Source organism: Argiope bruennichi, chromosome X2 (genome assembly GCF_947563725.1).
Source record: "Argiope bruennichi chromosome X2, qqArgBrue1.1, whole genome shotgun sequence".
NCBI lineage: Eukaryota > Metazoa > Arthropoda > Arachnida > Araneae > Araneidae > Argiope > Argiope bruennichi.
In genome coordinates, this window is record NC_079163.1 from 90,716,177 (window position 1) to 90,860,355 (window position 144,179).

Genomic DNA, 144,179 nt, shown 5'->3' on the forward strand with positions numbered 1-144,179 from the left:
TTTTAAACTACATCAAAAGAAACTCTCTGAAACCAAGTTTCATTAGTCTAGATTTATTCGTTTCGAAATTACGAGTGAACAAAATCGTAACTTTCTAACACTAAAATTAAATTTTGAACGTTTATTCATATTTAAAAAAGTAATATTATTGACCTAAATTCTTTCTATTATGAAAATAAAAGGTATTCTACACATTTTGTTTACATATTTATCAATGAAGCGTAATTTTTAATATGGGAAAAAATTTCAAAATTATTCTTTAAAATTTTTTAAATAGCAATCCACTTAAATTTGGGCATAAATCGGAGGTCATTTTATGGAAGAATACAAAATTTCAGTTCATTCCTATTGATAATTTTTCCATTTCATTAAATTTTCTATATTGCGAAGTTTAATGCCAGTCGTGTATTGTAATGTATACGATAGACAAAAACGATCTACCTCGCTCTGCCCTTGGGCATACGGAAATACTGAATGATCAGAACGCCTCGACAGCGTAGGTGGGAACTTATGGTTGAGTCTTAAGGATCATCACCGACGACGGTACAATCCCTCCCGTAGGAGGCACGTCCCGTCTACGGAAAGAGGTGGAAAACCCCACATTGTTTCTATACCAATCAGGGTGACGAGACACAACCATCATACCGAAAGCTTTTTTTCCTTCATATATGAGATGCCGCCAGTAAGACACATACATCGTAGATTCTTCAATTTAGTTGAAGATCTTAATTAAGGCTTATTTTCTAATTAGGGGTGATTTTCAAAAAAATAAAGCTGATGTAACTTTGTCAAACATCTTGAAAATTTTCTTCGAAGATATTTTCTCATCCTTCAAGGAGCGAGATCGAAACCGATTTATTATTCAGTGGTTAAACCACCGACCCCAAAATCCTCTCTCGAGGTCTGGGGCACTTTCCCGGATGTTTTTTTCTGTCTGTAAATTGTTAAGAAAGACAGATATTCCAATCAGAAGTTAATGGTTTTTATAGTTCAATTCATCATACGAGAACGCGGGGAACGAAAACAGTTATAACAGCTGACACAAGCAGAAAGGGCACATGACTAGTTCATATAATATTATGGAGATTGTCTGACATAGCCAAAACTTATTTATGCAACTCTGGACCGCTTGGGTAGGAAGCAACTGAAATTGACACTGATGGATTCCAAACGTATCACACACCGACACCTAGAGGGGTTTTTTTTCCCATCTGGGGGGAATTTTTTAGGGTGGAATGTGTAAGCATAACAAATCCATCGTTCAGATTCTAATAACAATAGATCATATGGACATGCGACATGAGTTTGTTTATTCCTGGTAATAAAGTCAATTAACTGTTATCGTTGATTTTTTTAAAAGTAACTAGAATGTATTTTAAGAGGAATGCAGGTTCCCATGACATCAAAAATAATACGTTTGAATGTTTTTTTTTTTTTTAATAAAGCATTCTCAAATGGCATTTAAATTGTCCCAAAATGGAGAAAGACCGATATATGTTTATTAGCATAGTCTAAATACAAAATGTCCAAGTGATTTTTCTCATTATCAAATGATGCTTTCAATTAGCCACCCTTAGTAAATAAGAATTTAACTCTACAAGTATTCAGTGACGTGCTTCCTATTTAATATTATACTTTCGCATGATAGCATCCAATTTAAGGATGGTGTCATTGCGAATAAAGTCAATTTTCTAGTGGCAGAAAACGCATCTTCTTTTGAATGGCTCATTTCAAAAAAATTTCAAATAATTTCTTGTATAGCATATCAATAACAAAAAAGATTAAACCTGGTAATATATGCATGAAAAACTAAATCAATTTAACTTTTATTGCAGGCAAAGAACACTTCTGTATCGATCCCAACAAATATTCCTCGGGTTTATAGATTTGTTTTAAGTCGAGGTTTCTTAAATCATAGATCCTGGAATCTTAATGAGAACTTGTACATGGGCCTTTGATCATAGAAAATTCCAGGATTCGCTTCTGGCAATTTTTCTTATTTGGGTAATCAAAAATAAATGAAATAATCTTGATCAGAAATATTTCCTTAAAGCTTTGTATACTAATATTAATAATTGTTTTTCTTTTTGTAGTAATAATAATTAATTTAATAGATGTAATTTCATAGACTAAACATTAATCTACAATATTTTCATACATATAAACGCAATTGGGAGTCATGATGAAACTGATGATTTTCAAATATAAAATAATGAAATATTTTTATGGCCGAAACAAATTTAATTCACTGATGAAATCTGAAGAAAGCATATTCTTAAGTTGCAAGTATTTAAATTTAATTAAAAAAGTTACATTTAAAAAGAAATTTTATAAAAAATTAATAGAGATAAGTCATAATTTTATCATAAATTAACAGAATACTTTCAAAAAACGTGTGCTGAATAAAAAAAATTGTTAGAATTATTTTTCCTTTTTGTTTTTCATTTTTGTTTCAAAAACTGAATGACATCCGTCATACATAGAAATCATTCTTATACAATTTTCTTCTTCCGCATGAATCTTGACTATCCTTGAAGAGTTTATTAAGAGGAAATTCAATTCATTTCAGATGCGATTTTAACATAGATAGTGTTTTTAAATAGTTCTTGATAAGTATTCATCTCACTATCATTTGCATATCCTTATCTTTTCCTTCATCAAAATATCATTTTTGAACTCTAATAAGTGTAAAATATTGTCAGTTAATATTGAGAATTCTTAATCAATATCATCAGAATATTCAATAAGCTTATTTCACCAATATGCATTTTCTTGTTTCTGATTATACACATGACAATATAAATTTTAATCCTTTGCATTCAAAGGTTTCCTTTCGGGCACCATTTTAGACGATGCATCATTTTGAAGTTTAATGTATTTATTTTTTAAGTTTTAATTATTAAAAATACCTTCAAAGTGGTTAGATGTAATTAAGTCGGTGAAGATATCGATTGAAAAAAAAATTGTAAAGGAAAAGTGTAAAAACGTTTTTAATTAAAAAGTGCTTTTGCTATTATAAAGGAAAAATATTAGTTTTAATTAAAAGATGGTTGGTATAAAAATAATTTTAAAAAAACTGGAAAAATAATTATTTAAATATTTGGGATCTTTAAATTCTGGCCAAATGAAGCATTTTCTAGGTTCATTTCAAACCTTGCTGGCTTGGGTAATCTTGCTTCAATGTTTAAATAACTGCACCAACATCGCTCTGAAATGCAATAATTTATTTACATCTTACAGCCATAGATTAAAGGTTCTAATAATAGAGGAGGAAATGTTATTGATGATGAGGTTATCTAATAAGCATTTGATTTGCTTTGATTTTTAGCTGAATCTGTTTCATTGAATATTTTATTAATACTTTGGAATTGATTTAAAATAGCATTTTTGCAAATTTTGAAGGACATATTAGAATTCCAAAAGATATATTTATTAATGGTGAATTTGAAAGAGTTATCTTTGTCATAAATATCAATTTTTATATTGTTTTGTATTTCTATAATTAGGTCTAATTATTTTATAGGGTGTTAGTGACTATTAGTTTCTAAAAGTTTAGCTCGTCTAAACAAATATTTTGGGTAACAGAATTAAGATCTCGGAGGTTGAATAAAATCTATATACATATATCTATCTCTCTCTCTCTATATATATAAATAACCCTTCCTCAAAACCAAAAGGTTCGGGGGTAAAACAGTGCTCTCATGACCTACTAGTTTGTGTACATACAAAATGAGACTGCCTGTTCGTTATAATAAAGTACAATATATATTCGAAACCCTTTGGGATAAGATCAATATGTCGGTGACAAATATCACTCAACTGCAGGTGCTCAAGTATACCAGTATATACTTCTTTGCATTTATTGATTAGATATTTGTATTTCTGACAGCAACCCCTGTCAGAATTCAGAAGGTCCCTCTATAAATTATATAGAAATTAATTCAGAACGGAATGTATTGTTTTCCATATGTCAAATTTTTTCCATCGAGGGCAGCATCTTATTTGTGTGCATGTGTGAGAAAATAAGCTTTTTAATTTATTCAAAATACTAAACGACTTGAGAGTTGAAATGTAGTTTAGTGTGCTTCGGATATTGTCTCAAATATGGTAACCCAACGAAACGATCTTAAGGCAACCCTAATGCTGTTTTGTTTATTACTTTTTACAGTGGTTGAGTTGTACATGAACTACAACTATTTTATGAAAAATGTTAAATTAAAAATAATAAAAAAATATTAATTAAAGATTTTAATTTAGTTTTGTATTATAATCAAAAGTTTTTTTATTGCTAATAAGACACTGTAATGTTATTTTTAATGTGAATAAAAACAGAAAATATTTATTCTTTAGCAATACTTAACTGTAGGTATGCATTTTAGAAATCGTCTGAATTTTTAATTTTATCGTCTGCAATGAAATTCCTTGCGCTTTTCGGAATTCTTTTTCTAATCTGACGGTTTCCTTGATAATTCGTTATGTCGCTAATTGTTTAAGAACGGATGTGTGGTGAATGGGATGGCAGGAAATATTTTGAACCTGCAGAATGGATGAAAGGTGAGTGGAATATATATACATATTTATTGTACGAGATAATGAAGTTCGGAAAAGGATGCCTGTTTAAAATTTTGTATGGAGAATGGTTTGATTGCTTCTTCTTCGTTCTTTCTTTTCTTTTTCTGTTATTTACACGGTTCTTATGCTTGTTCCTGTTATCCATATGGTCCTTATGTTCTATGGGGTAGCTAAGCTACTAGGATCCCGCTCCCGCTACTAGCGAAGTCGTAGGATGTTTTTTAAGTAAAAAATTCTGCCGCTGTGCCTTCTTTAGATGCTTCACAAGCTCTAAATTTTACTCTCTACACAACAGACCGGTGCAGCCGGTTTGAAAAACTTCTTTGTTTCAAAATTGTTAAGATAAGCAGCGATAGTGTTCCCAAAGGCTAAAAAAAATAATAAAAATCTCGGATAAAACAATACTTATCAATTAAGATCATAATTTTAATGCAGAAAGTGGTAACCGTAACTGTTTTGCAGAAGTGTTTGTTTATTTTGTCCGCCATCTTTACTGGCGACATGGCATCCGTGGCGTATCAAGGGGCACACCAAACTAAACTTTTACCCGACTTGAGAATCTATCAATATTATAAAGGTAACAAAAATTTTGTTTGCATATCTTTCATTTTCTTATAAGTATATTTCATTTATTAAATGTCACTTTATTTTTTATTAATAATGCATCTAACTTACATGATACTACAAGAAATGAGCATAAACCTGGCAAGTAACAAAACGTTATCTTGATTCCATTAACTCATTTATTTCAATGAGTTTTTAATACCCAGTGATTTTTTTTTCCATTTTGATAAAATATATAAAACTGCATTCTTTTTTACTTGCTTACCATTGAATTTCTTTTAAATTACAAGTCGCAATTCGAAAGATATTTTTCTCTGTTCTTAGGTGTTTTTAAAATATTAATCTTAAAAATTGCCCCGATACAAAAGAATAACAACAAAAATTTCTGTTAGAGAGTTTAAATAAAGTACAATTTTGTATCTGTTTGTTTCAAAGACTTAGAAGCTGAACAAGTTAAAAATTGCTGTCAAAAATAATAATATACATTTCGAGGGTTTAAAAGCGAGAAAACATGGGCTGTCTGAAGTCCGATCTTACTTGGAATAAAACTCAGGGTAGTTGGATAGAAAAAAAAAGGTTTATCAGCAAAGTTGCCCTTGTTATTTCTAAGGTGCCTTTTCCTTGTCCCCTCTTCATTTTTTTAAAGGAATATTTCACGCTTCTTTGTTTGTGTACAGAAGAATAGTCTCTTAATGATGTACAAATACTAATATTTTTCTGCTTTAAATATTTGTCTATGTGCTTTTAAGCTTGGTTGAGCAGTTTCCAGTCTGGTAAACACTACAACTGTGCTGGAAGAATGCACCTTGTATCCCTTCGTTGCGAACATGTTTAAATACATAAAATAAAATCCCCAGCATAGTTTTTTTTGACATTCAAATATTGCACCAGATTCAGTAGCTTTGCGAAGGTTGGGTATGGAACTTTCTATGTGCTAGAGCTCCGTTTTGCAATCGGCAAAAAGAAAATATTTTACCCTCTGCACTCAGATGGTGTATCTCACTCATCATTAACGACAGTGCATCATTTTAACGTTTTGATTTTTTTAAAAATGCCTAAAGAATGGTAAGAAGATGTAGATTAATTTTTTGGTAAAATTCAGCTTGAAACTATAATAAATATTTTTTAATAGCAATAAGCAAGTCCTTGTTTTAGGAGAATAATTTTGCATCGAATTGCTATTCCGAGTGCAAAAGATTAACTAGCTTTAAATGAACAAATACAACTAAGGAGAAGAAAGAAAAACTATGAACAGGTTTCCATTTATTGACGTGAATCTACTGGTAACATTTTATGCATCAAAAATTTAACAAAAAATATTACGATCAAGTATGATTTAGAAAATCACAGCTTATAAAGCTGTAATGTAATAATACATCATCATTATCAGCTCTTTTTTTCAAAGTGATCTTAATAAAGAAATATCGCTCGAAATAATTCTTAGAAAGCTATATGCTTTTCTCAAACGTAAAGAAAGCATTATTTCTTCCATACACCAACATTTAAGTGAAGTGGAAAAATTCGAACGAATCATTCTTTAGTAAATTTTTTCCGTCATCGTTAACTTTTCGTTTTAATTTGCGATCGACTGACAGATGGCAGCACGACAATCAAATCTGATAAAATCTAAAGATAAAAGTGTTTGCTGCCATCTATATATGTTGATGGCAAACAGCTTGTCACCTTTTATTAAATAAACGAGAAATCCTATGATCTTATTATACTTTAAAACGATTACTGATACTGTTTGAAATTGGCCCAGACAAAATGCAATTTCATAATTTGGTGGGAATTACTGAAGTTATATTCAAACACTAAGATTGTGTGCCTGTATTAATTGGAACAGACATAAAAATTAACTGACAAATGGAAAATCAAACCATAATCATAAAAGCAATTTCTTCGTACTTGCAAACATTTAAATATTTCAAATAATGCTGTTCCAGAGTTAAATATTATAAATAAAATTATTATTACGCCGAAATTACTGTTGAATGACGAAATGCGTGTTTACATGCAACGTCAAAGAAAAAGCCATAAATTAAAACCATTTTTGTGTTAAATATGAAATTTCATTTCATGTAATATAAATTATTAACATTTAAAAATAGTTTAATAGCTTGTAAAACTTTTATATTATAATCGGAACTCCAACGGAATGTTAGCAAGGACTTTTCCACCGTACTCATGGCTTAAGTTATCCATCCGACTGATTTAAAATCGCCATTTCCGATGAAATTATCGATTTTTTTTATGATTTAATTTTGAAGCTTGTGGTATAAACTTTCTAATCCTGTCTTACGTTTTATTCTGCGTGAATTTTAGATAGAGTTACAGCTGATTTATTACCGAGTCACAAGCAAAAATCTAGACTGGAGGTAACGTTTCGAAACCGGAAGTTCATTGGATTTTTCTCAACTCCAGCTCTGCCTACTTCAATCATTAACTCAAAAAAAAAAAAGTTACATGGATTTTTTCTGGTCAAAAACAGTTAAAAAAAAGTGTCTGTACGGCAAAATACAAAATTGCAATGGAGGTTTCAATAATGTTGAGTGGAGCGTTGCCTCAAGAAAGACATTTGTTGAACTGCTAACAACCAGGAATTAATATTGCCATCATTCCGCTTATTTCTGGTTTTGCTGGTTTTTTGCTTTTTTTTTTCAAAAATTAAGCTTGCCGATCTGATTTAAAGATGTTTTATTGGAACCTTGATAATGCGAGGATTGTTGACTCAATGAGTCATTCTGAACCATCAGTGACACATACCAGAAAAATAAAGGAGAGCCAGCAAAAAAAAGCAATAGTTTGAAATTTGAGGTGAGGGGAGGGGAGGTGCCACCTACATACAGGGAGAGTTTCAATGTCTTCCAAAAAACTGTAAGCATTATTTTGTGTTGTAATAAAATTTTAAATGCCTTTTCTTATAAACAATATTAAAAAAAAACTGCCAGCCGTAACAATGGTTTCTGAAAAAAAATTTAAGTGTAAACAAAAAGCATTTTTTTAAATGAAAATGAACCAGTATAGTAACTTCCTTTTTTCAGCTGTATCTCAAAATTATTTTACATTACAAAATATATTTTAGAGCATAACACTGATAACTGCCATAAAAATTTTCTCCTGTAAAGATTTATATATATTTAGAATATAAATTGTCTATGGCTGTTAGCGTAAGGCTAATTTGGTAGCTATTTTTTCTTCAAATATCTCAATGTTATCAATAATATTTTGAAAGATTATTTTTTAAATATTTTTATAATTTTAACACATATGTAATTAAAAGGCTAAATTTTTAGTAATTTTTCTTCCACTTACTCATTTTTTTAAATAATTTGGAAGTTTAATTTTACAATATTTTTATAGTTTTGAAACGTATGTAGTTAAAAAAATAAAAAGAAAATATATGTTATTTTTAAAAAAAATGTTTCCGTGCACAGTCGGATACTTTAAAACATAAAATCATTCATTATGTCTATTTTTCCCAAGTATGCTCTCTGGGGAGTCTCGACTTCCTGACAGGGGCCCTCGAGATTGATGATTTTCATTATTTTGTTTCAATTTTTGATCTCCAATGAAATTTATTTCTCTTGAGGCAAGAATACTATTTTTTGAAAAACACTTATCACAGCATTATCTCCTGGTTGGAGAAATCCATCCGAATTGATACTATCGATTAATTTGAATTGATTTAGATCCATTTAATGTCTCTGTTCCATCTAGATTCTTTGCTGCAGAAGAAGAAAATCCAATTAAGTTATCTTGTGACATTTCACTAAAAACAAAATCTAGCGATGTGTAATTGATTAAGTTCTGCTTGACAATACAAGATGAATATCCATTCATAAGTGCTGAAATTCGGAGAATTTTAATTCTGTTTGCTGCTATTTGTATGTGCGTAGCTGGGTTTTCAGCAACTGCTGTTATAAAAACAAAGTATCGCGAAAAATTCAATGTGGAAGATTATGCACAATTTAAATCCAAAATTTCAAAACGTCACCAACAAACTCCTACATACTACTAATTGTTAGATTTGTAAAAATTTATTCAATAATTATTTATGGGATCTAAAATGTGTTTTTTATTTTTTCTAAACCTAAAACAATCTGTTTTTTTTAATAAAACAATCTGATAATTTTTATAAAACAATTATCTGCTTTATAAAAACAGCTTGTTGGAGTTTTATATAAGGGAAAAAACCTGAATTCACTAAGGGTTCGAGAATCAAAAAAATTGGGAACCACTGACTGCAGGCTAGTTAGATCAAACTAAACTCCCCGTTTCTAAACTAGTATAGAAAATCTTTTTTCTTCCAAAATATCCATAAATACAAAAAACTTTTTCTGGAAATTATTTAGACCTTTGCATTTTAGTTTAATTTTTAGCTTCCGAAATGTGATCCAGATTTAAGACAGACCGAAAAAAAATTAATCGGCCAAGAAAAAAAATGAGATAAGTTCTGGTTTTAAAGAATATACCTACATAATGATAACGATGCAGAATGAGCGTTACTTTTTCTATGGACAATTTATTTTACGAATTTTGAAAATGTTGCCACCATAGGACATTATTTACTTTTTTTAAGATATCGAAATGAAGGTCAGACAGATGTTAGAGATCATATACTTTCTCAGAATATTTTAGGTATAAATTTACATAATGAATCAATGGCATTTCGGCTATCAAAGGTTGCAAACAACATCTGCAATATGATTTACTGGCAATATAGATTAAAAACCCCAAATTCTTTGTTAGATATCAGTTCTATTAAATTAATGTCCCATGTAAAAGTAACACGAAGGCTATTTTAGAGATAATATAATAATTCCGAACAGTGGTTAAATGGCTAAATAGAAAATTTGATTAAATTTTCATACTAAATTTCTGCACCATACTAGCATCTCTTCCTAAATTTCTGCACCGTACTAGCAAGATAACGTTTGACCTGCGAAAAATTTAATGTATTTAAAAACCAAATATGTATTAGTTCTTTTGTGAATTTGGTTTTCGAGCAAGCTATACAACCACCACACCACCGCTATAACAAATTCAAATTATGAGAATGATTTGCGTTGGTTATAACACTATAAATCTACACTATTAAGTTAAGAGTATATTGGAGTATAATTTATTTATGTTAGAACTGAATAAAAGTTATAATCACTTCAAATAATGGAATAAACTGGCACAATGTTTTTAATGAAGGTTCGGATACTATTTTAGATTTATAAATCTAAGTAACTTTTAAATTAACAAATTAAAAAAAATTCTAGATGACCATAGAAAATGGTTTTACATATATCTTAATTACAACATGAATGCTTTTAAAGGCATTTAAATAATTTTTAATTGTATTTTATAGGGAAAAATATATTTATAAACATCTTTTTTTTCTCGCATGGTATGTAAAATGAGTATTATATATGAAACCTAATCGATGAATTCTTCACATTGGTCCATATATGCATCTGTTTCATTGGTACCTTTCCTAGTGCTTTGTCTATTATATCAGCCTTCTGTTTATTGTAAGGATTAAATCCACATGATCTAAGATAACAAATCTAGTAGTCATAGATCTAAAGCTTACAATTTAAGATCTGTGATTATTTTTGTTGTTATTACTTGTAAAGTTCAACCTAAAACATTTTAACTGTTTTTAATCATTATTATCTAATTAAATGATGCCTTCCATTTGAAAATGTGCCGTTAAACAAATTCATTTAAGAATTCATATATTTCAGCCATTTGTGGATTATGTATAATTTTTGCATCGAATCAAAATATATTCGAATGATTTAATTTCAGCTTATAAGTTTGAAAAGCGATAATCTGATACCCGTATGGCCCACGGGCGCAACTATTAAAGCTTAATATCCGTTAACAAAATGTATTCAAGTTAAAAAAAGTAAATTAAAAAATGATGGTGTTAACGATGTATTTGAAATAAAATACACAACTAACAAGTTTTCTTGAAAAATGCCAAATATATGATGATTGAAATAGCTAAGAAAAATAATGCATTTATCTTCGCTTTCATATTTAAATCGTTAAAACACTCAGTAGAAAACTCCCCTTCATACATTTCTTCTGTTTTCATTTAATTTTTTGAAGTTTTTTCTTTAAATAATACTTCTTGATAAAAAAAAAAAAATTAAATAAAGCGGAGCTAAATTTATGAAACCTAAAAGCCCCTATCGATCCCACATATAAACAGTCTGAGAACGTATCCGTTTTGGTGTAAATTTTTAAGAATGGAGTTCATTCACATCAAATAATAGACACGTAATAAACGTAACAGCCCATCTCCTCTAATATCTAATCATTAAACATTTTCATCCTAAAAGATGGGCAAGAATTGCAAAACTAAAATGATCTATTGCTCTTGTTTTGCAAAGGATCAAGTTTCCTTTAGTTAATTTATTTTCTTCGCATACTATCCGTTTAAATAAATTAGAAATTTCAACTGGATATCTTAATCTCATATGTGCAATAATAACTGGGGAGTCCAATAATGAGATGAGTACAAGAAATGAAGGAATTGAAATTCTTTGTTTCAAGGATTTTTTTTAACTTTTGCGTCTTAACATTACTGTGAAAGTGAGCGACGATGTATAAATTTTTCAACTGGAATTTAATTTTTAGGTTTTCACATGCCTTTTAATTAAGCCAAAGTTATTTGACAATAAATCTTAGAACTTGAAATCATAAACTGAAGAAAAAGATGGAGGCAAAACCAACATCTTATTTTCTTAACAACAAAAACTGGAAGACGTTTGACCTTCCGAAGTTTTAACATATACCATTTTTGATCAAATAATGGATCTTAAGCCTATTATTCTCGGCACATTAACACATTGCGAATTTACTGATACATGTCGGGAAAAAATGCGCACAATGAAACGAGTTTTTTCGTGAGCCGTCCGCGGTGCGCAAAACAATGGTAAATTTGTAATCCTTCTGTAATTTGTAATTTATTCGAAATTTTTCAGATATTCGCATGCATCAAAGATTAAACGATGTAGATATATATTTCTTTGCTTCTTTTTAGCATGCATCCAACTTCTAGTCAGTCAGAAACGGGTTAAAATTATGCTACCAAACAGCATCTACCATTTATAAATTAAATGAAATGATAGAATCTGAAAGTTATTATCAACGTACAAATTAACAATTTTAATGTGCACGCTTTTTAGTCCTAGCTTCAAGAAATAGTAAACAATTTTTTTTCTACAAAATCAAGTCACTTTTTAATTAAGAGCTTAGAAAAATATTCTATAGAATTTCATGTTACTTATTTTTATTTGATTTAGAATCGAGCAGTAATCTTAACTGCTTTCTAATCTTCCCAAGTCTGAAAGTCTACTCCAGCGTTTGTTTTTGGAAATAGCTCAGTCCCAATAATAATCAATTAGATATTTGAGATGCTTAAATATTCCAAATAATATTTCTATTCTAAATATATTATCATGAATACCTTAATAACATTGTATAAAGTTCTTTTTGGCGCGTATTTGAAACCTGTCTTCAAATGCGGATTTCCGACTATGCAAACAAAGCAGTTGCCTAAGACAAATGTACTGCAAACAAGTCAATTAAAACATATTAGCTTAGTTGTCAAACAAACAATTATTTTAATACAAATGGAAATGAATGATACGAAATCCATGGATTATAAATATTAGGATAACACTTTTTCAGCTATAATTGGTTAGTTTCTTATTTCTTTATGTTCACTAACTTACAAATACTAAGTTCTGTGATAATTATCTGTTTAAATATAATTGTGAATACACTTAAATACTCTGCAGTCACAAGTCTCACTGAATAAAAAGAACATATGCCTTTTTAGAAGATGTATTGAAATGTGAATTTTATTAAAAAAGACAAGTTTATTAAAGGAGAAGTTTCATAATGTGCACTACCAAGAATAGCGAAGTTCTCCATTCTGCGTCTTGGTTTCGCACTCTTAAGGGTTGTATAATTGTAATAACATCTTTAAAATAAATTTTTTCCTTGCTCTAACATAACTGGGAAGCCTACAATTAAAGAGTACGATTTCTTCTACGAGATAAAGTTCATCACCAAGTCAAATAATATTTAATTTTTAAAGCTTATTTTATCTTTCCGGTTCAATGCAATTCAGCGTATAATAAACTCGTACTGCATCTTTTAAGTCAATAACATACTTTATTTTAACATACTATTTTTAATATAATTGACGTAGAACTCTTAGCGTTAGATTAGAATCTAAATTTTTAAAAAAGGTAAATTTCATTACCTTTTTTACTCATAAAAACACTCTACTATTAAAAGTAAAACACGGTTGAGTAAAATTTGATGCTGGTTATATATAGTTAGCTATTTCCTAAAAACAACAATTAGATTCATGTCTGTTATAAAAGACACGGAATCCGAAAGAATTGAATGCCCAACTCACTAAAACTACCAGAAAAAAAAGGACAGAAGGCCACCTAAGAATTTTTCTATTGAATTTTATTTCATAAAAATATTTGAATAAGATAATAATATTGATCTTGTAGAAAAACAGAAATAAAGGATATTAACTATTATATAGATTAACTTTTTCTTTTTGTAAGATTAGTAAAGAAATTAGATTTATAAAATTAAAGTTTTTGAACCAAATCTTTCAAGTTTAATCTGCGAAGCATTAGAATTTTATAATTTGAAAGAAGCAGCATTAAAAAAAGATTATTTTTTTTTCAAAATTTCCTTTTTTTTATTCAAGAAAATGTTTTGATGATTTTTTAAATAAAATGTTCTATCATAGTAAATCGATGAGCATATTATTCAGGATGAATTGAGGATTTAATACAAAGTTCGTAGCTCTCTGTTTGAAAACCATATAAAGAGAATAAAAGAGAGCTTTTAAAAAGACTAAGTTCCTTAAAGTATATGTGATAAAATCGAATGATAAATGTTTTTACCTTTGCTCAAATGATTACATCTATTTGAGCAAAGGCAATTAAAATCAACCTCCTTTAGTCTCAAAAGAGATAAACAGGCTAGAATCTGAGGAAGGTGTGGAGATGAGCACGTCACTTAAACCTGACATGAAGATTGCATCAAAAAAAAAAAGTTATCCAGACGAATTTGTGACCTAAACCTTCATGAGTAAACAGGTCATGAGTAAGCCTCAAGGCCAGTTCCCAAAAAACACATCTGCGATTCTCAGAACTCCTGGAATTCAAGTGTAGGTCAATCTGTTAATCTTAAGAATCTAAGCTAGATTAAAAACTCTTATTATAATAACCTTTTGATTAAATATTATCAAGAATAAGCACTAAATATTTGCAGTTCTCCTGATAAATTTTCCTGAATTTTTGTATTCGTTGCCTCCAAAAAACAGTCATTGAAAAAAATGTCATGCATTCCGAAACGTTGCTCTAGATTCCATTACTCCACTTACCTGAGTAATGAAAAAACAATTTCGCATCCGCTAATGGGATTATAAAGAAGATCCTACACCCAAAAGTGTTTACTTACATTCGATTGTTTTCGTTCACGAAATTCTCATAGCTTCTTTACCTCATTATGTTCTAAGCATCGAAATAAAACTCCAGAAAACATAAATTATTAAAAAAAATCCAGTTTCTTTATTGTTTCCTTTTTATTTGTATATATACACATTGAAAACGTATTAGTAAAACTAAGTAGATATAAAATGTTAGATTAACAGTAGGCCAGCTACGGTCATTTAGATCGATTTGGCAAGTCTTGGAAAAGACAGAAAATATGATTTTGATATATATTGGCTCCACTTTCTACAGATCTCTTAGTAATTTGGAGTATTCAAGTTAGCCAAGCAAGTGGCGTTGGAGCCGCAGAGAAGTCTTTGGAAAGGTCTTTGGCGAAATAGACGGGTCATCAGTTTGATGAAGAGGGCTGTAATTCTGTCACGCCTCTTCGTTCCTTCTGCGGCTGCTTGTTGTTGTTTGTCACCTGAACAAAATAAACAGGTAATTATCTATTTATATATTACATAATTTTTGATAAGTTGTTTTCAAAACCTGGATTATTTTTGAAAACTATGCTGCTTTACATATCATTGTGTATATAATTGACTTAGTTTCAAATAGTTTTGGGCTGTTATTTGCTGTATTCAATTATTTAAGATGTATTGTCAAATGTTAGTTTATACCTTAAGATTTGAGAAGGGAGTTACCTAGATTTTTTAAGTCAATTTCATTCCAAGCTGATTATTCATTAAAATAGAACAATTATTAAACTGCAGTTTAAAAGTGCATAAAAGAGATAAGTACCCATTTTAATAATAAATGAGGTTCAATGATTTTTCATTGTATTAATTTGAAAAATTCTACAACTTACATATTATGATTTAGTACTCATCTAAACATATTTCGACTCGTAATTATATTCTTTAAATAATAGAAAGTTTATAATAAATAACATACTAGTTTTTTTACACTACTGCTAAGTTTCAAATAAAAATAGATCAATCGAAATTTCGATTTTTTTTTTTTTTTTTTTTTTAAATTTGATGACCTATTTTGACAATTGAGATCCATTCTCTGAAGTTCATTTCTAAAAGAACAATTTAATAAGTAATCGCTCTAAATTTTTTAGATAGTTGAAATCATCAGAAAAATAAAATTTGAAACTTGATTTAGAGTGGAAATATATACATTATTAACGATAGTAAAAGGCATTTTCTTTTAAATATTTTATTCAATTTGCGCTTTGATTCCAAATAATTGACTTCGATCTATCTAAAATAGTTTTAATTGTGTCGTCTTAGTAATAGGTTCTAAATTTTTATTTCCTAAATTAAGTGCGGGCAATTTAAAGTGACATCTGAATTTAATGACCCACAAAGTTAGAATAGGTTTTTTTTTAGATAAATTGACAAATAATTGTATTGTCGAGGATAATTGAATGAAAAATATGGGTAATTGGGTTTAAGTTTTCAATTTTAGATATCTCGAAAACAAACCATTTCTCTTGGTGCTTTATAATCCAACTTTAAAAAAAAAATATTTATTTCTAACTTAAACCATCTGGAACTCTTGCATTTTTGAAGACATTTAGATTCAAGTTACGTTAGGAGAATTTCTTTCAACTACGATTCTACATCCAATCTCAATCCTGTTTGATATGCTAACCCCATTGAATTTGACTCGCACTAGTTGTTCCTTGGGTCGAGATGACATCCGGGTTTTTTTCCTGGCGTCTCGTAGAAATTTTTCGCTACATAAATTTTGGAAATAAAAATATTCTTGCTTACAATAAAATTAGATGCTACGAAGCTGCTCTGAAACAAGTATCGAACCTGTTTTTGTGAATATGAATTATTCAATTAGTTACTTTGTAATTTTCCCGTTACCTCTATATTTAAACATATCACGTTCACGGATGCAATTCTATTACATTCAAATGGTTTTAATGTTCTAAATTAGTATTCAAAATCATTAATTTAATCAATCATGCGAAATCATTTTATCAGGTTTCGCAAAGTCCATTAGAAATCCAGGAGGAATATTTTATGGATTTTTAATGTATTCATGCATCATAGCTGCTTTTATGGATATTGGAGTTTTTGTTCAATTCATAAAAATTTTGGACAATATTGAAATTAGTTATATCTTCTAAAATTTGAATGCAAATTAGTTGAAACAAGGCTTTTAAATTCTGAGGTTGATTGTCCATTGCTTACCAGTTAATGTATTGAAAAACTGTGTCTTAAGATCTCTGGCCAGTCTTACGTAATTGACGTCTTGATTTGATGGCCAGCCTGTAGGAAAGAAAGGGATTTTTATTAGACATAATTATTATAAAAATTAGTTACAGAAAACATTTTAAGATATTTTAAAGATGAATAAGGCCGATTAAGTAATTTTGACATTTGAGTTAAACTGCTACGTATTACGTTTCGGATTATTTAATTTTTAAGAAAAATCACTCGAAAATCGCTAAAAAGAATACAATTTGAAGGAATTCATTTAATTTTCTACACAAACTTTTTGAAATTCAGCTGAATTATGTTGCCTTTCATAGAATTTAATTTATTATTGGTATTTTAAAGTTTTGACCTGAATGTTCTTACTTATATAAAATATTTTATAAAAAAAGTAAACAAGCGATGATGCAATTTCTTTTCAGAAATTCTGCTAAAAATTAGGGGTTTTGTTTTAATGTTCTTTAGCGCTGATTAAAATTCATGGGATCGCATTCCATATCTCATTTCTATTGTAACCTTCGCTTGCAATCGATGAGAAAGATGAATGTTATCCCATCAAGACCCTCTGATTGCTGAGACGTTTCCATTAAACCTCATTATTTTCAAAACGTGATATCAGGAATTCTTTTGGTTCCGGTCTACTGCTGCTGGTAAAAAGGTCAACAGCCCTCGCGATCCACCAGGAAAGTTCAATTCAGTTCAAGGGCACCCTCTGACGTCAGCAATTTCTCGTCCCTTTAGTAGTACACCGGTGATAGTAGCTCTTTCTTTCGAAAATCAAATATTATTCATCGATTCATTGAACTCGAAGGAAGCACATTTCTTCTTTTTTTATAGGTTAGATTTCCAAAATGCAATCCATGCCGCAAGAAATAAAAAGGAATAATATAGAAATTGGGTATTGCTCCTTCTATTTCCCAGGCTTGAATACACGGATATGGATCCTGAAGAATTAAATGAGTTCATTCTCAGTATTTGGTTTTCCCACTGAGATTAATTAGAGACTGCTATCAATTTTCAGAGAATCGTATAATTAACTTAAAACAATTGGCTTCAAGATTCCTTTGCGTTTTCCAAATTTCATTGTGGAGTAATTTGTTGATTATATATCATAATCACAGCAATAGTTTAACCTCGCACCAAGAAACCATATTCGAGCATCAAAGTACCAATATAAAAATCCTTTGATATTTTAACTTCTGAAAGCCCAATGCTTTTAAAACCTGAAAATAACTTCAGAAACCATAATTTAAAAATACTAAAAGGAGGGAGAAATAAGTATAGTTCTTTGTTCAAATTCGCCTGAGTATTCAATATTTTCATATGCATTAACATTGAGGTCGTTTACGAACTTCTTAATTTCTAATACATTCTTTTGTGAAAGACTGTTTTCCTTTATTTTCGATCTGAAATAGATATATTTTTCCCTCGTGTTCTTGCTCAGTAATGTCCATGTTTTCTTTCAGTAATAAACGCAATTAAATGATCATCCTGCTATGAGAAAATTACGCTATTTTATAATCTAATTCTATGCAACCATGCATATTTTTCAGAAGCAAATTTTCATGGGAATTTACATAACCCATGTTTCGAGAAAGTAATATGTATGTAATGTTCATCTGATGGTAGTTATTAAAACAGTTCTCAATAAATAAAAAGGGGAAGGATTAACTTATGCGAAGAGTATATATTTATAAAATGAATTTGTATTTGGAATAAGGGGAAACTGCCATTTATTTCTAATTGCCATTTAGTTCTCATGTTTAATAATTAAAGCCTTAATAGAACACTATTGTGGATATATATTTGGAAATATTCGATAAAAAATTTGACTTGATTTTATTAAGATAAATCTTAGTTTCAAGCAATTTTAAGATGCAATCTTATTAAAGCTAATTTTGTAAGTAGAGAAATTAAGAATGACTTTTATATGCATTGAGTTATTATTTTATTCTTACAGATTTTATAGGGTCTTTAAAAATTATAATCTGAGGTATCGATTATGTATTATATTCAAATAATTATTTTAGAAATTTGTTAAAATGATTAATCTGCAATATTTTTGATGAATACGTTTCATAATTTCTGAAACAATTTCATATTTATCCTTTTTATTTCATATATATTTAAAAATATATGTAAATTTTACTCAATTACATAAGATTCTTTTGACATTTTGCAATGTATAATCGAACTGCATAAGGAGTCAGTTTTCTAGTAGAATTTTTAATGGGCTTATAAGTATAGGGTGGCGATGATATTTGCTTTTTAAAAATACTATACCTTTTTCTATTTTGTCCAAAAATATTTTTCTCCTCTAAAAGTAAAAATCTAAAATAATAATAAATGCCATATTGCGCAAAAAAAAACAAGACTTGCTTACGCTTTGGAATCCAGTTTTCATTAGGAATGATGAGACTTGATAGAAAGAAAAAATTATATACAAACCGTTTTCTTGAATTGTTTCGGCATTCATGTCAATATCTGCCTATCTCATGGTGCTACACCAACTTATTTTGTCAATTGCTATCTATAATACAACAAGTATTGTTGATTTTTCTTTTTATTAAATTAAGTAATCTTGTGTTCCTAAATTTACAGGAAGCAGGAATCGATTCAACAAACTAGACATTTTCACTAAAAATGTACGGTTGTCGAGTTTTCGGGGAATTAAAGTACGGCTAAAAGGAAATAGAAAGTAAAATTTAGTTATACAGGCCTAAAATATTTGAGAGCTTCCTCATTAAGTTGAAAAAAAAATGGGAACTGATAACCTCGTTTTCATACCTGAAAGCCAATAGTTAATTCACTTTCTTACCTTAAATCACTTGTTTCTTTAATTATGAAGATAAAACATTTTTATGAATATCAATTTTTTTCAACTTTCACCACTTCCAAATTGTATTTTTATTGAAATGTTTATATTCTGGCAGATATTAAAAAAATCTGTAAGTAAAAACTAGGATTCCCAGTTTAAAAAAAAATAAAACGGCTATTTTCTAATGAGCCGTAAATTCTTAGAACTTTAAAATGCAGGGGATATTAACAAAACCGTTCATCTGCGTCATATCTTACTTCTATAGCTATATTTAAAATCAGTCATAAATCAGTTTATTTTTGAAAAAAAAAGTAAAATTCCCGCAGTATTTTTTAATAAATTCTGTTATCCCATCTTTTTTTAATGCACTCTCACTGGCATTAAAAAGAAAATTGAATTTATTTATAGAAGTCTGATCCACAACTAAAGACTTGACTCTTAAATAAGAAAAATATTTGGTCATTTCAGCAACTGTTTTCCTTCTTGACGTAGTTTTCGCTCATGAAAGCTGCACGTTATAATGCGGTATCTCATACTGACCTCTAAATAATGAAGCTGCTTCAATTCAATGCTAAAGTTCTTGAGACAGCCCTGATTTCCAGTAAAGCTTCTATTATCTAATAGATCAGTTGTATAAAATGAAGTCGATTTTGAAACTGAAAAGGAATCAATCTTCTTATTACAATATGGTTACTCTCTCATTTTTTTTCTTGGTATTTTCTTCAGGAATACAAATGGAAAGTATTGGTATACACACTTGGATGGATAGAAAACATTTGAGAGTGATCAACTTGCATTATTATTAATCTGTAATCAAAAATTAGTTCCTCGTGCATTTCCTTATCAAACTCATGAATGTATGTTTTCGCTTATTTTTTTTTTTTACACCGAAAAATTTCTTGTCATTGTTTTATTAGCTGCAACCTCTTTTCATTCCAACGAATTTTTGGTTTCAACTTTCTTTATTAAATCTAATTTCTGAAAATGCAAATTAAATATTATTCAAAATTAATATCATTATTCTTTATTAAATGTTATTTCAAAATGTTTTACAGCAAAATGAGAGCAAACGTAAATTAATGCAGAAATAAATTTTACAATATATATGAATAAAAATTAATGTTTTCATATTTTTAAAAGATGATTGTAAGTTCGCTCGATCAAACTTATCCACTTTCTCATTTTTAGAATGTGATCACATTACTTAATTTATTTCTTGATACTTATAGAATTCTCCACAATAATGTCAGAGAAAGGCTTCAAATTAAAAACACGAATGAATATAGATTTTCACTTACGGATTTAAACGAGACATTAAATCACTTACTTAAATTTATTCTTACTTTGAGCTTTATTTATTTAGTATTATTAGGAGGTATTTCACTCTAAAACTTTTAAAATCTCGCACAAATGTTGTCTCTATTTCAATACCAAAACATGCAACTAAATCATATAAAAACCAAGAAACAATTTTCAGTGAATTAAATAATTTTCTTTTGCGAATTTAAAATATACTTTTGTTATAATAGATTATAAAAAAAGTTTCGTATCTTCAACAATAACAAATAAGGAAGAAATAAGAAAATAATTTCCAAGATATTTAAGGCAAAATTTCAATGCAGAATTTTCTCTGCTATGGGAGGGCTTAGTTACACTTAATGTTAATACATCAAGTAATTTGAAATAACATTAATTTCATAGATAGATAATGTAGATGTAAGAAGTGATTTTCCTTTTGGAGGAAACAATCGAGCATCTACATATGAGATCTGTGATGGTTAAAAATGAAATTCAACAAAATACTTAAATTCTTAATAATCTTTTGCAAGTGTTGCCAGATATAAAATCGTACTTCTTTAGTACTGATAATAAAATTATATTTTTCAGCCAATTTTTAATAATTGTCAAGAACCTTAAACAAATGCTTTAGAGGTAAGCCATTTAGCAAATTGAATTTAGTCTTCTAGCTTATAATTCTTCGAGAAGTAAAGAAGTCATTAGTTATTCGATGACTAGAATTTCTTTATTGCATTACGCTACAAATTTCAAATAATTCAACATCATCGTATACCAACTTAACAGAAATATTAAAGATAAAAAAACTAAATCTTTTTACCTGAATCATACTGCAGACCACCGTGTTCCCCTTGAACTAAGTCCAAAAACTGCATTTGGGACCACGAATGCTGCAGACACAGCAGAAAGAGCACAAAGAAAAGCATCCAACACGCCTTTGTCATGTTTGGTAAAATGATCCCGAAGTCGATCGCCGAGAGAGTATTACTTTTCACTTGTATTGTCCTTCACTCACATTTACCACGAGAGTGAGATCTCTCTTAAAGTAAGACCGCACCCGGTTTGAAAGAAACCGCCCGTTTGCTGCTGTTCGAACTCGGGAGAAGCAGCTTTTGCTGAGGATGGATAGGACTGAAGAGCAGGAAGTAGAGCTGAGTGTCCTGGTTCTTCTTGTTATATGCGGCATCGCTATTCCTCCGGGCGATCAAACCCAATAACACACTAACCTTGCCGAACAAGAGAACCGGCCTTGGCATCCGCCGCATCCGATGTCGTGCTTTTCTCGCCGTTTCTCCTTGGCTGATTCGGCAAATTGCGAATTCTAATTTCTAGGCCAATTTGGCTCTCTTCGGAAAAGTGGAAATCCGAACCGACTCTGAATGAAAAAAAACTCTTCCAAAATTCCATTTAGGATGGGATATCAAAAAGGAGAGAGCTTTTGCACGCACCTAATAATAATCATATCACGAACTATTTTATTATTTGCCAGGAGTGAAATTTTTGGGATGTTGCTTAGAAAAAAAGGTCAAAGTTCAGAGCACTTTGGAGGATTCTTAAACTAGGCTCGAAACATTTATGAAATGACTAGAGGGGAAGTTAACTTCCTTGATTGGAGTACTGCTCTGCTATGAAACGATACATTGTTCGAGTGGATCTTTAACTAAGATTAATGATAAATGTGGAAGAAGTGTGTATAGGTTTTTAAAATCTATAATTCCTGTTCTGAATAAAAATGATGGCTCTTTGGTAAATTTGTTTGTATTGAAATTATCAGTTTTATACTAGCAACACTTCGTTTATTTTCGCTATTTATTTCAAAGCATAAATGTAATTAATCAAAGCAGGTTGCTTGTTATTTGCTTTTAAGAAATAACAGCTTTTAACTTTCCTGTATGAATGGATTGATTTCTGAACACAAGCATTTGGAATTTTGTGTTGGGATCAAAGTACAATTGCTCTTTTTCATATAGGATGTCTGTAGTAGTATTTCCCGTTAGCCCAAACAGGGCTTTCATACATAATCAATAAAACAACATCTAATGGATATATTAATGTTTCGTCGAATGATGTGCATGAATTGAATGATGTATAAGTCGATAGATAGAACATGATGTTGTACCTTTTGGTAGTGCATTGAAAAATTTAGATTCCAAGATCTTGAACTCGAAAGAGTCTGACAAACGAATTTTTAATGAACTTCATAATCTGTGAAATTCCATTCTTGCTTATTTCATTCTTGAAAACTAAGAAATATACATTAGCTTCTTAGGGGTTTTGTATTATACTTCTCACCATGATTTTTTTTTATCTTGCTGAATTTGCTTTGTGAAAAAATGTCAATCATACTGACGAATTTAAAAATGAGTGATTTTTAAAGGTGACAGTTTCCATTAGTTGAATTGTGTCAAGCTACATATTTCGGTTTGCACGTTAACGGTTTACAACGAAATAAGAATTGTATAGCTTAAGTTTAAAAAATCACCATTTGTAGAATCCAGAACAAATGTCCCCATCAGTAGATTATTTGAATACAAAAGGTTGTTATTTCACTTTATTTTTAAAAATCTTAGTGTTCAAGTGCGAACGACATTTTGAAAATCACTTAGGTCTCAAATGCGATAATGGATACTAAATTTGAGGTATTTAAAATACAAAAATGCACGCTGCTCTCGGATGTATAGAATGTTTGAAAGTATGTTGAAAAAATTTTGTTTTGCAAAAATCCATTTCTAATTTTTAGTTCAATTTTTCTGAATTCTAATAAGATTATTTATAAAAATTTACAAATATTTTAATTTTACAAAGGTTCTTAAGACTTATTTTCAAATATTTTCTAAGTAAAAATATCTTTTTCGAAGTTACAGGTGGAATGCGACTTTTTAGTTTTAAGCATTAGCCGGTTGATATCATCAGTCTTGAGCCATTCAACTTCATACATTCTTAAAAGGTTTACGAAGCACTTATGACATATATATAATAATTTTTTACGGAACCTGGATTCGAACTATTAGCTTTCCTATTGCGATGCTGCCTATTCCCATTTCTTTTTTATGAAATAGTTAATTTATCTAATGTTATGGTATATTTTCTTTTTTAACCAGTTAAATGTTTGCGAATATACTCGGCACGAAGAAAGTGCATAATTTTGCATTATGGCGAATATAGTGTCCATGAATCAGCAATACTGAAATTTAAGCAGTTTAAATTTGAATTTTAGTGATAAACTAAAATACATTCGTAAACTCGATTTCTTTCGTTCTTATGTAAACTATGTTAATTTAAGTAATTAATTAAATGAATGCGAGATATAAAATTAAAAAAAGACATTTCTTTACAACTTAATTTTATATTATATATATTCGTCATCGCTTAATTAGTGCGATACAGTTTAGATACACATTTTCCAAACATGTCGAAATAATTAATTAAAGAAGATCTGTACAAACAGAAATATTCTGAAAATTAATAATTTTTGTCATAATATTATAAGTTGTTGCAGTAAAAGCAATCTTTGCTTTATGCTGATTTTCTAAAAATATTTTTAACCAAATCTGACAACCAATAACTATTAGGAAAAATGAGTACGCAGTTAATAATTTCATTGAGAGTATATGAAGATGTACGCAGAATTGCATATTTTTGTGTATTACTTATCCTCTTCAAAGAAACAAAATAGGTATTAGACGGTATTTTTATTTTTCCACAAGAAAAGTTAATAAATTGATTTCAACACGGATGTTTCAGATTTCAAGAGCTTTTTTTTTTATTCTATTATCCACTTCTCACACTTCACATAATACTTTAAGGTTCATTAATTCCTCCATAGAAATTTGTGTTCGTTAGTTTATTTATTCAGAATTATTTATAGTTTTCAGAGCTTCTCAGCAGCCATCCGAAGCATGTTATGGTTAATTACTTTTATAGGTAGGAAAATCCTTGTCAAAAACTTTCTTGCGTACTTGAAAAAAAAATTTTTTTAAGTGTAGTTAAGTTAAATGATCGACAAGGAAACTTTGTGGCATAAAAGAAATTCTTTAAAATTAGATTTTGTTGCACAATACTTTTATTAAATCTAAGAAAATATTAAGATAATTCATATATTAGAATTCATTATTTGCTTCCAAGAAGTAACTTTAATTCATGTTTGATAAGAGCAGTCTTTAGAAATTAACAAACAATTCGTGTTCCTAAAATCTTAGAAACTTAAGAACATTTTTTTCTTGCGTTTTATTATTTGTCGTCGGGACTGTCTGATTTGCATGTAATAATTAAAGTAAAAATCGTGAAGCGGTAGAACCTGTTAACGACTTTATAAAAACATTTATGCTAAATCTGTTTTCAGTTCATTTTAAAAATTCGATCACGCAAATGACAAATTTATATTCATTTATGTCATGGTCTGGAAACTGGCAAGGAAGATATTCTGATATATGATAATTGCATACCATTCGTGAGTCATTTAGTATTCCAGTGTCTGCATGACATCCTCTTCACGAATCGCAACAATCAGATCTGGAAAATACCGATCGAATTTAATGATAACTGTTACTAATGTGTGAAGCTGATAATACTATTTGAAACTAATTTTTAAAATGCCATATCCTTATATTTCTGATATGTCAACTCATGCAACATTGCATTACCTTCGTCGGGCATGCAATATTCTAATGAATCTTGAAGCCTTGCCAGGGGATTTTTCTCTCTCGTCATTATATATATAATATATATACCACTTTGGCATTATTGATAAATATGAAAAAGATGTGAAAAATATATGAAAAATATCGAAAGATATGAAAAAAACCACAACATTGTAAAAATGCTCAAATAAATTTCAAGGAATTAACTATATCATCATCTATAATTCAACTTTTTCATCACTAATCGAAACTTTTAAACTCACACACTGAATGAGAATTTCATATGTTTTCAAAACGTAAAAGAGGGTCTGATTAAATGCCTTCTTCTAGCTCTTTTTCTGCAGTGCATTACGAGAATAAATAACTCTAAAATCGAGCTTCATCATCGTGATATATCGTCCAAGATTAATCTATATTTCTCTATATATTGTGATTTTATTATTTATTTATTGCAATAATAAATTATAAATACTCTTTCTTAACATGCTGACTTATCAGAACTTCTCCGAAAAATGGAATTTTCCGTTACTTTGCAATTTTCTTTTATAGGATGAAAATATGTTTTTCATTCTAATAAAATAATTAAAATATAATGATATTAAAATCATTTCAATAGAAAGTGTTATAATACAGTTTTGTTACTCAATGATATGATATATTCTATTATTCAATCAATAGAATATCCCATACAATTTTATTTCTTCAATAATGGAATGATTTTTTAAACGATACCTCTTTTGACGCTTTTGTAAAAAATTTTTTCCATTTCATACTTGACACGCACACACATACAAAACATTTATGTCTTTCACACGTTAATTATTTCAACGAATTTTGAATTCTAAATTTAAAGTCTTATGCCATGAAAAATTAATTCAATATATGAATAGCATAAATTTCTATTTAAAAAGTATTAGTGGCAGATTTAATTTAAGCATACATTTAGTATTTGAACTCAGTTTGTAGATAAAATGATTACAACTAAGTAAACTTGAATATAAGATTTCAAAATTCCGAAATGGGGCATGAATATGAAATATTATTGAGTATTATCTATTTAAGAAAGAACATTACAATGCATTAAAAGTTTTAGAGAATGCTTTAGAATAAAAGGGCAAATAAAAGAAAAATGTTACGAATTATATCATTGCTAATATAAACTCATCGAAAACATTACCAACATTTAAATACGCTTCTATATTCAATATTAATAGTATTTCGTGTTGTTCTGTCAACATTTAGGTATATTGTGAAAATCGACTTAGAAAATTGAAATTAAAAATATTAAAAATGTTATAGAAAGAAAAACTCCCAATATAAAAATAAAATATTTTGTCAAAAAGTTTCTTAAATATTTTAAATGAGGGACATTTTATTGCGAAATCAAATCATTGGCATTTGAAACGAAAAAAGAAATAGAAAAATAATTTTAAATCTTAAAAGTGGGTAAAAAATATGCAAATTATTATTCAATCATATAATAATAATAACTCCAAGAAAAATAAATCATCTTTCCACCGTATATTCCCACTAACTTTGCTCATTTTATCAGCATAGAACCAATTTCATTGTCATGCTACTAAAACAAATTGCAAAACAAATAAGCAATACTGCAAAATATTGCCAGGACCGATTCTCTATGCTCTAGAAAGTTCAATCAATACTGAACGCGCGATCAAATTTAATAAGAATCAAAATTTAAATAGTTTTCAAATGACGAGTGAGCTGATCTATTTTTAAAAATGAACATTATCATAGATGCAAATAAAAAAATTAATTAAATATATCATGAAATACAAATGTAGCAATATTTTTAAAAGTATAAAGTTCATAAAAATTATATATTTTTGAAATTATTTAAGTATATGAATTAAGAATCAAAATCGATAAATATCCTAATACACATATTCCACTCATATATATGTTCTGAAATAAATCCAAATAATAAAGGTCAGGTCAATCCATCAACATATGTGACCCCACCCGTATTTCTTCCAAATACAGTTCGACGATATAGCTCGACTTATTCTCGATGGCATGTATATTCGATCAGTATCAAAAGCTCGTTGAAGCTCAATCAGCATCGAATGGTCGATCCGGACTGATGAGCATCAAAACTTATATAGTGATCAAATGACGGTTGAACAGATCTACCGCTAAAATTAATCTTTATCAAATATAAAAATCAACCTAATTTAATGAAGAGTACATTATGAAATAAAAATAAAACCATATTTTTAGAGATATAAAGTTAAAAAATATGTTTTTGAGAATTTAAAAGCATATGCTCTAGAAAAGAAAATGAATTAAAAAGGAAAAAATCTTAAATCTTAAAACGATCTTAACTTTATTTTTTAATTTTAAATACTTTAGAAAATCTTAAAAATTCAGGGCTGATTTCGAAGATGAAATTTATGAAATTTCGATTGGCATCGGAGGTTTGACCAGAAGTAAAATTTATTCATCAGAGGGCGAGTAAATTTGCAGTTTTAATTTTTCATATTTTTATTCCTTAATATTTAATATTTTTCTAATTTTATTCTTTTCATCTATTATCATTGTTAATGTAGACAAATTATTTACCGAAACGTTTTGTAAATTATTTAGAACAATAAAAAATAATGTAAAAGAAATCTTATACTTTTAACACATGAGAATCAAAATTTGAATAGTAAATCTACAAAAATCAAGAATAAATTAAATTTAGTATATATGAATATAGCATCATAAAAAAGAGTATTGAAATTTTCCGTTATGTTTTCATTTAATCTGCAAATGATTCAAATATTCGTACAAATTTAAATTTAAGCATCATATCCGTATAAATATAAGTTTAAACTCTTGATATAAATTTTGCGACTTAGGAATCAGAACTAATGATAAAAATTCGAGTAAATATTATTAAGCATTGATAAAGAAAATTAATGTTCGCATTGACTCATTGGATCTCAATTCATTGCTATGATATCGATAATTCGATTTTTTTCATAGATTGATATTGAAAAATCGATATTTCAGAAATCCCGATTTATTTTTTCGATGTATGAAAATCTGCAAAGCCGTACACTCGGGACATAATGCTCTCCACCCTCTCCACAGTCACTAATTAACACTTGCCTTATAAATGTGGTATAAGGCAAGGTTTTTTTTTCTTCTTATCATAACTGATTTGAAACAGTGACACACACACACAAATTTTGTATCCACTGGCCAAGTTTAGCGCAATGACCTCCATATCTAACCATGTTCCACTGATTTTTTTGCCATGATTTTCGGAGGCAAAACATTTCGCAATCCAAAGTTGGATAATAAATTAACTAAATCTAACTTAATTAATAGCAAATAAGGGAATTTCAAATTAGAATAGTTATTTAGCAAACTTCAGTGAAATTATTTATCAAGATTACTTTTAAATACCTCAACCTACGAATTTAACCTCCTAGTTAGATGCCACATGTTATTTGGAATATTTACTACGATAAACATCTAAAATACTGAAGCTTGTTTAAAAATAAGTTGGACAAGCTTTAGCATTTTAAGTTTAGGTGTCTATCAAGTATCATATATAAAGTAACAAATATTAATTCTTACTTTAGCTTACAGATTTAAATATTAAAATTATGTAATCCGATAGACAAATCCTACACTTCAGTGTTTGAGAAGAGCTTACATTATCCTACTAATTTTGAAAAAAAAATTGAGTGCTGTACATGTTTTTGAGTACCGAGGAACTGTTTAACACCCTAATGTATTTTATGGCGATCCCCAATTTCAGAAAATGTTACACAGGAATGAAGTGGCTTGATGGCAATCTAGGCTTCAGAGTTATTGGATAAGGACCAGAAACATGGTTCTGCCTAAGTTCATGTTAGTGTTTGACTTCATGATGTCTGAATCCAATCGTTGTTCAAGCGTTTACATGTATGCGAGTTTCATGGTATCTGCCTTATTATTTGGGCGCACTTCAAAATTACGGCATACATTTTAAATTGACGAGAATTTAAAAAAAATAATTAGAATGGTCAATTTAAGTAGTTCTTATAAATTATGTTTGATTCATTTAACTTGTGAAGATATGATAAAATAGATGTAGTGATTTCAATGAACAGTGTAAATGGTATAAAAAGTGTGTGATGTGTGTGTGTGTGTTGTGACTTATGGCACTTTACAAGCCCACTGATAGTTATCTGTCAGCGATTTAAGCCAAGTGAGCGTCTCTTGTTTTTTCATGAACACCAACTAGGGCCAAGAGTACGACTTAGCTACTTCATGCGTCACATTCGCTTGCACAATCCCTTTTTACAGGGCGGGGCACATTCACACACCTCATAGATAAAATAAAGAAGAAGAACCATGCCCGAACAGGGACTCGAACTCCAGGAAGCACAGATCACGGAAAAGACGCGCTACACCTATGCTAGAACGCCGGCTGGTATAAAAGAAAGTATAGAATGCCATGATAAAAGGGATAAAAAAGATTATAGATTCGAACTAAGTTAGCAAAGTGGGCTGTATCTGGCTTCAAATAATCGAGAAATACATGTTAAAACAATGCAAATGTCAAAGTTTGTTTTGTTTCCTGGCATAGTATTTCATACATGTACACATTATTAAAACTTTGTGTATACCCTCAGTTACGTTCTGCAAAACTTTCATGTTTCAGGATTTATCTTCATAATTTCCTCGAAGATAAACTAAGCATTTGCATATTTTCTATGAGCTGCAGATGGAAAAAACTCTCAAAATCTGCAATGATTCTTTCCAAAACACTTTCTGAAGTGCAAAAAATATTTTATTGCAGAATGGAACGATATTCGATAGTTGCGATGTGAAAAAAAAAAAACATGCTTCTTTACTTCGAGATGAGTTTTTAAAGAAATGAAGTTGCTATTGTTTAAGATTTTATAGCATAAAAAAATTAAATGAATAAAGATGTTCAAAAATATTATATTAGTATTTTGAAATTATTCGTGAGAGAAATATGTACAATTCTTTTCCTTTACATTTTACTTATAAACTGATAAGACAAAGAGTCAGTAGTAGTTGAATTAATGGTGGTTTTCTGATAAATGACAATTTTGTTTCAATTTTACATTTTCCATTAAACAAAATTCGTGTTGATATGGGGTCTCTGACCGCTAGTTCGAGATTCATTCTTACCTAATATTAACCATTCAACCTATGAATTTATCTAAATAGAATCTACCTAAATAGATGATACATCCTATTTGGGATATTTGTTATTTTGATTCCTAAAACAGTATAAGATATATCTGAAATATATTGAAGCGTTTCGAAGCTATTTTTGCATTTTAAAATACTTAATACTTTTAATTAATTTCAGATTGGATAAAAAAAAAACTCAGTAATTTGATATGCGTGTCAGATACGTTATTATATGCGAAGGGGTTAACCATATAATACTGTCGAAAATTATATATCTGTGAAGAGTGCGATTCCTCCTGCCCAGGTATCGTCCAACTTATTTCATCATTGTTAATAACTGAAGCCACACCCAAAACTAATAGCTCCAAAACAGGACATTAATACAGCTATATTGCTTAATAACTATTCTTTATAGAGAATTTTGTTATGTTTTAATGAAATCTTAAATCAAGGTAAATTTTGAAGTCATTTTTGCAGACTGGTTGGTTTTAAATGTATTATCTCTCATTATGAGATCTTTAAGGGCAGGATATTAACTAAGCCAAATTTTGTTAAATTTGTCTAAGCAGAATTATTTAGAGCCATTCTCATCGCCTTCTTTTTGATGTATTTTTTTACTTAGTTTTACGTTGAGTTAGTTAACATTAATTGCTAATTAGAAAAAAGTTATTTACTTTTTATTAATAATTTAAAAGAACATAGGGCAATTTGCAGAGATTAAAATTATAAATTTTCATATCAAATTATCAAGAGCATCTCAGAAATTTATTTTTAAAAGTATCCTAAAATAAATGGATGATTATTGCAACTGCCGTGTTTTTAACTCTTTTATCCTTGATTACTTTCACAAAATCAAACTTTGTCAATAAGTACGAAAGTTTTCGGTCAGTTCATATTAAATTAACCAATTCTTGATTTGTTTTTCCAAAACTTGTTTATTTTCTTTCCCAACTTGAATACCAAAAAAAAGTTTTTTTTTTTCTTTAACGAAATTAAGGCCGCTCGAATTTTTTTGAAGAAATTAGGTCGGCGAAAGAATTTAAATTACTCAGCTGAAAGCAAAACATATAGAAGAGAGTATTTTAGAATTTAACAGTTTTGTAAATATTCAACAAACAGCTTATAAACAAAAGAAAACTTAAGTAATTGAATTGATTTCATTCTGAATGGATATTTTGAAAACCGAATTAAAAAAAATGGTAAATTGAAAATAATAGATCCAAAAATAAACTAAAACCGATAAAAATAGAATAAATAGGTTGTTAAGTGTCTTAACTAGATTTGTGTAGCTTAAACTTAACGTAGTTTAGACTAAACAAACCTAGTTACGGTATTTTTATAGTTAACTTGTATAATGCTTTTCTTTAACTTTCTTTTAAATATATCAAACTATTGAGCTATTTAACCTCAATTGTTTTCATTTTCTCCTCATCAAAAGAATTTTATATCGGAGAAAGTTAGAAAAATTTATATTTTTCAATGTACAACTGTAATTTTGATTTCTATAAAAAAATACAAACTGTCTTGAATAACTAGAAGAGGTTATATTTTTTGTCCGAAATTTCCCTTTCTTTTTAATTCTTATCATCTGCTTAGAATTTTTGTGATAATAATTATGCTTAGGATTCTGTAAAGCCCATATTAATATTTTCCAATTATAAAGTAAAGTCAGTGATCTGAATATGTGAAATTTTTTACACCATTAACCCTCTATTTTCTGGTGATTTTAGGTTTGACTTTTTCTGTACAACTTTCCGGTCTATGAATAGTCAATTCTTATATATAATATTTGCAAGTAATTTTAAATACTTTCGCAACAAAGCAAATGGCTATTTGCACTCAAATTATAATAGCATCGCTAGCCAAATTATATGAAATAATTAAGCCGTAAGATGGTTAATCTCCCCAAATGCGTGCTTTTCAGAATTGATGCTTAGAAGCAACGTTTCCTCCATTTCCTTGTCATTGGATCCATATGCTTTTAAAGATTTAAAGATTTTATTGTTTCTCCGCTTTCGGGAGTTTGTTTGAGCTTTGACTTTTGGCGTGCTGCTACGTCGATGATGTTACAAAGACTGATGGTTTTTTACATATATCGCTAGAGGGCGTTACAAGTGAGAGGCGGGGCAACATGCTTATGTAACAATTCCTTCTCCTATAATAACATAATGTAATTGAAACCTGTAATAGAAAGAGAAGAGTATATTAACCTGTGAAAATTCGAATACCATAGACAAAACTGTCCAGCTGCATATCCCTGAAATCGAATAATATGCAGCTGGAAGGTTAAGGAAAATCCTGATATCTAAAAAAAAAAGCAGAACTATAAGAATTTTTTTTATTACCACGTTATTAGGTTTTTTGGAAATGGAGAGAGAAGCAGGTATTATTTCAAAAACCGATAATATTGCTCTTTAAAATAATCACTTACTTTCCTTGTTACAACGGATTTTGATTCTTTCATGTGCTGGTATTGTAAAGATTTACATGTTTAAAGATTGCTTATGGTGTCGCGAAATATTCTGAACTGCAAAATTTGTTAATGTAATTAGCAAAATTACTTTAAAAATAAAAAGACACGAACCCAAGTATTATTTAAAGAACAGGAATATTTTTTTAACTGAAGCAATTAAAAAAAATCGATTACATTAGTCATTACAGGCAGTCAGTTTTAAATGTCATCTCTACAAATGTCTATTTTTTAACTGATCCCACAACACCTTGCGTAAATCTAGGGGGATTGAATTTCAAATAATATATCAAGAAATTTATTTTTGGAGAATTTAATCACTTTGACACATTACACATAAATTGATGAAATCTATTTACATATCTTTATTTGACATAAATATTTTTCTTTGATATATTGCATTTCGTCACCTATCCTTTAAAAAAATATGATAAATTAAAATTTAGAGCATATTCACACCTCGAATGAAGAGAAAATATTAGAATATTTCACGGAAATTGTAGCCACAATGCAGCATTCTCAGTTTTGGAGGTCAATGTATCGAATCCATAAAGAATATGCTAATTTTATCTCAGTGGCATTGAACTTCATAAAAAAATGTTCACCAATGTAATTAAATTATTTCAACTTGTGTATTCATACTGTTTTTTCAGTATGTTTTTATTTCCCCAGGTTACTTTTAACTCTAAAAGCAAACTTTGAAAGTCGAAAATAAATTTTTATTGCTTCATAATCTTTTCTATTCGAAGTATTTTTTTAAACGTATTTCCCCAAAAGTAATACTTGAGAACTATTTTTAGACATCATAAACGAAGTATCTTTTCTCTCTATGTGTGTTTAAACAAAAAGTCTTGGAAAAAATATATCCTACAATTTCTTTCTTAAAATAGTTATCTATTCCATTCGAGTATGCGGCTCTTTATTAAATGAGGGGTCTGATGGGGAGGGGGGGGGATAAGCTTTATTCTGAAATGACTTAGTGAAACTCTATCAAAACGTGATGTGTGCGTAGTTTTTTACAATTCTATTTTTGAAAACGTAATCTCTCTCGTCCTACTTGAGTGTCTTCAGAAACTGATTCTCGTCCAGCGAAAGGACGAGGCCACTGACCTCCCAACTGGAGTGGTGGGAAAGGGGGGAGACACTGCCCACTGACTTAATTTGGAATGACGTTCTCTCTCCTCAGTGCTTTCTAACCTGCGAGCATCAACCGAAACATGTGAACAGAGAAAATGTAGTGCTGCATTTTTATTTCAATAAATTAAATAAACTTTGAAAGGACAACTTTCAATCTTTTGTACTCATAAAACAATAAAAAGGTTATTTGGGGAGAAATAAATGAATAAAAAAGAAGTGAATCGCTTTTAAATGCACATTTGAAAACAGAAATTCCTGTTCATGTGAATCTTCTTCTAAATTTATTATTTTTTCTCAGAAATCAAAATTTTGATTTATTTTACAAATTTGGAAGGTCACACCAAGGGGGAGGCACTTCAGATATGGAGATGAGAAGCTTTCGGCATGGTGATTGGTTCTAGCCATCCTGTTGGATACAGTACTGGAGTGGGATAAAGTTATCTTCTGCCGATGACAGCACGTGCCTGCTACTAGAAGGTTGCATCGTGAATAGTAATGGCCCGTAGAACTCAATCATAAATCTCGATTACTGCTGTTGCGGCGTTCTAATTATTCAGTTTAAATGTATGTCTTCAGGTGGGTCAGGATAGCTTAACATTGCTTACAAACTAAAAAGGGAAAATGCATAATAAGGCGATGATGGTAACATTTATACTAATGTCCTTTACCATCAATACAAAATTTTAAATTTCGATATAGTCTTACAAGAGCAAAATTGATTACAATAAAAAATATGTAAAATTTATAATAAAATGTCGATAATATCGTTTACAAGCCTATTCTAATATCACGCAAGAAAAAAAAAAGCATTGCTTGTACCAAGTAAGTGGTAAACCTATTTAAATATTAGCTTAGATTGGACATTTTGCACTTTTCACTCGAAATTCTCTTAAGCGTGAAAAACTTTTTACAATTCTATTCGAAAAATTTTACAAAAAATTCTCTAAAGATTTTTTCCATGATTCAAAAAGTGGAATATAAAAAGGAAATAATACACTAACCAATGAAAAAGTAAAAGTAAATTTCATATAAAAATTTGTATAAGAATAATGTTTAAAGAAATTGAACGCAATTACCAAATAATCCTGAAGTTCTTCAAATGCTAAATTGAGCTATGACTTAGATTTTTCAAGTAGAAGCCTCATCGGAGAGAAAGTACTTGCACGATCACCAAATTTTTCATGCTCACAATGTTAGAAAATGAAGTATTAATCATTGAGAAAAAGATTTCATTAAAATGAAAAGAATATTCTTCAGAAATTGTTAATGAAATCCTTGAATCAATGCGTTTTCTTAACTTATTTGTTTACAATGACGAGTCTGACATCTGACACGAGCGCCGAAATACTGAATTTTTCACAATTAAATCTGCAATTAAGTGAACGGATTAAGTAATTTAAAATTCAAAAGTCACTTGGAAACATTTTAATATCTCAAACACCTTTAATGTTATTACATGGGTTGGATTAGCAATAAACTTATCAATAGGTTGTCTTTTAATTCGGAAGTTAAATATATTCGAAATTCAATAATTTATTGTTTTTTTCCGTAAAAACAGATAAGTTTTGCTACAGTTGGAGTAGTCTGAAAGAAAAAAAATTCTATGAACAATTTCGTAATTCTAATACCGCAAGGGTTGTTACTCACAGTTTAAAAAACCCAATATTAGTCCCTTTTTTTGTAAAATGTAAGGAAATTTAACTAGAATTTTATACTTTAACAGTTAAATTTTTTAAAATTTGATATCAGAAATTCATAGATATATTTGAAGTGAAATCAAAGAGCTGAGATATTATCCAGTGAGAGAACTGAATAAATGTAAAATAAAATAATAATTTATCCTAATTTTAATCGCCCCATGAATATAAATCATTATCTAATTCACTGGTATCAATAATTAATTAAGGTTATATCTTAGCATAAAAGATTTCTTTACCGCAAGTTTTCTTTGAAATAGTCTTGAATATTAAAATGTTATGACATCCTACATGTCAAAATAATGATGAACAATTATACTTCATGAATTTCAAAACTTAACTAAAAATCAATATTTAATCATATTACGCTTTGATTTTTAGTAGTTCCAAGAACTTAATGACAAACTTTATTTTTTATAAATAACAAAATTATTTCCATTTTTTTCCATAAATATAAATTGCAATTAATACTAAGATAAATGGTTCGATAGGTAATTCTACAGCATTATAATTCTTTATCTTTGGAAATAAAATAATTTGGGAGAAATTATATAACTTCTTTCTGTTTGAAATGTAATATATCTTGGATGTATTTTGTTTTCAAACAAGTTATATTTTCGTTAATGTTGAGGTTTCGATTTAAATAAGATCCGCAAAATTCTCGTACGGATTGAGCTAGACTGGATCCGTTACTAATAGGTTTCCGTTGATAATAGCTTTGATATTATCAACAGAACTTTTGCTTTCCGTTGATAATAGGTTTTTTTAGAATTAAAATGCTCTCATTATATCAATTTTTCCCCCTTCAGTTTAAAATCTATTCTAAAACAATATTTAAAATGGATTATGCAAAAATTTAGAATATGTCGCTATAATTGTATTTTTACCAGGATCATCAATTTTTTTAGCATAAAAGACATTTCTTAATCAATTTTAATTCTCATTACTTGTTATCTATCCTCTTTTACCAAGTATCTCAATTTTCTTTGAATCATAAAATTTTCAATAGTTTGGAAGCATAATACACACTCTTTAGACGGAGGACCGAATCTTGATTTCACTGTGTATGCATACACATAACATACTAATGGCGAATTTTCAATTTTTTGCATAAAATTGGCGAGTAATTTTAATCGTTAGGGTGCTTGCTAATAAAATTTGAAATAATGATAATAATTTTAAAGTACAAATGATTTCGAAATAATTTGAAAATAAATTTGCTATTTATATTCTGTGCTATAATAAAGGTGCCTGCCAAAATATTTGGAATAATTGAGGCACGATTTCTAGATTGATGAAAATTGTGTTGTGAACATTTGGAAAGATATGTGCTTCTCAGTTTACTTCTTCTCTAAGGGTTATGTGAAATTCCAAAGTTTGTTTCTAATAGCTCTCTTCAAGGTTCGAAATTAAACATTATTGTATCAAATAACGTCCTCAGTGAATGATTATTCTGCGTATCAAATTTTAGCGAATTTTCAGTGAAGAAAAACTGTCTCAAAGTTATTTTTAAAAAGTAATTGATAATATGTTTATAAGTTCATTTTGTTTAAACGTTCTGAAACAAGCCCAATTTGATTATTTTTAATCAATCAAACACAATAAATTTTGTTAAATATATTGGAAGAGTTTAGATTAATTTTTCATAACCGTAGACCTTTTATTCCGGTCTTGCCTTTGGATGACACAAAATTTCGAAAATGATAAAGTCTCTCTTTTATTGTAAGACGAAGAAAATTTTAAAATCTTTTGTAAGAAATCCAAATAAGTTTCATAGGGATATTATTTATTATGTGTAGTGTTTTGAAATAAATTTATATCTTGCCTCACTATTTTCATACATATTTTTAACAAACAGTAGAGTTTTTTACACTTTTGTAGATGTTAGATGCTAATAAAAAATAAAATTCTCATTGACAAATTATTTTTAAAAAGATGACAGGGTTATGCTGTTTCTCCACACTTGAAGATCCTATAGTATCATCCTGATGACCTGTTTAACTAGATTTCACAACTCGACGAAAAACCAATGGGTTCAAGTAAGTAGAACATTCTTGGAAAAGACAGGCCCTATCATGGCCCCTCTCGCAGGTCACAATAACGCTTCGAGGCCCTCTTTTTATTAAAATAATCAATAAAAAGATTAAAAAAACTGATAAGGAGGAAAATTCCGAAAAAAACTTCTTAAAAACTAATAATGGTTTTACTCAAAAATGCTATTAACTGAAATACAACATGGCATTAAAAACAGTATCTCGTTCGTAGATTTCATGTTAAAAAATGCGATCTGATTCTCATAAAATACAATAAGACAGCTTATTATTAACATTTTATTATATTATTGAAGAAAATGAAAAAGCAAAAATTTATTTAAAACTAAATAGAAATTAAAATCGTCGAGAAAATAGAGAATCTAGCGTGAAATATAAATAAATATTTCATTTCAATATCTGTATGTAAATATTGTCTTTCTTTTCATCAATTGATCCATGCTTTTTAACATCCTGTTCTGCCTGTAAATAAAAACATATTAAGTTATGATACTTGAGAAATTTATTTGTCAAAAAATGAATTGCTGTCAATTTTGTTGTGGTTATCTTGCAATATTTATTTTTGTGAAATGCTCCATGTACCATTTATCAAAACATGTGAAAGAAAAAAAAATCATCAGAAAAACAAATTGGAGGTCGAAATGTTTGCAACTGGGATTTTTTGTCAAGTGTAAGATGAATATGTTAATATGTAAATTGCATGTAAATTGCTGCTATTATTATGCAAATTCTTCAGAAAGTCAGCTATAGAAAATAAATTCTATAAATATGTATTCTAGAAAAAAAAAAAGTTCTGAAAAAGTTCTGCCATATTTTTTTTATATTTTCCGAAGATAATGAAACGCTAATCAAATACAATTGTTAACTGTAAGGTAATAATTAATTTGAATAGGTAAATTGATTAAACTTTTATCTGTTACCAAATTTAATTAAATATCGAGGGTTTCAAATGCTTAAAAATATTAAGAACTGAAATTGAGTATTAATAGAATATTCTTCATCAAAAGAAGCAGCCCCCTCACTATGTAAATATGAACCTTTATATCATTTATAGTTCTGACTTCTTTAAATGAGTTTAGAGAAATTTCATAATAAATTAAGTAATTATATAATACGTTATTAGCACGAACTAAAAAATATTTAAAAACGCATTTCTCTAATTTATTAAATTAAAAATGTGAATTCAAAATTAAATAAAATTTCCTACTCATTAACAAATTTAAAAAAAACTATTTTCTCATATTCCTTCCTCGATTTTATAATAATTTATACGACTGTAATAAAGAATAAAAACGTTTTTGTTGAAAAGTTAACTTTAAAATTTTCTTTGCATCTAAAAGCTATCTCCTTATTTATAATAATAATTTGCATATTTAAACACTAAAAAGTTAAATTAACTGAAAAATTTTGGAGATTTAGAGCAATCCATTTGAAATTTAAAATACTTTTTTTTTCTTTATTTCCAAAAATCTGAGCATACATAGAACAAAACACAGCATATCAGTAAGTTCAGAAGGAGTGTCTTTTTAAGATGTTTAAATGTTTGTTAACGTTTATTATATTGTAGTGTTGTATTGTTATTTATGCATATCTTGTTTATCATTCTTAAAATATACCTTTTTGCAAAATCTTTTCAAAACAAGAGATTATCTAACAAATTTATTCAATTCATTAAGCGTTACGAATCGCTATCGGGATATCTTTTGATTTATTTATTCTGTGTAAAAGAATCTTCGTATTTCATTTTTTTAATTAATGAAGTTTAATATTAATACTTCACACTTGAGTGACCACAATAGTGGAAATACATCTCAATAGTATTCTTTGTAGATTAGATAGGTTTTAGAAAAACTTTTTTAAAAAAGGAATATAATCTCTATTGAATAGCCTTTAAACGATGTTGTCTTTGTCATTTGAAACATGAAACTCTTAACTAATAGTAAAAAATTATTAATCACAAAAGGGACATTGGGGAAAAAAAAGTGAAAAACCTATGTAATTTGAAAAGTTTTGTTTATTTTTTTATTGTTAATGCTAAAAAAATTGACTTTATCCAACGTTGCTAAGATTCATTGAAGGAGAAGAAAACGGACGTAAATCACTTCAATTATCTCTGAAAAGGCAAATATTTTCAGTTAAACTTTATGCTTCAAAAGTAGTGTTTCTATGACAGACAGGTTCTATTAAAAAAATGATCAAATTGAATGAAACGAAACAATGTTGAAAAAAATTGCAAGCTTGCTAGTCACACCATTTTTTTTTATTTATTTATTTTTGCCTTGCGCAGTTTTCTTTGAAATTTTCGTCGATAATAAAGTTTGATTTATTGATATCTATTCAAAAACAAAATTAGTTGGTATATATTCCCTAGAGAGGCGTGCGAGAACAATGCTTTTTCAACGATAGAAGTGTGATTCCATTTAGAGCGAAACGAAAGAAGAAACGGTTTTTGAGACTATATCTCATGCGAAGCAGATGATAGTCTCCGTAATACAGTACAATCAAAACAATTGATCGATTTAAATTAATTGAATTTACTGCTCTTTGTTAAATGAGATCGTTACTGGAATAATTACTTTCATGAACTCTGTATTTTTAAACTGTTTAGAAATGACGTGAGAAAAGATTCGCTGAGAATTAAAACACCGTCTTAAATAACTAGAAAAAATTCTTTAATGATCTTTATTTAGGCTAAAAGCGTTTCTTTGTATAATCAATAATGATTCTCAGATCTGATTTTTTGTTATGTGAAATAAATATTTGTCAAATTAAATCAAATCGAAACATCTTGATGTAACTTGAATACTTTCTTAAATTTTTTGATTTAGCATGAACCAAAGCATGAGATTTGAATGTCACTTATTAGTTTTAAATCTTCTAGGGAAAATATTCTACTCAGAGCATTAATATAAATTTATAACTGAAGTTATTCAGCTAGATTTATTAGATGAAAAAAAAAACTACTCCTGTGTAACATAATATATTCAGTTCCTTTATACTTCTTAGATCAAAATGCTATAAATATGTACAATAGTTAATAAAATCGAAAAAAATAATAATCTTCGTCTCTATTTAAAAGCATATATTTGATGACTAGTTTAGTTCAAAATTATGCAAAAAAATTTTTAATTTAAAAAAATATTTTTTTTTTAATTTAATCAAAATTACGGAAAAAAAGAAATAGAAAATTGTTTCAAAATTAATTGAGCTATTTATATTCTCTGTGGTTCGTTACTATACGGTTTATTTTTATAAATTTCATTTTCATCGTTCAAATTTGAAAATACTTTAAATCGAAATTAATTAAGATGGGAAAGAGCGAAGTTCTTGATGTCGAAGAAACCCCCGTATTTTCAATATCCTCAATTTTAATTTCCTAGAGGCTAAAAGTTAATTATGAATATTCAGATATTATTATTATTGAAATTTACTATGATTTATCTTTCTATTGCAGTTAATATTTTCTGATCTATTGAAAAAATCTTTGAAAACGAAAATTAAGTTTCAAGATATTTCAGTAAAAAACGTTTGGGGTTTCTATAACATTTAATATAAATAAACATTTAATTTTTAGTTAAGATTTGAACTAGCGAGATTAAAACTAGTTCTTCAAACTCAAAATTCAATGAGGCGACCATTTAATGCTAAATAGAGGACTGAAACTGTAGCAAAGAATGTTTATTTAAAGCAGCTGCAATAAATTTGGAAATATAGTTACAAAGTTATATGAACTCAGCATAATTGTTCATTTAAAATGATTCTAAGATAATCCTTTGACAATACTAGAGACACTTGAACAAACTCTGCTACTATTTTTTTTTTCCAGATTGTTTAAAAATGTAACAATTTGCCCCTATAAACCAAAAAAGAAAATGAAAATAGGGATTTAATTGCAAATCGGTTCTTTTTTTATTATTGTGTGTCTCTATATCTACATAGTTATATAAAAGCAAAATACTTCAAATTTTACTGGAAAATTTATGCCCCATAAAATTCTTAACAATGCATAGTATACATTAAGTTAACATTATTGAGTCATGTTACTTATCTAACAGCTTAGCAAAGGAATAAATATATAGGCTCTACAGTCTAAACTCCGTAACTAGTTATTTTCCCATGATTTTTTATAACTGTATATAAAATTCAGGGTGTCTTTAAGTTATAAATAATAGAGAGTTTGTAAGTAAGGAAATATGTTATATTAATCCATTTAATTTTCTTAAATGGGAATGGCGACTTTCCATTTGTAGCACATTGAAACGAATTGAAATTATCATGACTCCTTTAAAAGAATATTGAATAATAAAAGAGCATTTCATACATTAACATAAAAGTCAATCAACTGAATAAACGCCAAAATAGATCCATAAAACGTCTATATGGTGTGAAAGTGAACGGACTCAATTCAGAGTCTTCCCCTGATAATGTACTATTTCTGTTCTAAGCATAACAAAAATAAAAATTAGGACAGTCACTGGGAGTGAATCGATTTCACTAAGAACTTTCTTTTATGAATAATAAAAATAAGAGATTTCAAATGAAAAATACGCCCACCTGCAAAGCATGTCACCTCCTACTGGAAGCATGCATTGTTCAGAGGTTACAGCTGTTTATCATTATGAAGGATGGATTTAAACAACCAAATCAAATGCACACATTCGAGTAGTTCGCCTGCTTTGCATTTTCACTAATTTGACTTTAATATTCTTTTACTTTACATAATTCTGAATGCTTTAAAGTTTCTTGGTATTTATTTTGAAAAATGAGAAAATGTGTTTGATTTTAATGAAAGCATTCAATCAATTCCAACTGTCCATTTATACACAAATTTTAAAAAATCTGGCTATTCTACATTTTTAAAAAATGGCACTTTTTATCGTTTTCAAACAACATTTCTTTTTTTTTTTTTTTATTAAACATTTTGAAAAAATTTTTCCTATGGAAAACCACTATTTTAGAATTGAACATCTAAAACGTTTTGACTATTTTTCCCTTTAAATTTTTTCTGCATTTTCGAATAATTTCTTTTTCTGTTTCAATGTAAAGAGGACAATTGTGCCAAACTTTTTCCTTCTTTTAACTTACTTTATAAACTAGCAATATATAAAAACAAAACCATCATAAGCAATAGAAACATGTAAGTACTCATTTATATGTTAAAAAATTTTAAAAAACAATATTGGTAACGCTGCCCTGGAAAATAGACAGCTTTGCTAACAGAGTTATCCCCCTCTCAAAAATTGTAAGAAAAACGACTTTTAAATTAAAAAAAAACACTCCGTAAGTCTTTATAATAAAGAAAAATATTCAAAATATAAAAATGGGAATGTTTAAAATTCACAAACCTTAAAGTCTAAACAAAAAAATTGTAATTGCATCAGAAAAGTAAACGGTTTCTTTGTAAGGAGGATCAATTATGCATATGATATTTTTTACATTTAATGAAACTTCATTATGAACGTTTGGAAAATGAAGGATTTTCCTTCTATTATTCGTTCGGAAATCTGATACTTTACATTCATCATCTCCACACATTTGAATGAGTTTATCTGTAAAACTTTTGACACTTTTCTTCTGCAAGAACTTTACCAGAACAAACATTTCAAACTTCAGTTTTGAAGAACCTCATACCGTCAGTCTCTTCAGTCCCATTAACTTTCAACTTTTCATCAAGTTTCATCAATTCAGACAAAGAGAATGCACAACCAGATTCACTTCCACTGCTATTGACATTCTGGCTGCTTTTCCATTTATGAGCTCACACTGCTAAATTTCCAGAATAAGTACTATAAAGGGATTAGTAATTCCCATCAACTGTAAAAGTGTGGTATCTACTTCTCAAAATAATCTACGAAATTTTTTACGAAGAGCATTTAGAGGCTCTTCCCAATCTCCATAAGTAAGGACTTATTGGAGTGTCTGCATCTTTCTTTTCATTGCTCTATAAAGTCTGATGGGTGCTTCATAGGGAGGCATTTGACTTTTAATCTTCATGATTCTTTGATATTATAACTTTCAAATACTTTTCCTCTAATCAATACCTAACTGATTAGAGGAAACCACAGGATAGATAGTCAAATGCAGCATAGTGTCATAATAATTTCGACACTTGTGCATTTCCAACTTGCCCCTAATCCATCTTGTCATACAAAATACAAAAACTGAAAAAGAGCTATTTAAAAATAGTATTCAAAAATTTGGGAATTCTAGATTTTAAAAGTTGGCTCATTTTTATCTAGATTTCTGTAAAGCTTTACCAATGTATAGTGCTAAACCGAAATTTAACATTAAATTTAAATCTAAAAGTGCTTCTGAAATGGAGTTATAAGCCGATAGAAGCAAAACAAGCAGTTTTTGCTTACTGGGCTGTTCCAATCACTTAAGTGGTTTACCAAAGATACTTGTTCAAAAAATTAACAAAGACACTGATTAAAGCTCGTAAATAACTTATAAGGGTTTAAACCTGCTAAAAGGCTATCATCAAATGTGTTCTATGAGCGATGGAATAAATGGCACTTTACTGCTTGAATCAGGAGCTTGGTAATGAACGAAACAATTTTTTTCAGAAATTAGCAAAATTGTTCCAGTCTATGGTACTTTTAATTTTGATAAATTTTTGAATAATTGTAGGGAATTATCATTAATATCAAAGAAGTGTTAAAGTTGATACTTTTGTAAGGTATAATATCTGAAGATTTTGTATGTAATAAAGTATGAGAAGTTTTCTGTTAGATGAATTGCGTTCGGACAATTGTTTAACATAATGCTGATGTTTCGATTATTTTACGTTATTAATAAAGAAATAATCTCTCTTAAACTATTTAATATTTGTCTATAACATTGTCCGATATGTATCAAATACATATCGGACAATGTTATCGGTTAATGTTATATCGGATGTAGTATACTGTCAGAATTAATATTTGCCGGAAATTTACAACAAAACAACACCGTAATTATATCGCCTGTTTTCTTTTAAGCAAAATAGATGAAACAATCCTTTAAAATTTTTATGTTCTTGAAATTTAATCCTGCTCTGCATAATTTAACATAATAACATACTAAATATGCATATGTAAGATAAGAAATCATTTATTCATATTTGACATAGTCGCTTTTGTTATGTAATAGAGTTTATTATGTAATAAAATTTAAGAAACTGTCATGCAAATTCACATTTTTTTTCTTTATAATTCAATATTGTATGATATAATATCATACATGATAACATTTCTGACAGTTTCAGGATTTACAGATTTTCCGAACTTACTTTTACACTGCAGAGTCAATTTTACTGCACTAGTTTATGGATTAAAATGAACTTGTTTCACAATCCACCTCTCTTCACGTTCTTAAATGTCCCTTTAAACCCTGATCTTCGCTTAATTTCAACACTATTTGTTTTCTTCGACTTTGAATAATGTTAAAAACTCAACTTCAAGATATGTTCTATACTACGAACTGATTTTCTATTTTTCCAATGACTTATTACTAGATTTCGCACATCAACCGCTATTTCCTTGTTTCTCCACTTTTTTCTATAAGTAATCTTATTTGTTGAAATTTTTAAGTTTAAAATTATAGTCTAAAAAAGTAGTAGTAATTTGTCTTTTATTGATGTGCTATAAATTTGTTGAGTTTTTTCATTTCAAAAGTATCCCAATACTTTTTTGACTCCTATTTGCTTTTGAATTATATTTGAAAAGCTATATCAAATTATAATTCTAAAATATCAATAAAATTTTCCTTACAAACTGTACACCAAATGTTAAAATATTTCTTGATCACTTTCTTTTTATTTTAATGTGATAGATAGTTTTATAAATAGCTTTTCAGGTAGTCATGCCAAGTGTCCCAATACTTTTTTGAGTGACTGTAGGTCAGCAATCAAGAATTCAAATGTACTCTATACTCTATCACGACACTATAAATAAATCTAGTTCTTAAGTTTCATTTTCTGATCAACAATTGTTATGTGACATTTATTGCTATTCCGAACGAAAATAAAGATTTTTTTTCTTTCAAATACTTGGAACTATATGAAGGTCAAAAGTTCGCATGGGCTTAAATAACATGACCCGAGACTCTTTCTCAGCTTAAGTAGTTTCTCAGATTTTCATAAAGAATTATGTTTCTTTTTATATTCGGGTCCGAACATTTTCTGCTATGCTAAAAACGTGAAAGGACCCTTAAACTTGAACTCCGGTTTTATAAAATGGGAACGCTAAGTTTTTCTACATATGTATGTACTTGGAAATAAAATTATGTGATCCATCAACAATCCCTCTGGGGGAAAAAATCTCTTTTTTCGGGGTCAACGATACATCTTCAAAGGGAAAAAAAACCACCCTTTGCTTTTTGAATGCTTGAAACACTTCAGTCTCGCTTTCGATTCAGATTCAAATGAATACCTCTTATGAGATAAGATAAATGCTTAGTCGTCTTTTGTGAGTCCTCGTCGAAACGAGCTAATTCGTATTCAAGAGCGAAATCTAATACAATAGTGAGATACTTATTACTTACATGCAGTTTTAAAATATCACTCTGCATACGATAAGATGCAATTTGAATTGTAATTATTTATAGTTAAGATACAACCCCATAAACTATATAAGTAATCTAAGTAGTACCCTTCAGTTCTCAAAATACTTCGTGGTTTGAATTATTTGATCAACGGGGAAATGTAGCCTACTTTCAAGAATGTATGAATTTAGTTTTGAAGCACATGCAATCTTTTGATCAATGAAAACTGCTGGAGTCTACCAATATTGCTCATAAGCTTTATTTTTTCAATTTACATAAAATCACAAGAAAATAATATGAATAAAAGCATGTATAAGTTATAAAATCTCGATTTACTGTATAATTTGTTTGGCAAAGATAATTTTATCAATAGTAAATTTTACCATTCTGTATTTTAATTTTTAATGCTCCTCAGTTAATTGGATGGATATAATGTTTTGTAAGTCTCATCATCTGTATGATTTCTTAAAATATAATACAATTTCTTTGTTTTAACCAAATTAGCAGTTTCTGTCTAAGTTAAGGTCTATTTATAGAGTTTGAATAAAAATTTTATTGTATGTGCTTTAAGCCTAAAGTATTCCTGAAATCTTATATTCCAGTAGCGGTACCAATGGAATGCTAAAAGTGAAAATAATTTTTAAATTAGGTAAAAATTATTTTATATTCAGAAATTAAATAAATAGAAATCCCTTTTTTATTCTGAATTTTCTAAAAATAGATCTAAAATATTACAATAGTGCGAAGTTAAACCTTTTCGTATTCAATGCCGTATCTGATTCGTGTAAAAATTTGCAGAATTTTTTATATTTAAATCAGCTGGCTTTAACAATTACAAATTCAATGAAGCTCTAAATTTAAAATACAAAAATTAATAGGGCTCAATTAAGTGTTTCTGATGTCTTTAACTTTCTTATATAAATTGAAATAACAGTAAATGTATTTAACAGGATTTCATCTAATTAGAAGGTTAAGAAATTTAGTATGTTAAGGATAACAATGACTCATGTATTGAGAGTTTACTATTTTAATCCAATATTAAGCTTTCTTTTATTTCTTAAAAATAAGAAGTGAAGAAATTGTATTCTTTACATGAACTTGGCAATGGAAATTACATAGTGATTTAATATTCAAATTTTGGAAATTATAATAGGAATATTTAGAGAGATAAATTGCAGTAGTTGTCTTTTGAATAACTGAGTATTTGTTTTTTATAGAAACTAACCATATTTTAAAGTTGTCAATGCTAACGGATGCAATTGAAGCTTTATCATCAAACAACATTTCTCATCCCAATAATTTCATTCGAAGACTTCTATAATAAATATAAGATGTTCTTTATTTCCTTTTTCACATACAACCTGAAAATAACAGAATAGTTATTTCAGAAAAATTACAGAAAACAATGATAAAAACATAATAATCTTATTTTGGAAGTGTAATTATTCTTATAATCAGACAGACAATTTTTGCTTTATGGGATACAATTTTTCGTCTATAATTTCTTTTCTCTAAATCACTCTAGTTGGCGTATCAAACCCTCTGAAATTCTATTTCGGACGTGTTACATTTCTTACATTTTCTGTCTGCAGTGGATGGATTCAAGTTAATAAGATTCACAATGAAGTTAGGCGAAGAGATTGCTAGATTTTCAAAGGGGCTGGCAATACTATCTGTCTTACAATGTTTCATTTTGCAGCTTTAAAATTTTATCTTTTTGACCTGTAAATGTTATTCCTTATTAAATGATGCATACTATTTGGGATATTTATCCTTATTTCAATCCATATTAGAATGTAAAAGACACCCGGGACACTTAAGCTCGTCCAAATGACTTTTGTTTTTAAAATTATTTATTTACAATTTTGGTTTAATAATATATTTAAATATCGAATTCGGCAATTCGATGCATGAGTTAAGTCATTATTTGTGAAGGAGATAACAATGCGAAACAAATATTTATTTTTGTTCATAATAAGTTTAAAATTTTTAACTGTGCCTTTTCTTATAACTTATGAAATATGGAATTTACTGAAAAATTTTATAAAATATATGGAAGACTAACGCTATCAATTTATCATAATTTTTCAATTAAAAAGAAAATAAACCATTCCCACAAGGGGAATTTCTTTCCCTTTCTCTACCAATGATACTTCTTACTTATTCTTGAAAATATTAAAAACTTATAAAAGGAAATTAAATAAGAAAATTACTATTCATGAGTCATTCTTTCTTCTCCTTGAGAAAAGAACATAACTTTATCATTCAATTCCATTGTTAATTCAGATTGATGTCTATAATTATGTGTTGAATACTTTACCTTGTATTCCTTTTCGAATTTGTTTGAAAGAGCTTGTTATAATGACTTTGCTATCGATGCAATATCACGGTCAGCAGAAATATTTTCTTGAATGGATGAGACATCGTGATGAATTTTTATTTTCTTTCTACCTTGTGAATGGATGGAGCAAGCGAGGAAAACATTCTTCAATACCTTAACTTTAAGGAGACACTCACACACGGACATTGCCTCCAAGGTATCCGCAAAGGGTCATCTGTTTGACTCGATGACCGATTTTTGAGCTCCAAGTTGCCTTTTAGACCGTGCCGTGGATTCTTCCAAATGGGTTACCACTCTATCTAACACTACTCGAGCGCTGCTAACACTCCCTGTTTTTGACGTGAAAGAAAAGATGTAATTAACCTAGTAGAAGAAACTCTAAGTAGCAGTTAGAAACACAATAATTCTTCGCAACTCCAAAGAATACTTTTCGAATTCCATTCTTCACTGACGGATCACGAAATGATCCATCCGTTGATCAAAATGATCCGTCGAGTATTCACGAATGTTAAGTTGATGAGTGGCGATTCTTGGCTAAAGCACGTTTGTATTTCTGAAAAGGAGTCTTATTGGGCAAAAATTTTGGCTGATTCATTCACTGTAATAGACGTATTATTCTTTTTCAAAGAACATTTGGAGAACGAGACAACAAGTTATTAGTTATAATTAAAACATTATTTATTAAGAAATATAATGAACGAATATACGTCATCCCATGTACATCTTTCGAAACAATGCGGTAACAAATGATGTCGATTAATGCTCAAATACGCCTCGCATGAAATTAAACTTCCCACCACAGAGTAAGAAAGGTTAGATGACACTTGCAGTAATGTTTGTCATGTGATCTTCATGTATAAATATTCATTCGTATATTATAACAAAAAGGAACTATTACACCATAGTTCCTTTAAAGCTGTCAAAAAAATTTAGAAATTAATTAACCTTAACAGAGTGAACTGTTAATATACTATGCATTCTTACATTTAAGCGTGCAATATGCAATTAAATTTCAATATACAAAAATGTAATTCAAAAAGAATAAAAAACTTAATTACTGTATTTTCCAATTTATGTTCATAGTTATTTCAACAGCTGTTGTATTTTTTAGAACTAATTTAGAATACTTATATTAACGTCTCGTTTGAAAGGAACGCTAGAGTTCTCTTTAGAATGGAACAGAATCATACAATATGTATGGTATACATTTAAATGACATATTTTTATTATCAGTATATCAATTGGAGTGTTGATTGCACTGAAGTTTAGTATATTAACTAAAGTAAAGCTAAATTTTTCTCTAATTAGTCATGGAGTAAAAAAAAAAACCCAGCGAAACTAGCGGTTTTTGGTTTTGGAAAATGATTCATTATCCATTGATACAATAATGATAAATGCAAGATTTTTTCCAAATAATCTATGATATAGTATCTAAAAATGGTAATTCTAATCAATTACGGAATAAACTAGACAAATATTCATTATAGTTATTTGAATTTCTAGCAGAGATTTCATAAAAGCCTAACGAGATACTAACGAAAAAATGTGAATTCCAAAAGTAGTATATAAGCGCAATATATCACAGTTATATTCATTATTCAATAAGAGAAGAAGAAAAAGTAAATACCTTTTAGAAAGAGAGATGAATTGTTAGGAAAAACCTAATTTATTTTGATTTACAATAGGAAAACTGATTTCAATTTTCGTTCTGAATGTAAGCGTGCGTCATCGATCATCTACTGTTTTTTTTTATTTATTGTTGTGGTCTACTTTCTGTGTCCAGATTCGCACAAATACCTCAACAAAAGTTTTTTTCATTATGTAAAGAATAAAAATATTTGTTACGTAGAGTTTGCAAAGCATATTTAAAATTAATTCAAGTATATTTTTCTCATTGTAAAATTACACTTAAATTAAGGCAAGAATTGTTTCTTTAATTAAAAATAAGAATAATAACTTTTATACGTTCAAGACATTATTATTTGTAGCGCTGCATATTGTTATTTTATAGTGAATATTTTAAATATAAATTTTAACTAAACGAATGAAATTGCTTAATTAAAATTTACTTCTTAATTAAACAATTAATAATATTTTTAAATGACACCAATAGGCATTATCAATGATGACAAATGTCTATCATCTATGCCACATACAGTGAATTCGATGTTGGAATACTTTGTACATTTTGCATGGAAAACTGCGTGAGAATGTATGCAGTTACATATATCACGTAGCTATGATATCCAACGAATTTATTCCATTGCTTTTTTATTTGAGGAATTTTACATTTTAGAAACATATAGTATTCAAAAATCAAGGTTATTTTATTAACGTTACAACCGCATTTGTTATATAAACATTGAATCCAACTGAAAATTTTTTTTGGTATAAATACATTTTTTTTCTTTAATGTTTGGCATAAAAAAATTTGTCTATTAATTAAATTATAACTTTATTGGCGAATAAAGTCGTTGCATCTATTTCAATAGAATTGTTTTATAAATACAAACTTTTGCTTTTATGCTCTGGAGCATTCAGTTTATATGCATTTCGAATAATTTAAAAGCTTTATCACATCGGAAGCCCTTTAAATTTTTATAATACTTAATGTTTAAAATTTTATAATACTGTCCCTGTTTACTATACAAATCAGAGTTTGGCTCAATATGACCCGAACATTATACACTAACTTCAAGAACCTATGTTCTCCCTGTTTTCGAAAAAATATATTTGAGATAAATCTAGTTGATTTAATAGAAAAATTGTGATAGAACTGAAAAATAATACACAAAATATATAAAGTTTATGTATCTAAAATTAAAAAAAATGAATTAGAGCGTTTTTTTAATCTTACCTACTTTATAATTTCTGTTTGGACAAAAGCACGCTACATAAAGCTTGTAAATATATTTTTGTCTAAAATTCTTGCGCAATTTTTATTTCATTAACTATCGTTGTTTGATAGAAACAAGGCGCACGTTTATTGCTTAGTTGTAAATTAATAGTGGGTGTTGATAATAAATCTTTTTGTCTTTTATTCTGCAACTGTTCGACAATACAATGAGCTTTTCATTTCTGAGGTGATATTGTCTTACCTAAATTTATTTGACTTTCCTAATTCTTTTAAAAACCATCTTCTTTTATAAATTTTTCAATCCATTTGGTATTTACTGATAAGCAGAAAATAAATGCGTTTACAAACAATGATTTATTTCATTTGCCTAGTTCTTCTAAAAACTGTTTTGGTTCCTTTCATCGATTTTTCATTCTATTTGGTATTTACTGATAACAAGATGCGCAAATAAATGGGTTACAAGCAAAACTAACAGAAATACTATAGTAAAATGTAATCTTGCGTCAGCGATTTGCTTTCCTTTTATAAATGTATGTATTCAAAAACTGATCATCCTCAGCCTCTTCATTGATGTTATAATTTAGTACTTTAGTTTTTTTCGTGGTTTATTACTAGTTGATTTATCATGACGCATTGGATTCATAAAAGTGAAGTTCTTGCATTTTTTGGAATGTGATTCAGAGTCATTGTATCATTTCTGAAGAAAAGGAAAAAATTAAACTATGTATATCTCTGTTTGTCATTTGATGAAGTTTTAGTTTATTATTTCTGATAGTACGAAGAATAGTAATATTTCATTTTAGAAGAAGTTGGCCAAGTTTACTGGAAGTAATGTAATCATATGTCCCCTTGTGTCCTCTAAGTTTATATGCTAGATCACTAAGAGCTCGTATGCCATGATTTTCTGGTCTCTTCAGTACGGAATAAATGAATCTCACTATCACATAAAGACAATATATTAATTCCATGTTTAGATGCTTTATTTGATCTATATTGTTAATTATTCACCTATAAATTAATCAGCCTTCTATTGTAATATTTTTATAAAGATTGAAAACGAAACGTTTTCCTTGAATGACTGGCTATTTTCCTCAAATGTTCTGAACCGGCGAAAGTTTATCTAAGAGACTTTTTTTTCTTAGCGAAATGATTTATTATTAAATCAAATGCTGTGAAGTAATTAGTTATTCTTTCTAATTGTAATATGCAGTGCAAGTTTTAAAATAAAATTAAGAAAAAACAATGTCGGATCATATTGACTCGAACGATACATTTATGTAATTAAAAAATTATAAAAAATATATAACTGAAACAATCCTTTTCAGTGAAATAACATTCCTACTAACGAAGTCACGAAATATCTATAAAATAAATCTATACCGTCATTTTTCATAAGTAGTTCAGAACGTTTCGGGTCAAACAAACCCAAACAGAACAGTAGGGTTCAGATATTCCACGTTGTTTACAGTCATAGATCGAATAATACATGAATAATTGCTACCTTGTGGTATTAAAAACAAGGTAGCATTTAAAGGTCATATCAAGGTCACATCCTCTTCTGTCTAGATTATATGAAAATCGATTATAAGCACAAAGTTATCCAATTAATTCATAAATCAGTGATCAAGCATCTTAAAAAATTGCATCCCACTCTGTGACAGAAAATGAGGAGGAATCGAAAATTTCATTAAAAAAAAACTTGAAATATGTATCGATAAAGCTTTTTCAGATTTTCAAATTCTTTATTTTGTTATATTATAATTTTGATTACAGTTCAACTATTTTTTTTAAACTTCCTTATATCACCCTTGGTTCAGAACTCAAAATGGTTTAGAGAAGAGTTCCTAATGGAGTCGATTAAACCCTTTAAAGGGCCATTTTTTTCTAGTCATATTATGTTAAAATATATTTAGGCTTGAAATTAGAATAAGAAAAGGGATTCATTTAGCTTATTAGATAAATTTAATTTGATTAATTAATTAATTTGGTTAATTAATAATTAAGTATCAAATCAAGACACCTCATTCTGTGTAAAATAAAGTACTAAACCATCTAAGTTTCTGTATTTCTAAAAAAATTTGTCAGAACTTATGTCAACCTACATAAATTCATACAAAGATTGAGAAATTTGTTTGGAAGCATGCTTCCCACAGCCCTAGAAAGGGTTAAGCATGCATAGTTATATGATAAATCTGAATACGTACATCATTTAGCATCCAGCTGCTAGTTACTTTCAGATTTGCTGTGAATCCTGCTCTCTCCTCTTCCACAAATTACGATATGCATTTAAAATTCAATTCGCGTTATACCGTATGATTATCAAGCTATTAAAAGTAAGTAATGGCCTAAATATTCTGAAATTTTAATGGTTAATTTCTTTTTCGAATTAACTATGGTTTCATTCCAGGTGAGTTAAGAATTTCAAATGAGATTTTTACAGAATGGAATTTAATCCTTCTTGTGTGACTAACAAAAATGCCCTCGCTTGACAATGGAAAATTAGTTTTCTTAGTATTCTTCGAATCGTTTCTTAAATTCTAATTATTCCTTTGTTATTTAAAATACTTATATTGATTCCTAGGAATATCATTATTCAAATATTTCTGTTTCTTTTAGAATATTTTCTTCTTTTAATTTTGAGTTATCAATTCTTTTGGATCTATGTTTCGTTTCTTTAAATGTTTCAAAAACTTTAATTTTTTAACATTATTTTATATTACAAGGTTAATATTGAAAATTTCTCATTAATTTTTCTAAAAAATTACTTTTTTCAGATGCAAATTACCTTTTTATTGTCGAATTTCAGTTTTTAAAGAGCTTGTTCAGCTAAAAAGAATGATTCTTGAATAATGTTCTATTAATATTTAGATGGCATGTTTATAAACTGATTAAATGTGGGTTGAATCGTTGATACTTTGCAAAATGATTTTTTTCCAAATATTTTCAAACATAAGTTATTAAGTATTCAACAAGGAAGAAAAAATGGTTTACAAACTTAGGTCGGTCTAGGAAAAGAAAATCTCTTTCAAATTTCTCAGAAATTCACAAGGAAAATCTTTTTCAAATCTGTAATTTTATTTAATGAATACTCTAAAAGAAAAGGAAAATCAGTGGCATTTAGAAACCAATTCATACGGATTTTTCTACTTTTATAGCAATAACGACTTGCATTACTATATATATTTATCATCAAAAATACAAATATTATTGAAGCTAGATAATTGCAATTATTACTAAAAAGATGAATAAATTCAAAGAAATAATTACTTAACAGCGGAGCAGAAAATATTTAACAAATATCAAGATCCTCATTTTTTTTTTCTTGGTATGTATTTAATTTACACTCAAAATGAAGCGCCCAGAAAATTTTATGGGATGAATTCTGAAACAGATAGAAAATGTTTGAATAAAAAGAATTCGAGTTGTCTAATTAAACGATTCAGTAGCACTTTTATAGGGGCAAGAAATACATTTACTATCATATGCATCAATTTTCAGATGTACATTATATGTTATCTTGACGTCTCTGATTAGAACTCCTCGCTCTTAATAATGCCAGAGACCACAAAAAAGTATTAAGAAGAATTTGACCTCATAATGAATTTTTAATAATTAAATTTATTATTATTTTGAAATAAAAATATGCCAACATTTAACAATGGGTAAAATGTCGACAAATTCATCACCCAATTTTTCAAATCTACATGTTTCAATTTCTTGTCTTAAATATTAACGAAGTGTCTTGATTTGTTAATTCATTATTAATAATATTAACAAATAAAATTTATTTTGTCTAATAAGCTAAAAGAATTTTTTTAATTGCACTTAATCCAGGGCGTATTTTAATATATCGTTACTAATAAAGAAATTTCCCTTTAAAGCAGTATCTCAGAAAAGATACGGAGTTGGGAAATACAAAGTAAACTTAATTTAACAAAACCAGTTTTTAAAAAACGTAATTTTAATAGTATACTAGAAAGGAGAAATTATTTTTCAGTTTTTAGTTTTAATGTTAAAATTCGTGATTATAAATATAATGGAATTTTAGAATCTTTGTCCAAACTCACTACCAAGTGGCGCTACTGATGTGTAGCCAAAATTTGATTAAATTAAATGATTTAATTGTAATAGAATTATGTAAATAAGTTCGAAAAATAATGTATTGTAATTGATAACGCACAAGTGTACCGAATTCAAGTGCATAAGAAAGAGAATGAAAAATCGATTATATAATCCCATCTTACAAATAAACACATTAAATAAGATCTCACTTGATTTTTATTAGTTAATATTTTATTTACTTCTTATGAGTATATTTGATGAAGATTATCTTCCCATTTCATAACTGAAATTGCTGAATATTCTTATTGTGAAAATGAAATAACGAATGTATAAATCCTAACTAAAGTTTGTAGCCACGTATTATACATAATTTTGATTCAAGAAGTCAGTCGACTTATAAAAATATTATGAGGCAAATAGACACATAACGCTTATTCAGATGAGGAAAGTCTGCTGAAAAAGTATTTCATCTTGAAGAGTATCATTAATTGCGATATGTAGAACTTCCAAAACGTCTTTCGAATTATTATCTTAATCGTTCTAAATATATTTAAGAAGCCTAAAATTTCTTGTTTCAATCTATAAAAAGTTACAAGTATCAATAAAATGGTGTTCTGTTCGGTTGTCCTCTTTTTACAAATTCCTTGTCCACAACACAATACAGTCAATTAAACAATCCGTTGCCTAAAAGCGAAATTTTCCTTGGCCCAACGAGGTATGTGATGTTCCAATTAGTGCTATTTAACCTAGATTTCACTCCCAAGTTCAAGATTCGACTGAGGTAGGAAGCCGCAAGAGAAATCTAGAGGTGAAACACCTTTAACCTGCTTAAGAAGGAAAAAATAAATTCATATCAAACCTCATTTGGCGACATTCACTTCTATTTAAGTGTTTTTGTGCTCTAATCTGTGGGAAGTCTACTGTTGAAATGAATGCAGATTTATTTAATTTATCGTTCCACCTTAGATTATTATCGAAGTGAGTAGGAATATTCAGAAATAGGCATGCGATCTAAATTTGCTTGTAAAAATAATAGTTCAATAAATAGTATTAAAAAATGTTAACTTTTGATAAAGAAATTTTTGATGGTGATTATCTTCACTATTATTAATGGTTGACAAACTGAATGATTGTTACTTTGGATATAGATTCCAGAGCAGCTTGTTTTGAAGGTTTTAGAGAAAGATATAATCTAGTACACTAATAAATACAGTAACACTGTTTAAATGGTTTTTTAATTAACCCTTTCTAGGGACGTGGGAAGTATGCTTCCCACCAAATTTATCAATCTTTGTATGAAATTATGTAGGTTGGCATAAGTACTGACAAATTTTTTTAGTAAGTCAGAAACTTAGATGCTTCAGTTCTTTATCTCAGACAAAATGATGTCTTGATTTGTTAATTATTAATTAACCAAATTAATTAATCAAATTAAATTTATCTAATAAGCTAAATGAATCCCTTTTCTTATACTAATTTCAAGACTAAAAATATTTTAACATAATATGAATAGAAAAAAATGGCCCTTTAAAGGGCTAAATAGCAATAAGTAAAACTGGAGTTTTAAAATGAAACATTTACTCTTTTAAGGATATTGAAAGATTTAAAAAAATATTATGAATAATTAATTAGTTTGTAGGAATAGCAATTACAATTATCTTCGGGTAAGTATGCAATAAGTTTGCGAAGGATATGGTTTTTAATTTTTTGACTTGGTGCTGCACTAAGTGCTACTAAAAATTTGTACAAGAAACCCCTTTAAACTCTTTTTCAAAGTGAGTAGTTTCTTGAGTTGCTAATTTCAAAACAAGATTCTTGAAAACTTAATAAATATAAAAAAATAAAAATTACTTTTGTCTGTGTAATAAAATGAAAAATTATTTTTTATCAAAACTCTAGAGGTCAAAACGAATCAAAATCACATTTATAATGTATTTTGCCTTTTATATAATGTTTGAGATTTTTTTTCGTTTCATTAGATATTCATTCTGGCTTTATAATCTTCTGTTATTCTATTCACGCCCCAAGCTTTTTTTTTAGCTCTAAATTTTTAATGATTTTTCCTTTCATTTTTAATACATTGACAAAAATATTTTCTACTGAAGCTTTTAAAACTTTTTTAGTTTTTATTTCTCAAGATATTCACTGTGGTTAAAAAAAATGTAAACTTCATCCATCTTATCGCCAGAAATTAAACGTGGACATGTTAGCGCTAAAATGCCATATGCAAACCACGGTACCGAATCTATTAACTATCTTCACGTTCATACCCATATTTTTTAAAAAATTATTTGTCTTGATGAAAATTAACTTCTATTAATATTCTAGATTTCTAAGAGTGAATATTCTAATGTGTGCATAATTAATATGTTAATGTGTTTCTAAAATAACAAATATTCGAATAAGCATTTAGTGACATTTCTATTTTAAGACAAAAAGTAATTATCTTTTTATAATATTCTCAATTTCTTAATTTATTTCTTTTTTAGAAAAATATGGGTGCAAAACAAAAATTGTAAAATCATGACATCCTGATGGAATATTCTCATTCAATTTGAATTTCAATCACATTTATGACGAATTTTAATTTTCGATAAAAATCCAACAATTTATTTCTTATGATTACATTGTGTTCCGGTTTCTTAATAATATTACTTGAATTTCGATTGAAAAACTACTTTTTCTCCTATTTACCTTGCTAATAAAATAGTTTAAGATCTTTACTTTTATTTTATAATATATTTCATAGGTGGAAATATTACGAAATCTAAAAGATAGTATTTCTGATATTAGTTTCTTAATGGTGTCACCTTGTTTTTTTTAGTTAAAATAATTCATTAATTGATAATTACTCTAAAATTATCAAAATATTGCATTGTCATCAGGAACCAATAACCGTACAAAATTGCATGAGGAAGTGAATAAAATTGATTACTTAAATCATTCCATCTTTGCAAGCATGAAACAAACAAAGTAAAGGCATTTAAAAAATCTTGTTAATATGAATTATATATCTATTCAGAAAATTTTTAGACCTGAATTTATTACCTGATTAACTTCTTAAAAACATCAGTTTGCTCATTTATGCTGTGATTGAAAAAATTAACAAAACATGCTGTAGAAAAATTACTATCTGGTGATCACTATAAATTTCTGGGATATCACTGAAATTTTAGTAATTATAAAAATTAAGCTATAGTTGAAACCGATCTTTAAAATTAAGCTATAGTTGAAATTGAGGCTTTACTTTATTATATGCCAGAAAAGTTCAGAAGACGCATTGGATATACTGTAGCCTATTTCTTTGCAATTACAATTTGGCTTGTTTTATATGACATTTTGGAACAGTTGCTTAAAATCTGTTAAATTGATTGGCTTGAATAGAATATTTCAAAATATATATCATCTGGTATCATCATCATATATATATATATATATATATATATATATATATAATATAGATCATATATCATTTTAATTATTTTCTTAATTAATCAAATTATTTTTACTAAGATGTTTCTATCTAGTCCCTATCAAATTCTCTACATCCCATACCCAGAAATGCATCGAAAAGCATGTTACTCTGTTGATGGCCAAATGACAGACTCGAAAAGGATTGAGAATCAATAATTTTATATTAAATCATCAGTTTCAAATAAATATGGTGATGAAAATTATGATTTGCTAAGCAATTAGATGATAATGAAATGCTTTTCAAATTTTTGTCAGAACAAAGCCGATTCATCTCATTTTTGGTCATGGCTCTTCAGTTTGCTTACTTATTAAAAACTATTTTCGTCTTATGAAGCTTTCCCAAAAAAACATCTTCGCTTTTTATCTCATTGCAATCTTCTTTTTTTTTTCTCAGCGCTTCTTCATATGTTCATTGGGATGTGTCAGATGTTTCGGAAAATATTAACCCTTTGCTTGGTTACACCATCCACCACAATTAGGTCGAAAAAAGCTTTATTCTCTTGTTTTGACAGGTTCCCTTTTTCTTGGAATTAAAACTTTCAGAATTTTCAGAAAGGTAACGCCTGATGTTTATGAATGTGATTCCGTTACGGATCATTAAGAAAAGTGTCAAAAGACTTAAGTGTAAACTTTAATTGGGAATCAAATGATGAAAATAATATGATATACGAGGCTCATGTCTGCCAAAATGCTACTTTACGAAAAATTAGAAAATTGTGGTTATAATTACAAATCAAACATTTTCAAATACTTAATTTAACGCATCGTTTTGAAATTGCAAGAGGCCAATTTTCGGACATATCGATCGAAGGATACGGGCAGCACCCGAAACCAGCGCCCTCCTCTAATTTTCACATTAAACTAGATTGCCAAGGTTTGTCTCCAAAACACTTTAACCCTTTCTATTCTTTGCATGATTAAAGTTTAAATCGGGTGCAAAAATTGTTTTTTTTTCTACGATAACCCATGTTAAAAATAGAATTTGGGGATGAAATCTAATCTCTGGAACGTATATGCTCATTAGGACCGAAAAGGTTTATTGAGGCTAACGTGCGTAAGCAGAATACGAAACCGGAAATCTACCTTTTAGACAAAGTGATCCTTTGTATTTATTAAAAATTTAATAGAATTGATAATACATGGTCGTGAAACTCTGGATTTACATTTCAGTTGGTGAAAAAGGATTTTAAGGCTTCCTTCGTAATGTGAAATTTTACATTCCATGAACTTTTTAGGTATATTCAGTGTTTGCAAATAAGTGCCTCTTACTGTTTTGTTTGAATGTCATCGGGTTCTGAATCTTTAGAGGAATGCATTCAACACTTCCACTCCGCATGTTTAAGTTTTAACCAAAAAATCGAAGTAGCATCTGACAGGAAGAGTGAACTTCCGCATCAATGAAGACATTGGACACCTACAACTTTCATTTGCATTAACCCAGATGAAAATAGTAAATTCCTTGTTCCAGAGATCCCAGCGAAATAGAAGGGCCGCGGTGGCCTGGTGGTAAGGTCTCGGCTAGCGAGCCGTAGGGTTTCAGGTTCCAGACCCGATTCCACCGAAGAACCGTTGTGTAAGGGGGTCTATTGCACGTTAAATCCGTCAGGGCCAAACGTCCTTCCGCTGATGTGGTGTGGTGTGGAGAGTGCCAGCTCAGGTATCGTCCTCGTCATCTGACCGCGGTTCAAAATTACGAGGTCCATCTCAAAATTGCCATAGTGTGGCTTTACAACCGGACGTTAATATAACTTAAACTACACTAAACCCAGAGAAATAGATGGTGAAATATGTGACCTTGACCTTCGAATCTGAAAAAATGAAACTTCGAACCTGAAATGTGTGAATACAATAGACTGAAATATGAGACATATTGTCAGATTGCTAATATTAGATCAAGCCGCCAAAGTTTAATCCATATGCCTGATAATCTATATTCTAAAGGCACTGGCTTATTTCCGTGCCGATTAATAGCGATTTCAAGTTCTGGTTCTGAATTAAGTCATCTTGTAGGAAATTCTTAAGCAAGTTTAATTTTGTCAGAAATAAACCATCTTTATAATGGTATAGAAAGTTCGAGTGCAGAGCTACTTCTCAGATATGACCTTATTTGACCACAATTCAAAAATTAATGTCTGGTCCTGAAAATTCAAAAGGTCAATTCAGGATGGCTTAGTTTAAAAATTTCAAATTATATCCACTTATTTTAACACATTCGGGCGTATTCAGAATATGTAAGCAATTTATGTGATTTGATACAATTGATTTTCCTGATGCATATCGTTACATGTACAGTTCCCATTACAATTTTTAAGGAAGTAAGACATTTTTCAAAGAGGAAAAAATTTCACTTATGAAGAGATAGAATTTTTGAAAACATGACTTTGACGATGAGACGTAAACCGATCTTATGTCTTATTGTCAAAGACTAAGTCAGACTTTTTTAATGTATCAAATTATCATATAACCAAGAATTAAAGATAAAACAATTTTCAAAATTTTCAAAATATTTCAAGCAAAACTGGTGTTATTTTATAACATAACATCAAATTACTTTTTTAAAAATGCATTTAACCAAAATAAACTATGACAATAGTTTTTTAAACTCTTCATTTTTGAAGGGAGAAATATTAAACATGAAAATCCCACTATGAAGATATATTATTTCAGGAATGTCTGAATCTATTTAAAAAAATAGTAGATTATCGAAAATTTTTAATGAATTATCTACTATGAGTTCATTTACCTTATGTCTGACATTAAAATTGCCTCGGTCACAAGATTTACAAGGTGTTCGCCCCCAAACGTGTACTTAGAATAAATATTATATAAAAAGATTCGGGACTTATCACTTACATTTATAACTGCAAGTGTAGACATTTGTTAGTTATTCCTGGTCCTGTTTAATTAATATAATAATTGCTCATTCATAAGCAAAACTTCAGATTAAAATACTCCTTATTCCTAAATAATTTCGCGATCAATCATAAAATAATCACAGTTAGTCACAACCGACAATCCTCATTTGATAAGGGGCAAAACACATAAACGTATTAGGTGGCAACAGCGTAGATTATTTTGTCAGTCCATGGATTAATTGAACTTCTACTTTCAAAATATTATGACTAATAAATATTTACTTGAACTCGCAGCAGAAATGCTCTGTTCCACGCCTTCATAGAAATGAAGAATGGCACTTTCATCTGAATGGAACATATTCGAAACGTCACAGCCTATCTTGGCAGAATCCATAGTTTAAGAAACTTTGCCTCAATTTGAAAATAAGCAAAGATGATTAGGATCTGGATATAGTTGGAATTAGGATTATTTTAATTTCTCAATTGCGGCTTTTGAAAACTTAAATGCTCTTTTTTAAGCATATCTTGGTGTTGTCATTTGATATTATTAAAGAAAGCAAAACATTTTTGAGTCTGCATGGTTTAAATACTGTAGAGATTGTGAAATATTCCCATTATTAGAAAATACATGTAAAATTTTTGCTTCTGAAAATCTCTCAATCAGCCTTTTGTTAAAAGATTTGAATTAATTTACGAAACTTTTTCTCATTTTTTGAACATTCTTGCTCTTTTTATTAGCAATTCCTTAGCCTCGGCGTCTGTTGATAGCCATACTTTAACCCTTTAAAGGGCCATTTTTTTCTAGTCATATTATGTTAAAATATTTTTAGGCTTGAAATTAGAATAAGAAAAGGGATTCATTTAGCTTATTAGATAAATTTAATTTGATTAATTAATTAATTTGGTTAATTAATAATTAAGTAACTAATCAAGACACATCATTTAGTCTGAGATAAAGAACTGAAGCATCTAAGTTTCTGACTTACTAAAAAAATTTGTCAGAACTTATGCCAACCTACATAATTTCATACACAGATTGATAAATTTGGTGGGAAGCATACTTCCCACGGTCCTAGAAAGGGTTAAATTCTAGACAAATACATAAACGGTTAAGTGCAACATCACTACCAAATTGAAATATCTTCCTTATTAAACTAAACTTTTAATTGTTAGAAAAAGATATATAACTATTGTAATTCCTAAAATTTATTCCTCTTCCTTCTCTCCTCCCTCCCCCCAAAAAACAACTGAAATAATTTCTTATAATTTTTTAATTATTGCTAAGCCCCAAAGGTAAATAATCTTGTGAAAAGATTTAGCAAAACACGAATTACATTTAAATAACTTCTTAAATTATACTGGAATTTTACTCCACGGTAGTTCTCAGAATTTATGAAACGGAATTATAATGTGATTTTCAATTTTCTATTAAAGTTTTTTTTATTGATTCTCAATATAAATAATGTATATAACAAAAAATTACTATTATTCGCTATTCTCAATCTTCAAGTAAATTTTACAACATTTTTTTAGATATTATATGTAAATTTTAAAAAATCATATAGATATGAGGAATAAATCTCAGAAGATTTCTTATAAACACTAGTTCCTGATATAAAAACTGATTTTGAAAAAAGCTTTGGGAGAGCAAAGAAAAGCTGCGGTTGTAAAACTTCTCAATTCTTCATGCTCCATCAAGCAAGTTGATGGGTAGACTTGGAAAGGTTTACATAAATTATGCAGAGCATGAATAGTTCCCCATTTCTTTACTCTTTGTAGAGAAGTATTCTTCTAATTGATAAAATTCATTTTATAAAAAATGACAAGTTGAGAATATTAGATTTTGAATTCCCGCGGAAAGATAATTTCGTGTTATTATTTACAAGGGAGGGGAAAAAAAACACAAAATCATATATGTAATCATTTCTACAATAAGAATGCCTATTTATGGACAAAATTGGTTGTACTTTTTTCATATAGTTAGTAGTTTTCATTTTTTTAAACCTGTTTCGAATATAAAATTTTAAAAAAAAATGCATATCAACCACTAATAACTACTTTATAAATAGTTAATAACACGCATCAAAGTTTCATAACGCGAATTAATTAATTAATTAATTAATATTATAACTATTTCATTTAATTCATAATTACTGTCATTTAAATACAGGTTTGGGACAATATTAGTGGCGACCTTGCTACTTTAAACCTTATCAGATGATGATGTTTGAGCTAGCAGCCTATCTTCAAACTTCCATGTTGCAGAGGCGGGAGGGTATTTGACCCATGAAGGTTAAACTAATAGTGAAAATTATGCCTTTTGTCTGCTAAGTTTTTTCATAAAAAATTTCCTTAATAGTACATATTTTTGAAATTATTATATTTTCATTTCTGTTCAATGGCTTATCAATATATTTCATGAAATTATCTGAACTCATACCTTGAAAATTCGAATGGATATAATAAATTCATGCAATTTTTAGTTAATTTATATTGTACACAATCAAATATTATAATAAAATTTTGTAACTTCGAAGAAGCCTTGCACTGGTTACTTCAGCGCTTCTAGAACCCTTATTTCTAGTAATCATTTTCTTGATTTCGATCGTGTATGTGTGATGAATTATAAAGGAGAAAATCAGATGTTGGTGATATATGAATAAATTTGATAAAGTTTAAAAAATACTTTTATTAATGTGTTAAACAGCAGAAATTTTTTTAACATTTGATTAATTTCTACTTTTTAATCTTGAGAACTTTTGTTTATGAAATTTGTAACTATATATATAGAGCCACTAATATGGAATAAAAATATAATTCAGTTTATGATTAAAAAATAAGTTCCAAAAGTTATAAAAATAATGTATTGCAATTGAGAATATGCAAATGTAAAAAAGTTTTAATACTCGATTACAAAATTAAAAATCAATTACCGAATTCCGCCTTTACATACATGAAACAATTCAAGTGAATAAATGATTTGCTTCCTCCTTTTTGTTATTTTCTAATGAAGATCTCACAATCGCAGATGTCTAGTGAGCGATCCATTCAAGATTACGAATAATATAATTTTCAGAATATCTCATTGAAATAAGATCTGATTCTGAGTCATTATACGATTCTTCTGTGAGTAAGTACGTGACAATAAAATTATGATTTCTCTGTCTGACCCTTCTGTCATGCTCCCAGCCGCGGTGGCCTGGTGGTAAAGTCTCGGCTGTGGAACCAGAAGGTTTCAGGTTCGAGACCCGATTCCTCTGAAGAACTATCGTGTAAACTGGTCTGGTGCACACTAAATCCGTCGGGCCAAACGTCATCGCGCTGGTATGATGTGAAAGCTTAGAGATGGGGTGTCAGCTCAGGCTTCGCCCTCGTCATCTGACCGTTGTTCAAAATTACGAAGTCTATTCCAAAATACGTTGGAACAGACTCTAATACTCTAACGTTGCTTTAAAACGGAACGTTAATATAACTAAAATAAACTAATCTGTAATGCTCCCAATAGGATTTTTATAAAATCAATCAACTTCTGTGAAAGCTCGCAATCTGTCACTTTTATCTAATAATTAGCAAATCCTTGTATTACCTTTTGAAACAAAGGTTTTTTCATCATTTTTTTAAATTTAAAATTTGTTCGAGATTTGTCTTGCATCACAAGCTGTCAATAAATTCTTAAAGGGTTATAAGGGTTGTAACGCAGACATTAGGAAAATACAGCTTTGAGTGAGAGTTTTGATGTTTAAAAGATGAATTGAAATAGTGTTTTCGCTTTTACATTAAAATTTTAAATAGTCACATTCTTCTAAAGCAACAGAATAGTAAGAGTTCGTAAATCAACTTAAGCGTCGAAATATGTTTTTATTTAGAAGTGAGCTCGTTAGTTGGAAAAATAAACTTCTTAAGAATAAAATATTTTCGAGTTCACTTGACCAAAAAAAAAACTTGTATATTTTATTCTAATTTATTACCTGTTCTTTAATCCTTAATGTATTCGTATGAAAATATTTTGGTTGGTAAGGATTAGATTCTCTTTAAGCGTATTTTTGAACATTCGTTTACTAAAGTACATAATTTTCTCAACCTTTTTAATGCTTTGAGAAAGCTACAAATAAAATGAAATAACCAAATTAAAAACTTACTACAGTTTTTAATCTGGTTATTTTCTGAGCTCTCTTTATACAATATATCAACACGTTAAATCAAAAGTGATTAGTTATGACTGCATGAAAAATCTTGAGGATATCGGGTAGATAACGTGGCGTCATCTGTTGACGTTTGCAGTTTCCAACAGTGCCAATGACTAATGTGTATTAATTTACCAAAATAGGTTTTTTTTTTTTTTCCCTATGCAACAAAATATTATTTATAAATCTAAATGTTTAATAATACGAATATCTTTAGTATTTAATAGCTTTATAAATAATCATGATTAAATTTTCTAAATTTGGAAAAAAGTTATTGGGAATGAATTCGTTGAATGAATAACCATCATCAAAAATTTATTATTGTAAATATTATTAGGATATTTATAATAAATGCTAATCTCTATGCTTTAAAATATACTTACATCTGTAGAGGCTGACTTAAATAGTCTACTTTGTTGTAAAAATTTAATAAACTTAGCATCAGATTTACTTATGATGGTTATATTATCTACACGTATTATTATTTTTAATCAATTCAGTTGCTATTCAACTCAATATTGATTGAATTTTAAGTTTCTTTCATTTATTTTTCCAAATAAAATATGAAGAAATTCAGGACATTATAGATCAAAAATATCTAACTTCTAAACCTTGAGATCTATATTTTTAAAATTTAAAAAATATCTATATTAACATCTTACTTTGGTACTTATGTCGAAATTGAAAGAAATGCTAACTTTGAAAAGTTTGCTTTGATTTAAAAGATTATATTCTAGAAAAATGTATGAAGAGAATTTACAATGTTATAAGAATTAATGAAAAGCAATAAAAAGAGAAATATTTAGTTTGTTATACAATGGGTTTTAAGCGCAACCAAATGTTGAAGTGAAAATTACATATAAAAAGTCTTTTGTAACAATAAACCGTAAACATACCGCCCATCATATGTATGAATTTTAATAACATTTTCTTTTTCCAACCAAAGAGGATATGAATACAAGTCGAAAATCTTCTCTGTTTCAGTCCCACAAAGTATTTATTCAATTTTAGACTTTCAACAAAATATTTGGAAATGCTTGTATGCTCTTCGTGTTCAAACTATTTTATTATATTCAACGATACTTTTAGTTAACTGAATATTTCATGTATGTTTTTATCAATATCTGTGAATGAAAACATAATTGAAAACTATTTCCATACATAAAGCAAAATCTATTCTTCTTTAGTACTCATTACTTATTTACCTGAATATTTAAAAAGCAGAATTTCATTCATGTTTCAAAGTAATAATAATTTTATTAATAGCAAAAAGATGTATAGCAATACTATTCCATTTTCCAAACTTAAAAAATGTTAAAACGTTTTCGCAATACATTGGAAAAGGAATTTTTAATTAGAATTTTGGATTGATAATTAAATTTCCTTTTAATTTGGCAAATGCTATTGGTTTAATCTCTCATTTATATTGAAAAAATTAAGATATATGTTTGGAACTTTGCTAAATGTCTAATAAAGAAATTTTAAAAAATATCCGCTTAGAATTTCAAGAAGAAAAACATCTTATTATTAGCCCAGTTTTATATGTTTATATTTTTCAGCGTTATGTTCCGTGGAAAACTACTTCCATTCATTTGTCTCGCAGCTATTGTTTGTCCCTGTTTTTCGGATAATAACCTGACAGAAACAGCTGTCTCGAGAAGAACTGCAATTCAAAAACGAGCTTTAGATACTTATAACACCTCTTGCTACAGAATGCAACTTCTGGCCAACTGGATGTCAGTTTTGTTCAAGCTCATGAGTGCCTGGACAATCACAACGACGAGAAATATTATAGAAAATACTCAACTGGAAGTAGATAAAGGTATATATATATATATATACTAAATCAAAATTAATATTTGTAGAGAATTCTGAATAGCGTTTTTAAAAAGTTGAATAAATTCTTAAGAGATGTGAAAGCAAATCAAATCAATTTGTTCATGTATTGTTGAATGTTTCAATGGCGAATATTATATGCCCCATATATTTTTCGCTGTTGAATTTCATTTAACTTTTTCAAAGAAATGAGGGAAATTTTCCCATTTCTAATGCAAATATTAATTTTCTACTCTGAAAATAGCCTCCTTTTTCCAATAAATTGATTCTTTTCATCAGTTTTTTTCAATCAATTTAAAATATTCCTTTAAATCGTCATTTTTTAAAAAAAGGCTTGAAATGGAATTTTAAAAAAAGTATGGATTGATTTAAGTTATCACAACCACCTTATTACAAATCATTCAGTACTCTTCCCTCTTTACTGTCTAAGAAAAAGAAAAACCCACATTCATCGTTTTTGATAAAATTATTCCTATTGGAGAAAAGCACACAATAATGTTCTCTTAACTGCAAAAACTCATTTCAGTCTATTTGGTGTTTATATAATTTAAATTTCTGTGCCATTTGTATTAGTGATATCTATTTCATTCCTATGAACTTCCATAAGCCGTATCATTATAGGCATTCATTATCTATTCAATTCCTATTATTCACATCTATTTCATTCCTATGAACTTCCATAAGCCGTATCATTATAGGCATTCATTATCTATTCAATTCCTATTATTCACATCTATTTCATTCCTATGAACTTCCATAAGCCGTATCATTATAGGCATTCATTATCTATTCAATTCCTATTATTCACATCTATTCAATTCCTATGAACTTCCATAAGCCGTATCATTATAGCCCTTAATTATCTATTCAATTCCTATTAACGTCCATAAGCCGTTTCATTATACTTATTTAATTTTTAGCATGTATTGCCTCTTACTGTGTCTGTAAAAATGTCTGGATAATTGTGTATTCTATTCTTATTCATTAATAGATTTTTCAATTGTTTTTAGTGATTATTTCTAATATTTTTCTCATTTGTGTTATTTAACACACTAAAATGATTCCTAGTTTTTGTTAGGCTGCAGGTCGTCTTTAAATAAATGAAATTCGAACTTTGATATATGAAAGAGAATGATGTAAAAAAAGTTCAAAAATCCTCTGCACGGAACATAAGTGTTAAGCAATTTAATATTTTAATCTATATATGTCAACAGTTTTACTTTCATATATATACAGAGTGATCAGTAAAGTCCTTTAAATTGAAAACTGCGCTTCATATAGCCAGGGAAGCAACATGTACTTATACTAAAGTGAGTACGCTGAATTTATTGAGACAGGTTACACGCCCCTAGTGGCGAAAAAAGGAAGTTACAAAAAATTAAGGAAATCAGAAAATACTCCATTCGATGTACATTTCACTTCACCGCTGCTTTAATCTGTAAAATCTATGATAAAACCGAAAAAATCTTTTTTTTTAATTTAGAACGAACCCTTTTTCAAGTCACGGTTAAAGTTCATAATTTTAATTTCAAATGTATCCGCCAGTTTTGCAGCTATCTCCATAATATTTTTTCCCATGATTTTGTCATGATATAAAGTATAATTTTTCAATCTGACTTTTTGGGCTATCTCTTTTATTTATTTTTTAAAATTATTTTTTTTGCAATTTATTCATTTCGCTAACAGACACTGTATCCTGCCTCAATAAATTCAGCATAGTCACTTTACTTTAGGTATACATTACTTCCTTGGCCATACAAGACATTTTGAATTTAAAAGTCTTAAAAAGACTTTTCCAATCATCCTGTATATATCAGCCATTTATTTTCTTATAATTGTGTTTGCTATTCATTATTAAATCTATAATATTAAAAATATATTTTATCGTAAAATCGTTACCATAGAAATGATCTAGATTCACATGGTTATTGTTTAAATGATCACAAGTTAAATAAATTAAAAACTATCCACCAAGGTAACTGTACACTATTTTCAACTATTTCAGGTTTCCACCTTTAAATTTAAATATACTCATCTAAAGTACTTGTAAATATGTAATTTACATGAAGAAAAGAATTTTCAATGCGTAACCGGTTACATTTGCACATTATTTTACATTAAATTATTTTGTTAGTCATATAAGTTAGCAATAAAAATTGTTAACTGGTTTTCCAGTGGAGTTTAATTAAAACTGGTTTACTATCATTTATCTCCAAGACACGTATGCAGTCTGCTACTATAAAGTGATTTTAGATACTGCAAATCAGATTACGAATTAAACTCCTTACAAATTTATTTATTTACTGAAAAACATAGATTAAATGCAAAGCAGAAGACAACATTTTATTCAAACACGCATTTAATCCAATAAAATCATGGCATGAATTTTTTTATAAATATTCTTCAGCAATTATCTAAAGATCCATTTAAAGCAAAGATATTAGGTACAGATAAATTTTAATTGCAATTTCCAATTATTTGTTTTGAAAGATGTAAAATCTAGTAACTGTAGCAGTTAAACTAGTTTCTGTTTGGTGATTACAATTATCCGCACTTTACTTAAGCAGTCGCACTGAAATGTGGCGAATTAGTATAATCTAGAAATTTTAGGCATGATAACTGACATTTTGTCTTTATTTCAAAATATATTTTCGATTTAAATGCGCTTTTCCCCAGGAGCTCGAAACATTCCTCCATTTCCGGAAAGACCAACGGTTGGACCTCCAGGATCTGATTGCTCCTTGAAAAATCTCCAAGTTGCCTTACGTACTTACATTCACTTTCAAGGACAACTTTTACAGTTGAAATCTGTTGTAGGAAAGCGAATGTTGAAAAGTGGAAAAGCGAAATTTGATGATGCAACTATTTCTCTACAGGTATTAATATTATCTAGCAGTATTTTTTTATAAGTCATTTGATAGTTACTCATTACTAATTTAGTAGATTTTCGGATAATCCTAGTTTCAAAACATTTTTTGAGCAGAAGCTTATACAGAAAATTTTTATGTATTTCAAAAAAATATTATAGGCTTTAAAATTTTGGTTGTGGTGAAGATATAAAATTTTTCAAATAAATTTTTATTATAATGCATATTAAAATTTTCTCTAAATCATTAGAGATGATTTAAAGAGTAAACTGCAATTTTTTTCACAAGTATTATGGGGAAACTTAGAAAAAAAAATCCCTTTTTCAAGGTACTTGTTTTATAATCTAATCAGTAAGCAAAGCAATAGAAGCTTTCATTTTAATTGTGAGAATTGAGAATTCTTGACAGTTTCTTTGTAAGAAATTCAAACACCAGACAATGCTTTAAGAGACAAATATACGTTGATTAAATTGTTGCAGAGAAGGGGGGGGAGCATAAAGCGCTAATATGCATTTCAAAACGTGAAGAAGCAAATGATCCCCAAAAAGTTTGTTAAAAAATTAAGCAGATATATTTCATGAAAGGGGAAATGTTTTTATTAAAACTTTTACCTTTGCTATAAATTTACATTCATTAATTCAACTAATGTTGAAGTGTTTATAATAGTTTCTAGAATCTGTTTCATTAATGAACTACTTAAAATTCGTTATAAACATCTATTGCAACATCTGTGGTAAAATATCTATTAAATTTTTTAATCGCGAGAATTCTTTTTTCTTCTTTTTTTTTTTTTTTTTTTTTTTTTTTTGCTTGTTTTACAACAAACATTCAGCCTACAGAACCACTTTTGCCATTTTTGGCGAAACTCTGAACCGGTTTTTGTACAAATTGACACCACATGTTTTTAAATAGTATACATACAAAATGCCATCGCGGTCGACGCGGTGTTTACTTTGTAACTGAGCTCTAACATCTATGTTTTAATTGTGATGAACCTAAGCATACCACTAAGATTTTGAATTCTCATTATAACTTGAATTTTTTCTGCATTACTATGAATAGCGAGAATTTCAACTTTATTGTGAATCAGTACAACTTTATTGGTCAAAAGAATTATTGTAAAATAGCACTTACAAACTGTAACAAGGCATTTGCGATTTTTAAGATATATATATATATTACACCATTTAATCGTTGTTTTTTCATTTTTACACTAAACATGTCTAAAATTCTTCTTAAATTCTTTACATTTTAATAAATGAAGCGTTTTTGCTGTTTCTAAGCATCTTCATTGTTGAAAATTAAAACTTTAATAGTTTATAATAATTGGAATATCCCTGCAAAAATATATTGATGCATTCTCAATGCATCAATATATTTTTGCAGGGATATTCCAGTATAAAAATTACGTTCATAAATTGTATGTTTTTTAATCTTCTATTTTTTTTTTTTTTTTCGATTTAATGGTTTATTTACCAATAGCTAAAGTTATAAATGTTTTATATGCTTATTCACGTGTGAAACTTTTCTTTCCATTCAAAAATGAAAGGAAGTTTCTTTTTTAAAGAGCAACAAATAGATCAACTGTATGTTTTAACAGAATAAAAGGTTTAAAACAACTTTTTGTGAGTTTTTGCAGTAAGAATTTCCTTTCACATCAGCTAAAATGTGTTTTTCAAAATTGAAACCAGTTTTGAATTTTATCGCATCCAGCATGCTGCGTTTGATAATGATACTTACATCCTGTTTCCCACCAGAAATACGAAAAGAAAATAGAAGAGTAATCAAGAGCTTCAAACTAAATATAATGAAAGAAAATTCAGCCCTCCATTATTTTCAAAAATGAAACTATTTTATTTTGTCCTGGAAGAAACTATAACTTTTTTCATTTGAATTAGCTATCAAAAGGCAAATCAATGATTTGATAGTTAATTAAAAAAGAAATTCAAATTAAATTTTAAAAATTAGAATAAGTTAAAGATAAATCAAAAATATTGTCTACGGAAATTATTTTAAATTATATATCGATAAAACTCCTGAACCTTCTAAAGGTTTTTGCGATAAGTAGATAAAGTATTGTAGAAATTCTAAATTTTTTTATTACGAAATCTAGTGATGCAAATATGAATAATGATAATATTCATAATCATAAAATCCCTTAAATATGCTAAACATAAGATCGTTGGACAGTAATTTTTACAATTACCGTAAGATATCAAATTCCATTTTCCATAATATGGTGTGTTTATCAATTTAACTTTTTTAGATTTCAAAACACGTAAAATTTCTGTCAACTTTAGGATCCTGAGATTAACATTTTTGAAAGATTGCACTCCACAAAGGGATTATGAAGACTGAGATCAGTACATTTCTAGAATTCTGTGTTATTGATTCCGGAGATTTCCGTTAAGTTTGATGCATTTTCTCCTCCTCTTCGATTGGGACTTTACTATTTTATTTTTATTAGAAACTTGCGCATTCATTACTAATATGGTTAATTCAAGTGGTAATAAAGATTTCAGAAATGGTACTGAGAATTCTTTCAATAATGTCATTGAATACTAAGAAAGCGAAAAAGAGAATAGGGAATTTATTGCTGTGGTCGCCTATCTCCGGCGTTTCTATTATCGTCAGTAAAAAAGATCAGAAACGAGAAATGAACTTAATTCAAATTTTGTTTCGCCAAAAAGAAAATTAGAAAAGGATATTTTTGAAATACCATCTATTGATGCGAATTTATCTTCAACTTTATCAGACGAACTGTGCATATATGAACTGAAGAATGACTGGTCTATGATTTAATAAACAGTAGATTCCTGTAATGTCAAATCTACTGTTAATTAATTTTGTAGTCTATGTTTAGGCTTCGTATTTTAAATTGTTCTAAAGTATTTTCGTACATTTTCATGTGAGCTTCCTGCCATTTTGAGAGTTATCCATGATTACTAAGCTTCCTAATTTCGCAAACAAACCTTTCATCTTATTTTTAAATATAAACATCTCCTTCTCCATCTTTCATCTTATCCTTATTTTAGCGAAATCAACACTTCTTGGAAGGTTTTCGTATCTAAAAATTGACAGAGCAATGTAAATGAAACGAATTAATAAGTTTATTTATTCATTTCTTTCTTATCACAAAAAGATATTTTCACATAAATGCAGTTTCATATTCAAAGGTGATAATCTAAAAGAAAATCGAACTTAAATGCATATTACAAGCAAAAATCATTATGGAGAATCGAATAAAAAAGAATGCAAATACTATACATGACAGTTCTGTATCTCGTCGTTATTTAATGTGTCAAAGAATAATTTTGCCTTTGTGCTTTCTTTTACAGGGCAAAATTGGATACCTGGATATTTTGAACAAAACTGCTTTGGAAATGGTTGAGAGATTAAAACACAGCAGTCGGGACTTAATATCTCCAGGGGATGGAAAGTTTAACAAACTTTTGCCTGATTTCAAAGAACAAGGGAACTCTCTTGCTTTCTTAACTTATTTTCAAGACAGTAAAAGTAAAGTTTTGCATCAGATGCAAGAAGTGACAAAGTTGTCGCAAAACCTAAATCAAACTAGATCACTTTTTCAGATTGCTGATTTTTTTCAGAATTTGGGGCGTTCACTAGACAAGATTTTTGGATATGCTAAATTTGATCAAATTTCATAAATTTCAAAGGGGTTTCTTTAGTATCATTCTTATTTGTAAAAATGTTTTTGCACAGATTTTTGTATAAGAATGAAACATTTTCTGTATGAAAGCAACATTTGTATTACGATTTTATGATACAAAAATTCAATACATTATTGCCCCTTAAAGAAAGTTAGAAAGAGAGAAATTTTAGAGTTATGGTTGCTTCAGTCAAATGTTACTAATAAAAAAAAATCCACTTTGTTTATAAAAATAATTAATTAATTTTTAAAAATAATTAATTAATATTCCAAGTTAGTTCAGTAATCAAGCTTACTTTCCTATAAGAATTCTGTTGATTGTGTGGATTTTTAAAATTATTTTATAAGATTTTAAATAGAGCAATAAAGATGTTAGAATACATATTGAAAAATAAATAAATGAATATGTCTAGATTTAAAAAAAAAAGGAAGAAAATTCTCAAATTTTGAATCAATCAATTTATTGGAATATTTTCAAATTTACTTTTATTAAAATGTGTTGCTGTAAGTAGTACATAAAGACATCAAAGCAGCAATTACTGATCTTAAAATATGCCCAAATGTATGAAATACAGAATATTCATCTAAGGAAGGTAATCGCTTTTATGTATACTTGTCCATGTGTTGCCTTATTTTCAGTAGAAATATGGCACGCATAGTAAGTATAGATGGTCTAATAAGTTAAATATCGTGCTTATTGAAAGGTGGGAAGATGGAAAAATGGCGGGAGCCAAATTTAAGGTTAATTTTACTATGATTTTAAAATATAAATGATTACAATGACGATACTAGTCATTTTTTCCATGTTTGCATTTTGAACATGTCCGAAAGATGGCAATGTTTACTTTTTCGAATCTGCATTTTGTAAAAAAGCATATATGTCTCATGAATTTGAAAAGACATTCCTATTTATCCTCAAAAAACTATACTATATTATAAAAGAAGAAATCTCTAATTAATCAAAAATTTAGTAGGAGCAAGATAAATAATCTCATTCTGATAACAGAAATATAAAATTTTGAATATACTTCACTTTCACTGAATATTTATTCTCTGTCAGCTTTCTGATCCTGATGCTTTTAATGTATTTTATAGATCTATGAAGACATTCATGATTTATAAACATCATTCCCCTGGCTTCATAGAATTTCCTTTGCTTATGTTAATGGGGGAAAAATGCCGAGTTCAATTAACTACAAATTTAACTAGAAAATTTTTTCGTTTAATTCATATTCGCTTTCTTTTGTTAAGAGTCACTAATCGAAAAATCATGCGTCCATAAAATGATTTGTGACACAACATCAATGTCTCATACTTTTAAATTACAATTCAGATAATTGCAGTAATGAAATTTGTGGCTACTTACAGGTAAATCTGCTTTTTTATTGCATTTCAAAAGTATTATCCTGAAAAATATTTTTAACTGCAGTAATTATTTCTTAACTGACGAGCCTCTATTGCTTTTATACATAAAATATGGTTGCGAACTTGGTTGTATACTACCCGTTTCGGATTAATGTTCGCATCTTTTCTGCATATTCGCCCAAGAAATACGATTAAATGTTTTTACTTAGTTAAAACTTTTGAATTACTTTATGGGATTTCAAGAATATTGCAGATTCGAACTGCTATTTAAAGCAATTTTCATATTTTACTCACTTTCACAATATAATTTATATAAAAATACGAAATGCTATAGGATTAAAAAATCAGCTAATTTCAGAATTTTAAACGCGAATAAAGTTATTACCTCTCAAAATGGTTACACATGATGAAAATTAAAACTTAAAATTGTTTTCTTAAATAAATTAATTAAATCCAATAATCTTGTCTTCAAATCGAAGAAGATTTCTATTATGCGAAAACCCTAAATTGCATTTCAAGACCCTTTCCATCAGAACACAGAGAAATTTCATTCAGCAATGATTTACCTGAATAACCCGCATTATCGATTGTAAATTCAATTTATACAATTGTCATCACCTCAAAGTGCGCAGCTCGTTTCAAAATAATCATCATAGCATAATAAGGATGAATATATAATATTCAAACAACTCTAGGCGTAAAGATCAGTTCAAAATCACAATGAGATGAATTTAAAGAGGAGATTTAAATTGACAGAGTTTATGATATAATCAAAACATAGCAATAGCAATTCTGATTTTCCCTTGTTGAGTTCCGAGTTCAGACTTAAAATTATTTCAATTATTCATTCTTTTTATTATTAATTCAATAGATGATATTTGAGAAATTTTATTAAAAAACAAGAAATAAATACAAAATGTATACATTGTTGTCTTCGGAATTTGAGTCCAGGAACTTTCAGTCTGATATCAGGTGTTTTATTTCAGCAAGATCAGTGTTTGAGAGTTGTGTGGTAATTTAGTCAACTTTCACATGCAAATCCATCCTAGTGATTGTTCCCAAAACTCATTAGGATGGCCTTATAATTTTTATGCCTCATTCATTTTTTAAAAGATGAGTGCTTCAAAAAAGAACTAAGATTTTTTAACGTTTATGACTAAACAATTTTTTTTTATTCCTTTCAGTTTAAGATTAACCACTAAATACATAATCTAAATCTGTTTTGTTTTTTTCGTAATCAAATTAGATGAAATCTCCACTTTCAGGAAAATGCTATCCTAATTGATACAATTTAAAATCTTTAGAATACTTTAGGTTTGTATGATCTATATTCGACTTTTATATAGAATTATTGCGCCTAGGAAAGATTTAATTTCAACTATTGGAAGTTTCTGAAGCTATAATTCGATGCCCACGATTTTCAAGCGCACAACTAGTAAGGTGCTAAAAGCACTTTTATTAGATTCTTCCCAAATTCACCGATATCAACTACTAATTATTTACAACGTTTTCCAATAGTTTAGTGTTACTCTTATTTTATAAAACAGAGAAAATACGAAATTATAGAATTTATCTTTATTTAGATGTGTAAATACAATATTCACAGAACACACATTTACAATGAGTAAATATTTAATAAACATATACATAGAGTAAGCATTTAACAAACATTTCATTGAGTAAACCTTTATCAAATATTTTTATGATGATGATTTTGTATTAAAAAATGGACGGGATTTTACTAATTCTAAAACAACTATTCAACAACTATACTATAATATTCAATACCATAAACGTCATACCCTGTTACGTTATCACATACAAAGCAATCAGGTGTATATATGTAGAAAACATAAAAATTGCACCATGTAAGCAGTGGTGGCTCATCTAGTAGGTCTCAGAGCTGCAGTTTCCTTTCAAGTTAGTTTTTGAATTTACATTTTAGTTTTTTATCTAATTTACTAATTTTTCCAATCTGGAAGTCCTATATTTAAAGCAAAATATGAAAAAAGCAATAAAAATGCAAAAGCAAGGCAAGAAAATCGACAAAGAATAGAAACTGGGGTCAGTACTAGTCATCCTAGGCAGCTAATTTTTTTTAATGTTACGCAGATGGAACTTTTTATAAAGAGAAAACATTTTTTTATTATTTTATAAAGAAGATTTTTTTTTATTTTTATAAAAAAAATTTAACCCTTTCTAACCATTTTAAAAAACATTTTTGTAAATTAACTGATACATTTTGGTTTCATAGATGTTTTTTTCACTCATTTTTATACGAAAATCTAAAAATGTAATTATTTTAGATTATTTTTCAAAAACTTAATTCCAAATGTTAATATATAGCTTAAGGGATGTACATATATGGCAGTACTTTTTTTATATCTAACTTCGAAATTTTAAAATGTATACTACTTATGGGAAAAGTGTTAGTTTTCAAAAATGCAATTTATTTATAAATATTTTTGAATCACTGCGAATTTCTGAGATGATGAGCCGCCATTGCATGTAAAATACTTTTTTCTCGTTATCATAAAATCTTGTTGTTTTTAAAAATCTGGCAAGGATTTCATTAATTTTAAAATCATTTATTCTATAACATTATCTAAAATTTCCTAATTCTCAGTTTCATCAGCCTATTACCTATCTCATTTACATAAGAAGAAAAACATGGATTTTTTATCATAAAATATGTACCCTATATTATATATCTTCAACAAATGTAAATATCTTTACCTTATTATTCCTCAAGTATAAAAATGCAGTGCTCACAAGACAATGTATATAAAAAAGCATTTAAAAGCACCATTTTTAGTGGAACACTTTGAACAAGGTTTTAATTCATTAGATGATACATAGTATATTAGATAATACATAGTATATTAGATAATACATGCAATAAAAAAGTAGCACAAATATCAAAGAGTTCAAAAGTTCAAGAGTTCCTTGTCCTGGAAGAATAGAAAATATTCGAGAAGTTTTAATACAAAATCAAGAAATAAACAGGAAATTTATATATTATTATCTACGGAATATGAGCCCAGAAACTTTCAGTCTGAAGTCAGATATTTTATTTTAGCAATATTAGCGTTTGATAGTTGTGTGGTAATACATAATTAACTTTCAAACGCATATTGTTCCCAAAAATCATTAGGATGGCTCTATAATTTTTCTGTCTCATTCATTTTTTAAAAGATGAGTACTTCAAAATAGAACTAAGATCTTGTAACTTTTATGATTTAAAAATTTTTTTATTCCTTTCAGTTTAAGATTAACCACTAAATACATCATCTAAGTCTGTTTTCTTTTCGTAATCTAATTAAATTAAATCTCCATTTTCAGAAATATGCTTTCCTAATTGATACAATTTAAAATCTTTAGAATACTTTAGGTATTTGTGAGCTATATGCGACTTTTATATCGAATTATTGCTCTTAGGAAAGATTTAATTTCAACTATTGGAAGTTTCTGAAGCTATAATTCGATGCCCACAACTTTCAAGGGCACAACTAAAAAGGAACTAAAAGCAGTTTTATTAGATTCTTACCAAATTCACTGATATCAAATACTAATTATTTACGACTTATTCCAATAGTTTAGTTTTACTCTTATTTTATAAAACAGAGGAAATATAAAATTATAGAATTTTTCTCTATTTGGATGTGTAAATACATAGACAGAACATTTACATTGAGTGAACCTTTAACCAACATATACACCAAATAAACATTGAGTAAATATTTAACAAATATATTTATGATGATGAATTGATGTTAAAAAATTGGTAAGATTTTACTAATTCTACAACATCATATAATATCCAGTACCATAAAGCACCATATCCTGTTACATTATCACATACAATACTGTCGTGTGTATATATGTAGAAAACATAAAAAATGCACCATGAATGCAGTGGCGGCTCATCTAATAGGCCTCAGAGCTGCTGTTTCCCTTCAAATTAGTTTTTGAATTTACATTTTCGTTTTTAATCTAATTTACTAATTTCTTCACTCTTAAAGTCCTATATTCAAAGCAAAATATAAAAAAAAGTAATAAAAATGTAAATACAAGCCAAAAAAATGGACAAACAATACAAACTCGGGTCAGTACTAGTCATCCGAGGCAGATAATTTTTTTAATGTTACGCAGATGGAAATTTTTATAAAGAAAAGATTTTTTTATTATTTTATAAAGAAATTTTTTTTTATTAAAAAAATTTTACCCTTTTCAACAATTTTTAAAATTATTTTTGTCAGTTAACTGATACATTTTGGTTTCGTAGATGTTTTTTCAATCTTTTTTATCCGAAAATCCAAAAAACAATTATTTTAGGGCATTTTTCAGAAATTTCATTCCTAACGTTGACACATAGCTTAAGGGATGTAAAGATATGGCATTACATGGTAGTTGCATTTTTTTTTATATCTAGCTTCGAACTTTTAAAATGTATACTACTTATGGAAAAAGTATCAGATTTCAAAATTACAATTTATTGATAAATACTTTTACAGCACTGCTAATTTCTGGGATGACGAGCCGCCATCGCAAGTAAAATACTTTTTTCTCATTATCATAAAATCTTATTGTTTTAAAAATTTTGACAAGGATTTCATTAATTTTAAAATCAACTGTACTATAAAATAGTCTAAAATTTCCTAATTCTCAGTTTCAACAACCTATTACTTATTTCAATTACATAAGAAGAAAAGTATGGATTTTTTTATCATAAAATATTTTTCCTATATTATTTCTCTTTAACAAATGTAAATATCTTATTAATCCTCAAGTATAAAAATACAGTGCTCACAAGACAATGTATAGATAAAAGTATTTAAAAGCACCGTTTTTGTAGAACACTTTGAACAAGGTTTTAATTCATTAGATAATACATATAGTATATTAGATAACACATGCAATAAAAAAGTAGCACAAATATCAAAGAGTTCAAAATCATTATTTTTTTTCTAACATTTAAGATTTTCCGCGTCTGAATGACTGTCTCTATCTGTAGGCCTGAAAGCAAAGAAAAAAATGTACACTATTAATATAAATGATGAATGTGAAATTATATACAGGGCGATTCAATTATCATTAAACTAAATAGGAAGAATTCAGTAAAGGATACAGCATATAAAATGTAAAACACAAGTTCAATGAAATGCAAATTCAGGAAAGAACATTAACATTGCTACTTGAATAACAACATGCGATGCGTGTATCGGTTAAATGACAAATCCTTTAAATAAAATACTCTAAAGGTTTACTGTTGATATCATTGTGATGTGATATTCCTGTAAACATGTGTTGTACATGTTATCGGCTGAAGCCTTTACTTTTATTTGACCCACTATTAGCCTACTGCAGCAGTTCCTGTTGCTTTTTTCACTCAATGTTCTATTGCAAGAATGAATCATTGCTTCTAGGTAGATCGATCCTAAAAGTTTGTCTAAGAATTTTAAAATCACTTTGAATTCCGCTTAACTTAATGATAAAATTCAAGCAGTATTATACATAAAAAAGAAATCATAAAAATTATAACACGATTAATTTGATACTATTCTGATACAGGTTTCTCAAGTTAACTTCTATGGGAAAGAAAAATATTTTTAAAACTGAAATATCCACGTAATTTTTTTTCAAATGCTGCATTTAAAAAAAAATAGAAGCATAATTTTTTTCTTAAACAAAGAGATGCTTTAATTATATACAATGATAATCCTGTATCTTAATGCAAAATTTTAAAAAATACACAAACTATTGTTTTAATGAGACACAATGAAATAATCAAAATTATGATTACACATGTAACCACAGTGCTCCTCTGAATTCCGATAACTAGAATAGTTCTTGACATTCATAAACATTTTGAAATGAGACAGTTATACCTTTTTTTTTTACAAAATCCGTAGCGTATACATAAAATTTTTATTTCATTTTACATAGCATACAAAATAAATAGCATTTCAGATAATAATATCATTTCAGATGCATTGATATAAAAATAAATAATTAATATTTCTTTTCAAAAAAGGAGGATAAATGTCTTTCATTTTTCCACTTATATTTTAAGAAGGAAAAAAATCAGTCCATTATTTGAAACTAAAGTATTTGAAATTTGTTTGTCTTGCATGCGACTCTGTCTCGAAAAAAGCAATCTTGCGGGAAACTATTCGGATACTTTTGTCAAGGTTTATGAGTGTTATCTATATCTCTAATAAGTGTAGATGAGTTTCTATATCTATAATATATAAATGAAAAGAAATTAATAAGACATTACTTTTTCTTTTATTTTAAATATGTTGTATTTCTTTAAGAAGATTAATAATCAGAGTCATAATGCAATTACAACCGAGGACTTGTGTATAGCTGAAAACATTTTTAACAACTATTGCTTACTTTATTTGAGGATATCTATGCAAATTTAAAAAAAATTCGAAATATAACTAGAACTAATCTGCTAAGATGTGCAATATCCTTTAGGTTTACTTCTTGTTTAAAAAAAAACAATAATACCGAAGGAAAGGATTGCTATGTGCCTGAAGTTTAGAATTACTAAAACGACAACAACAAAACTAATTAACATAAAATGCAATTAGTAAAGAATAAATCATTCATGCAAAAAAAAACGCCTGGATTTATTAAATCAATTATAAATGTCTTACATAGACCGAGTATCTTGTTTGCCGTAAAAAAACTCTCTGGAGACGTACCAGGTTCACTTTACTCTGTTGAGATGAAAGTCTAATAGAACATTGGCTGCAAACTGACAAACGCTATTAAAAGAAAAAAAATATGCTCTAAATTTTGCAAAACTGCAAATAAGATTTTCTGAAAACTGCAAATAAGAATCTCAATCGGCTCTGAAAAAAAATGTTCCCGTATGATAAAACAGAAAGAACATCTTTCCCGTTTTATAGAAAAAAAAAGTATTATGGGTTCAACAAATTGATATGAATTTTTCACAGTCCGCAATAAATATCTGAGAAGAATGAATTGTTTCCTTATTTACAACCGAAATCGAGTATTTAAACATTAATAAAAGCGTAGATTAATTATTTTAGGTAACAGCAATATTCTCTATGTATACCCAAGTTAAAAGAATTCAATGTAAGTAAGTTACGTAAATCATGTAATTATGATTCGAAAACAATGATTGCAAATAAAACTTACAAATAACTACAAAGTTTAAATAGATAAAAATCACAAAATGTGCAAAATTTACATTATGAGAATATAAAATTATTTATAAAAGTCCAAAGAATGAAAGATAAACTGTCTGTTTTGCAAAAGGATAGAACTGGTATTCCATTGTCACTTCTTCAAGAATTTCAAAAGATACTTATTTTAAAGAAAAAAAATCCGTTTAAAAGCATGTCATATATAATCACCCAATAAAACCTGAATTAAATTAGTTTAGTTATGCTAAAATCTCGATTTCAAATCATACGAGGACAATTTTTAAAGAACTGTAATTTTGAACTATGGTCAGTAGGGAGAACGGTTCCTGAGACGACATTACCTCTAGTTCAGTCAAAATGGGAAGATGGCACGAAGAGTTATAAAAAAGTTATTTGACTGGGTAGGGACTATGTTATGAATTTCTAAAATAAGAAACTAATTTAAATTGGAATTAATCTGAAATGACGAATATTAAAAAAAATTAATAATTGACAGAAAAAATTAAAACCTCTAATTTGTGAACGAATAAGGAATAAAAATTTATCTCATGTATTAGTTTTAAAAAGTTTATCAAATTCATACGTAGCAATTGAATTAATTAATCCAGAATAATAATAATTATCTATAGTCTGACTATTCTTTAGCAAAATTCCATTTTTTAAATTTTCCATTATAAAAGAATAATTTCATCGACAGACAGGTGACATATTGATTGATACTTAAAAGAAATTCGACATAATGTTACAAACCTATAATATTGCTACACGGCACGAATAGAGTCATCGTAAGAAAGACCGTTGTACGATCGGTCCTGTACGTGCTGAGATCAATGAACTTAGAGCTTGGCGACAGACTTGGCGAGCATTTGGCGGCTTGGCGATAAATTTGGCGAGTTTGGCGACTAAATGGATAATACCAGAAAGTTCGAGAACTTTTACGATCCATCCACTAAGACACGAGGTACAGCCAGCTACGCCCTGATTGGTCTGAAGATTCTAGCCCCGCCTCCCGGAACTATAAAGATAGGCAATCTGAATCTGAAGTCGTGTCGTGTGTATCGGAAGAAGTTATGTGGATCGTCAGAATCGTTGGTGTGTGCGAGTGGTCGGAGTCGCCGACGAGTAAACAGATTTGAGAGGATCAGACAGCAAGTAAGCTGCTGAACTATTAGAGGTTAAATGTGCTGCGTCATTACGATTTACTGGCGGTATTTGCAGAAGAAAAATAATTTTGTAACAATATTAAGTATAATAATTTTTGGTGCCTGGATGCGCAGAATAGACGGAAAATTCTTCGGAATAGACGGAAATTAAATATTTAAAATCGGAGATCTTAATCTATAAATCTAACAATGTTAAAAATAAAATTACAAGCAGATGCAGTTATTGTATATAAGAAAAAGGCAATGACTGCAGAAGAAAACGTTAATTCCATAACAATAATGAATAATTTGGGAACCAATAGAAATGTGCTATTTTTTTATAATTATTTTTCCAACTAACATTTTCTTGCTTTTCAAAGACTCAACGAATGATATTAACATTTTAGAAGCATTTGCACCTTGAAGTTCATCGGAAATTAATGCCAAAGTCAAATTTGACTCCTTTTTTGAATTTTTTGTTGAATTTATTTCAATTGTAAATTATCTAATTGTTATTTCATGGTAACGATTTGATGAACTATTACCTCGCTTCATAGAGATCCAGATAAATGAGGGTTTGATGTGTTAACAATTTTTATATAAACTGAAAAGCAGAAAAGTAAATAACTATGCTTTTTTAAGTATACTTCCTGATTCGAAAAAGTCTCTCTTAAATAGGGAGTTAAGAAGCCGATTACCGACAAAAGTCGTGCTGCATATCAAAAAACTGTGGATTATGCAATATTTCGAATAAAAAGAACATAATTAATTTTGTCTCTTATTGGATGGAATAATCTATTGTTGTATATTAGAGTGAGCATTCAAAAAAGAAAACAATGTTTATTTAATTTTTTTTTAATTTTTGCATAAATTTTAAAATTTTATCAGAACAAAGCTTATTGTCATCGTGATTATTTGTACTGGACACATTTGACGACCAGTTGGTTCGCGGTGAATATTAACTGTGTTCCGATTCAATGGGGTCAATTCACATGGCGTAAAAGTAACGAGACATCGACAACTGTGTATGTCTTCTGAAGTTTAGTCGGAAAATGAGTTGAGAATGAATCTGTCAATAACGTATTCTGCAAACTGTTTTATTTATATCTTCTGCCATGATTGGAATTTATAAAGTGTATATTTTTCACTGCTGATTACTAAATTATTATACATTTATAAATACGCTAAGCTAAATTTTGTTCTATTTTTACGAAGGAGTGCTTTGTTTAATTTTTCTAAGATACAAATAGTTTCTCTTTACAAATTAGCATGTACGCCGGTATAAGAACATGCTTTTCACTTTACTTGACGTGAGTGATTCCTTCATGAAAGTCTTTTCCGTTCTCCAACAGAATCATTACAGATTTGAATCTTTTGATTTATTATACTGCAGACTTGTGTTTAATATAGTATAAATTAGCATTTAGATCAGTATCAAATAAAATTGGTTTTTAGAAAGAGTGAATTTTCTGTTTCATTTATTTTTGTTAGTATAGAACTTTTTCACCCGATATGTATTTAAGATATAATACTTTGTCAATAGGATATTCTGATATTTTAACCTGTTTGAAGGTACTACCAAGAAGTTAGATTAGAGTTTTTTTAATGTCACGACTTGAGATTATTTTGAAAATATCAAATTTGATATTCCTGTTTCTCTAGCTATCAGTGTCTATTTAATTCTTAATTATGTATCTAAGACTTTAATTGAAAGTCTATTTCAATTACAATCTTATCCAAGCAATTACGCTAAGTAAAACTGCTTCATTTGTCAAAAGGCCCCTTTATTATTATAACGAAAACTTCCTTTTCCGATTCAGAATAGCAAGGCATTACATTTGGAAAAACTTTTTAAATTTACAGTCAGCCTGCATAAAATTGTAGTATTTAACTATAAATAAAGAAAGCGCTAAATAACCGCACTGCATTAATGTGTTTTGCAGTGCAATAAAAAATATTTTTTTGTATTCTTTTATGTATTTATTTCCAGGATGTTTAATCGCTATGTATCATAATTTTGACAAAAATAAAAAGACTTTAGAAATTATCTCAATCATGAGACATCGAAACAGTACAAAATTATTGTCTCTAAAAATAATACTATGAAAATTACAACCGTCGTTGTTCTGAACAAAATATCAAAATGCGAAAAAAAAAAATTAAAATATATAGCTACTTCTTCTGTTGTGTGTGTTTAGTTTTCTTCTCTTAATTTTTTTTCTTTTTCTTTAAAATGATGTTTTCAAAACCGAATTTTTAAATTTCGATTCACTGTTGAATTCCGGGTGAAATGGTTTATGCGTTTGTGTGTGTTTTGAGTATTAGCATTTGTGTTTCATTTATGCGCAGGGTTTATTCATGCTTGTTTTAAAAAAAGGTTTGAATTTCTTATACTTACTACGGACTGCCTCGTATTGTATCTTCTTCTTTTCTTACGCTGTAAATAAATAAATAAATAATAGGTGAGCTATGAAAAAAAGGAAATTTCAAGATTTTCTTTAAAATTATCATCAGAAAACTGTTAATATTACGGAAAAATCTTGCACTCCTGAACTTATTTACTTATTTTTTAAGAATTTCTGTTCAACACTCTGTAAAACTTTACATAATGATGCGAAATATTTCTTCTAAAAGACAATGCAATTTCCTAAATGAAAAGAAAAAAAAATTACCTTTTTCTCTTCTTCTATGGGCATCACAAGTTTCTGCAAACAGAAAATAAACAAATAAAGTCTTCTACAGTACAATCTCGATTATCAGGAGAATCGAATAATCCGATGTTCGATTAATACAGAAAAATTTCTAATTAGTTATTTTTTTTTTCGACACATTTTTCCAAAATTGTTTATTTAGTATTATAAAAATTGTTTTGCAAGTATCATCATTTTGAAAAACTCAAGTGTTAAACTCTAATAAGATCTTCCACGAACGTTACTTATTTCTACTTATTCCAAAGTATTTTCCTTATTATTCTTCCGCTATATTTTTAAGAACTCAACAAGGAAACTGTGTTTTTATTTCCTTTCATCACCAAACAACGTTTTGATTTTTAAAGACTTAACAAACGATATTTATTTACTTAGTATTATAAAAATAATTCCGCAAGTATTATCCTTGAAGTAAAATCAAAATTCAAACACTGATAAGAGGATTCGCAAATATTAATAATTTTCTTTCTTTCCAATGCATTTTTCGATCGATTCCTTCGGAATATCCGCCACCCCAAAATATATACGCATCTACACAAAATTCGAAGGAATAATATTTTCCAGTCAAAAAAACGTTTTAAATTTACATTCATCATACATGAAATTATAGTATTGAACTATAAATAAAGAAAACACCAAAGGACAGCACTGTATTAATGTGTTTTGCAGTTCAATAAATTATACTTTTTTGCTTTCTTTAATGTATTTCTTCCCAGGATGTTTATTCTCTATAGAAATTAGAGTAAATAATGAGTAAAATTATACCTTATTATGATTATGTTTACACTATTTTATGTTTTCTCAGAGGCACGGGGCAGGATTGTAATTTTATCAACGGAACATCCTATAGTCAAATAATTTTTTGGGCAAAAACAGTTGTATTGTAGATTTTTTGTATTTGTGCTAAAAAGTTTCAATTTAATATTATATCAATGGATTCAACCAAAAGGTATGATTTTTCTCTTAACAAATCTTTTATCATTGAATTTTGAAAAAAAAAACCATTTTATAAAAAATTACACTTTAAATTAAGTAAATCTCCGGAATGAAGTGTTGTTCAGTTCTGCTATATGTTCCTAAAATGAGATTTGTATATAAGAAACTGAATACGAAGTGGAAATAAACAAATTATGTCAAAGATTTTTGAACTCAAATTTTACATTGAAGATACTGTTTCGAGATGATTCAGGAGACCAACTAGAAAATGATGAACAAGAAAAGAATTTTTTGAACCCCTGTTTTACAGATAATACATAATGATTTGAAACTTTTCACAATGATTTTATTTACTGTGAGTAACGATTACATACATTTACGTAAAAGTAGCATGCATATTCCGCACTATAATGTTTTTTTTAAATCCCAGATTTTTAATGTTTTTTTTTTTTTTTTTGCTTTTAATTGCAGAATTTTCCACCAAATTATGCAAAAGTTACAAAATGTGTGACATAATAACAGCAGATGATATTAAAATGCAAAGTAAATTCTTTAAATTTTAGAGTAAATATTAGTATTTGTTCATATTTTTCTTTCTTAATTTCAAATCAGATATTTAGGGAAATTTATATGAAAGTTACACTTGAATACAATTAAAATTCTGAAAAGGTATCGACATACAGAGAGCTGAATTGCACTTGTTCTCGTAGAAAAGTTAAACCATGAAGGCTTTTCTATAAACTGATATTTTTAAATTCAAATTTTCGAATGGTTAGATTGAATTGTATAAGGGTTAAAAATGTGCTAAATACGACTTTATGAATTAAATACTTAATTTAAACTGCAATAAAATAGGCATCATCAATAAAAATAATTTTTAAACGTTATTTCTATTATTTGAGCAAACTGGCTTTGAAATCATAACAGAAAATATATGCATTTTACATGGAAAGTTAAAAAATTTCAATACAAATACTCATATTTCCTCAAATAAAAAGCATATTTGCTTTGAATTTTATTATAATGCTTTCTATGAAATTTTGTGACTTATTTTGGGATTTTCATTTAACTGTATTCAGTAAGTATTTATTTAGTTGAATGAAATGCAAGTTATAAATTAAAAGTATGCGCATTTAAAAAAAAAGAAAAACGTTGTATCTTCCCAGATTAAAGGGCAATTTTTAGGGAAATGCATGTAAGTATTATCCACAGCAAATAAAATCATTGATAAATGTTATAAATGTGAAATTTCTTGGATAATAATGGAATTTCAACAATAAAACTTCAGCTCTCATTGTTCAGTGAATCTACCACAGGATGGAGATTTTAGCTCCTCGATGTTCATTCAGTGGCGTGAATAAAAAGAAATATTTTCTTATCATTAATTACTACAATTCTCTAAATAAATTTTAAAATTTTTCTAAGACAAAAACAAAATAATTCCAAAATAGAGCATTTAGCGACACATTCTATAGTGAAAATTAACTTTTTTTAATTCCAAAACTTTTAAAATATATTTATGTACACAGCTGAATTTTGCGTGTAATACATATTCGGGCATTATTAAAAACAATTCCTTCTACACTTCCCACACCATTCTTTTTTCATCAGGCAGAGACATAGTAAAAATACTTTTTTACTAATACTTTCTGATTTTTACTTTTACGATTTTCTAATCTGAACAATTTACTTTTGGGGGAATAATTTTAAAAAATCAAAAATTCTGCAATAACAATCAATGTTACATAAAAACAAAAATTAGTTTTAAAAAAAATTTGAAACTGGTAAGCTTTCTGAAATGAAACGCTTCATTATATCCATTTCATGCAAAAGCAATTGTAGCTGTGTATAAAATTTGTTACAGAAGGAAATTGGTTGCAAAAATATTCATATAAAAATCATACCATGTATAATACTTTATTACTTTTGTTTGATTTTCTGCTACTCGTTACTCCGATACTTCCATAATTCAAGTACAAAAAAGAAATGGGGGAATTTTGATTGAAGTTTACCGTTTCCATTCCTAGTAATTCTCACTTTATTTTTGAATATCGTAAAATTGTATCATACACATTATCATTTTTGAATTAAAAAATTTACTCAAATGATTATTACTCAATAATAATTTTTCTGATTCAGGATTTTTAATTCAGTAATTTCAATTAGATAATGTATGTTTCAAATACGTAGTTTTAATTAAAACAGTTTTAAATTTATTTATTAAACATAACTGTCTACATTTCTTTAAATTTATTTAACTATATATTTCACACTGCTTCAGCAATCAAATTTTTAATTCCGCTAAATAAAGAAATGCAATTCCACAAACCAGAATGGCATCGAAGTGAACCAGAAATGATCAGAAACAGTATAGCTATTTTGTGTGTCAATGATATTTCATTCTTATCATATCTATAAAATATCAGTTTCAGAATAGGAAAGATATGTTCAGATAATATCAGTGTTTCACTCTGTGGAATAGGCTAACAATCATTCCTCATTAAAGCATAGTTCAATCTATTAAAAGCGCGTGCATAGAATTTAAATCGTCTATAGATTTTGTTAGGGAATTACTTAGTTTACCTTCCCCGATTTTTTCGAATTGTTAGCAATTCTACTGAACTAAGTTTTTTTAATGTAAAATTTACAGCATTTTGATATAATGATTAATTAATTTTGCTTAATAACTTAACAATAAAAATAATGATGATCATTCTAAATATATTAATGGTGACTAAATTATTAATTTTACATTGACCTGTACACTGAATTTCAATCGTATTAAATATATTTATGAAATTATTGAATCCATTGCTTTGAATATAGCATTAATATAGCAATTGAATATAGCATAATATGATTAATTTTTCTTTTTGTTTGAGAAAAAATTATTTTCCTTGGTTGATAGCAGTGATTTAAAAGACTTTAAAGTAGAATTTTTCTTTTCCTTTCAGTATATTCTGAATACTTTTTTGCTATTAGTAAACACCTATTGCTAGAATCGAGGGCCGATTCTTTAATCTATTTTACCTATTTTATGGAAACTGAAATATTAAAGAGATACTTTTGATCCTCATTGAGTGTTTTGTAATAAACAATGGGAATCTGATATATATAATACTCAGGATATTCTCCCTCTCGAGTGTCCGTAAATCAAACTTCTACCTATCATCTGGTGAGAAAAAAAAAGTGAAATACCATACAAAATTTTAAAAAATATTTTAATAATTGAAGTATTTCTTAAAAGTCTTTGTTACATACAATTTATTCTTGCCATTAGTTCATTTCTAATATACGACATTCTAATCTTGGAGCTTAATTTTGCAATATGTTACCATAAACGAAGAATGTATATATATAATTATGATTAAAAGCTAAAAATTACCTATTAAAATAATTTCATGCCCTTTTTTGTTTATTTATACCGATGATATCATTTCAGTTATCGTGCAAAAATTTTCCTGAATTTTGGCAATGTTTTAAATTGTTTTTGAATAATTTTGAATAAAAATTTCAAAGTTCATCTGATGTTTAAGCCATTTCATTTTTCCGTCAAATATTTAATCGCTGCCATACTTCATTATTGTAAGCTAACGAAGAAGGTTTCTGCTTAATATCTGTGTAGTTTTCATAAAAAAAATTATCCTGAAAGTTGAAAAATTATAATAGCACTATGACGTCGTGGGACTTGATTCTATTAGGATGATTCCTACACAATGAGCAGAACAGAATAAGGTTATTAAAATAATGCAGATCTGATGTCTGTTAAAATTTAATGCTGAAAATTTTTTTCTTGCGAGTATAATGAATAGTAATTTACATTATGTAAAAGTTTTTATTGGAAATAACACAAACCATATTCCTGACAATCCAGCTGGTCTCCAAAGGTGGCTACTTGTAAATAAAGCAAAATTCACTAAAAATATAAAGAAATACCTCTCTTGTACATACCCCTAGTTTTCTTTTTTTCTCGTAGTAATCCGAAAACTCGCATAAATAACTCAGTTTCATGCTTTCCCTTCCATCATAACTTATACGTATCTGGTATAAAGAGAGAAATATCAGTATCAAATAAACTAACAAGGTTTTACTTACTTTTTTAAAAAAATTTAAAATGTAGCAATTTTTAACAAAAGTAGTGCTAAAAGAAACACCAATAATTTACTAGGTTAAATAAATACGAACTTTCAAAAGATTTATGATACCTAATTCAAATTAATTCACTAACAGATAATTCAATGCGAATACTGAAATGTGTTAAGCGTATTTACGTCTTAAATTAACAAAAACAAGCAAGAAAAATTTTTTATAAACCACAACCGAATTTATTTAGAATTCATACATCAATATCTAGATTGTTAAAAACATCTTTTTTGATACATTATATATATATATATATATATATATATATATATATATATATATATAAACAACTTCAACTCATTTCCTATAATGTAATTATATAATGTCAGTGTATTTTACAAAAGTAAAGGGTTTGATGTTTTTGCTTAATTTAAATGCTGCTGTTGTATTTTACAGCCAAATGAAAAATATATTTTCGATGAAAACCAAAACTGAGAATACAAATATTGCATCGGTTTTCGATATTAGATTAATACAATAATTAATATAAATATTTAACATACCTCTAATTAATTTCTTAAAGTAGAATATATATTTATTTGTATCTGCAGAATGAGTTAAAAGCTATTCTATATTTTTGGAAGAGATATTAGGAAATCACTATTTGTAACTATGTTCAATTTTTCAATAGTTCTATAGAGATTTTAAATATTTCAATGTGTTCAACATTTTCCTCTTCTCAAAAAAGAATATCATTTATTTAAATTGTATTATTAAATGATAAGTTGCTTGAACCCAATCATTGCAATATTTCGTATATAATATTTCATTTAATTTTAAGATAAATAATCATCAAAATATCAGTGATATGCAATATTCAATTTTCGTTTAAAATGAGCTGATATATTAAATATGAACAAATTAGTTGTTATCTCTAAGACATAAATTGACATCATGAAATATAAAAGAACATGAATTAAATACTTTTAAGTAGAAAATAAATCAATTACTTTAGATATCTTCGTATCATATCCTTGAGCTGCGTTGATTGCGGCCCAAATCTTTTCTCCTTTTACCTTGGAATTTTTCTCTAAATTCTGTTCATAAGATGACAAATTCTTATTTGCAACCCAAGCACTGAAATGAATTGAATTATTGTTAGTTTTCAATAAAAATGTTTTAAATTAAGGCAATATTGTAGCTGAAAATATTAATTTATGCTTAATATCTTCGATGCTTTAAAAATAACAATTATCTGTGAATATAAATTATGATGCATAAAAATTATCAATACTAATTATATTATGGCAGAAAAAAAGAATCGTTATCTTCATAATCAAAGTCAGATCATGAATGTTACGGTTCGTTAATCAAAACAGAAAAAAATAAATATAGTTTGTTTGATCCTGGGTTTAGCAACATCTAGGTGGAGGGATGATTTCCTTGAACTATAACATTTTTTGATTTTTTAAATATGTCCTAAAACATTAGAAGAGTAAATTGTATTGAACTTAAACATTTCTAAAAGAAAAATTAACACATTTTAAATTTTAACGAAAGCCATTTCATTACAAAAAAAAATAATAAGTTACTTGGAAATTTTCATGTTTCTCGGATGTAAAATAAAAATAATCAAAAGAACAAAAAATATTTGTATTTCATAAGCCAAATGCTTATAAAAATATACTAAGAAATTTATATGTAATACCAAAAAAATATAATCAGAAATATAGTTTTAGCAGGCGCTAGTCCAGGTGGATAGTGGATCTTTTAAGAAATCAGGTTTTGAGCCCATAGATTTCGAATCAAGATGCGGACAATATCAATACTAAACAACCATAGATCCACGAAAAATTTAGAGAAGAAGAATAAAAGGAAAGAGAAAACACAGCTGGACTCAGTTCAGCTTAAAATTCACTAAATATTGCAAAAGTGAGAGGAATATTATTAAGATGTTAACGAATTACAGCTTTTACGTATTCTGACAAAACATTCATTATTTTTTTACAAGTCTAAAGATGTCTAATGAAATTTTATTCCAGAATTCTAATTCAAAACATAATAAAAGATTGATTTTATATAAAAGAAGACTTACAAATCCTTGGATCCAAAAAACATGACATACTTAGTTGTTTTTTTAGTTATTCCTTCTGGGTGAGCAATAATCTGTAAGGAAAAAGGCATTTTTTTAGCTCCATAAACATCAAACCAACAACAAAATATTTACATACAAATCCTTTATATTAAATTTTGAAAAGGCGTATTTCAAAGTCTGTGGAATAGATCCATTCAACTGCTGACCTATGCAGATAATATAGATATTATTGGAAGGTCAGAAATGGCAGTGAGAGAGGGCTTTCAAGCTTTGGAGCCTCTGCCACAAATATGAACCTTACCATCCACGAAGATAAAACCAAATTTATAGAATACCAGCCCTCAACTATAAATCACAGTGTTACTCTATGTATTAACGGTCATATCTTCGAAAAAGTCGATCATTTCTAATACCTTGGCACAATAATTAATGGCAATAATAAACTCAGAGCAGAAATTGACAACAGAATAAGAAGGTTTAATAAATGTTACTTTGGACAGAAAAAACAACTAAGATCCAACTTAACAAGTCGAAAAACTAAACTAAGAATTTATAAAACTCCTATTATGCCTTTTATGTTCTATGCAAGTGAAACTTGGATTCTTAACTTGGACACTCAGCGTTCTCTGAACATTTTCAAGAGAAAGATCCTTAGAACTATCTTTGGCCCAGTACTAGAGAGAGGATGTTTGCGAACTAGATTCAATTTTGAAATATACAAACTCTATAGGCAACCACAGATAACACTGGTTATTTGGAGCAATATGTTAAGATGGCTCGGCTACATCTGGAGAAGTCTTGGAAACAGCGCCCTCAAAATACCCACTTTTAAAAATCCTATGGGATCCTGGGCCAGAGGAAGACCTCCAACTAGATGGCAGGATGATGTGGGAAAAGACCTGAGTGTTCTGAGGATAAAGAACTGGAAGGGAGTTGCGGAGGATAGAAAGCGATGGAAAGTGCGTGTGGTTGAGACAGCCAAGGTCTGCAAGGGGCTGTTGTGCTCATGAATAAGAAGAAGTTTATAAAAAGATTCAAACACTTTTGCAATGAATTAAACAAGAATTTTTCACGCAATTTACAAAAGTTAAATTTGATTAGTCTAATTTTAAGACTACATACTCTGCTTTAAATGACCAGAGACAGCAAATTCAAGGTTCCGAGACTTAACACCCAGTATATCTTTTGTGAAATCCAGCCTCCAACTCATAATCTTTGGATATCTTAGACATTATCAGGTCAGAACTTCAGCGAAAAGTTGTAGAAATAATTTAAAGTAATAAGAGAATAATATAAATCATTTTCTAATGGCATAACTCACACATTTTATGAAATAATTGAAATGGAATGTTTTCTTTTCCTCTAAGGCACAAAGTACAAAATAATATTATCTTACATATTATTTTTTCTTCATTTACAGCACTTTTTGTTGATCCTCCCCCCCCCCAATTAAGAAGTATTATGATTGATTTCCCGTGTTGTGCTCATGAAGAAGAAGTATTTAAAAGTCCAGCATCTTGTAAGTCAATTTAAAAATAATGATATTTTTCTTTCTTTTGCTCAAGAAGATTTTAAATCACTGAAATAAAATTAACATTTAGTTCAATAACTACTAGAGAGTTTTTAGATATTATCAATACTTCTGAGATGTAAAAAAAAGTAAATAAGTAAACCAAAATGTTTAAAACTGATTTTATAGAACTTAATTTTATTTAAGTACAACTGGACTAACGCATGGATTAAAGTGTTAATGCAACTATAAGTACTGAAATAATGCTTGTTGTCGATTGCGGAATGCTTAAATTATAGAACATTTACCTCATTTTAAAATCGAAAGTTAAATGTTAATGAATAGTTTTCAAAGAGCACTTAGCATATATATATATTCGAAAAATAGAGCACAGTGTTGCTTTACTGTACGGCGTACGGCAAGTATTTCTACAGAGAAAGAACTTCTACAAAGCGATATCATATCATTCGCAAATACCGGTTATGGGCTCTCACGTCGTTTTCCCCCAACTCTTCAATGCAGCAACATTGCTGAAATCTCATATGTAAGATGTTCGCTCTTAACTGAAGAAAAACAAGTAAACTTATCAATCATATTGTTTCAAGAACGGCAAAACTGAGCGAAAAAAGTGAACATTTTTGGCACCATAAAAATAGTGTCCTTTTTTGCGGTTTCTTTCAAAATGAAGCTCCAAATACATCGTTTAAATATTGTACCACTGCATAAACAACATTGAAGAAAGAAGATTTATTGAATCAAATTAAATTTTCAGCCATCTGTAAGTCATTTTATAACATTTTCTAAATAAAAACAGGAGCAATTTCTAATCGCTATTTATATTACTTGCAAATAAGCCCAAATACTAAACGAAGCGGGTTATTATTTAAATGCGAAGTTACAATAGTATAGTCCGTCATACATTGTGGAAGAACTGAGATGTCATCCTAATAATGTTCGTGGAAAGAGGGGTAAAGCTACTTGAAAGAAGGCGGGAAAATCTCTAAGACCGCTTTGCATAATTTTAATTTTTCTAAGACAACCTTTAATTTGCTTGTATATTATAAACTGAACATGTTGAGTAAAACTTTCTATTTTCTATAAATCGCGTTTTATTATCCTTGTCAATTTTTGCTCTGAAAAAACAAGCTATATATAACCTTGTGAGCCTGTATTAACCGCTGACATATTCTTTTTACTGTTATGATTACTGTTTAGATTTATATATAATGTCTCTCACATGATTCTTTATTAGAAAAATTCTTAAAACGATGAGACAGGTTATGAGAACTCGAAAAATTTAGATTGTCTTTTCTCAGTGTCCTTTTCTGAATCCATATAAATAAAAAGAGGACGTAGTGATACGATTGCTTTAAAAAAATATGAAATTTACAGCAAACATCTAATATTTGATATTCTCAGTTATTCACAGATCAGTTAATCAGAAAACTGTCTAAAAAGAATATTGTAAGTGCAATTATTAACAAATATGAATTATAAACTTATTAAAATATATATATTATAATATAAATATAACTTTAAAAATATATATTATTGATGATAAATGAGAGAGACTTAATTTAAAAAAAGGAATGATTGGGAAAAACATTATGAAAAGATATAAGATAATAAATAGGAAATTGCTATGTATGTTTAAAAACAAAATGAAAAGCTTTATCATAACATGAAAATGAAAATTTATAATGATAAATTATGCTTATAATTTCATATTAAGATACTAACTGATAAATTCTTCATCACTAAAATTACACATTGATCATCTAACAATGCATTAGTTGTTGTTATGTATTAATATATCTAAAAGTTTTTACATCGGTTAATTAACAAGGGAGTTTTTTTATGCTACAAAGGAATAAAATCATTCCTAGACATAAATGGTGTGGGATTTTGGAGAGGACACCTGGCCCGGACACCTTTCTCATCATTTGACCATGATTCAAAAATATTCAGTCCGTCTCAAACAGCCCTCATGTAATTTTCAAATGGGAAGTTAATCTAACTAACTTGATCCCTAGGAATAGGAGATTTCTACAAATATCATAGTCATTGAAGTTAAAAGGATTATCCATTATTTAACAAAGCACTTCGTCATAATTATAGTTATTCTCCAGTTTGTGTAACTAACTGAATTTTATTATCCCTGACAGGAGAATACACAAAGAAAAGACACGATTAACCAGTAAGGTATCCGATTGCCTGTAGCAGAAATAATGTGAATCTGATTATTTAATCTTAATGAGAAAGATAATGTGCAGTTTTACATCGAAGAGATATCTTCAAAATATTAATATCTTCTTCATGAATGTTATTAGTTTAAAATTTCATTAATAATTATTTAATATTTCTATCGCAGAGACATTTTAAATTTATATCAATTAAAACTGTTTATATTAGGAAACAATTCATTAATCCCCTTCATATCTTACAGGGGGCTTCCAAAAAATTATTTAGCTCTTAAAATTTATTTATATTATCCACTTACCTTAAATAAACAGGGATTTTACATACTACTGTAGTATCTTAAAATTTATTTATATTATCCACTTACCTTAAATAAACAGGGATTTGCCATACTACTGTAGTATTGTAAGACAATTTGAAATAAAATACACTTTGTATTTTTTATAAGGTGCAATATTCAAACCAACTTCGCTCCACATAAAAACGAATGAATTCTAATTATAAAAAATTAGCAAAAGCTAAAGAAATTTTATATAATTATTTACTATTTAAAGACAAGCTGTTTCACTGATATATCATGGCTTTATTTCTATAAACACTTCTACAGAGCATACTAAACATTATCAAAACATCTGTCAATCTAAGGTCACTATGTGGTCATAAATATCCGAACACTTTCGAATTGATGCGTTTTTTCAAATTTCTCTAAAAAGATTGGATGGACGTTTGAACTTAATTCCGATTGTGTAAAAAATGTACATGAATTCGCGTTTTACTATTAACATTCTATCACAAAGGTACTTAGAAAATGAAATTGATGAAGGCAAAAAAAAAGACTTTGGCTCTCCACGTTTTATAAAAAACAGATAAAGATTTTTATTATTGGTTTTATTTATTGTGAGCAGTACTTACATGCACTTTCATAAAAGTAGTAGTCACATTTTTGAAGACATAAAAAAAAATTGTTTAATTCCAAATTTTTCTGCAATTTTTTTTGCTTAGCAAATGCAGATATTTTAATCAAATCTAACAAAATGTACAAAATGTGACAAAATAATATTGAAATATTATCTTAGAATTAAAAGTGAATTCCTTAAATATTCTATAAATATGAGCGTTTTAATAAGTAATTTTCAGCCAAGCATGCCTAAAATGTTGTAAATATTTAATAATTACAAAGTGAGATACATGTGGCTACTTATATAAAAAATTCAAGCTGAATTCCTTTAAAATTCAGAAAGATATAGGTTTTGCAGTGAGCTGAATTTCCGGTGCTCTCTAAAAATCAACTAAAAGACGAGAAGGTTTTCCTCAAATTGATCTTATGTAAATTTGAATCTTTAAATAGTTATAAAGAATTCCGCAAAAAGTTAGAATACTAAATACACTTTCATACTTATATTTAATATTTCATTCATTATTAAGCTCTAATGTTAGGTAACTTGATTTACAATATAATTACTCTGCTCAACGTTGGGCTTTGTCTATTCTTCAGATGTATCGATTAATACTATGAAGTGGAACGTCTTTTACTGCAAAGTTTTTTGGCAGTTTTCTGAAAGAATCGTTCGCCATTCTCGTAAAAGTAAGCCAATAAGCTCTATCACTGATGTCAGCCGTTGTGGTCTAGCTGGCGGTCAACATTCTAATTCATCCTCCAGATGTTCTAAGGTATCTGAGCAGTTCAATCTAATTTCTTAAAATTTTTAACAACTCTTGCTTCATGGACATTCCAAAGTCTAATTCATCCTCCAGAGGCATTCCAAAGCTAGTATTTCTTCTATGATTCCAAAGCCGTTTTGTTCAAATAATGAAAATAACACTAAAAAAATGTCTTTATTTATAATTCCTGATTAATGTTAAGCATTTACTGTATTTTATGTTACGAATTAAATTTATAAGTATTAAAAAGTATTTATTGTATTTTTAACCTTTTGTAAAATTTAGAGCAATATTCGAAAGTTCAAGTTTACAGAATATCTTTTTCTAGAAAACCCCTCGTCTCTTAAATACTTTTAGAAATCATCTGAAATTCTGTTCATTGTAACGCTTGTGTCTTTTTGAAATTTAAAAGTATTCAACTGAAATTTTTATATAAATTAGCCTATATATCTCCCTTTGAAATTATGAAAGATACGTTGTATTTCAAGCACGCCTAGATAAAATTTATTTACTAAAATTTTTATATTTCTGCTAAGACTTATGGGATCCAATTTTAATTTTAATATAATGCTTCAATATTATTTTGTCGTATATTCTGTAAATTTTATAAAATTTGGTTAAAAATTCTGCATTTAATAAGCAAAAAAACTTGAGATAAAATTTGGGATTTGAAGAAAAGTTTTTGCTCTTCCCTTATATGTGTACTATTTTTACAAAAATACATGTAAAAGTTGCTCAAGTGAATAAAACTATTGTTGAAACTTTTAAATCATTATCTGTTTATTGTAAAATGTGTACTAGTTAAAATCATTTTCTTTTTCATTAATTTCCTTTCCTAAATAACCTCGCTATCAAATTTTCCCAGTAAAGCATGAGTTCATAAATATTTTTGACGTGGTCGAAATTCAAATACAGCTCTTCAGGCCTTTTTGGAAGATTACGGAAATTTGCGTAAATCCGAATGTTTCCCGATGCTTTTGTTCGCATAGTCTAATTGCATGTTTTTTCCAACAAATATTATGCATATATATATATATATATATATATATATATATATATATATATATATATATATATATATATATATATATATATATATATATAAACCTTAATTCTTAGTTAAAATAAAAGAAAATACTTTGCGAAAAAATTTACATCAACATAAAGTAAAAAATGATTTCACTGAACAATAATTAAATTATCCAAAATTAATTAATTTTAAAAACTAAAATTGATAAAAAAAATGTAGATATGAAAGTTAAGTTAAAAAATAAATGGAATTATGGTCAAGATCTGTACAGAAAATATTGGTGTTATTTAAATTAAAAGTTGCTTTGGGGGAAATTACAAAGCAAATCTATAGAACATATTGAACACACGAAATTCAGAATTAAAACATAAAACTTCTGGATTTTCAAGCAATGCAACTTTCAAGATATTTTCAGATCTGTCTTTAAAATTCAGTCTATTTTAATGTAAATTCGCAGAAAAAAGCGATATATATACAACTAATCGATTCTTGGAAAGAACTTTCTCGGGAGTCTAACATACTCTCTTCCAAAGCACTAAAAACAAAAATTGAAGAGAGTCTGAAGTTATTTTGAGAAGAATAGAAAGGCAAGCTTCCTTAATTTGTGTTGATTTTGTATTAGACGATTCAATTTTTGAGCAATTTTTATGTGGAAGTAAATTCACCATCTTAACCCAAGTTGAAATTCCGAATATTTTCAGTTCAAATTCACAGAAAAGGTAGGCGAGGGACGAACTAAAAGGCGGAAAAGAACTAAATTGCTGTAATGAATGTATGTTGCTCGATAGCTATCGGTAAACACTTAATAGATACTCAAAAAGAACTTTCTCAGGATTCCACCATGTTCACTCGCAATACACTGAAAGTAGTAGTTAAAGTGAGACCTGCAATTATTTTGGAGGCGTAGAAAGACACGCTTCAGTAATTTCTGTTGATTCTGAATTATAAGCGAACAAAAAAACTTTTGTGTTTTGAGTAGATTATATATAGATGCAAATTCCCATATAAAATCACCACCGTCGATGCGTTATTGCAGCCATAAAAATAAACAAATAAAAACATTTTTGATTGTCTGGCATCATGATTCATTCTTTGTTTAAGATTTATAATAGCTGCAAAATTTCAGCAAGGGTTCGGGGAGCGAATGCGGCCAAAAACGCAAAACAGAATAAAGCATTTTTTTTTCTAGAGTCAGTTATGAACACTTTTAATAATAAACTGCCCCTTCCTTTTGATACTAAATTTTGAGAAATCATCCAAACATTCTTGATTTCAACAAAAAAAAAAATGCTAATATTGTTTCTAAATAATGTCATATTTAACAAAGAAAACAAGCCGGACTAGCATGATTTTTAATGAGAAACGTCTTTCTTTACTTGAAGACTAATTATTATAAGCAGAGTTCTAAGTAAAAATTATTTAAATGGCATAATGATAAAATAATTGATTTAAATGTGACTCAATTTTCTAAAGCGTATTAATAAATTTTTAAGATTACATGCATGGATAAGCAAAATATATTTCCCAATAATCACTCTGATATGGCTTATTGATTTTTCAGTCAATGAACATTTTATAACAAGAAAATAAGGCTAAAATCAATAAAAAATTATTTCCAATTAAATTGGCACACTTGGTGAATGTTAGAAAAAATCGCTAAGTGTGTGATTTTTAGATATGGAGTTTTTAATTTCGGGTGTCATTATTTCGTAGAAAAATGCTTCATCATTTCAATGATTTTACCTCTTCATAGTACTGTTCAATTATTCTGAAATCTCTATTAAGTTAAAAAAAATGAATTCTTTGTTTTCAACTATGCAGAAAAATTTAAAAAACAATTAATGAATCAAATTTATGTTATGAGAACTCCTCATGATTCAATTTCTTTCGCTTGCTACATCAGTCCACAACATGAAGCTACATTATCTATTAACTAATGACAACGGAAATTTAAATTTACTATTTAATCAAAAAACGGAGGTAAAACTTAAAAAGATAATTGCCAAACGGATCAAATTCCAACGAATATAAAGACAAAATTTTATGACTTATTTACCATCCTTTCAATACTACAATTTTTTTCCCTTCTTAGGAGCCTTTGCTAGAAAAACTAACATTTGCACATAAAAATAAATTATATATTTTATTCAATTTCTAATGTTATTAAAATAAACATCCAAATAAACTTTGACTATACTAAAAAAATGGCCATCAAGTATATTGCATTTAAATTTGATGGTATTACGCATTTTATTCATTTACTAAATTTAACCTCCATTTCGAGTTACGAACCCCGTGTTTTCTAAATTTCCACTCCACATAAAGGCATATATATATATATATATATATATATATATATATATATATATATATATATATATATATATATATATATATATATATATATATATATATATATATATCCAATTAGATTTAAATCACATTTAGGTTAAAACATTTGTTTTAGAAATGCAGCTTTATTCAAAATAGAAAAACTGTCATAAATAAATATTTTTCTCGTAGTACCTCCTCCAATCAATACGACTTCAAAGAAATTTGCTAATCATGCGTAATGTTGTTTATGGTCGATAGTTGTAACATCAACTTTATAAAGAAATTAAGAGAAACTCTATAAACTGAAAATTTCAGATATCTCAAATAAATACTGGAATATCAAGCAAAAAATAAAATTCTTTGCTCGCATTTATGTGCTTTCTAAAATAATGACATATTTCAGTAACAAGCATTTTTTTTTTGATGTGCTGACGATTTATGCTATATGTAATCGTATTGACGACCTGATTGTAGAGGAATACAAACGTCGTGGGAGATAAAATATTAAATATATGATGCATAAATTTACATTTTAATTTATTTTTCAAGTTACCTTCATGTTACTGTAAAAGCCAAAACCGACAGTGTAGAATATATTTCAGCATAATAACCGGCATCCATACCTTCATGGAGTCCATCGACACAGCAGATTCATCATCAGTGACAATTTTCTATAAATGTTCGCGTGGCATTTTTAGAAACTCTTGGATTGGTTACATTTTGTGCATCAATATGCTGTATAGTGACAGATGTATTATTAATTAATTTTAATTAATATTATGTCTGAACTAAGGGATGAATTGGTTTTGGCTCTGTAGACTTTTGTCGATAAATTCAAAAAGCCTGTTTTTAAGTCACAAGAGCTCAATTGCACATGTGCAAGTACTGTTGAAAGAATACAACTCTGTATAGATGTAGAAGATGTTTGAAAAAGTTTTTAAGCAATTCAATTGATGCATTATTAGACCATTTTTTAAAGTTTATTAAAAATTAATATATATATCATTATTTTCAGATTCTAGTTTTTTAATAATCTTTCGAATTACAGCGAAAGTCTCACTCAAGCATTGATCAGAGGAAGGGAAAAACGGTCTAAGTCGATAAATTTACCTTTTAATATATCAGCAAATTTTACAGAGAGATACATGAAATTTTATGTCCTTATAGATGAGCATAAGTAAACCATTTCATTGACAAACATTTTTTCGCTATGAGGCCGTATAAAAATTTATTTGTTATAGCTTTTTATTTTCCCCCTCTACAGAAACTAGAGTATTTTCATACATTTGGGTATATTAATTAATGACACTTACCAAATGGAAATATATGTATAATTGCAATAGCGAAGGGAATATATGCTTGTTCTACTTTTTTGGAACATCTTTTATATAAAAATTTATATTATAAGAATTTTTATAAGAATTCTGCATTTAAACATTGTTTCTTTAATTAAATCATTATATTCTTGAGATGCTTTTTTTATTTCATGGAGGATTTATTTACCTTTAATTGCCATAAGCATATAAAAAAAAATGACACTATTTCCCAGCACATTTGGTGAGGTTGTTGAGGAAATGAAAAAGAGTAATCATAAATTATTTACATACCATTATGATTTATTTAGCTACTGAATTATATATTGATACAGAGCTGAAAGTGCTATGAAGTAAAAACTTACCTACACATAAATTTCTCAAAACGTAGTTCTTTAAACAGCTTAGAACAGCAACAGTTCGTAGATATTTGAAATTCGAAGCACTTACCAATTTTTTACGATCTTCGTTATTTCCTTTTCAGACTGATTTAATCATTTGCCGAACATAATAATCATAAACTAGAAAGTAACTAGAGGGCAAGAAGTATCAACTAAATCAGAAACTAATTTTCATTACCCATTTCATTCTGAAACCTTTAATTTCTGTTTTGCTGCATAGTTACGTCATGTGTTTTTCAGAACTTCCCATTTCTAGTAACTGGTGAACAATAGCTGTTTGAAAATTAAGAAATAGGCTATAAAATATGCAAAGCAAAAATAATTGATTTAACTACTAATGATTCACTTACAGAATTGGATTTCTAATTTTAACTCTCAAAATACCATGAACTTACAAATAAAATATAAACTACTATTACAGCAGAAATCTGAGAACGCAAATTTTAAATTATTATTTTTCTATTATTATTATTTCTTTCTAATGTTTGCGAGATTGCGATTCTAAAACATTAATGCTAATGGTATACCATGCTTACTTTCCATGGCAAGTTAAGAAAGTTCATATTTTCGTAAAGGGAGTTTGACTGTATAAATAAGTTTTATACGCAGAAAAAGATCATTTAACTGTAAAACAAAGTACAAATTTTAAGCTGAAACTTAAGCTTTTTACTGAGAAAAAATTCAGTAAAAAATTTCGATTCTTTTTTTTAACTAAAACCTCATTCTTAAACGTATTCCAATATTTTAAAACTTGTGTCAAATATTTTTTCTTTCTATATTTCTATTTTAATTTTATTTTGATATGCCCTTAAATATAAAAATAGTGGGATAAAAATCTAAAAATGTATCATTATTAGCATAAATTTGATGAGTGGAATTCATTTTTCATTGCTAATTTTTATACCGTCCTTGTCTTTGATCGTCTCTGTATTAAGCTAATATGTTTCAAAAAATTGATATATAACTAAATTATAATTTTAATTTATTAATGTTATACAGAATACTATTCTTCAGAATAGTAGAGATTCAATCATTTTATCATTTGCTTTTCATCATTTTAATCCAATTTCTTCAACATCATACAGATTAATTTTTAATTTTCGAAGCTTTTAATTTTTACTTTCTAAGTTTATTCCCTCTTTCTTTTTCAAATCAATATCATAATTATTTTAATATTCAGTATCATAATTAGTCTTATAAACAAGTGTAAAGTGAATCGTATTTTGAAATTAAGACTCCTAACAATGTTGGAAAAAGTCGATACAAGAAACAATTAATATACTACTCTTAAGGGGAAAAAAAAGCAAACTTTATCACATAAATTATTTAAAATCTGAAAATATTCCTCTCATTTCTTGTTCTCTGAGGTTTCTCAACCAAATTCATTAGATTATATTAATCTGTTTATAGAAAAGCAAAGCAACTATTCATACAACTATTCAACTATTCCAGCTGTGATGTGAAAAAAAGCTTATAAATGAAATAAGAAGCAGAAAAAAAATTGCATTTATTCACAGTTCATTTATTATGAAATAACTGCTCAAGAACAACGAAAATTATTTTTCTTTGAAGCCACAATATTAATTAATTTATTCAAAATTACTCAATTAAATGGCACTGAAAAATAAACTAAGAATTAGAATTTCAATCCTGGGATTTTTTTATGTTCTATGAGTTTTAAACATAATATAATTCGTGAAACACTTGTTTCTGAAAATTCAGAACCATTAAAATGATTAATTCATTGTTACATGCTGATTTTGTGAAAGAAAAGCTAATTTTAATATCACAAGTTATAATATGCATCTGAAGACTAGTGACAATGGTATCAATACGATCAAAAGATGATGAGATTGCTTCCTGAAAAAAGTTATCACACATTTTCAATAACTATACTTATCTATTAATTCTTACTGTTCAAAGTTGCGTTAATTACTAGTTATTCACATTATCTTTATTAATTTATTAAATACTACGCAATAATTATCGATTTCGAAGTAATCATCTAGAAGTTAAAAAATTTACATTTTTTCTGTAAGTAAAAGTCTGTTTTAAATAAAATAAATTGACTTTACAGTGTTTATGCCATTAGTCGGAATATGAAACACTAACTGTACAAATGCGCAAGATGCTGCTATTCAAGGAACGCTGTGAAAGTAAATCAAGAACCAATAATTTATGCAGAAATAAATTAAAAACAAAGGATTATATTTACACATACACTATAAATATATTCTAATCGACTGCAATAATTGATTTAATTTATTTTTCACACTTCCCGAATTATGAAGAATATTATCACTATAATTAACAATAGATAATAGAATATCATTATGTAGATACGAAAACTGAAGAAAATTTGCTTTATAAAAAATACAGAAATGAAAGTTTTAGTTTTAAAAATGGAAAGGGAAAAAAATCATTAGACTATATAAAGAATATCTCTCTCCAATAAAATGTATGTTTTTTTTAACATTTAATTGATAGTAAATTTATATTTATTAAAATAATAAATATATTATTATATTTTTATATATACTAGAGATAACAGCTAGGATTTTCAGGATTTATTAAGATAAAAGTAATTATTTTTTTAAAGTCAAAATATTTTCACACAGACATCCTAGATAATATATAAAACAGTTTTCCTTATGCTTTCTCCTTGAAATGCAGGCTTAACTTCTTACCTCTTCTGATATAGCTTCAATACATTAATGAAACATGTTAAACATTAGGAAAAATATTTCCTCTTTTTTACGTAATTTAATCTTAAGCATTTTTACATAAACAAAAAATAAATATTTAATTATTCTAATAATGTATAAAGTAGCAAAGATATCTGAAAATATTTACAATTCTAAGACATAATCCAAAAAAACAGAGCCAAATATTTCAAATTGGTAAAAATATCCTTAAAATCAATTTAAGGGAATCAAAATTTAGCTCAAATTTATGATTATAACCGATCAGTAAGCAGTAAATTGAAAATTTCATAGGACTATTAGACAGTTTAAATGAAATTTTGAATGCAATATTCATTAATTTTTAAATATATATATCTGAATCTTGGCTTTGTTACTGAAACAAAATTCATTTAAAATTTTGCAATTCAGTAAATTTATGGTTTATTGTTTACACATATTGCACATTTGCAATATCAAAAAAAAAAAAAAAAAAAAAAAAAACCTACCATGTTTTATTTTCCAATATTCAATCAGCTTGCCAATATTGACTTATTAGGTAGAAAACCAGGTCAATTTATCAAATTATAGTAAGGTTAAATGAAATTTCTTTATGGACGTCCAATTTAGGTTCTCCCTTTTTTTTTTATTTGTTTACCATATTTAGAAAGGAATCTTCACAATAAAGAGATGCCCTTATATAAGTTTCCATAAACGAAAGCCTAGCTTCTACACTATATTGTTAACTATAAAAATCTACATAGTAGCTATTTTCTTACTTTATATAAATAATATAAATATTTATTATAAAAATATAATTATTTATTAGAGTTAACATTTCTTTACAAATATACTCTCTCAGTTTATTCATTTACCATACAGACTCTCCACTTAAAAATTTACTCAATTATTAAACCAATCAAAGCTTCCAGGAAAAATGATATTTATAAAATCAGCTTCTTAAAATAATTCTCTCCATTAAATAGCTCTTATATTTAAGTTAAATAAAGGCACTTTTTTCACTTACTCGACAAATATTTTACTTCAGAAAAATCACTTTGAAATATTGACTTATTAGGGTACGATAGGCTTGACTGATTAATATACCAGAAAAGTTTAATAAAATTTCTTTATGAATATCCAATTTTAATTCTTTCTTTTTTCATTATTTACCTTATTGATAAAAGAATTTTCACACTGAAGAGAAGCCCAGGTGTAAATTTCCATAATCTTAAACCTAGCTTCTACACCATATGGCTAACTATGAAATCTACACAAAAGCCGTTTTCTTATTTTTTATATTATAAATATTTATTTTAAATATATAATTACTTATTAGAGCAGTTCAAACTTATTTTTTTTACAGATATATTATATTTTCTTACAAATATACTCTCTCAGTTTATTCATTTACCATACAGATTCTCAACTTAAAAATTTTTTCAATTATTAAAACAATCAAAGCTTCCCAGGAAAAATGATATTTATAAAATCAGCTTCTTAAAATAATTCTCTCCATTAAATAGCTCATATATTTAAGTTAAATAAAGGCACTTTTTTCACTTACTCGACAAATATTTTACTTCAGAAAAATCAGTTTGAAATATTGACTTATTAAGATACGATAGGCTTGACTGATCAATAATCTAGAAAAGTTAAATAAAATTTCTTTATGAATATCCAATTTTAATTCTTTCTTTTTTCATTTGTTTACCTTATCGATAAAAGAATTTTCACATTAAAGAGAAGCCCTGGTGTAAATTTCCATAATCGGAAACCTAGCTTCTACACCATATGGCTAACTATGAAATCTGCACAGAAACCGTTTTCTTATTTTTTATAATATAAATATTTATTTTAAAAATATAATTACTTATTAGAACAGTTCAAACTTATTTTTTTACAGATATATTATATTTTCTTACAAATATACTCTCTCAGTGTATTCATTTACCATACAGATTCTCAACTTAAAAATTATCTCAATTATTAAAACAATCAAAGCTTCCCAGAAAAAAATGATATTTATAAAATCAGCTTTTTAAAATAATTCTATTCATTAAATAGCTCTTATATTTAAGTTAAATAAAGGCATTTTTTTCACTTACTCGACAAATATTTTACTTCAGAAAAATCAGTTTGAAATATTGACTTATTAGGATACGAAATGCTTGACTGATCAATATTCTAGAAAAGTTAAATAAAGTTTCTTTATGAATATCCAATTTTAATTCTTTCTTTTTTCATTTGTTTACTCTATTGATAAAAAAATTTTCACATTAAAGAGAAGCCCTGGTTAAGTTTCCATAATCGGAAACCTAGCTTCTACACCATATGGCTAACTATGAAATCTACACAGAAGCCGTTTTCTTATTTTTTATAATATAAATATTTATTTTTAAGATATAATTACTTATTAGAGCAGTTCAAACTTATTTCTTTACAGATATATTATATTTTCTTACAAATATACTCTGTCAGTGTATTCATTTACCATACAGATTCTCAACTTAAAAATTATCTCAATTATTAAAACAATCAAAGCTTCCCAGAAAAAAATGATATTTATAAAATCAGCTTTTTAAAATAATTCTATTCATTAAATAGCTCTTATATTTAAGTTAAATGAAGGCACTTTTTTCGCTTACTCGACAAATATTTTACTTCAGAAAAATCACTTTGAAATATTGACTTATTAGGGTACGATAGGCTTGACTGATTAATATACCAGAAAAGTTTAATAAAATTTCTTTATGAATATCCAATTTTAATTCTTTCTTTTTTCATTTTTTACCTTATTGATAAAAGAATTTTCACACTAAAGAGAAGCCCAGGTGTAAATTTCCATAATCTTAAACCTAGCTTCTACACCATATGGCTAACTATGAAATATACACAAAAGCCGTTTTCTTATTTTTTTATATTATAAATATTTATTTTAAATATATAATTACTTATTAGAGCAGTTCAAACTTATTTTTTTACAGATATATTATATTTTCTTACAAATATACTCTCTCAGTTTATTCATTTACCATACAGACTCTCAACTTAAAAAATTTTTCAATTATTAAAACAATCAAAGCTTCCCAGGAAAAATGATATTTATAAAATCAGCTTCTTAAAATAATTCTCTCCATTAAATAGCTTATATATTTAAGTTAAATAAAGGCACTTTTTTCACTTACTCGACAAATATTTTACTTCAGAAAAATCAGTTTGAAATATTGACTTATTAAGATACGATAGGCTTGACTGATCAATAATCTAGAAAAGTTAAATAAAATTTCTTTATGAATATCCAATTTTAATTCTTTCTTTTTTCATTTGTTTACCTTATCGATAAAAGAATTTTCACATTAAAGAGAAGCCCTGGTGTAAATTTCCATAATCGGAAACCTAGCTTCTACACCATATGGCTAACTATGAAATCTGCACAGAAACCGTTTTCTTATTTTTTATAATATAAATATTTATTTTAAAAATATAATTACTTATTAGAACAGTTCAAACTTATTTTTTTACAGATATATTATATTTTCTTACAAATATACTCTCTCAGTGTATTCATTTACCATACAGATTCTCAACTTAAAAATTATCTCAATTATTAAAACAATCAAAGCTTCCCAGAAAAAAATGATATTTATAAAATCAGCTTTTTAAAATAATTCTATTCATTAAGTAGCTCTTATATTTAAGTTAAATAAAGGCATTTTTTTCACTTACTCGACAAATATTTTACTTCAGAAAAATCAGTTTGAAATATTGACTTATTAGGATACGAAATGCTTGACTGATCAATATTCTAGAAAAGTTAAATAAAGTTTCTTTATGAATATCCAATTTTAATTCTTTCTTTTTTCTTTTGTTTACTCTATTGATAAAAGAATTTTCACATTAAAGAGAAGCCCTGGTTAAGTTTCCATAATCGGAAACCTAGCTTCTACACCATATGGCTAACTATGAAATCTACACAGAAGCCGTTTTCTTATTTTTTATAATATAAATATTTATTTTTAAGATATAATTACTTATTAGAGCAGTTCAAACTTATTTCTTTACAGATATATTATATTTTCTTACAAATATACTGTTCATTCATTTCATACAGATTCACAACCTGAAAAATTATTCATTTATTTAAACAATAAAAGCTTTCCAAAAAAGAATGATTTTATATAATCAGTTTCTTAAAATAATTCAATTCATTAAAAAAATTATATTTAAATTAAAAGAAGGCATTTTTTCACTCATTCTACAAATATTTTAATTTAAAAACATAGCTCTACACAAATTTTTAGAAAAGAAAAAAAAGAAGCAGTGCTCATATTTACAAAAATGATTAAAAATAAATCCATAATTTAATAACAACATTAGGAAAGAATATTCAATATGAAACATTGAATTATAAAAACACTTACAATTGCAGGCCAGGGACGGAAACCTTTCAGGTGGGCCCTAATTAAAAAGGAGAAATAGAATGTAAAACCGTCTTTTAATACTATATAAAGAACAAGTCAATTTTACACTATAAAAAATTACAACCGAATAAAGCACGAAATTAATTACTGACCATACAAGATCCCCAGTATTAACAACACTTTTTTTTTTAGCACCCATCGTCCTCAAAATGCGTCTGTTCTTGTGGGAGAATTCAATGGGAATGGAGCCTAAAATCGTAGTGCGGCGGCAATCGGCGTCACAAAATGACAGCGGTGCGTTCGCGAGTGACGTCACATTGTGGACAACAGCAAGACATGGCGGTTAAAGTGAAAAAATACGTTAAATTCCTTTTTTTCCTATAAAAAAGCCCTTTTAAATTAATTAAATTTGTATTAAGAAATGTAAAATTTAAATTAATTAAATTTGTATTAAGAAATGTAAAATTTAAATTAATTAAATTTGTATTTGTAAAAGTCTCCATTTCCTTTTATTACTCAAAATATTTTGATATAGTCGGTAAAATAAGCAGAAACAAACATTGAGTGATCTACTTATTGTTCGGCTTTTAAAATAAGAACAATCGTCAGAAAAAGGGGAGGGGGGAATAAAAAAATTACGTATTTTTAAAAAAAAATTTTGAACTCTTGTCATTTAAATTAACCAATGCAATTTTTTATCTATAATTGGCCTGTTAGCAGTTAATTAACCATGCTATCAATTATCATTAATTAACCATTAATTAACTGCTATTAATTATCTATATTAATGAAATCGGTTGATCAGTTTGTCTATCTCAGCAAACCTGTCCTTTTAATCTATTTTCAACGACACCAGTTTTATAAAGATACGATAATAAGTAACAAAGTTACAAAGGTGTTCCATTTTTGTTGTTATTGTTGCTGACAACTGTACATGCACGGCTTAATTGACAATCGCATAAAAGAACATACATATCACATATATGCTCTTTCGCCAAAGTTTATAAACTTCTTAATTATATGCCTGAATAAGTAAAGTTCCTATTAGAGGCTGGCGAAAACAGAAACCTATTCTCCCGAAATCTGAACAAATGTACACAAGCAAGACTCAAAGTTGCATTTGCGGGGTTTAACCAAAGTAACTATATAAAACAAAACGAACAACTTGGTGTCTTTTTTATTCAGGTTATTATCCTAGAAAATAAAGTTCTCCGCCAGATGGTTCTATCGCAACTATTGAGAAGAAGAATAAAGAAATATGAGAAGCTTGGAAAGTCCCTTCTATTCAGCAATTCAACGGAAGCTAGCAGAAAATGCTTCATCAACTTATCAACCATTGATAATTCTACTGTAGACAGCACCCTACCCTGCGACACTAGGATAACTCGTAACAAAAGCAGATTTCACTGCACTCTCCATCCAATATAATGGTCTTCCACCCTTCTTCTTCCTCTTTGTCGTTTATAATAGACAGAGGAAGAAAAGTATGGTTGAATTTCCCCTGTAAACCCATCTTTTTGTACTTGATATATTATCAAGTAACGATAGTACCCAAGCAATGAATTCTAGTTTGCTTATTTTGACTCCTCTTTTTGTACATGATGTATTACTAAATAAAGATAGTACCCAAGAAACGAATTCTAGTTTGCTTATTTTGATTTTTAAATTTTATACTTCATTTTAAAGCATACGGCATAACTAATAGGTCTAATTTTCATCATCTCTTTTATCCTATCTGATTTATAGATGGTGGGAGACTAAGGCCCCAATGAACTGTAACATTCTCCATTTTACTGGCACTAATATAAATCTTCCATATTCCGCAATTGGTTGTTGGGGGGAGGGAGGAAATTGTGTTCTTGCACCTGTTTAGTAAAGGGTCTGCCACAATAGTGCGAAACAGGTAAACCATGAGAAGAGAAAAAATGCTTCGCGGAGGATTGCTATTGTGGAGCACGATTTTTTAATTTCCCGACTGTAGGAGATTTTCGAAATAAAAAAAAAAGCTATTTGGCAGAAAAATTTGTAACAAAGACACTTTTTGATAAAAAGACAAAATTTGTAACATTTTTTTACACCAAACAATAAATTCTTGAAAGCAGACGTTCTGGTACATCGGGAAAGATCGCTGCCTTTAACATTTTGCTGTTAAAAAAGATTTAAAAAAAAATACAGGAAAAAATTTGTTAATCAATGAATAAGTTGAGTTTCTGAAATTAATTTAAAAATAGAAAATACCTTTATTAATATTTGTTAAAAGTAAATAAAATCTTCCAGGGCAGTGATAGATTATTTCAAACTGCTATGTAATTTAATACCTGTTGTTACCTGAAATTGCTTTACGTTAGTGTTTCAGTTTGAAGATCCCCGATGCATTTATAAATTAAAAATATTTGTTAATGCAATATCTAATCAAAAATGTATACATCAGAAACCTAAATTGTGTTTTGATTAGTGTTTTTAAACTTTATTTCATAAACAACTATAATGATTTTGCGATAGCATATTTAAATTTATAGATATATATATAGACATGTACAGCTTTTTGTTTTTGTTTAATAGCAAAACTTTTATGATTTTAGGTGATTAAACTTTTGCATTCAAATAATCTAGAAAAGCATTTGCAATCATGATGAATGGCATGCAGAAATTTATATTTTCAAGTATCCCAAGAACTGTTTGCAAAAGAGATTTCAAACGAGTTTAATCCACCTCTGAGTTTGATGGCAGACTTTTCTAGTCATTATAATAGCTGGCTTAGTTATTGAAAAACAAAATTCATTTATTTTGTTTTTACCATGGACATTCATTCTCTTCATGCATCATATAAAATACAATTTTTAAAAATTTGCTACTTAATTACGGCATTAAAAATAATTGCAGCATTTTTCCTGTTGTTTGTAGATGTTATTTTTCATAAATTTTTAATGCCGAATTTGCAATTTGCTTAGCATTTGCATATTTTTGAGTTTTTAGATTTAAAAAATTGAACCTCGATATTAGGAACAAATAGACTCGCTTCCTCTCTGATCAATGATAATGATGATTGTAAAACATTCATAATCGCTGAAATAATTGTATAATCTTAACGAAATCAAAAATATGTAGTACATGTTTTGCATATGAATTTTTGAAAACATTTGTTTATTATGGTGACTACTGACGATAAAACATGTATAGACTTTGTATGAAGAATCCACAAAATGGCTAAGCTAATAATAAAAATTGTAAATAATATCAGATTGCAAAATCGTCAAAAAAATAATCAGAAACGTCTGTAACTTTATTACTTATTATCGCATCTGCACGAAACTAGTGTTGATGAAAATTACTCAAGTAGAAAAGTTTATTTACATTGAAAAATTGCTTAATCGAGTTAATTAACATAAATAATTAATTAGCATCTCGATATTTTTCCATTGCGGAAAACGATTTTTATCAATAAATTGATCCGATAAGCATTTTTATGTATGTATATCAAATTTTGTTCCAAAATTCGCAGTAGTTCTTGAATTATAATTCATTTTATTTGCTTAAAACTCACCTGAAAAGAACTAACTCACTAACGACCATATATTCAGTGAATCTCAGGTTGCTAAAATCAAAAAGCACATTTCTTTCATTTTATTTCCCTGATATTCCAAATAATTTACCAAACATTACTCAAATTGATTTTTAGCTTGCATATTCATTTTCAGATTCCAATTAATATATAATTTTTATTGGATATTTAAGCATTTCATCATCTTTCAAAATATTTTCCAATCCACCTCTATAGTTAATCCGGGCCTAAATATTTCAATAACATCTGGAAATATTTATTGTGGATATAATGCATTGATTCCAGTATTTTTATGTGAAATTTTATTTCATTGGTAAAAAACTAATTAGCATAATGGCATTTTAAGCAAATGAATTTATCAACCTTTATATAAAGGAGAAAATTTTATTTGCACTATTTTCCGATTATTCAATATCATCTTTGATGAAACACCACTTCTGGTAGCTGTTTACCAAATTTCTAAAAGATAGCTGTCTGCAAATGCAATTCAGTCTAAAGCATCCGCTCTTATTGCTACGACAAAAAAAAAAAAAAAAAAAAAGTAAAGATAAATGTTATTTACTTCAGTCCTTTGGGTAATTCACTAGCCATTATTTAAATCAAACTCAATGATTTAATTTCATATTTTTTGAAATCTCCTTAATTTACATATTTCAGGAAAGATTTTTAAAAAATCCTGTTTAAGGCACAGATAAGATAAGTAATTCCAACAGAATGTCTTAAATAAATGTAAGATAATATTCCTTTTAATTCTTGCTTTAAAAAATGTTTTTCAGTATGAAAAACAGAAATTTGTAACTACATTTGATAGTTATTTATAAATACGGCAGTGTTTATCGTTCTTATTTGAAATTCTTATGATTTACGAAATTTAAAGAATCTAAGCTATAGGACTGATGCTTAATTTTTTTAAATTCATAAATATGCATTATCTACACATCTACTCATTGGTCATTAAATCTTAGAAATAACGAAAATAAAATATAAATGATTCGTTACAAATCGCAATTCAGCAACATATTCTTTCTTGTAATAAGAAATTCTTCTCAATATTCTACATCTTTTATCCAACTTAAATATATTTATTTTTGATAAGAAATTATATATCACTTTGTATTAATATCATCTTATCTGCATATTATCAGATAGCGATTTTATAACAGTAATTAAAACTCATGTCGAGTAAACCGATAGAAATAATATAGTCCTTCTGTAAGTAGGCGTGTCAGGGCATATCCAATCGACAGTAGTAATTTTGCATTTTTTACGAAACACTTTAAAATTATAATAGATATGCAAGGAATTTTTAGGATTCCGATATTTTAGCTTTGCTGTCATGTAAAACTTTTACTGTGTCAGAATTCCCTTTTTTATCGCTGTCGTATTTAGAAATTGTAAAAAATATTATTTTTTTTAACTTAAAAATTTATTTCATCTATTTGTGTAGCAAAATTATGTTTTTTAAATGAATAAAAAAATTGAGAAATATATTCCTGTTTCCAAGATATTGTCAAAAGCTTTTATGAAACGTTATAACTCTTGAAATTTTTACTAGAAGCTTACAAAAAAATTTTTGGTTGATATTTTCATGACAGTCAATATATGTATCTAAACAAACCTGTTCTCTGGAACATTTCCATCGACATCAGTTTTGAGAAGATGCGATAATAAATAGGAAAGTTACAGAGGAATTTTGTTGAGGATTGTACATACAAATAGAAACATTATCTAGTTTCTGATTTTCAATCAACCAATATACAATATCTTTACCTCTACTTGAATTAGTACTGAATTACCGCATGAATAGAAGCATAACATCCGAAAAAACATTTCTTCTAATAAAACATATTTAAAAGAAAAATATTGTTAAATTTATTTAGCTGTTCCTTGATCACGTTGCTATTGAAAAGCAATCTATATGCATATTGGAAAATGAACGCCCACGCCGATCCAAGCCACCCAATTTGAGTATGGGTACCGGAGGATCAACAAGGAAAGAATATACCAGCCAGAAGTGCGGAGACCCTCCGGCCCAGCCCCACCGGACAGGGGAAAACACAGGGCTCTCCCAAACAGTGCACGAGCGACCTGCCGTCATTCCTCCTGCGCAGGTTTACTGAACAACCGTTATATGCATTACCCGAGCAGTGATAGTATTTAATACATTGTTGGGCCTCTTACAATAACTCAACTCACTTATGTGAGGCGAAAGGGTTTGTAGAGAGGGTTTGTAAGTTTTGTAGTAGCTATACAAACATTGCAACATCATTCTTTCACCTAAAAAGAATAACATAAATGCTTTTTTTTTTTTTTTTTTGCTTTTTTTATTGTAACATTTTTTTTTTTTTTAAGCTAGGCGGACTCTCTAGAAGGAATACTTCCTTCTATATATTGAAAGAAGTGATATAATTTGAATTGATTGCAAATTATTTCATTACTGTACATTTTATTAAACAGATAGTTATCCACACTTACCAGATTTTATATATATATATATAATTAGAATGCTTTGAAATATTAATTTGTTTTTAATGAAGAATAGATAGTTTTTTTAAACATAATAGCTTAAAGAACATTGCAGTATTCTTCACAATCATAAACTCTAAATCTATCTATTTTTGTAAATATTAAAAGAATGCATTTGTTAGCTTATTCTCGGTCATATAAATTTTCTGTGGTTATTTTCAACCTTTTTTGTTTTTGGATTTGGATAATGATGATCAAAAAGATTTTATTCAACACAGTAAGATTTCTTGTTTTAATAGTAGTTCTGAATTCCACTTCAGCTATCTGATTATCTAAATCCTTCCTTTCATTCCATTTGATCCAACAACATCTTCTCTCTTTTGAGACTTTATGGGATCTTGAAAAATTATCCGAAAAACTCTCTCTCCTCTCAACTGCTTGATATTACAGGATTGGCATAAACGAATGACCAGATTTTAAGATTTTATATTTTCAAAACTATTATACATAATATAAATGGTAATACATGAAAATAAAGAAAAACTTTCCAAACATCGTTTTTAACTTCACTCAATAGGTGGAAACTATCGAGATATGTTGGAAGTATGGTTATTTCCACAACTAATTGAGGATAGTATGAATTTTATCTTTCAAGGAGATAGGGCCTATGGCATTAGAATTTGGATATTTGTAGCTTATCTAAAGAGATTCCTTAATGCTGTATTGGACTGCAGGTAACACTGATTTCCCTTCGTCATATTTCCACCATCATTGCCAGTGTAAAAATTCAAAATGCCTGGAACGAACTTGAGATAAGATGTTTATCGTGCTACGAAAGTTTCACGCATCAAATATTTGTATCTGTAAAATAATTTTTTAATAATTTATCACTGATTATATAATAGTTTTGAAAATTTAAATGTTTAATATACGGTCATTCATTTGTATTTGCCCTGTTTATTAATAACAATCTTTATGATTCCCCTTCAGTTAAGACTGATATGGTTATAAACTCCATAATTTTGAAATTATAGAGGCAGAAATAACACACTTTTTCTAACCATTTTGGATTTGATGCATTAGGGTACTTTTTGTAAATATTAAAATATACTGCATTTATTAGCGTATTTTTTATGATTTTTATTTACTTAATTTTTATTATTATTTTAAAGCTTTATTAATTTTTTCACCTGGGCTATGTTGTACAAGTTGGTGTCATTATCTAATACTGGTTGAATAAATTATCTGAACATCAAAGTATTCCGTAAGTCCCAATTCAATCTGATGGTCAATATGGATTAACCCCTCCCCCCCCCCTTTCAATATGGTCTGGTGATTTCTCCACTCATTTCGCATTTTTTTTTTAATTAGCCATGCTAGTACAAAATTATCTTGAAATTCCAATTTATCAACCGATTACTTATCAGTCTATTAGCATTTTATCCCTCGATTAAAACCGTATTCAAATGACAATAATTGATCATATTCAATGACGTTGTAAATTTTTGCAATTAGAGTGCCAGAATTTTAATGCTATGCTTTGAAAGATGTGAAAATTATGTATACTGCTTAAAAAATAAGACTTTAAGAGTTTAATAACAAATAGAAGTTTAATTCTAGTGTAATAATAAAGGAAAAATATTAATTCCGATGATGAATTGTTTCATCACTCTAAATATCATTCGTCCGTATTCAGCTGTTTTAACCAGAAGGCAAATGCATTTTCTTCTTGAATCATCTTTTATTTTTGTAATTTAAAATCATAAACTTAATTTTTATCTTAACTTTTAAACTTAATATTTAAAATCAAAGTGTAATATCATTATAAGCAAAAGTATTTGTCCGCTTAGTGAATTTTCTATAATTAACAATCGTTTCAACCTGAAAATAAAATTTCCTCTTTTAAATAAAGGCTGATAAATGCACTGACTTAAAATGCCATTATGCGAAATAGCATTTTTACCATTTAAGTAAAATTTCCCTTGAAAACATTGGAATTAGCACATTTCATTCATAATAAAAATTTCTGGATGTTATTAAAACGTCTGGATCAGGATCAACCATACAGGCAGACTCGAAAATATTTTGGAAAGTAATGAAATGCTTAAATTTCCAATAAAAAAATTCATATGTTGATTGAAAGTTGAAAATGAATATTAATGCTAAAGATCTGACTCGTCTCAGCTTACGTTTCGTTACTTGTTTGGAATTTCAGCGAAATAAAATCAACAGTCTGAGATTTTCTTAATACTGTATGGTCCTTAGTGGGTTAGCTCTTTTCAGCTGAGTGTTAAGTGAACAAAATTATTTATATCTCAAAAACTCGTGCCAATTTTGGAAAAAAAAATGATTTCTTAACAGAAAAAGGAAATTCCGTCGAATTATTAAAAAATCTCAGTTTCCGTACTGGGAAAATTAAGAGATGCGGATTATGTAACTATATAAATTAATTTGGTTAATCATTTTTTTATCTAAATAAATTTGCCCTCCCGAGCTATTTCCATTGACACTAATTTTGTGAAGAGGCGATAATGTATTGGCAGTTCTTGTTTGCGACTGTATAATTTTTTTTTTAAATAAACTGAATAATTTCTTATTGTAGAAATTCTAAGATATTAATCCGCCAACAGGCGCTGACGATTCACTCTGTTGATGATTCTGCTTCGTTCAATGGTGGCAGGATGGTCGGTTGTACACCAAAAGAAGAAGGTGCTGACGATTTCAAATCACGTTATATGTTCTTTAAATCAGATGCAGATCTTTATGGCATTGTCAAAGCGAAGATAAAGATACATCGGTCATGTGCATTATTTTTTCGTCCTCTCGTGATATTTATCTTTAAAATATGGCATAAATGTGCTGAAGTCTTGCCCTCATGGCAACCCCAAAGACTGGCGACCAGAGCATTGGCGCCAATCCTTGACCCCCTCCCTGCCACTATGTCCCTGTACTGTTGGCCTTTAGCCCATCATGCAGTGGCATGATGGCATTTCTTAAAGAGAAATGTAGATTACTGAATCTCCACCGTCAGTCACCCACAGCGGAGTACTGATTTGACAAATTGTCGCGTCTAAACTAGTAGCTTTGTACCCTTTCTTTGGTTTTGTTTTACATATTTTATATTCTATATTTACAATCACGATGATTTCTTATAAAATTCACTTCATTTAGGAGTGTATAAACGTGTCTAGAAGTGAGAAATATTTGTTAAAAATAGGGACATTTGAACTAATTTTAGTAATATTTGATACAATTAAAGTACAGTTCTCAAATCTCATTATCAAGAGAAATAGGGAAAGAAGAGGATCTACTGGTTACACTAGAGAGGTCTTATATAATTGAAATAGGTACCTACTTTCTAGAGATCACCAAGACCATGTCTACTTTTATGAGTGAAATCACAGCGAAGTTTACGTATAAGCATCAGAACGCATAAGTGAACTTCGCTCAGATTGGTCTCCCAAAAGTTGACATGAGCCAATCGATTCCTTGGCTTATTGCTTCTGTTTACACTTCCGAGATGCGCATACTAAGTTTGCTTTTAGCAAAAGTTATAATTTTTAGAATAAATAAATCTATCGTATAACTGTATTCTAATTCCTTTTTAAATCCCACTCTAATCTTTATTCTGAGTTTATAATGGCTTATGATATTCTTTCTGAACAAGTGTTTATACATTCCGGATAACGGATAGGTGCGAAAAAAAATGTCCTCCATTCCTATTTTTATTTTTATTTTAAGAGGAAAGCTGATTGAATGCATTTTATTTTCTCATTTATTCATCACAGCAGAATCTTGATAGTAAATATACATCAAGAACTTATAATATGCTTTTTTATTCTAACGTGAAAATTTATTGCATGTGCTTAATCTTTTTGTTAACTAATAATGGACTGCCTTGATATTTCTGTAGTCAAGACTGAATTTACTTCCGAAATCTGCAAAGAATGTTCTCTTCCAGTATTCCACCTTCAGAAATACTTGCTACTTCCACCAGTCACCATATTTTTTCTACTGATCATTGATGCTTTTAAACTGTGTAAACTTTACAGTTTCATTCACTTTCTTTTTTCAGTCAGATTATGCAGATATCTAAATTTACTAACCTTGATATTCTTCCTTTTCCTTTAAATTCTTCACTCTTTTTAATTTGCTTTTATGTTTAGTTCCCTTCGGACCAATGAACCATTTGCTCTTGTCATATATTCTTTTGCATAACTGATACGCATCAAGTCTGGCTTTTTTTTTTAACTTAACAAAACAGTATGCTACATACTGAGCACAAAGCAGAAAAATCGAATAAAATTAAAGGTAGGGATTTTGAAAATATGAAATCTCTAAGCATGCTTGAAGTGTAATAACGATGTCAGAAGCAATGAGAGACAACATCAACTGTCAATGTGATTCTGTTTTATGAAACATATGCAAAAAAGATTTTATATGCAAGTAAGTTTTTTATAATGAAAATAATTGAAACAGTACTCAAGCATAAAGATTTATATCATGTGTGTGTGTGTGTGTGTGTGTGTGTGTGTGTGTGTGTGTGTGTGTGTGTGTGTGTGTGTGTGTGTGTGTGTGTGTGTGTGTGTGTGTGTGTGTGTGTGTGTGTGTGTGTGTGTGTGTGGTAAATAAGATTAGAATTTATAAACAATTTTTAGTGTTATTTTTTATGCATAATTTTACATTCTATAATTTTTAGTAGCAATATATTGCCAAATTTTCTAAAATGATTAGTAAATTATATGAACTCAAAGTAAGTTATTAAAAATTCACAAAAAGCACAATATGGAGCGTCTAATTTACTCCTACTTATTTTATATAAGTAGAAATAAGAGATTTTAGAATCAGTAACATCAATCAACTATATTTTCTAGTTGAATTATCTATCTGTTTTTAAAAAAGCTCTGACTCAGATTTTAAATGAATCTTTCTGTTTTACATTAATTTTCTCAATAACTATGGCTTATTTTTTAATGAATCCTAATTTTACTTTTGTATAACATTATGAGACATAAAAAGCAGTATTTAAAATTTGTTTTTCATTTTATTTTCGGCTTTTTTTTTTTTTTCTTTTTTTTATCGATTTTTACTATGCATTGTTTAGTATTTCTTCATCAAGTATAATGCATTGCAATCAAATCCTTTTGTAATGATTTTATTAAAAAAATATTCTATTAATGTTAAACTGTGATATTCTGTTTGCATATACTTTAACATTATATAGGTACTTTTCGTTACCCTTTAACCTTATTTATAATAATAATTATGTTTTCTAAAGAGCAATATTTATAATTTTTCTGCCTTCAATCTTTGGTAACAAATGTACTCTTTATTATGCAAAATTCTTTCTAATTCAACAAGATATGATGTATGTTTTGACTTACGGCACTTTACAAGCCCGCTGACAGTTATCTGTCAACAATTTAAACAGAATCAGTTTTTTTTTTTTTTTTTTTCAGCAGCCCTAACTTGGGTCAAGCGAACGACTTAGCTATTTTATGCGCCACATTCGGTTACAGAACCCGATTTTACAGGGGGAGGCATTCACACATAGAACGCAGAGCAATCATGCCCGTACCGAAATTCGAACCCGCGATTCCCAGATCACGTGGAAGATGCGCTACACCTATGCCAGGACTCCGGCAAATTTAATATATACTAGTTACTTGATTGCAATGACTTTATTAAAACTAAACCTTTAAACTTTATTAAATTGCTACCCTCGTTAGATTTCAAGCTATAAAACTAGATTGTGAGACACATATTTATTTTTTATTGTGCTTTCTATCATTATATATCATTTTTTCTGTATTTTTCCAGTGATTATATCTACATTTCTTAAATATCTTATGTTTGCTCTGTAAGTGGATACATGTATTTAGGTTTAATGTTATTCAAGTTGGAAATATTGGATAACAAATTGAAAGATTTGCTATGGAGACAGAAGAGAATCATCTAGTTTGCTGGCAACTGTGCAAACTAGATTACCTGTTCGCCAGTGATAATAGTTATTGATTGCTTGCATCACAATTGTGAGAGATCTTCTTCAATGGATGTGCCAATAAATTATTCATATAAATCTTAGTGTAATATTGCTTTTCATATTACGTTTAGATCTGTTAATAAACCCTTTTCAAATAACTTCTTTTAAAAATTTAAAATATTAGTGCAATTATTGATATTTTTATCTGTATATTCAATTTTCATTAATTTGTAACAAAAGGCTGAAATGCAATTATTTGATTTCTTAGAAAAAAAAATCAAGAAATTTCAAGTTTTAACAATATTTTGGACTACACCTGCAAACTTATTAGCTCCATGCTTTAAAATTTTTGATATTTTTCTCTATTTTTAAACTCTATGTATCTAATTTATATTATATGGATTTTAAAAGTTTTTTTTTTTTTTTTTTTTTTTTTTTTGCTAGACAATTTTCTAAAAATAGAATAAACTCTTTAATTCTTAGATGACTATAAATGCATTTTACTACCAAATACTAAGAAAAAGAATTTGAATACAAAATAATTATTCGGATTTATTGTTTAATGAATATTAATGATTCTCATTAATTAGTAATAATAAAAGTAATATGATTTTGCACAATTACTAATGAATATTACGTTTTCATAGTTAACTTAGCAAAAATTCGAGAAGTGTCAGAAATATACAATTGAGATATAACAATGCTTACCATAAGAAAGACATTTAATTCTATTTTTAACAACTGTTGGATGTGTTATAATTTTTTAATAAAACTTTTAATATGGAAATATTTTATTGCATTTTGGAAACTGCAATTTTTATAGACTTTTTGACTGAAAAATTCTGTAAAATACCCTTACTGTCACTGTTTAAGATTTTTATTATTACATAGAATTCACAGTGAATAGAACGATGAACTGCACTTTCTAAAATTCTTTAGAAGGATTAAGGTATAAATATTACTTACTGATACCCGTTTTTCGCTTTGCTTTTCACGTAGAAAAACTTAATAGATTATTTTATTTTTTATAGTATAAAAGTAATTCTGAAATCCTAACTCAATTTCATAGTCATCTACCCCAATTCAATTAAATTCTTCTCCCTTGCAATCTGCATGGCCTGATACTTCTTTTCTGATTTCTTGACTTTTCAAAATTAATACGGCACCATAGTGTAAAATGATCACCGAAATTTTGTTTTTCATCTGCTAATGATCTTTCTTCTTGCGTTCTGATGATTTTTTTTTCCCCTTGAAAATTTAACTTAAATTACAGTAATTCCTATAAGTTTTGTATTAGAAAGACTGAAATTTTAAATTATGCTCATTATTCGAATGAATTCCTTCCTAATTGCATATTAAAACGTTTAAGATTATATTTTCCTTCTTTATTTCCCTCTTGGACTAAGAAAATTGTACTATCACTCTTCATTTCCATCGTTTCAGCAGACAGGCAATGCTTACTGTGGCAGTTCAACTCCAAAGTTAGTTCACTGCAGTTAGTTCAAAAAATGGCAAATGGAAGACAAGATTGTAAATTTTTAAAACTTTGATCAAATATTCCTTTGACCTTCGGGAACTGAAGTACGAAAAATTCTCACCTTTGGCAGGAAAAATTCTCCCGTTACTCCTCCACTAAAGATTTGAATTTTAAAAAAAAACGCTTATATTTTGCTGATAAAACAAGTACAGCTATAATTTTTCTTAAATTAGGATATTTAATTATTCTACCCATTATTACATTACATTAAAAATTTTATCTGGCATAGTTTATCTAATAATATATTTTACATAAAAATACCAGTAAAATACGAATTTTTTTTCTATTATAATTTTTTTGTTATTTAAGTACTTCGAATAAACATTCAATTGAATTGCGAAACTTGAAATATCAAAAAATTAACAATTATTAATATTTTGTATGTCAACAATTATTAACATGTTGTATATCAACAATTAATAATATTTTGTAATAAATAATTATTACAAAATATTATTAATGTTTCCGGTGAAAGCTTGTACTAGAAACAAGTTTAATTAGGAGCAATGTTTGCGATTTGTCCTCATTCGACAGGATGACATTAATTTCTTGGCATTGATTTGGTCCGAGGCTCATAAGATGTTCGTTAGTGGTATTATTACTTCTATAGCAGTAATTATTTTGAACTGTATCCATGCTTAATTGATTGATTTTTTTTTTTTTTTTTTCATGATTGCAGCATCGTCAACTGGTGAAAATGTGAACTCTGAATTCATTTGGCAAGGTGGGGTATTTTTTTAAATCTGCAAAAAATAAAATGAATGACAGCCATATTTCTAAGAAATATAAATTAAAGAGAAAAACTATCAATAACACTTGTGAGAAAACACAGGTCGAAGACTAAGTATAGAAGGCACAAGGAATGGAGAGAAAGCAGCTGTCACTAACCCCGGCTCAAACTGAACTCTCAATGCAAAGCTTAGCTTGTGTATCTTAGAAGTGTAAACAAAAACAATTAGCTGAGGAATCGCCTGGCTCATATCAACCTTTAGGAATCCGATCACAATGAAGTTTACACACATATTTTGATGCTTATACTTTATTGTTTTTGTACTCATAAATGTTGACACAGTCCAAGGGCTTGGCGAAAATAAAGTATCTATTTTATCCGGACGCAAAATCAGGCAGAATTTGTTAATCGCCATTTGGCAACAGCTTGCACGTTTGGATTATTTACATGTTTTCCTCGGCGGGAGAAATGCTGTTTATTTAGAGTTGGCCAATACAAAAAATGAGTGTAAATCGAGTATTTTCGATTAGAAAACGAAGTCGTTTCAAAAGAGAAATTGGTGCAAATGTAAATATTGAAGGAGAAGATTCATCTGGAGGGGCGAATATCCGCTGTGTACCCGATTCCCCATCGTAGTGTCGCCTCCTCAAAAGGATCCATTATGATTCGTTTTCTCGACGAAAAACAAGATCTGTTTTCAAGAATACTATTCTCAAGAGTAGCACTATCTATATATTTATTTTCTGTTATTTTTGAGTTTGTACAAAGCATTTGTTTGTTTTTGCATTTTTTTTTTGTGCTGTTCCATGTTTTTTTGTTTGTTTTTTCCTTATTTTTCTTTCTGTTCCCATTTCTAATTTTTCGTTAATATTTTTATTATTTTTTGTCTGAATTTTGTAATCTCAAACAAACTGTAAGTCTGTTTATGTAAAAGAGCACAAGTTTTCAGTTTATCTCTGATGGTTTGCTTTACAAGCCAAAGCTATTTCCCATTTTTTATTTTAAATAGCTCATTGCTTTCAGCTTTCTTTTGTCCAACATTAAAATCCCCTAACCAAATTTCAATCAATAAATGTTAGACGTCGAACAATAGTCACAGAGATGAATAGGACATGAGCGTATTTCCATGTCTCCCCCACTTCATGCCCATTACACTGTTTAAATAATCAGGGCGTTATAGTTGGAGGAGCATGAAGTGGTGTTGTATTGTATCCATCTGGATAGGAAAAAAATGGAGGTGTATACATTTTAACTTATGGAACAAAGTTTCCTAAACATAGGAGACCGGTTCAGCATTATGAGATCAGAACCAAAATAGTCCTAGTGCTAATTTAAAAAAATGGAATGTTAATATAATTAAAAGTAAAGTCAACCACAGGAACATCCCTGATTGTTTTCGCCACTTTTGAAGTATAGCTAACCACTCGGAGTTCTCTATTGCTCGAATGTAATTTAAAATAATATGATAAAAAATATGGTATCTTTTTGTGATAAGATATATTTGTCAAAGTTAATATTTGGTGATTATTTCTGTGTTATTATTACGTCAACCAATTTTGATGTAATATATCTTATCATAAATCAGGGAAAAGATAAATTCAATTTTGATATTTAATCATCTTAGAATTATATATTTTTACTTTTTAACATTTGAATATATAGCTCTGTTAACAGAAAATTTTAATTTTAGAAATTGATGATTTAGTTTTTAGTCCTTGATGAGGAATTCATATTAGCAATTTATGCAATCGCAAATAATTTAAAGTTACTTTTTTATAATGAATGTATTTATAATTTCTTATTAATTGCAGAATATGCATAACTATTTGCTAAAGTTTAACTATTAATAAGTTAAATAAAATTATGCTATAAAGTTAACTAAGAATATGCATAACTATTTGCTCTACACCTAACAGATCAACAGTTCATATTCCTCGCAGGGAGAAACAAATGGGGAACTGACGTCAGTGAGCTATTGCTCGTTAAAAACATAATTGTGAGAAGAATTAGTTAATGAATTTTATTATTACCATTATGAAACTAAAGATCAAGAGGTAATTAGATGTAGAGTTATCAAAAATTGACAATCCTAAACCATTTAATAGAAAATGGCTTAATGGTAAAGACCAAGTTATGTTTTATCCTGAAGCATGATATATAATTTTTTTCCAAAATCTAGAAGGTTAATTTTTTCTACTTTAATACATTTCTGATTTGCTAGGCTTTTTTAAAAACCCAACTACTTAATTACTCAATTTTTCTCCCTTGACTTACTATAAATTATTGACTCTTTGTTTATATCTGAAATGATAAAAGAATATTAGATGAATAATAATAAATAGTTTTTGCAGAACTATAGACTTAATACTTTAGTAACTGTATTTGCATATATTGTTTTATTTATGTTCACTTAGACGTCTAACTTTCTCAAAATCAGATCATGCAATTAAGGAATCATAGTTAGGAATTCCTTCCCCCCCCCCCTTAAACTTTTGAAACTGTGTTACATTAAAATAATGGAATTAAAATGATTAACAAAGTTATTTATTATGATAATAATCAAAATCATAAGTTGAAATTTTTTTAATTAGTCAAAATAATTTTGGATTTGAGTCATGCATGTCAAATATTCTTTATAGTTAAAAAAGATATATTCTTTTTCTTTTTTTCAGAGATTCCTCAAAAAGCAAATATTTTTTCGGAAACAAAAGCAAGCATTGTTATTCTCAGAAATTATTATTGTTTTTCAATGCACAAATGGACTGGTAAGTTTTTGTTTTCAATTATTGGCATGTTGAATTCTCTTTTAATTTAATTGCTTTTAAGTATCTTATACTTTAATTTTTATCTATCTATCTGATAAAAAATAGTCTAGACATCATTTTGGTGCATAATATAAAAATAAAAAGTAATATGAATTATAAGTAAAATTTTTCCTATTATGGAATTATTGAAATATAGTATTATAGTAAAATCTTTTTTCTTAGGAGGGTGGATAATAATCTTTTCTCATTTTTATCAAGTTGTACTTAGTGTATTGAAACTTCCATTATATATATATATATATATATATATATATATGTGTGTGTGTTAACTCCATCTGGTGCAGTAGTTACACACGCAAAAAGACCAATTTTAAATTTCATACACTGAACAAAATCTTTCATTTGTATAATTGAAAAATGTAACTGCATGATTAAAGCATACCGAGTCTGTAAAACATGCAACATCCTTTATGTGTGGGATAAATAGACATAGCTATTTGTTCTAAAAAATTTCATTCAAAATAATGAGGTATTTTCAATTTTTATAGTTTTTATTTGATGTTTTAGTAATTTAGATATAATAAATATTTACTTTTTTCATATTGGTTTAATTTCATTTTTTAGTTAATACTTGTATTAAATTATAATGTTTTTCTTTTTTCGTGTATAAGATTTTGTATATGTATCTTCTGCAAAAATTATTCTAAATTGTGTATCTTTAATATTTCAAATGGTATAAATTTTTAGAATATAAATCGATTCTTATGAATGTAAGGTATTCAAAATTTTTGTTACTATCATAGGTTACTTGATTATTTCTGAAGATTTTCTTAGTAGAAGTCTTCTTTCCAATCAAGATGGAAGATTTTCTTCCATCTTGATTGCTCAAGATGGGTGGTATTTCCTAGTGAGGACCCACACCATACTTCCACAGAGAGAAATTATTCCAAGCAATTTTACAATAAAATCTATGCTTAGACCACCAATCAATCCTATAAATTAAATTTTCATTATATGTCAACAATTTTTATTAACTGTGTCAGAAAAGATTAGATGTATGAATGAAAAGAATGTCTCATTGAGTCAGTCAATTATGGTAGCTTCAAACTGTTTCCTGCAGAACATCAATTAAATACTTAAATATCCTGTTCTTGTTAAAATACTTAAGACTTATTTACCTCATGAGTTTTTGTTGAGTGATGCTTTGGTGCTCTTAATTTTATGAATTTTTTTCCAGATTTTTTTTTTATTTCTTTGTAAAGAAATGTAATAAAGTTTTATTGATGATAGTGCAAGGTTGCCACAGCGTTTGGAAAACCTGGAAAATACAGGATATATAAAAATCATCTAGAAAACAGGAAAATTTGAAAAATTCCATAAAAACTGAGAAAATACAGCAAATTCAGGTTTCTTCTTCTTCTTCTTCTTTTTTTTTTTTTTTTTTTTTTTTCCCCATATTAAAAAAATACTAGTCTCTTTAAACATTGCTAAAACAAATATTGTTGAAATAAGTCCAAAAACTAACTATACCATTTGTGACTGTATAATCATGGAAACTCACCCCCTTTTTTTTTTTTCTGTATATATCAGTCCAATTTTAATTTCAGAAGCAGTTGTCGTTTTCCCACGAGATTCCCAGATTCCACTTTATGAGCATCTATGTGTAATAGCATAACCTGCTATAACTGTTTGAGATAACAGAATAAATCTCTGGCAGAGATAGCAACAACATTTAAACTGTGGAAGCTTTGTGGTAGCGTTTAATTGCTCATATTTATTATTTGAGAAGTTGCAAGTTTATTCAAAGTGAGATTAGATTTTTTAAAACATTGAGGTGTTCAAAATTTCTATTTAATATGGATTGGATTGGAAAAAGTATCAATCCTGACTTTGGTAAATGGGTTAGAGAATTTCTACAAAATCCATTTGCTGCAGACTGCTTCCTTTGTAAAGATAATAACATGGTATGTAACATGGGAAAGGGAAGTTCAAGTAACATGGGAAAACAGGCACTTTTTTGTCATGCCAAAAGAGGAAAACATACAAAACAATGTGCCTATTCAAAAATACCATTATTGATATTGAACTTTGTTTCTAACAGGAATACATGAGAAGAGAACACAGCAAGTTCAAAAATGCCAAATTTGATGCCCAAAAATAAGCTGATTTTGAACTTTTTAGTTCAGGAGCAATCATTTAAAGATGAACTTTTTTAGGCCTTAAAATTGTGGTGTTACATTCACTCTATAATGCATTCAATGATATTTTTGCTTAATTTTGTGCGACTTATAATTAGAGAGCCCGAGAAGTGATCAGTATTGTTCCTCTCCCTTTAAATATGTAAATTTTATCTTGCTGAATTTTAGGCAATATGTAAATAGAATTTTTTTTCTGTATATAAATATACAAGCATATAATATGCTATTATTTTTAGTATGTATTGTGAAATTCTTGCTTACTTTCCTTGTTTTTTCACTCATTATAACTAGCACATGAGTAGTGTTCAGTCATTTTCTCTTATATTGCATGTAAGTAAGTACAAGAAAGATACAGGTGTTTTTCAGATTTGAGTTGCAATCCTGCATTAATGTAGTGATATACTGATTAATATAGTGATCCCCTAATATAGTGATTGCTATTTAGAAATTCTTTGGAATGGTTGTGTGGAATGCTATTTAAATACTATAAAAGATTTACTTGTGCCCTACCTAAGCATCCAGAGCTTATATCAATGATCTTTTGAATGATCATTGTTTGCATTCAAAAACTGACAGTGGAATTCTAATGGTCATCACCTACCACAAACGGCCACTCCAACTAAGGTACATTCCATAATCCTAGTTAAGTAACTCAAACCTATACTCATCATGGAGGTAAAAACTAGTTTACTTATAAAGCAACTTCTCATTCACATACTTCTAGTGATCCCGTTTGATAGGATAATTTATTTAGATAGGTCTAAATTATTTATACTTATAATGGTAAGAATTTTTTCTTTCACATTTTTTCATGGCAGTTTTCTCTTAAACTGATAAGAATTGCAAGTGGTAATTATAACTTCAGAATTGTCTGTTTAAATCTGATGGAATTTCTCTATCTGAATTGAAATGTCATTGATACTTTTACAATTACAATTAAAAACTAAACAGAAAAAAGATTTTTAAAAAAATAACTAAGTTGGAGAACCTTTATTTTGATTAAGTTTGGCCTACTTTAACCTCGGCTCTTCTACCTAATATATATAAATAAATAGATCTGAATAAGAAGAGCTTAGTTAAGGCTTTACCCTCCTTTATTTGATGTATGAGGTTCAACTATTAATTTCCAGGAATGATCTAATAACTCCAGAAAATATTATATAAATTGCATACTGTTTAATATGTTAAAATAACTTTCACTATCTTGTGGAAGAGAAATTATGCAATGTGCCTTTAGGAGTTTTGGGAATAATTTTTTAAATTCTTTTTTGGAACGCTCTTCGGTTTTGACTACACAATTTTCTTGATATCTTTTTTACCAAAATGGGATAAGAACTTCTGAAAACTGTCCAATGACAATCTACCCTGGGAGGGGGTAAATTCATTATGAATTAGTCCTTTGTTATCAAAGAAAATGATTAACATTACCTTAACTTTAGGCTTTTGAAATCGATTTTTTTTTTTTTTTTTTTTTTTTTTTTCCCTTCCTTGAAAACAATTGAAACCATTGAAGAGTGGGAGAAGTGGCTATTGGAATGGGATAATGCTTTCGCATTGTATATTTACTTCAACATTTCACAGGTTTCTATTGCAGTTTTGTCCACTTTCAAACACAATGCGATGCTAATCTGTGGCTCCATTTCTGTACTTTAACAATGTAACAATCACATTTTAATATGTGTTTTAAGAAAATTTCTTGCTTTAGAAAGGTGAACACTTTATTGGAGATGTGCAGATGGACATTCCAAATAGAAGTATTACCATGTTTTGCAGGAAAGCTACAGCTTGCATGATTTCATGCTTTCATGAAATTAAAAAGCAAATAATTATACTTTATAATTCACGTTTAATGGGTAATACAGTAAGCATTACTCTGAATATGTTTTTGAACCAATACACTTATCCAACTTTTAGGTTTTTTTAATTTATATAGTAAAATGCAGTCTACTTAAAAAAAAAAAATATTATCAATAAAAAGCTCATTGGAGAATAAATAACAATTCAGAATTTTGAAAGCTGCATAAAATTAACCTTAAAGAAAAGTTCAGACATGTATGTACTTGTTATGAAGAGGATTAAAGATAGCCAACACGAGGAAATCTTTAAACACAAATAGCAAAGAGAAGTAATTCTTGGAAACATCCTATATGATGTCCTGTATGGGCTTATAACACCTAAAAGAACTAAATGGATTCACTTTGGCTATCAGAATTCAGCTTCTCTGGCAATACCTTATTAACTTCTGTAAATATATTTTTATATAAAGATATAATTGAAATAAATAAAGCAAAGGGTATATCCTAAGAGTAGAAAATATTGATCACAATGCAAATTAAAAGAGGAAAAAATTAAAAGCAAACTGTAAATAACAAATAATAAACAATTAAAAAAGAAAAAGTTTATAAAGAAGTACATAACATAAAACTTTCAAAGAAAGAGGAGGATATAAAGAAATTGCATAGAAACATGCTTGGAACTTATAAAATTGAAACTAGAAACATTTTTTATATTATTTTTATCACTTTGTAAAAATTGCTTCCTAGTAACTATATCTGACTTATGAAAATGTTGTTATTTTCGCAATAGCTACCCTAAATTATGTTGAAAAAATTTACTGAATATATAAGAATTCTTAAAATCTTTCTTTTCATTGGCTTTGGTTTCTGAATAAGATTCCAAGTATATATGTCAATAAAATTTAATGAGTGATCTTATGCCATTACGAGCATTTGTGAAATATAATTTTTTTTTTAGAACTGATTCTTTAAAAATGATTTTAAATAAAATTTTAAAGGCATTCTTTCACATACTATTAAGAAAACTATGTTCAATAAATAAGAGGAAGGAAATGAAGTCAAGGAAATTTTGTTTATAAAACCTGTAAATATGCAGAGATATCAAACAGCAAAAATGATGGCCATCTTCAAGAAGGATTTGAACAAAATATAGTATGCCTCTTTTTGAGTTATGTCTCCACTTCAAATTACATGTCCAAAATTGCATGTTACAATGAGTTTGACAGAAAATTATTTCTATATATTTATATCATGATTTTTTTTTAAATAACGTCTTAAAATCTTGAAATTACTAAATAAATGTATTAAAATATATTTCCTTTTAATTTATCTATTGTTACTATTCCATTTATACATTTTTTGTTGTTGTTTATATCTACTCTTATTATTGCAAAGAAATGTGGCACAAAAGTTTCTTTGTGGCTGCAGAGTCTTAAAAGAGGAAGTTCAAGAAGTCATAAATATTTTATTTGAATTATATATGATTTATTATTTTTAAAATCATTTTTTAGATCTGATACTTCATTATTTTTAACACATTTTGTGATAGAACTCATTTAATTGACATTATTTATGATAACTGGAATCTGTTTGAAAGTTCAAAGGATTTGTAATTTCCGTTCGAATATATAGTTCTTCTAAAATACCGAATGCAAGTTTATCACACTTTGTTAAAACTATTTTTAATGGTGTATTTTTACAGTATTGCAAAAATTGATGGTGATGTAATTTATTGATAAAGAAAATGGCAAAATTTTGCTTGCGAAGGAGTTAAGGAAACAAATGTAATGAAAAATTAATCAGATTGGATAAATGGAAACGTTAGATATTAAGTTTTCCTGAATTTTAGGGCTTATAAATTTTTCTTGTACTGTGTAAAAAGATTGTTGACCTAAAAATTCTCATGAGAATGCAATGATAAATTATATTGCTTCCTATTTTGGACTAAAATTAATGGTGTACCTTTATGCCTGCATAATGTTTTTTATCAGCTGCAGTAATTTGATTTTTAATCATGTGTAATCAGCATTTTTAATCATGTGTAATAATTGTCATAATTTGCAATCTAGATTATGCATGTTTAAAATATGATAAAATTTTAATAATTAGTTTTTGTTTTTTTAGAATGAAGTGTTTAAGCTCTTGAAATGTGCTTTGAACCTGATGAAATCTGAACAGGAATTTTGAAAATAATGTGACAAATTGGAACAGTGGATGAATTTAAAGTCTTACAATCATGATGATTCCTCCGATTATAAAGTTTGGAAAGAAATTAAGTAGGAGAAAAATATGAATGTGATTCAAAAATAGTTATAAATGGTATGGTATATGGTACTATCTGTCTTTCTAATTATCCTAAAATGGGATTTTATTTTAATTGATTGAGATTCTTGTATACAGTGCATTTATAATACCTACAAAAGTTTTGATAATATTTTTAAAACATTCAATTGAGTTTTGAAATATTATTAGATTCTATTTTTATATTCCTTTTTTATTATTTACTTATGTATTTTGATATGAGGGATAGCCAGTGAAATTATGTGCCATTGTTATTATGTCTTCGATAATTATTGTACCAACATAAATAATAATTTACATTAGGATAGTATTAAGTGTGACTAATCAAAGTTATATAACTGCCTATCACTGGATTGAAACTTTATTTCACAGTGTACATGAATGTGATTCATATAGCATATTTTCCAAACATCCTGATGTTTATGGGGCATCAAAAGGAGTTGTGTCAGCTTAGAAATCGCCCTTGACATTTGTTCGTAAGTTAAATTTGAAAAGTCCATTCAGTTTCCCCCTCATTTAGTTTTAAAACCAGCCATGCATCTAATCTGCCAGTTTCAACACTTAGGTAGAATATAGTAGTATTTTATTGGTGGAATTGACAGTTACATATTTTAATTGGATCATACGATCTTCCAACAACTCCAATATAAATGTGATTAAAATGTTGGTCATTTTTTTAAATGGTGTGTTTAATATTTATCATATTGTATAAATCATAATAGAAAATATTAAAACCCTATATTGTTTGAACTCGTATAATTTCTTTAAACAAATCATAATATATTTGTTTTTATCAATATATAAACAAAACTACAAGCTATCTGATATCAATTGCTAGTTTCTGATTATGTCTAAACTTGACTTGATCATCCTTTAGATCCCCCCCCCCTTTTTTTTTTTCACAAAAAAAAAATGAAATGAGAAATAAATTATTTCACTTGTAGCTTATGTAAATCTAGCTACATTCTTGGTGTATACCTAACACTGAAGGTAAGCAATTACTGGTAAAATCAAAGGATATTATAAATTGAAAAAGTTTATATAAAAAAATTCTAATTGAGATGATTTTAAAATATGTACATTCAACTGTGATGATTGACGACCACCTAATGATTGTAATTTAACTTATTTCTTGTTGAGTATCCCATACTTAAAAATTAAATAATACTTATTATAATCGAATCTATGTATTGTAGTTGAAATAATTTTCTTGTTTAAATTTTAATGAAGGTTCCCTCTGTGGAAGTTTTCGATCTTATCTTTTCTATTGGATTCTTTTCTTGATCTGTGTACCATTTTTGTTTGTTAATCAGTTCATTGGCTTAATCTTTTGGAATACTCTAAATAAAGCAATTATTACTACATGTTCATATTTAGAATGCTTTACAGTTTCTAAAAAGAATTAATTAGATTTTTAGTCCTTGATTAGCAATTATTTATATATGAAAAATTTTCTGGGTTATCCCAAATGATTATCTTAATTTAAATTGGTTTATGAGCAATATACTTCAAAACCTCGTATTTTATAGGAAAATTCAAAAGCTCATATCGTTTGTGGTCTCATAGATGAATGTCATGTATGTATAAGTCTCAATCTATGAATGTAATTTGTAGTTTATCTTCTGCACATTTCGTATTGTTGCGGGAATAACAGGGCTGATTCTTCCATCCAAATTCATCATGTTTGGAACAGGTATTTTGTAAACCTATAGTATTAAATAAATCTTTAAAAGAAAGAAGTTCAGTGGAGTAATGCATTGTCTAATGTTTAGATAACTTTGACCAATTAATCGAGTAGGAAAGTACTGAATTGATAGCTCGAATTCAAACACGGATCAATGTAGATATGCTCCATTCTAAATAATACAGCTTTTTTTTTTTTTTTTTCATGGTTTGTGGGTTTGAGGGCCTTTAAATTCGCTCATCATGTTAATTCACATAAATACTGTTGCGAAATATTTGTTTCTGTTGAAATTTCTGTTGCATTACATTGTTATTGAGGATTTTATTTTGGGCCAAGTCACCTTGTGCCTCTGTTATCATTTTTGCAAATTTAAAAGTTGTAGCATACCTAAAGAGGAACCTGTATATTCATATTAAATTATGAGCATGCATTATGCCAATGTATCTGTGAAAGAAATTAAATATTTATGCAATTATTACAGAATAAATACATTATGAAAGCAGTATAAGCAATTTAAGAAGCGTATACTTTGTTACATTTAATACTTACCCTTAACAGCTAAAAAAAATCTGATTTGTTGCTCAAAATGTGTAGTAAACTTACCATTCTTGTTATTTTAATATAAAATTGTGCTAAAGTAATGGGAAATTAACTATATCTTTTGAAAAATAAGGATTCAACATTAATTTGATTGAGAACGTGAACTTTCACTGGTTTAGACTACTCAGATGATGATTTCATCTTTATCATACATTTGGTTTCTTATGTTTGCATTTGTGTAAATGCACTTACTAAAAGATGTGTAATTTAATGTTATTTCACTGGAGATATTGATTTTAAAATATAAGCCCATTCTGTGCTTTCAGCAGGTACATTGTCTTGCTCCATTATATTTTATAATTAAGATAAGTTTGGATGCAATGCCAGTTAGAACTGTTTTGATTTTCTTTTATTTGTTGATCATTGATAAAAGACTAATTTGTCAGCGGATGCCATCCTTTCATGTATATTCTCTTATTAAGTTATAATTTAATTAAACTAACAAATTAAATTATCTCTTCCATTCCTTTCTTATTTTTATTATCGAAGAAATGTTTAACCCTTTTTTTTTATTTGCTATAAAACCTATTCCATCATAGGCAAGTCTTAATATTTCTACAAATTGCGCAGCATATAATCTCATTTAAAGATTAATTAATTTGCTTTTTCTAATAAATATTTTTTTAAAAAAATATCACAAAAATGGAATGCTTAAAAGCAAAATTCAGAATCAAAGCATGCAATCCAAGAAATATAAAAACATATTCTGAAAGCTTATCTCTACCGCACTATATCTATTTTTACCTATTTGTGTAGTAAAAAGTAGTATTAAAGATATTTTGATATAATATTAATTGATTTGTGTACTGGAATTTGTTTTTGCCTTAAATTATGCATTTCCTATTTATGATAGTCAGAAAATTACGAAGTTAAAAAAATGGAATTTGCAAATCTTTCTGAAGAAATTATCAATTTAGGGACATTAAATTTTCAAAATTATGCTTGATTAAATATTTAAAAATGCCTTACTGCTTTATGTTTTGTTTTAACAATGTTGACCTTAAAAACCATACATTTTAGCCTTTTAAAAAAAAATTCTGCGCATTTCATTATCAATTTAGGGACATTAAATTTTCAAAATTATGCTTGATTAAATATTTAAAAATGCCTTACTGTTTTATGTTTTGTTTTAACAATGTTGACCTTAAAAACCATACATTTTAGCCTTTAAAAAAAAATTTCTGCGCATTTCATTCTAGAAGAATGAACATGTAATTATAAACATTAAGCAACATGCTTTCTAAACATTAAGCAATACGGAATTTTCTGTAAAAGTAAAATTTGGAACATAATCTTAAATTAAAAATGTATAAATATCGAAAATGTAAAATACATCTCAATATTTTTTTTTATTTTAAAAAAATACTGTGGTCATTGAAAAAATTTTCTATCCAGATATTTAAAATAATTTTATTGTTACTGTTCTAAATATGTAATATCATTTGCTACCATGTATGTTGCTTCGATATTAGAATGGCTTTGTTCTCGCATCTTAATGTAATGCAGGTTATATTTCGCATGCATGTATGTGGAATTGAGTGTGATACTCAAAACCGATACTGACATAAGTTTTAATGAGTTAAATATTTTTAATTAAAAGTTAAAAGCCGTACCCAACGTTTAAGGTGAGCACAATAATTAAAATAAAGAAAAAAGGCTGGCTGCCTCTCACCCAAATTAAATAATCAAATATAACATCGGCATCGAATTTCATCAACGTTTTCCAGTTCTCCTCTAGTGTGTACTGGGGAAGTAAGGAAATTAAGCAACATGGCATCACTATTATGCGTGTTGCCTTCATATGGGACTTGAATCCTATTCCGCATCTATTTACTCCATTACCTTTATTGCATCTAAACTATGTAATTACGGACACTATCTTAGCTTTTCTGGTCTTTTAGTAGTGTATATGATTTTTCCCCTAATTTCTCTTTCCAGTTTGATGGGCTCAAACTATGTCACTACCATGTTTTCAGTTGGTGTATTGTGAAACAGTTATGCAGATTTCGTTGGAAAGTAACAATAGCAGCATTTATTTCACTTACTAATTTGTTTGAACTGTCATATTTCATCTCATTCAAGCTTTCTTTCTTCGTGATGTTGTAGAATGCCCTCTCTCACTTGATGTTAGTATGAGTAGAATTGGCTATTGAAGATCTCATATCTTGCAGGTATTCCGGCTAAACTAATGCTCTGTCTAAAATGTTCCTTTCCTGTAGAACTTTAAAACTTGTATCACAAAAATTAATCACTGGATGGAACAGAATTGAACTTTTTGCTGTCACACAGAACAGAAAAATTCTGCAGAATTCCAAGTTGTAAAAATTGATTTTTGACGGAAATTTTGCCTACTTTGTGCTTGAAAATACCTATTAATGAAGAGAACAGAATGTCTCTATTTAGAGATATAACAGAAATAACAATATTTTTACCAGTCGCCACTTGCTTCTTATTCTTCACACATTTTCTGCTGTGGCATGGATATTGTGTACATTTATAATTTCTTTTTGCATATTTGTGATAATTAGTTTGCTAATGGGAGCTAGGAGCATTGTCACAATATTACTTTGAATTACTATGCTGTCAGTTTGTAATCAATAAGTTTATTGCTGCTAACTAAGAGCATGTTGTTCATTTTTTATTTGCTTCTCAGACATGGTAGGCAGAGGCTGCAAAACCACATTTTAAGAGTCTTGTAACAGAATCCCCCCCCCCATAGTTCCAGTTTTTTTTTTTTTTTTTCCAAGTAGTCATATGCATTTTAAAAATTCTTTTCGTTTAATGTTATCAATGATTTTGAAGTCTTGCGTGTTTATCTTTTCCAAAATGAGATACACAGAAATAAAAATAAATGGAAGAAAAAGCTGAAAGTCACATAGGCGTTTAAAAGCGTGACTGAATAAATAAAACAAAAAATATGGTATTACAAATATTTAATTAAGCACTTTTACATTTGATGCTTGACAATTTTATTAAATCATTATTTGACACATTTAATTAAAAAAAATATATTGGGAAATTTCGTATTTTTCTGGCATTTTTAGTTTGAAACATATTATTACAAAAAAAACTATACCATTTATATGTTTTTATCTGATGTAATAAACTACGGAATAATTAACTACCTTTACTTATAAAAAAATCATGTAACTTGTTTTACAAGCAAAATACAACTGTTTTAGGATTTTACTTCGAATTGTCAGGGAAATTTAAGAGAGAAACTCCCCCTCCCGAGGTGAAAATTTTTCGGTTTACAGTTCCTGAAAATTTCAGGAATATTTGACCCGAGATCAAAATCTGTATAAGTTTTTTCTTCTATTTTACCTAATTGCAATGGATTATTATTAGAATGGAAGAAACTGAAATTTGCTGTCAATACATGTTGTTGCTTATCTTCTTATTAAAATTCCTGTAGATGAAAATCCTTTATCATCCAAAGAATTATGCCACTGAAGTTTAACATTTTTTATTCGATCTTCTGTTATACATGTTTAGAATTGCAGACTTTGATTGAATGGATTGCATACAGCAATGCATATAATTATAGATGCAAAACAGTTAGCTGCAGATCTGAAACCTACTTCGTTACACAATGCCGCCTTCTCCTTTTTTTAAAAAGAAAATAAAATGATATTAAATCAGAATTGCAGATTAAATTATTAAGTCATTTTACGTTTCTTCAAAATTTAGTCAATAAGTAATTAAATTTCCGGAAACAAAGCCGAAAAAATTAAACACTATAAATGCTTTTTAAATATTTGTCGATGTTTAAGGCATTTAAAAATGTTTAAAGCTGGTATGTGTACATAAAATTCTTGTATGGTGTAGGTACTATAAGGATGTTTTTTTTTTTTTTTTATGTTGCGTTTTTTACATTCGGTTCGCTTAAACATTGAAACATCATTTGAAAAAGTATTTGGAACTGTCAATTTCACAAGTGACTCAGTTTGTTGTTGTTGTTGTGTACACTCTACCACCTTTTCTACTTCCAATTTATTTGTCTCATCTGGGCTGTTATTTGTCAACTGTTTATGGCAAATCTCTGGACTGTTTCTTGGATTTTTATCTCATCTCAAATGAAACCACAGTCACTTCTGTCAGTTATTTTTACAAGATATAAACTTGACGTATCCAGTATTTTTTTTTAAAGATTTTTTCAGTAGACATAAAAATGGCGAGTATTTTACTATTGTTTTATAAGAAGACTGTTTCTCATTATCTTTAACCTTTTTTACTGTTATCTCTGTGTGAAACTTTAGCTTTAACATAAATGATTTTTCAATAATATGGCTTTTAGTAGTCTTCCCATGAGCATTGCAGCAGATAAAAGCCGACTGAATTTTAGTGTTTACACAATATTAGAATCTTTTTATTTTTGAACTATTTTATCTAGAATTCTTTACATTATTACTATGACGCTTTCGATCATTCTGTATGATGTTGGACACTTGTATGAAACGGTTACTTGTTCATTATCATGTGTTTTAATAATACTTAAAAGTTGATTGATGTCAATTGGCAGACCATTATCTATGTGATCAAAATGTTTGCTTCAGAGCACTCATCAATGGCTGAACTGTTTTCAGTGTCAACTTCTGAATGTCGAATGGTAATCTGTACGTGATAGTCTGTTTTTTTGCATACACATAAAATGGCATGTGTGGTATTGTTTTTAATTTACCAATATTTAAAGATTTACATTTTTTAAAGAAAGAGATTAATCAATTATGATATTAAGAACTAACTTTTCAGTATTGTGTAGGCAGTAAGCCATCAGTTCATTAGACTATACCTTAAGAGTGTTTAATTTGACATAAAATATACCACAAACACAAAATTTTGCGTCAAAACTAACGTTTAATAATGCTTGGGAGAGAAGTAATTTTTGATCATATAAAAATCAAATCTTGCTATAATAGCATGTTAATCTCTGGATTGTACAAAAAAAAATGTAAAACAATATTGATTGTATCAAGTTCATTGTTGAGTAGTGACTCAGACACTGGTAAAAAAATAATTAATAAAAAAGCGTTCTGTAGGTTGATGCACTAAAGTTCGTGGAATGTCTCGTGTACCTTTTAACGATTTTGGACAAATCTGTGCACTTAATTAAATTTTAAGTGTCTCATTTCACACATCACAGTTAAACTACCCACTGCTTTGCGACCTTAGCAATAAAAAAATATTTAGCTTTTGATAAATAAATTCACCTGGATAAAACATAAAGTGCCATTTCTTTTCACTCATCTCCAATTTGAGTGGCTAAAAAGGAACTTCCGTACTTGTCAAACTCACGGCTAAATATTTATGTAGGTGGGAATTTTAAATCGGAATTTAGCTTCATTTCAAGGTGCAGCTAAAACTGGAAATAGGCTCGACATTGACGAGGGGTTTATGATTCCTTCTCTAGGACTTGCTTCCCCGTTATTGAGAAACATTGTAAATTGATAGTTCAAATGATATCCTCATATTTCCTTTGAAGAAACATTTTTAGTAGTGCTTCCCTCTAGGGCAATTGTTTCTGGCTCTTTCATGCTGCTTGTTGAACACAAGTAGATGCCTCCCAAGAGAAGCAAAAATTTACTTCCTTGCTATCTCACATTGTCAAACTTCTTCACTTCAGTAATCAAAAGTCCTCTACACCAGAAAACACCTTTCCTCCAGATCCAGGATAAGAAAAGGATTCAGAACAACAAGGAGCTAATTCCCGATCCTTACAGTCCTGTGGAAAACATGGCTTTGAATTTTTCAACCGGGATTGATGAGACTCGGTGGCAAAAGGATGAGTGCATAAGTCAGGAAGTGAAAATCAGAACCACCGTCAGTTTTCGAAGAAACTCAAAGACCCCAAGATGATCACCTGTTGGACTAGATTTCCCATAGAATCAATCGTATTATCGGAATCAAAAAGTTCTATAGAGTTCTACAACGTAAACCCCGTAATTAAAAGTCGGTCACCCCTCACCGAAATCGAACTGCGTCCGATGAAAATTGAATACCGATCAGGGACATGTACAAACTGCCTGCGGAGCTAAAAAATATTTTACCTTAGGAAAAAGTATCTCCATATATTAAATAAGAATTACAGAATAACGTACTGAAGCTATATATATATATACTTAAACAACTAGCATGTAATAGTACTTTTAAATTTTGTAAAACTCCTTCAATTTGTTAAATGTTTTAAATAAAATCTATCTATATCAATCCATATAATAAATTCACTCCTTAAAATTTAAACACAAAATACATTAAAGTTATTTATGAGACTAAATTAGTATTTTGTGACAAAAGCCGTTAATTTCTTTATAATATTTAAAACGAAATTATATTGTGAACTGTTCTTAGATTACAGTATTAATTTACAAGTCCAAATTAAACTAAGCATGGATTATCATTTGACAAGCAATAACATTTTCTTAAATGTTGGAACATATTGTTGTCAACATATGTTTCAATTAATGAGGAAGATATACAGGGTGTCTCTGAATTCATACGCCAAACTTTAAGGGTAGGTAAAATACATATAAAGAAATATTTTTTGCACAGCAATATGGGGTCGGAAATGAAAAGTGTGAGAACAAGTAGGTGTAAGTAAACATAAACAACTCGGGAAAATACAGTGTCTACGAGACTCAAAATGGCTCTGATGAGAATCTTATCTCTTTCAGTTGCTGCAGAAACTGTTCGTGAAACACTA

General features: G+C 28.1%; 3 protein-coding genes and 1 long non-coding RNA gene across 7 annotated transcripts in view; 2 read left to right on the forward strand and 2 right to left on the reverse strand.

Annotated features, from left to right (window-relative positions):
* Window positions 1–14,729: 14,729 nt before the first annotated feature.
* LOC129960987 (uncharacterized) lies at window positions 14,730–22,121 on the reverse strand. Its single transcript, XM_056074774.1, has 3 exons — window positions 21,784–22,121; window positions 16,826–16,903; window positions 14,730–15,093 (listed from the first exon to the last, which is right to left on the reverse strand). The coding sequence occupies exons 1-3, from the start codon at window positions 21,905–21,907 to the stop codon at window positions 14,927–14,929; spliced, it is 369 nt and encodes a 122-aa protein (XP_055930749.1). The 5' UTR covers window positions 21,908–22,121; the 3' UTR covers window positions 14,730–14,926.
* On the forward strand, window positions 14,972–74,977 carry LOC129960986 (uncharacterized). 4 transcript variants are annotated; one of them, XM_056074771.1, is made up of 5 exons: window positions 15,005–15,110; window positions 38,009–38,112; window positions 67,980–68,242; window positions 70,933–71,132; window positions 74,462–74,977. In XM_056074771.1, the coding sequence occupies exons 3-5, from the start codon at window positions 67,984–67,986 to the stop codon at window positions 74,789–74,791; spliced, it is 789 nt and encodes a 262-aa protein (XP_055930746.1). In that variant the 5' UTR covers window positions 15,005–15,110; window positions 38,009–38,112; window positions 67,980–67,983; the 3' UTR covers window positions 74,792–74,977. The 4 variants fall into 4 exon arrangements, with proteins under 4 accessions (XP_055930745.1, XP_055930746.1, XP_055930747.1 ...); XM_056074772.1 differs by having other exon boundaries at window positions 68,024–68,242; XM_056074770.1 differs by lacking the exon at window positions 38,009–38,112 and having other exon boundaries at window positions 14,972–15,110.
* A 51,612-nt stretch (window positions 74,978–126,589) lies between these two features.
* Window positions 126,590–135,207, forward strand: LOC129960583 (uncharacterized). The gene is made up of 3 exons (XR_008783634.1): window positions 126,590–126,853; window positions 128,808–128,900; window positions 135,019–135,207. It is a non-coding gene; the product is annotated as an uncharacterized LOC129960583 (long non-coding RNA).
* A 7,898-nt stretch (window positions 135,208–143,105) lies between these two features.
* The window catches only part of LOC129959821 (uncharacterized), a 4,396-nt gene continuing 3,322 nt past the window's right edge, over window positions 143,106–144,179 (reverse strand). Inside the window, exon 2 of the mRNA XM_056072713.1 lies at window positions 143,106–143,201. Within this exon, the coding sequence (XP_055928688.1) occupies window positions 143,106–143,201 (96 nt within the window). The remainder of the gene's footprint in view (window positions 143,202–144,179) is intronic.

Bases quoted from the DNA above. Each gene is read 5' to 3' on its own strand.
- LOC129960987 (XM_056074774.1), bottom strand. From the start codon at position 21,907: ATGACAAAGGCGTGTTGGATGCTTTTCTTTGTGCTCTTTCTGCTGTGT. The intron at 16,904-21,783 runs GTAAAAAGATTT...TCTTTCCTACAG, and splicing joins TGGTCTGCAGTATGATTCAG to GCTGGCCATCAAATCAAGAC. The intron at 15,094-16,825 runs GTAAGCAATGGA...TATTTTGTTCAG, and splicing joins GTTTTTCAATACATTAACTG to GTGACAAACAACAACAAGCA.
- LOC129960986 (XM_056074770.1), top strand. From the start codon at position 67,984: ATGTTCCGTGGAAAACTACTTCCATTCATTTGTCTCGCAGCTATTGTT. The intron at 68,243-70,932 runs GTATATATATAT...GCTTTTCCCCAG, and splicing joins TCAACTGGAAGTAGATAAAG to GAGCTCGAAACATTCCTCCA. The intron at 71,133-74,461 runs GTATTAATATTA...TTTCTTTTACAG, and splicing joins ATGCAACTATTTCTCTACAG to GGCAAAATTGGATACCTGGA.